Below are 121,896 nucleotides of genomic sequence, written 5' to 3'. Positions count from 1 at the left end.
AGGTGCAGCTGCACAGCCCTAACATCAAACCAGCTACAGCTGTCTTCAAAGTGACCCTCTGCGTGCCCTTGGATAAGATATTGCACATTAATGCCTGCAAATCTGATTATTCCAAGGCTCTTACTGTCCCCCTTCAACCAAACAAGCTCATCCAAACTGGGATAAAGTATTTGTGCTCCTTTCCCAGGAAAGTTTCCAAGACAGTAAAAAAAGCCTGTGAATTACTGAAGAATTTAGTGTCTCTGTTATTTCTAGAGCCTTTTGTTTAAGGAAAAGCCAGGAGTCCACGTGCTGCCCCAAAAGTTGTGTAAGGAGCACCACACCCAACCTCCTGGGGACAAAGAGAGGCAGCAAAGGGGACAAGGCGTGCTGAGGGCTGGGGTTTATTGGCTATCCTTAGCAGCAAAACAGTGTTCTTAAATACAGGGATAAATCAATACTCCTCTTTTAGTGACAATTTGCCAGGGGAGGGGCAGGGCTGCCTGCCCCGTGCTCACTGCAGCGCAGGCTGCCTCAGGTGATGACGGTGGGCCCGGAGCGGCCGGTCCTTTCGTGGAGCTGGGAAAGCTTCAGTGCAATGGAAATGAGAGGTGCCAGCATCACCTGCAGGGAGGAAAGAGAGGCTCAGAACTGCAGAGCTGCACGTGCAGCCTTCCCACAACACTTCCCTCAGCATCCAGGTCAGGCTGGGACAGCCAAAGCTCAGCTCTCCTGACCAAAGGCTGCTTTGGGCTCACAACCCCAGCTCTGGGGCCAGGGACAGGGATGCAGTGCTCAGAGAAAATCCCAAGCTCCAGTGGTGCTGCTGCCACCCTCCTCCCTGTGCTGTATCCCAAATTCCATGTCAGCACAGGACAGGTAAATCCTAAGTTCCCCCCCACCCTCAGAATTGGGGATTTTCAGTCTTTTTGTTAATTATGGCACAGTAAGTTAGGCACAAAGAGCCCACAGAGTGTTCACTGGGGAATACTCAATCAGAGGCTATCCTGAGTTGGAAGGATCCCCAAGGATCATGGAGTCCAGCTGCTGGCCCCACACTGACACCACAGCAATCCCACCCTGTCCTGGGAGCGTTGTCCAAACACTCCTGGAGCTCTGGCAGCCTTGGGGCTGTGCCCATTCCCTGGGGAGCCTCTTCAGTGTCCAACCATCTTCTAGGTGAAAAACCCTCTCCTGATATCCAGGCTCAACCTAAATACCAGAGGAGGATTGTTTTCCTCCAGTGCCCACAAGAGCTCAGCAGCATTTGTAAATGATGTTGCAGAACATTTACTGAACTCAGCGCAGAACAGGGCAGTCTCACCTTAGGTACAGCTGATCCTGTGATCCACTTTTTTTTTTTTTAAAGCAAGCACAGGGGCAACACAGACAGGAAGACTGTGCTGTGGCAGAGGCAGCTGTGATGGATTCCCAGAATACTTACTCCACACTGAGCTTTTCTTTAATAATCTTATTTATCCTGGCGCGAAAGATACAAACCTCTGGCTCCCAAAATTCCTGTCACCTCCACACATCTCCAAGCAAAGCAGGGCTGAGCTCAGGCTGCCAGCCGTGGCAGGAGCGAGGTGCAGCACCCACCTGTGGGTCTTGGTTGATCTTCTGAGCATCCTTCTCGTAGCTGTCGATGTAGAGGCGCACGGTGGCCCCGGCGCTGCCGGTGCCGCTCAGCCGGAAGATGATGCGGGAGCCGTCGGAGAAGATGAGCCGCAGGCCCTGCTCGGGACACGGCAGGGAGGGAAGCTCTCAGCTCTGGGCTCACGGGTAGCCAAGGGGTTTTACATGGTCCCCATGGTGCCTCAGGTTTGGGTTTTCTATTTTCAGACTCTGAGCTGCTTTAGTGAGTGGGGCTGGGCTTCACATGAGGGGATGGGGAGCTCTGCACAGAGCAGGGACACAAAACAATTCCTGCTCCAGCTGGGCACCAAGGACAAATGATCCCAATCCCAGCCCAGGAGCACAAAGCCCGTGGGCTGCAGAGAGAAAAACAAGCAGGGTGGGACTGCAGGGGCTGCAGTGGGGTTGGCCACTGAACTGCAATGTGCACATGGAGCAGAGCTGAGCCCAGGGAGAGACCCCGGCAGCGCTCGTGCATTTTGGGGCCATTTGGGTTCATCCTGGGGACAGCCCTGGCTGGGCTCTTGTGCTGCCCAAGGTGGATCCATTTATCCTTTTAATAAATCCCTGCTTTATTCTTTAATTATGTCTAATCTCTGTTCTAGGTCAACCTTCAAAAGCATCACCCAGCATGGCTGGGCCTGACCATCCCTCCTCTTCAGGGAGCCACAGAAGGCCCCTGTGTTCCCCTCTCCCCACTCCCAGAGGGATTGATGCCCATCCTCACCCACACTGCAGAACCTGAAACAAGAACCAAGCACTGCCTGCCAGGCACAGCATTCCCAACCCAGTGCTCCAGAGGGAAGCAGGACATGGATTAAACAGTCCCAGTGCAGCCCGGGCCAGGCTGTGCCCACCTGGTTCCTGGACACGCTGCCATCCACGGGGTCGTTGTACTCGAAGTTGTCGGCTTTCTCCACCGTGTAGACTTTGTCCCCGCTCGACAGCTGCTTCCCCACGAAGGAGCGGTCGAACATCAGCGTCTCCAAATCCTTCATCATTTTGTTGGCAGCATCTGCATCCACCTCCTCGTAGTCGTACCTGCAGCCAGCACCACACACAGGGGTTAGGGAGGGAGGGTGCAATGAGTTGGGATGGTTTGGGGAGCCCTTCTGTGGGTGTTCTCTGCTCCCATCCTGGAGGGGAGGACAGGCAGAAAAGGTACATCAAAGCACCAGAGAAGCTGTCCCTGGATGTCTGACAGTGTCCAAGGCCAGGTTGGACTGGGCTTGGAGCAACCTGGGACAGTGGAAGGTGTTCCTGGCCATGGCAGGGGGTGGGACTGGATGGGCTTTAAGGTCCCTCCCAGTCCAGCCCAGTGTGGGAGTCTATGAAAAGAGAGGAGGATCCGTGTGCAGCACTACACCACACCCCCACAGATCCTTGGGATACAGCACAGCATATCACAGGCATTTGGTGCCAGGAGATGAAAGCACAAAGTGCTGTCTCACAGACAGAGGGCCAGGGCCAAGATCCAACTGACTGCCAAGAATTTCCTGCAGTTGTGCCCACAGCACCCCACCAGCTTCCTCATGGTTACTGTGAACACCCTCAGCGCCTCCCCCCAGCAAACTGCAGCTGTGACTGCAGCAGGAAAACATCCAATGCCAGCTTTGATGTCCCTGCCCAGGTAGGAGAGGCAGCAGAGAGAGGCTGGAGCCCACTCCAGGGTCCCAGAGTCAGTGTTCCTGCTGCCAGCAGGATTTGTGCCGCTCTGAGCTGCCAACCCCCGTGCTCAGCCTGCTCTGCACACATACCTCCAGTGCTAAAAGGCTGCCTTTTCATCCTAGACTTTGGCATTTTCCCCCAGGTTTCCATGCCTCAGATGTGTGCTGGCTTTTTGGGGAGGGAAAGAAAGTAAAAAACCAAAGGAAAGGCAGGTTCTTTCACTTGGCAGTTTGAGATGGAATTTTCATGTAGATCGTCCAAGCTGAAAGATTTCTGCCTAATGCTTTCACAGTGTTCCCACCTCTGCTTGTGTGCAGGCTGGTTCTCATTCCTTCCCTTGCCATCTTCCATGTCTACTGCAGCTTAAATTTGATTATTTGGGGACTGGACAGGAACTCAACCAGGTAAATAACAGCCGTGGGGCTGGGCATCCATTCTATGAGATGCTGCTGTCACTGAAGATATCACAAATTAATTTGTGATGTGGGGCCTCAAGAATATTGACCCCATGGCAAAAATTACTCTTGAAGGAAAAAAACTTAATTAAAAGAAAAAAAAAGGTGCTTTGCACTTATAAAAGGTCCAGGCTTTGGTACCAGGTTTACATCTGGAGTAACAGCCCAAAGCTGGATGCCATGAGGGGTTATGGTGAGTCCCCATTTCATGGCACGCGGGAATGCTGCCAAGTGTCTGGGGACTGGAATGACACAGGAACAGCTGATGGTGACACAGCAGTGCCATCAGGGCTCTGCTCCGCCGCAGGACGGGGAATGGGAGGTGTCAGGAGCACTTTCCCCACCTGGTGAAGAAGTTCCTGCCATACTTCTGCCAGTGGTCCTTCATGATGTCCTCCACGCTCTGCTTGCGGGCGGCCAGGATGGAGAGCCAGGCCAGCACTGCCCACAGCCCGTCCTTCTCTCGGATGTGGTCAGAGCCTGTGGGCAGCCACAGCACAGACACAATTCCCACTCCTCGTCTCCTCTCCCCGTCCCCCTGCACAGCTCACAAATGGGAAGCATTTCCAGAGCTCCATCCCTGCTGTGCCATTAAAATGGGTCAGGGTCTCATCTGCTCCAGCTCCGGCCCAAATAAAACATTCAGCATCTTTTAACACACACACACACACACACACACACACACACTCATTGTTCACACATCCTTAACTCTGTTCCCAAGGAGGTAACGGGGAATGCACAGTAAAAAAGGCATCAAATAAAAATCAAAAGGCAAATGCAAAGGAGCAGCTTGGGAAGAGGAGCATCAACAAGGAGAACATCAACTCCTCAGCAGCTGTTGTGTCCTGTCTGCCAAGGAGCACCTTGGGATCATCTCCTGGCCCAGCACCAGGGGGAATGTCAGCCCTCCTGAGGAACCAAACCCTAACAACCCCAAAATCACCCCAGAACAATGAGAGGAGCAGCAGGACAGGGAGCACCAGCCATGGGCTGGCAGCAGCAGGGCAAGGAGAGGCTCCATCCACCTGCAGAGACCAGGAGAGCCTCCAGCCTGCTCTCACTGGGGGCTGGAAAAGCTCCTCTCTTGGCTAAAGGAGGATTCACAGAGTGGATCAGGTTGGAAGGGACCTGTGGGGTATCTGGTCCAACCTCCCTGCTCAAGCAGGGCCATCCCTGACCCCAGGATTGCACCCAGATTTTTGATATCTCCAGTGAGGGAGACTCCACACCTCTCTAGGCAATTTGTCCCACACAGTAAGGAAGTTTTTCCTTGTGTTCGGGTGGAATTTCAGCTTGTGCCCATTGCCTCTTGTTGTGGATTCCCCCAAAGCTGGCACTGCAAGAAGAGCAGGACGCAGTCGGAGCCAGCCTTGCCCTGGAAGCAGAGTGGGATCACACAGCACTGATCCTGTGGGAAACCTGAGAGGTGCTGGACCTTACAGAACCCCCAAATTAAATGGGATCAGATGGCCCAGAGCACACCCAGCCACACTCAGTGCCTCTGGTGAGCCAGTTCCACCCTGTGCCCCGCAGATGCAAGGTTCCCCCTTCCCACTCTGGAAAACCTCCAAACAGGTATTAAAGAAATGCCAGGAGCACTCCAGAGCTGCCATGGCACCCTCTGAAGAAGTGCCAGTGGGAATCCTCTGGGAAAGGGCTGGGGGCAGGCCAGGGGTTACGTGGTGCTTTGCACAAATCCCACTGCTGTGGATGTGGCCATAAATTATCCCCACAGTCCCTCAGGGTGGAGAGAGCTGGGCAGGGGTGATGGAGAGGAATGCTAAATAAACACCAGTCCCATGTGAGGTATCAGCTTATTGCTGGAATAAAATACCCAGGGAAGCAAGCAGGAATTCTGTCATGTCACATTACTCTAATTGCTGCTGCACTCCAGTCCCACTGTCTCACAGTTTGTTTCAATTTTTACTGGGTCTTTGGGCTGCTCTTTCACCTCTCTCCCTTTCAACACTCCCATTCTGTCCAGCTCCAAACAACTCCTCATTAACTTCCTATCAACCCACCCTCCTCACCCCTTTTCATTCCTTTTTCCTTCCTAAGTGCATTTGCCACATGGGCAAACCCCTTTGCATTTTGGGGGACTCCAACTCTCCTGGGCCCTTTCCCAATCTGTTCCCCCAAACTGCTTCAGCTCCCAACACTTGGATGTGCTGCTGCCTGGCCAAAATCCCAAACCTCCCAGACTGGAATCACTGATTTGGGAGGCAGTCCCTTAGGGATGGAGAGAAACTGAGCTTGTTGCTCATACAAAGGTGGAAACAGTTTTGGGGAGCTGCTCATTTGAGATCATCTCCCATCAGCAGCTCCAGGAATTTGGTTTTGTTTATCTCCTGAACACCAGTGCCCCCTCATTAGCCAAGGTCCAGGATATAAACTCAGCACATGCTGAAATCACTCAGGGCAGAACTCCAGAATCTTTCCTTACTCATTATTTACTTCAAGATTTCCTTACAGAGATACCAGGTTCTCTAAAATTCACCTTTTCTTCTAACCCACAGCCAAATCCCAGCCCCACATATCAGAGTCATATCTGACTGCAAAAATATTGCTCCTGGAGGCTGCTCAACAGCACCCTGCTCCCCCAGAGCTGTGATCCCATTTCCTCAGCCCCACAGCACCCTGCTCCCCCAGAGCTGTGATCCCATTCCCACAGCACCCTGCTCCCCCAGAGCTGTGATCCCATTTCCTCAGCCCCACAGCACCCTGCTGCCCCAGAGCTGTGATCCCATTTCCTCAGCCCCACAGCACCCTGCTGCCCCATGGCTGTGATCCCATTTCCTCAGCCCCACAGCACCCTGCTCCCCCAGAGCTGTGATCCCATTTCCTTAGCCCCACAGCACCCTGCTGCCCCATGGCTGTGATCCCATTTCCTCAGCTCCAGGAAAGCTGGGGTAATCCTTTCCTGTCAAGCTGTGCATCCCAGCTCCACATTCATTCAAAGCACTTCACTCCAGGTATTTGGGGGTTTAAGGCACCCATACACAAGCTAAAAGGTTTTTCTGGGGTGATGGTAGAGAAATACACAAGGTTTGAGTGAGAAATTCCCTCAGGACCTTGTGCCCTGCATATCCCACCAGAGATCCTTAGAGAACAGGAAAAACAACATCTCAGGGAGAGTTCAGACCAGGTAAAACTCAGCCTTTGTGCAGCAATCAGGTGCTGATTCAGGGAAGGTCCCATTTCCCTGGCAGGACACAAAACCACAGGGCAGATGCCAGGGAGAGCTCAGGGAATGCAGAAACCTCCTGGGAATGCTGACTGTCCTGAGCAAATCCTGCTCCCATCCACTTCCCTGCACACCCCCAGTAAACTCCTTGTGATGTTCACTTTGTTTCTCAGTAACTCAATAACTCAATGAGACTGTTCAAAGGCAAGTGTTAATTTAAAGTTTATAAATCATACCTTGTTTTCAGAACAGGAAAATGAGGGCCCTATTAAGCTCAGAGATTTAATAGCGACCTGAAACCTTCCCTAATAAAACTCCGTGCTCCAAAGCGTATTTCTTTCCAGAAATTAAAACATTGAGAAGCTTTTCCTGGCCACCAAGAGTTGAAAAATACATTTAGCATTGCATTTAATCCCCACATACTCGGTGACCAGGCTACTAAAGAAGCCCCCAAACCTCCATCTCCACGTGCCTTCCTGGAGAGCTGGAGGAGAAGGAGCTCCTCCCTCACAAAACCTTTAGCTCTGTGTTCATCTCCACACTAATTCCTCCAAGTCTTTTTTATATTTTAATATTTTACAAATATTAACAACTGCAGGTGAAAGATAAATCCCAAGCTCTAAAGAATAAATAATTAAGAGGAGAAACAGCACCATCATGGGTGATATTGGGAACGCTGACTTACCAGTCCCAAAACTTTCCTCTCCACACAGAGACAGTTTGTTTGCATCCATCAAGTTTCCAAAGAACTTCCAGCCCGTTGGAGTCTCATACAAAGCAATCTTTGTGGCCTGGGCCACCCTGCCAAGGTAAGAAGGCCACGTCACATCCCTGGACTCTCAGTGTTCCCAGGGGAAATGGGATCAGCAGCTCTCCTGGGTGCCACTGAAGGCAGGGGGTGCCACTGCTTTAGAACAATCCCTCTATTTCATCTCAGTGTGACATCTGGGAGGTGGGTGGGATGAGCATTTACAGAACAGATACAAGCACACAGCTCTTCAAAGCAATTTTATGTCGCAGATCTCAAAGCATTTCATCAAGAAAGAGTCACTACCAAATTTAATGAAAAGAAAGCTTGGCAGAGTCATTTGTTTGGGCTTAACTGTATGGAAAAGAAAGGGCCAAGAGCTCAGCCCAGCTCTGCTATGTCCCCAGGCAGGGTTTAACCCATCAAACCTCACTGCTGCACTCCTCACCTCACAAACACACGGGACAGGTCGGGGTGAAACCCCAGGAAAGGGGCACACCGTGCCCTGGCATGGCTCCCTGCCCCGTGCCTGCCCACAGAGTGTTGTTACCTGTCCAGAGCCCCTCTGGCTGTGCCCTGCCAGGGCTCCCTGCCCACAGGGGGTTTGCTACCTGTCCAGGGCCCCTCTGGCTGTGCCCTGGCAGGGCTCCCTGCCCACAGGGGGTTTGTTACCTGTCCAGAGCCCCTCTGGCTGTGCCCAGCCAGGGCTCCCTGCCCACAGGGGGTTTGTTACCTGCCCAGAGCCCCTCTGGCTGTGCCCAGCCAGGGCTCCCTGCCCACAGGGGGTTTGTTACCTGCCCAGAGCCCCTCTGGCTGTGCCCAGCCAGGGCTCCCTGCCCACAGAGTGTTGTTACCTGCCCAGAGCCCCTCTGGCTATGCCCTGCCAGGGCTCCCTGCCCACAGAGTGTTGTTACCTGTCCAGAGCCCCTCTGGCTGTGCCCTGCCAGGGCTCCCTGCCCACAGAGTGTTGTTACCTGTCCAGAGCCCCTCTGGCTGTGCCCTGCCAGGGCTCCCTGCCCACAGAGGGGTTTGTTACCTGTCCAGGGCCCCTCTGGCTGTGCCCAGCCAGGGCTCCCTGCCCACAGGGGGTTTGTTACCTGTCCAGAGCCCCTCTGGCTGTGCCCTGCCAGGGCTCCCTGCCCCGTGCCTGCCCACAGGGGGTTTGTTACCTGTCCAGAGGCCCTCTGGCTGTGCCCTGGCAGGGCTCCCTGCCCACAGAGTGTTGTTACCTGTCCAGAGCCCCTCTGGCTGTGCCCTGCCAGGGCTCCCTGCCCACAGGGGGTTTGTTACCTGTCCAGGGCCCCTCTGGCTGTGCCCTGGCAGGGCTCCCTGCCCACAGGGGGGTTGTTACCTGTCCAGGGCCCCTCTGGCTGTGCCCTGCCAGGGCTCCCTGCCCACAGGGGGTTTGCTACCTGTCCAGAGGCCCTCTGGCTGTGCCCTGGCAGGGCTCCCTGCCCACAGGGGGTTTGTTACCTGTCCAGGGCCCCGCTGGTGGGCATGCTGCGGGCCAGGCCGCGCACCCCGGTCTGCTGGAAGTAGGGGATGCTGAAGATGTTGGCGGCGATGACGGCCACCGAGTCGGAGGGGTTGACGAAGAAGCCGTGCTTGCCCAAAATCATGTTCCTGTCCTGGGGGAGACAGCACAGGCACAGCTCAGCTCCCTGCCCAGCCCACAAACCCAGCATTCCCAGAGATTTTCTGAAATCAACACACAGCTTTGGAGAAGTTGCACGGCAGCACCTCCATAGTGTTTTGTCTTCCTGCTGCTTTTCACAGGTTTAAAGTTATATTTAAATAAAGTTTGGGATTATTTGCACAGTATCCAACTATTTCTGTTGTGGCAAACTGCAGTGAGTGGTTCACACAGAGGAGAGAGGGAGAGAAAAGGTGCACCTCAGTCCCCAGAGCTGGTTAGAGGGCAAAAAGGGGAATTCTGAGCAGCTCCTTTACCCCATCTCCATCAAAGGCAGCTCCAAAGTCGTACTCTCCTGTCTTCATGGTCTGCACCAGGTCAGCAGCGTAGGTCAGGTTGGGGTCAGGGTGGTGGCCCCCAAAGTCCTCCAGGGGGGTGCAGTTCACAGCTGAATTTGCTGGGGCTCCCAGCTCCTCACACAGGATCTTCTTCACGTAAGGGCCCACAACTGTCCCAGCAAAACAGAGAGGAAGGAGTTGGCTCAGCCCCCAGGCAGCTCTGCACCAGCCACCACCCACCTCAGGCTGCTCAGTTTGGGTCTCTTTGGGTGCTTTTTGGTTTAGGAGCTCCCATCAAAATCCATCTCATCCCTGGAAGTGTCCCAGGCCAGGCTGGACAGGGCTTGGGGCAACCTGAGCTAGTGGGAGGTGTCCCTGCCCATGGCAGGGGGTGGAACTGGATGAGCTTTAAGGTCCCTCCCAGCCCAAACCATTTCAGAATTGCATAAAACATTTCACAGAATCCTAGAATGCTTTGGGTTGGAAGGGATCTTAAAGACCAGCTCATCCCAACCCCTAAAACACAACACTTGACAAAAGAAAATAACACAAGACATAAAAAGTTTGCTCCGAAAAAGAAAAATCCAGTGTGCTACAAACCAATCCCCAAACTTGCAATATAAATTCCTGTCTGAAGTAGGTGGCAAACCCCCAGGGACCCCTGACCCCACAGTGCCCCAAGCCCAGCCCTTTTTACCCCCGTGCATGGCATCGATGCGGATCTTGAGCTGGTTCTTCCCTGAGAGCAGCTCCTTCAAGGCACTGAAGTCAAAGATATTCCTCAGCATGCTGGCATAGGCTTCCACAGAGTCCACAATTTCCACTGGAAAGGAGGAGGAGACAGGGATCAACCCTCACAGCCTGGAACTGTGATAACCAAGCCCTGTTGCTGTGCTGAGAGCCCCCAGAGTGAAGGGTCAGCACAAAGCCCTTGAACACCCCAGAGGATCAGAACAGGGATGGAATAATGGGGCTAAATTAGGGATTTAATTACAGGCTCTCACTGCTAATCAGGTCACAAGTGGTCTACAAAATCAAACTCTGCTCTATGGACTTCCTTCAAGAGGGCTCAATCCCAGTTCACTTAAATTTAAAAATTTGTATATAAAATCAGATCTTTGATTTCCACCAAAGTCAATGGGAAGTGTGAACTTCATAGTTCAAAAAGTTGCACCTTTGCAGCCAACATAAAAACAAAATACAGCATAAAAATCCCACTACAAAGAAATGGAGACTGAGAGAAATACCAACTTTTATCATCTTTTACCTTTGTTAATTACAAACACCAGGAGATGGTAAAAAAATACTTGTAGTGTTTTTAAAAAGTCTTTTTAAAATTTATTTTCCTAATTCACTGCTGACTGAGAAAAGTCACATGTGAAATGTAACAGTTTTCCCACTCACAGAGACAACTTTTCTATGTGAAACCATGGAAAAAAGTCAGTTGAAAGATTAAACTCTGCAATTTTTAATTAGGAAAATGCACTGCAGCTGCATTTTTCTGTTTTCAAGTTCATGTTTGCCTTGCAGAAAAAACAGCCTTTGATTTTAGGGAAGTTTGATGGATCAAGGTTTTGCTACTGAAGTAGACACTTCTGTAGGACAGAAAATTATATCCATCAAAATCAACAAATAAATAAATGCCAGGAGCAATGTCCTCATGGGGATTATGCAACAGATGAGAAGGAGAGGTCAGAATGGCCACAGAAACACCCCAATTCCTTACTCTTACCAAGAGGAAGGACATTTGTTTACCTGTAAATGGCTTAAATTTGTTCTCCAGGTCAAACTGCTGCTTCCCAATGGTGCCCAAGTCCACCTGAAGATCTGGGCAGATGGCATATTCCTCAATTTTCTTGCTGATTTGGAAAATTTTATCCGTGATGGCTTCGGGAGCAGGACCTGCAAAATGAAATGGGCAAGGGGAAGATGTTAAAGAATCCAACTGCAAGAGGAGTGAACTTGAGGAACAGAGCAAAGACCTGGGCTGGGAAGGGAAGAGGAACACCAGGGAATGAGGGGAGCAGAGCATCACTTGCTCCATTAGGGAAACCACTGCTCAGGGCACTGGGATGTGAACAGAAATTTGGATTCTTGGGTGGTGTGGGAGATGGATTTGTAGGGAATTCTCAAAGCCTGGCAGAAAGCTCACACAGTGTCCATCTGTATGCAAACTTTGAGATAAGAAATGCTGACTTAGCGATGCCATGGAATAGGACAGACATTGCAGAGAGATAAATTAAACTAGAAGCAAGCTTCAAAGGCTGGCCTTGCAAATAAGACTAGATACTTTAGAGAAACAAAACTATGAAAGATGCATTGTAGTGGGACCCACAATTTTAGATGATTGGCTTTAAGGCATTTACAGCACGGTGGGACTAAAGCTGATAGGCCACGAACCACTTATAATGCATTGTAATTAAGAAATAGTTGGGACAGGCCAAGAACCATTTATAATGCATTGTAATTAAGAATTAGTTAGGATAGGCCAAGAACCATTTATAATACATTGTAATTAAGAAATAGTTAGGATAGGCCAAGAACCACTTATAATGTATTGTAATTAAGAAATAGTTGGGATAGACCAAGAACCACTTATAATGCATTGTAGTTAAGAAATAGTTGGGATAGGTCAAGAACCACTTGTAATGTATTGTAATTAAGAAATAGCTGGCTTCTGATTGTGATAACATGAATTCTAACATCTGTGTTGTCTCACCCTTCATATGAAACTGAAAACAGTAAAAGTTTTTAAACACCTCTCAGTTACCCCACCTCTGGCTCAGGGCGGGCACAAGAAACAAGCAGTGCTGACAGCAGTAAGCAGAGGCAGAGGAGGAGCCTGACCTCCGTTGGCAATGTTGAACTTGATGCCGAAGTCGCCGGCGGGCCCGCCGGGGTTGTGGCTGGCCGTGAGGATGATGCCCCCGATGGCTTTGATCTTGCGGATGATGCAGGACACGGCCGGCGTGGACAGGATCCCGTTCTGCCCGATCACCAGGCGCCCGATCTGCGGGGAGGAGCACAGCAGAGCTCTCTGAGGGCAAACCCCAAACCCAGCCCTGCCGGGGTGGCAGCAGCTCTGGCCACAGAAACACACAGCATCCTTCTGGGAAAGGTGTGAGGAGATCAAAGAATGAGAAGCAATTCTTGTCTTAGCCTGCTGCACCTGGTGCTGTGAACATGTGGAGTGTGATGCGTCACATCATGTGTGTGATGGGGATTTGTCTACCAAAGGGTGGTTTCTTAATCAACCAATGGTGATGGTGTTTTAATTAAAGGACAATCAAGTCCATGTGTAGCGAAATAGGGTAGAAAAAAGCAACGGGTTTAATAATAAAGACAATTAATCAGCCTTCTGTAAATGCATGGAGTTTATGTAACTTATTGCCCAGTCCTGGCCCGTTGCACTGACAGCATTGGAGGTTTGCACAGGCAGGATGGGGCTGCTGGGACACCTTCCTTGAGCTTTATTGTGGCATCAGCCTCATTACATGGTTGAGACAATGGGAAGATGGCAACAGCTCATGTCCTGCCAGCAGCAGCCAAAGATTTCTTTGGCACAGAGCATTTAAAAAACTTTCTAGCCAACAGCATACTGCTAAAGCTTACAAACAATTGTTCTAGCCAATCACTAAAAGCACATGTACACCTGCTTCACACAATGCTTGCTTTTATGCTTTCTATTAACAATCCACATTACTCCATTACTAAGCCTAAAACCTTCTACTATCTTGCTAGGCATATTTTTCTGCAGTCTTAAGGTCTATCTTAACCAAGCCTAAAATTCAAACTATTGTTTCATGTCCTTGCTTGCTGTACTGTTGTAAGTTTTCTACTTTCAGCTACCTCTAAGTTCTCTGCTCTGTTTCTGAGGCCTGCTGTCACAGCTTTCTGAAAGTCTTCTTACCTTTCCTATTTCCCACCCAGGCCAAACCCCAAACTCTGCCAACAGGTAAAGCACAGCCCTGCTCCTACCAAAGCTCCCCACAGTGCATCCAACCCCACTCTGCTGGAGCATTTTCCTCCATCAATGCTGCACTGAAGGGCTGGCATTAAACATCACAAAAACCAGCATTCCCTCTGGCTGTGCTCTCAAAAATTGCCTTCAAAACACACAATGGGGCAGAGAGAAGCCAAAAGAACACAATTCTTTTGTGAACATCCTGGGAGCAGCTGCAGACTCTTCCTCGCAGCGGGCAGCACACCTCCTTCCCATAAATCCAGGGATATCTCTGAGATTGGCTCCAGAGCAATGTGCTGAGCAACACAGCAGCTTCAGAATCCAGGCAATAAAGCAGGAGGTGGAGAATTCCCTGGAAGATCACACTCCATCCCACAGCCCCCAGAGGAGGTGAGAGGATTTAAAAGCACACCAGACCCCTCTGCACCAGCCGAGGGGTCAGACCCAGAACAGGCTGGGGAAAGAGGAGGGATTTCATTCAATCACAGCCTGGAGCAGGAATCCAGAGGAGCATTCCTGAGCTGTGCTGGGTGCTGAGCCAAGGGCACGGGATGGCTGTGATTCCTGTCCCCTGGCACTGCCAGGTGCTAAGCCCCAGCCTCGCTGCCCATCAGTTATTGCATGGTCCAGCTGTCACAGCCCAGCTGCTGGCAGGGCTGCACCTCCAGCAAATAACAGCAGAAATGTGAAAAAGCACTTTACAGACCCAGAGTGAGGGCCCTGCCTCCAGCAGCTCACACTGGAGCCTGACTGTGCCCACACTGATCACATTTATTGCACCTTTCATTTGAAGCAGGGTTTGCTTTTCCCCCCTTCTCACACACCCCTTGTCCTGTGCTTTATTCCAGCCCCCAAACCTTGCTCTTTCAGTTTCCCTGAGAACTCACGGGATCTCCAGGAAGCTCCTCTCCAAAACTTCCCCTCCTGCTCCCCAGATTCCCTCTGAGGGTCACGTTCTGCAGCACCCCTGTGCATCAGTGCCCCAGGAATGCTGCAGAGGAAGGGAAAAGAAGGGATTTTCCCTGCCAAAGCAGGCAGCAGCTGCAGGAGAGCTGGATGAACACATCAAATCCCCTGTCCTCGCCCTCCCTGCACACCTGAATTGCAGCTTTTCCCCACAGTAAGGAAGGAAAGGAAAAAACACTTGTGAGCTGCTCTGTGATTTGGGTCCTCCTTGGCTTCCAGAGGTTTCCAGCTGCCATTCCCCACCCATCCAATGCTGAATCCTTTGTGGTGACCACTGGGGAAGTTTGCTCAGTGTAACAATGTGCTGAACCATTTACACATGATCCTTTTTGAGTCTGTGGGATTTCTTATGAGGAAAATCTCAGGCTGCAATGATGGACAAACACCTTTTCAAACACATTTTCAAACCAGACCCACTTTGTGCAGCAAGTTTGGGTTCCAGCACTTCAAAACCATCCAGGTGATCATTCCACCCTGGTTTTACTGAAAGCCCCATGAGGATGCAGACAGGGACCTCCTGCAGCCCCTCCTCCCCCCGGAACACTGGGAACAGCTTTTCCAGGCCATGGAAGTTGGTGGCTGCAGCTCCAGGGCGTCCCCAGCCCACCCTTGCAGCCCAAGCCACCAATCCCACACCCTGAGCACAGCACTGACAGGAACCAGCCAGGCTGAGGAGAAAAATCCATGGAAAATACCCAAACCACCCCCTAAATCCCATTTAGGCAGACCTGGGCCCAGAGCTGGAGAACAAAGAGTGAGCTGGTGAGGATGAGCCTGATCTCCCCTCACCAGCAGACCTGTCCTGGTGTCAGGCACTCCAAGCCTGGCTCTGAGCATTTTCCAGCTCTTCTGCTCAGCCCATACACTGACATTCATCTGCAATGCCTGAAGATTTTTCCCCCCACAAGATGGAAAATAGATCAATTTTAAAAACAAATGAATAAAATTCTCTCACCCTATTTTCCCATTCACTATTGATTACACTGTCCTAGTCAGGTTTTTTGTCAAACAAACTCCTAAAATCCAGGTCCCTTTGCACAAAGTTTGCTCTGCACTGAGAGATCCAGGACAGACAGCAGAGCCTTTTCTTCTTAAAAAGCAGAAGGAAACAAAGACAAAAGCCCATTGCATGAACCATGATCTACCACAAACACACAAGCCTCTTGCTCTGCTTCCAAAACACAGAATTCCAGCACAACTGAGCTCCCTATAAAGGCTGTCACTCACTTGCTGACTCTCATATCAATTTTCAAAGGCTCCCTAAGCATTTATCCCACAGCCACAACTTACACCTGGCAAGAAAGGCAAAACATGGTTGTTTCTTCTCCCTTGCCACTCTGGTGGCTCTCCCTGGTAGCTCATTTCTGAACAGTATCAGGGGTTTATATTCTCATGGAAAGACTGAAAAATCCACAGGTGCCAACAGCTTGGGGCAGGTCAAAGCACAAAACAGGAACACACAAACCCCAGGCAGAATTTATTTTCCTTTCCCCACGTGTTATTTTCTGCCCAACTGCAACAGTTAGAGTGAAAAAACAGTAATTTCTGTACCTCCAACTGATCTTCCATTAAAAACAACACTATTAGCAGTTGAATAAAGCTAGATTTAATAAAATTAAATCTCCCAGAGCCTAATTTCTGCTGGATTTCTGCACTTCTCAGCCACACCCCACAGGAATTCAGCCGTTTAACATTTACCAACCCCGTTGGCAGCAGCCATTTGGACAATCAGTTCCACTGCAGACTTATTGAGGTACCTCCCATCACCTCCAACCACCAGAGAGGCTCCTTGGCGATCCCTTAGGTCTATGGAAAAAAATATACTCTGGATAAAATTCTGCAAATAGTTCAGCTTGGATTCAAAGTAGAAGGTCTTCCTCCTCAGGCCGCTGGTTCCCGGTTTCTGGTCGCTGTAGGGAGCTGTTGGCACCGTCACCAGAGGGAGAGGAGCGTCTTCCATGGCCTTTTGTCACACAGATGCATTTAAAAAGCCAAATATGGCAAAATTAACCCCCAACCTTGACACAGCAATGGCCCACCTATGAGACAGGAGTTCGGGGGAGCTGCTGAGCACCCAAAAATAGCTCCCTGCACCTTCTGTAACCGAAGCCGCGTCCTCGCACTTGCGGTGGGGGATCAATGTCAGGGAGGAGGCACAATTCCACGCTGCTGCCCCTCACTGTAAAGGATTCCTGTCTTCTCTGTCACCTCCTGGTTGCCACAGGCACTGCTCCCAGCCATCCCATGGAGCCCAGCAGTGTCAATCCGTGTGGATCTCCCTGGGGCAGGGGGGTGGGAGCAGCCCAGCCCCGCTCAGATGCGTTTTCCCAGATCCACAGGGCAGGGCCAGGCCCGGCTGCACGCTGGGGCTCTGGAGGCAAACTTCCAGCAGGATCCTGCTGGAGCTATTTTGCAAAGTCTGGTGAGTTAAAGGTCACTCTTAAAATGGAAGGGAACAGATCTGTTACCTCCCGTTCGCTCATGCGACTCCTGCCCTGACAACCTGACTTCCCACGGCTCCCTGAAACACAGGGAGAACTTCCAGCAGGAACAGCTGGCCAGCCTTTGGCTGGAAAGCCTCATGAGCCTCAGCTGAGCACCCCCAGCACGTCTCACCCAGATGAAAACCACAAAAAACTATCAAATGCTTGGGAAAACTGCATCCCGTAACGCTGTTCACTGTGGGACAGCCTAAACACAAACAGGAGAGGCTCAGATCCCAGAAACTGCTGTGAACCTCATCTTCCCAAGCATGGGGAAGGTACATGAAGGAAGGGAAGGTGGTGGACTCCCCATCCCTGGAAGTGCCCAAGGGCAGGTTGGACAGGGCTTGGAGCAACCTGGGATAATGGAAGGTGTAGGGGGAATAGGATGGTCTTTAGGGTCCCCTCCCACCCAAACCATTCCGTGATTCTAAAATCAGCCTTTCCTCCAAGCCTCTTTAACAACACTCACAGTCCTCTGCCTGAGCTGCTGGAAACAATTTATAGATATCACTGGAGCAATTAAAGAACAGACACTTGGTAATGACTCTGTTTGTCCCACTGTGAAAGGCAGGAAAAGGGAGATGAGAACACACAGCTGAATTGTGACAGGTCTGAAGGTGCTCAGGGATTCTTTCCCGTGGTGCTGATTCTGTCATTGCTCCAATAACTGACATATTTTCTTCCAAAGAAGGTCACAGAACCAGAAAGTTTGGAAGAGCCCTCTGAGATAATCCAGATAACCCTGACCCTGCCAAGGCCACCACTGACCGTGTCCCCAATCCTGATTTTTCCATCAGCACATTGAAATGGATTTGGATAATTTGTGTGACCCAACACACCTTTACCCCAGCAGTGAGGCTGCCTGGGCTACAGAGCAAAACTGGTTTGTGTTTCATCCAGCCACACTATTCCAGCATCTTGCAGCTCTCTTTTTTCCCATGCAAAGGCCCAGGTTTCCCTCTAGTGGCACAGAACCCAAAATCCAGCTCCCAAAATTACACCTGGCAGGAAAAGGCCTAAGCAAGCTCTTTCCCTTCTTGCTGCCCTGGGAAATGCCGTGGCATTAAGTGACAGGAGGAGGGCACAGGACACCCAGCAGCTCCTGTCACTGCACACAGGTTGTGCTTGGATTTACTGACAGGGAAAAGCTGTGGAGGGTGGGAATTTGTGTGTAATTCAGTGCATGTGGAGTAGACAGAGGAATCAAATTAAATTAAGCAGGGGAGGAAGGTCATTGATGCAATGTTTATGTACATAAAGTGAAGCACATTCTATAAAATGAAATAGAAGAATAATATAATTATTATACAATAAGTATGTACTATATATTATTAATAAAATTATATAAATTTTATATTATTATATAAACGAATATAAAATAATAGTTAAATAATAATCTAAAATAATGATATAAAATAATGCATGAAAGGCACAGGGACAAGGACAGCCACACTCCTGGGGTACTCCCTGGCTCCCAGGGATTTCCTGTAACCTGTCTTTGGGGCACACTCAGTAACTGCTGAACCAGGACTGCTCAGGGGTTGGGGATCACACAGAGGATTCAGAGGTGCAAAATGTCACCAAAGGAGGGTGCTGAGCACCTTTGCACTGGGGCAAGGACTGGGGAAAGGTTCTTTGATCACATGGAGGCTTGGCTGGGGTGTGTTAATTACAATCACTCAGGTCATCTGCTCCCTCCCCACAGCTGGACCAAGGACACCCAGGTCTCCTCCTAGAGGCTGATCTAACTTGTTCTTGGAATCTTTTTCACCAGGTAAGCCCTGCCAGTGGTTAATTAGCCTTGCAGCTGGAAGTGCTTGGACAATCTGCTGGTATCTCCCTCACTGGCACAGCAAACAAAGAGATCATAATCCTCTTCCTGGCAGCTCCTCACTAAAAATCCTCTGGCATCAGGCTCCGAGTGCCCTCTGCTACGGCAAACAGCCCCAGTGTTTGCCCTAACAGCTTTTCCTTGTGGTCCTGTTTGCTGGAGCTCTTATTCCCCATGGCAGGTGGAGGCTGCTGAGGAACTCTCCCTCTCTCAACAGCCAGCCTGGCACAGACAGGGATATTTCCTAGCCCAGGTCTCCTTTTACTGTCCTGCACTTCACACACACAAGAAGAGTTAAAACTATTAATTAACTGTTGAATTTAATGATAGAAAGACAAACAAGACTGTTCTGAGAGGGCTTAAATTCATTAAACATTGCAGAGCCCCTTGCCTTGATTCCGTGGTCCCTACCCATCCCCTCTCCCTGAGAGAGCTGTGCCACCTTTTTTTGGGAGATGGAGCCTTCTTCACCTGGAGTCTGGGACCAGGGTAGGGTTAGAGCCAGACTCTCCCAGCTCCTCACTCTGACACAAACCCAGCTTTCCTCCAAGCCACAATTTTATATGTAGGCATTCAGGCAAGAAAAATAATTGTGGGGGGAACCCACCATGGAAAGGTCAAACTGAACAGTAATTCCCTGCTCCCAAAACCTGCTACACCCTTGGGTCAGGCTTCTCCAAGGTCCAGGGTGCCCTCTCCTGCTCTTCTCCTTTCCTCCCCATTCCTCTCCCAGGTTTTTGTCCCCATTCAGAGGGCAGATAAAGCCAATGTCCCCTCTGTGGGGCTGTGCTTAGCTGCAAGCTTCCTTTTCCAGCTTTGCAGGAATTTTTGACAGCAAGCAGCTGGTGACAGGCATCTCCTTCTGCTCCTTTTCTGTGCTCAGTCAAGAAGACACTCAGCCTGAAATCCCGGGCAAGAAATGGAGTAAAACCACTTTACGCTTCATCTGTGACTCCCATTTAAGGCAGAATCCCATTCCCTTAAATCCTTCCCTCAGGAAAGCTCCAGTGCCGGTGCAGTCCCTGCACATCGGCCATAAGAGGGTGCCAAGAGCCCTGCAAAACCCCCCTGAGCAGCGGCCAAAATCTGGCACTTTCTGCCGAGGATGACTCTGGCGCAGGCAGCCTCTGCTGGCAGTGGCATTTGGTAATGCCAGGACAAATGGAGCCCCAAAAATATAAATATACTGCAAGTGTGTCATTGGTCATACAAGGAGAGCAGCTCCCACTGCAAAACGCTTTGTTTCTATTAAGAATTAATTTAAAATCCGAGTTTGGAAGTTGCTGTAGAGATTCCAGAGGGCAAAAAAGGATAATTGGCACCATCTCAACAGCACAAGTGCACTCACATATGAATCACTCCAGAAAGAAGAGACTGTTCTGTTCCTACAACAGCTGAAAAGAAAAGTTGGGTGGCAGGGCTGGGAATGAATCCCCATCTCCACGTTTGTCCCACTGGCAGGGGTTGAACTTTCCTTTCCAGGGAAGCAGTCACCAGCCACCAGGATTGTGAAACTTTCTGTTCAATGGTCACACCTCAAAGCACGCATTTTATCTCTGCTGTCCTGCCCCTGCACCAGGGAAAAGGGGAGGGATTCCAGCAGGATTTCCTCAGTGCTCCAGGATTTGTGGGCCCAGCCTGCTGAGATAGAGCCCCTGGCCCTGGGTGTTCCTGGAAATCTGCACTTTCCACTATTTCAGGTGGCTCCAAGCCCTGTCCAGCCTGGCCTTGGACATTTCCAGGTATCCAGGAGCAGCCACAACTTCCATGGAAATCCTGTGCCAGGGCCTCAGCACCCTCACAGGGAGGAATTTCTTCCCTACACAATGACCTCAGGCAGTCCTGCTGGAATCTCCTACACCCAGATCCTCTCTGAGGGCTGGTGCTCCAGCCCAGGACTTGTGCTCCTGGTGAGGCTTTATCTTGATTTTCACTCAAAACAGACTTATTTTAAAATCAAGAAGTGATGTTTTTCTGGATACCTGCATGATCCTGGCAACCTGTGTTTGTCCTCTACCCATCACATCTGCTGTTTATTTTGTTACTCTGCAATTTATACTATGAATATGTACTGTAAGTGTACATGTTACACTTTTATTAATTCAGAAATCTTGGCACTTCTTACGGATATCTAAGCTATCTCTGTGTATTTCTAAAATACATTTCAGCTCCTCATCTGAAGCACTAATCAATATTTTGGCCAGCTCAGGGTCATGACAGGATGCATTTCTCAATCCTGGTGAGCTCAAATCTGGAATAACACGTGGACAGCAGCTCTCCAGCCCAGCTCCCTATCCCAAACTTTGCCCTGACAAGGGGAAGGCAATTCTGCCCTGCCAGCCAGCCCCAGCTGAGGTGTCTGCTCAGTCATTGTCCCAGGAGATTACAGCTAAATCCCTGCTAGGATGAATTTCAACTCTGCCTGCTGGATTTGCTGAGATTAACTGCAAAGCACCTTAGCTCTTTGCTCTGAGCTGGAGTTTCATGAGTGCAGAGTTTAAAATTCCAAAGGGGCACTGAAACTGGACAACCTGACCACTTAATCACTGTAAACTGACATAAGCCAATTAACTTTACAGGCACAAAGAGTCCAGGCTGGTGTAAAAAGACGCTGTGAGAGCTGCTGTCTTCTAAAATCCACCTCATCTGCAGCCAGGAAATATCTACAAGTGGTATTTATTTCCTCACTTTAGATATCACATCTCAATTTCCCCTTCTGCCTCTGAGAAAAACAGTAACATAAGAAAGTCAGAAACTGAAGTTTTTCTTAGTGGTCTGGAGGATCCAGCATCACCACATCTAACCCTGGTTGCTTTTTGGAAGAACTTTCTTTATGAACACTTTATTTTGATGATTTGAATCCCAGGAGCTTTTACTCAAAGGGAAGATCTCAGTGGGAACTGGTCTGGGAGCTGTGGCAGAAGGAAAGGGAGCTACCAAAGGAGAGCAGTGATAAATAAATGCAACAGGACTGAGCACTTGGTTTCTCTGGGTAACTGAGGGGAGAGAAAGGTTAAAGCAGCCAAGGCAGGAACCCAAACTTCCTGGGGGAGAGAGCAGCATTTCTAATAAAAGGCCTGTTTGTCCTGCAGCTATAAAACAAAAGCAGGCACTATTTAACATGCAAGGCACAGCCTGGCACTCCAAACACCTTTCCAGCAACGTGCCTGAGTGTGGCAATTTTGAGCACTTGGAAAAGTGTTCAGCTGGGAAGGAACCAAGGGCACAGTAAATCTGGGGAGCAGCAGGTGACAGTGTCACTGCATCAGCCTGGTGCTGGTTCCATCATCACACCTGGATTTACAGTTTCTTTCCTTTTTGATATAAAATTATTGCACAGCCACAATTCTGCTGATCAGTGATGCTCCAACAGGACCTGTGAAGATCTGATTTGTGGAATTAAAGAGCCAGACTCACCATGTGGGAATAATATCAAGGAAAGCTGGCACCCAGGCTAAAGCAAAGCTGGTAGGCTACACTGGATGCCAACTGGGAATGGCAAACAATTTCAGTTTACTTACAGAAATGCAAACTTTAAAATAAGATAAACACCCCTTAATCTTATAACTACAAACTGAGTAGTTGCTGCTTAAAAATAAACACTTAGTTCCATATTAACCATACCAGGTGGAGACAAAATTCAAGCTAATTTTAGCATCCTGTCCTTTTATGTTGTAAAGCTAAAGATCATTGGTTGTGGTCCTCAGGTCTGTCCTGTGCCTGGAGAGCAGCACTCAGCCAGATCTTAACACCACGTGATTTTAAAGCATTCAACCACCTCTTCATCCTCAGGACCAGAAATGCACTTTTCCAGCAGTTTTCTTAGTATTACTCAGCTTTTCTCAACATCTCCTGACTCAAACATCAGGAGATGTTTGAGCCCCAGCACCTGCACAAACCCACAGCTGCAGGAAGAAGTTTCCATGTGCTGGTCCCTGTTCTGCAGGGCACTTTCTTACCATGAATGAAGTTGTCCATCCTTCTCTTTGAAGGGCAGGGAACTTCCAGACACTTCATATTTACTATGAAGAAAGAGGATTTTAAGAGGCTTACTTAACTACACTGTGGTAACCACCAGGGAACTGATATCTGCAATTACAGAGAAACCCCACAAACCAAGCATCCCTCAAATGTTCCAAATTACATCAATATTTATTTAAAACCAGTGCTTTGCATTTGCTAAAGAAACCCTTTGGTTTTAGTCTCCTCATTTCTTGGGACCAGACAGTTTTGCTACTCTGGAGTTTGGCAGTTCCTGCACTGCCTTATTTAGACCAGAGCTGCTAAAATGTAGCACCTCTGGCCTAAATAAGTAATAATCTGCAATCAAGTGGCTGTGCCCTCTGTACCTCTGGTTGCTTAGCCAGGCTTTACCTGCTGCTCATTTATCAGCCCACATATTCTTCCACACGTTTCCTTCCTCCACCTCCCATTTTTCCTGCCTTTCCCGAACACTGTCAGGCTTTAGAGCCAATTCTGTGCCAGCACCTGGAACTCACATGGATAAAATGCTCCCAGGCAAATTCCTGCCGGCAAGGGCAGCCCTTGGGAGCCGCTGCTGCAGCTCTGGCAGCGAGCTCAGCCCTGCTCCTACGTGAGTGACTGCACGGTCCAGGGGAGGATCCGAGACATTCCCGGCCCTCCACGCTTCCCAAAACACCTCATCAGCCCCCAGCACGGCTCCAGCCCAGGCCTGTGCTTCTGGGATGGAGCTGAAGTGTAAATGATGGAGAGGTCAGTGCCTGGAATGCTGCCACAGCCCACCAGGCCCCGGGTGCACATCCAAAAAGCTGCACAAACTCACACTTCATCCCAGGGAACAAGTTCCCCACTCTGCTTATTCACAGTGATCCACAGGGATCCTGCTGTGTGTACAGGAATGCTGCTTATTCCAACTCCAACCCCCTCCCAGAACAAATAAATAAAGCAGTGCCTGCTGCTTTTCCATCGGGGAAGGCTGCTCTATCCATCACTTCCAGAGGTGCACATCCAGGGATGCTGGGCTATGGAATCAGAGTTGAGCAGCTGCCACACATCACAAAAGAGAAATTTCTACATGGCTTAAAAAGAATCCAAACCAGTTATTTGCTTCTTTATGCCCTAAGAAGGCGGCAATCACAAATTATTATTTTTTTTCCTAAGAAGTCAGGTATTTAGAGGCATTGGGGCACCTGGGAATTTGAAACAGGTAACTCTGAGATTCTACCCTAAGCAGCAGCACCTCAGCCTCTCTCTCCTTTAAGGTCCGTGAGGAAGAATGTTTGCTGCTGGTGTTGGTGCCCCAGGAGAAGGGGATAGAGTTTTCCTTTGGAAAAGAGGAAATGTAGGGGAAAGCCTCCCTTTGCAAACTTGACTTCAGCACATCTCTCCCCATCAATATCACACTCCCTGCTGGGATTCCCTTGGGCCGGACCAACCCACGGAGCAATCGTGAGACACATTCCAGTGCTGTGGAAGGGAACGCTGCCCGCTCCCAGCACCTCATCGCCTGCACACCGTGCCGCTGCTTTGTGTTTTACCTGGAAAACCCAACCACAGAAGAAGCAGGAATTAGAGCAAAGTCGCGTTTGCCTCCATCCCTCCGCCCTGCCAATGTCCACCCGCTGCAGGAGGCGGGCAGAGGCTGCCGGGGGGTTTTGCTGCCTAGCCAGGAGCTGTCCCCCGCCAGCCCATGTGTCACTGCCCGCGTTACTTCCAGCCGAGCGCCAGCGATTTCCGCCGGCGGCGGGCGGGGAGCGCTCCCCGGAGCCCCGGTGCTTACCCCGTTGGCGGCGGCGATGCGGACGATGAGCTGGATGGCGTCTCTCATGTAGAAGCGGCCGTCTCCCCCCACCACGAGCGTGGCGTCCTGGCGCTCCGCGGGCGGCACGGTGGCCAGAATGCTCTGGATGAAGTTCTCGGTGTAGTTGGCATTGCTCTGGAACACCGTCACCCGCTTGCGCAGCCCGCTGGTGCCCGGCTTCTGGTCGCCGTAGGGCTTGGTCTGCACGGTCACGATCCGCACCATGGCCGGCGCCGGGAGAGTTCCGGGAGCCGGGGGAGACCGCGGCCGGGCCGGCCCCGCGCCCGCCCCTTAAAGGCACCGCCCGGCGCGCTCCGGCACGCGGGGACAGCCACCCCGTGCTGGCCCGGCCCGGCCCGGCACAGCCCGGCACCTCCGCGCCCCGGGACACCCACCCTGTGCTGGCCCGGCCCGGCCCGGCACAGCCCGGCACCTCCGCGCCCCGGGACAGCCACCCTGTGCTGGCCCGGCCCGGCCCGGCACAGCCCGGCACCTCCGCGCCCCGAGACAGCCACCCTGCGCTGGCCCGGCCCGGCCCGGCACAGCCCGGCACCTCCGCGCCCCGGGACAGCCACCCTGCGCTGGCCCGGCCCGGCCCGGCACAGCCCCGGCACCTCCGCGCCCCGGGACAGCCACCCTGCGCTGGCCCGGCCCGGCCCGGCACAGCCCCGGCACCTCCGCGCCCCGGGACAGCCACCCTGCGCTGGCCCGGCCCGGCCCGGCCCGGCACAGCCCCGGCACCTCCGCGCCCCGGGACAGCCACCCTGCGCTGGCCCGGCCCGGCCCGGCACAGCCCCGGCACCTCCGCGCCCCGGGACAGCCACCCCGTGCTGGCCCGGCCCGGCCCGGCACAGCCCCGGCACCTCCGCGCCCCGCTGCCCCGCTCCATCCGAGCCCGCGTCATGGAATCATGGAATGGTTTAGGAAAGAGCTTTGAGATTTTTCAAGTCCAGCCGTTTCCCCAGCAGTGCCACCACTTAAGCCACAAGTACGATATCCACACGGGTTTTAAATCCATGCAGGGATGGGGACTCCACCGCTGCCCTGGGCAGCTGTGCCAGGATCAGACACTTTCCATCAGGAACTTTTCCCTGAGATCCAATCTAAACCTTCCCTGGCCCTTTTTCCTCCTCCTGTCCCTGTTCCCCAGGAGCAGAGCCTGACCCCTCAGCTGTCCCCTCCTGTCAGGAGTTGTGTACAACCCCCTGAGGCTCCTTTTCTCCAGGTGACCCCCCAGCTGTCCCAGGTGCTCCAGACGCTGCCTGTCCCTGTGGCCAGCAGCAGGATGTCCCCACTGGCCTTACATTCAGGCCCTGGCTCAAGTGAGCACCCCACAGAAGCAAGAGCCCCCCAGAGCTCCAGATGCAGAGGCAGGGAAGGTCAGCTTTAGCAAAGCCTTGAAGAAGCTGAATTTTGTTATAGCTCCAGTTGTCAAAAAAAGATAACATTCCAGAAGTTGAAATTACCCCATACAGAGATTTTTTTTCTCCCCTCAAAGAAAATAAGTTGGTACCTGTGTTCAATGTTAAAAAGAGAAGCTGGATTTTTTTCCGTCTTGGTGTTACCTGGGTTTGGAACAAACTGAAAAAGACTCTGCAGATACAACCAAGATCTCTAATCTCATCCCCTCCAGGGCAGGAAAGGTAGAAACTGCCACGGAGACTTTGCCTATGCCCTCTTAAAAAATTGGATAATGAAACCCTTCCTGGCAGCAGGAGGATCAGAAAATAAATGAGGTTCCCTGTGTAGAGCTGTGCCATGTTTTTTACCTGCAGCAAACCCAACTCTTTCCACTTGCAGTGACTTCTCAGCTAAGCCCTTCTTTCAGCTTTAACCATTCCTTTCCTAAAATGCAGAGAGAGTTGCATATGAATTCCTGCCACATCTAAAAAGACTGATTTTACAAACAAAAGAAATGTAAATAATGGACTGCTCACTTTGCAGTGTCTGTTCCACACAGTGTCTCATCATTTCCCAACTCCTTTTTAGACAAGGAGCTGGGAATTTCTGCCTTACCCACATTTTGCCTGAGGCAGAATTTGCAGGGCTCAGTCAGATCTAAAAATCACCAAGTATTTTTGGGGCCTCAACTTCTTTTCAGACAGTTCTGAAAATGGAAATGATACCTGTGGCACTTGCTAAGGGAAAACCATGGAAAACTCAAAGCTCACCAGGAATCCTGCCTGGGTGTGTAAATCAGAGCCCAGCTCTCATTTTGTCACTGACATTTACTTGCCCAGTGTAAGATTACAGCAGAGGAACAGCGGAGAGCAGGACTTGGGGCAGATAAAAATAACTTTGCAACACTACTTGCTGCCCTCACACATGAGGTCACACACTTTTAATGGCTATTTTAAACTCAAACGCATTTAAGCAGCCAGAGGCCAGGGTCATCTTTTTTTTCCACATTAATAGATATTTAGAAGAACCAGGAAAATATAATAAGCTGAATGTTTTTAGTGCCTCAAAGATGGCTTTCTTTGCTGTTGCAACCTAAACTTGGTGCACTTCAGTCTTCTTATTTCAGCTGCCCTGGGAATAATTAATTGCTGTTAACAGCCAAGAGCCCAAGACAAACCTTCGTTTTTCTCAAATGATGTTATTTCCTTATTGCATATGGAAAGGCAGACTTTATTTTATATAAAAGAGTATAAAACCAGGCAGAAATTACAGAACAAGGGTAGCATAAGGATTATCAGCAAACGACCAAAAAAAGAGGGAAAGAAACAAATCCTTTATCCAGTGACAAAATACAAAGAGCCTCATCCCTTTATACTTCTCACATCAAAACCAAAGGAATGTTTAATTAGGAACCCATTCAACAAAGTTTTTTTCCCCTCAGTGAAGCAGTTCCAGCCTGTGATGGAATTACAATCCATGGCATGGAAAATAAGGGCATATTTAGGGAAACAATCCTTTAAAAAGCACAGTTCTATTACAACTGGCAGCTGGATTACTGAACAGCACTAATTTTTATTGTGCCTCAGTGTTTTCATGCCAAAATCATCAAAAAATATAAATGTATGCCAGCTTTTTGAGAAGGACAAGACTATAAATTGTGTAAAAGCTGCTCAAAGCTAATCCTGGTTGAGTGTGGCTGCTCCCAGGCCTGGCACTGGGAGGTTTAACACACAAGGGAGTGCACACAGCTGTAAATCCACTCTTCCTGCTCATTCAGGGCCATCACGTGCTGACAGACCTGGCACAAGAGAAAGCAGAGGTGAAGGAGAATTCTCTTTACTGGAAAACTGTTACCCAGTGTGCTGTGGAAGCAAAATGTTCAGTACTTGTGTCACTAAGTGATGGATATTTATCATCTGCACCCACAGATATTAAAAAATTACTCTTGAATTTAACAGAAAAATATCCATAAGGATTGAGCCTACAGTTTATCCTGAATGAAGCCTGAATTAAAATTTAAAACCACCTTACAGGATGAGGCAGTGGATATTCAAAATGTCAGCAGCAATTTAAATAGGCCCCAGCCCTGCCTGTGTCATGGGACTGCCCTGCTCACAACAGGAATGAATCCACCCTGGAAAGCTGGGAAATATAAAAGAGCTTGGATGCCTTTGCTTTCAAACAAAGAAAGTGTACCTTCAGAAAAAGAAAACCAGGGGGTTATTCATAAATAAATGAAGAAAAACATCATTTGCATTTGTAAAGCATCACATTCCATCCCTCAGGACCCTCATTTGGAATTGTCACTAAAGCCTGCCCAGCTCTGCAGCAGGACATGATCTCATGGTCAACATGATCCCTAAATCAAGTTTAACAACAGTTAACCACCAGCAAATCACAGTGTGCACAAGGACTGCAATACATTTATTTCTCTTTCTCATTAGTGCATGCTTGCTCTGTTCTCACAGGCATCAATATGTGGGATTAAAAATTGCTAAGTGAAAAAAAAATACAGCCTTAGAAAAAGAGTATTAAAAATATCAGTGAATGGTGCATGTATAGAATGGACAAGTGAAACAGGCCCATGTATGAAAAAATGGATTATGGATTTTTATAGGAAATTGCACAGGAAAACAGGGATACATTCAATACATGATCAGCTTTGAAATATCAAAAAGTGCATCTGATCTGTTCTGGTCAGAAGAGGCCACTGTCCACATGCTCATTATCATGATAAAAACCCTACATAAAGAAAATATAAAGATACCACCTAAAGTTTCTCTTTAGAGTTTTACTTTCTCTAAAGTTGGCTAAGCAATAAAAAAACCTTACCATCATGGATTTTGGAGCCACTTCCACAGCAAAAACTGTCAGTCCCCTATTGTTCAGGCAGTTCTTACTCTGCTCATTGTTGACATGAATTATCACTTTATTTTCAGACTGCAGGTGAAAAAACATGAAGGAACCATCAGACTTTCCTGGTTAAGTGTCTGTTCTTTGTGTAACAAGTGCACAGTCCTTGGACTTCCTGTGACCTTGCTGTTTTAGGGACAGAAATGCTTCATGGATACTCTGAAGAGTAACACTCTTTGAAAGTAACAGTTTCAAATGCACCTTAGTGCCACACTCATGGTCAAAAGTAATTAAAGATTCATTGAAACAACACAAGGATTTGTGAAGTTACAACCTGGCCTTGTTGTGTCCTCCCAGCCTGTCCAGATCCCCCCGTGGAGCTTCCCCAGCATTCCCACCCAGCTTGGTGAGACCTGAAAACCAAACCCAAGTGGTATAAACAGAGTGGGCAGAGATCTGGGGCAGAGAACATCCAGTTGTCTCAGTGCAGCCCTGATCTCCTTCTCTGACATATCCCCAAACACAAAAATAACTCTGGAATATCCACCCTAAAGGGCGAAGTGCAAAGCCAAATCCAGAGTTCCAGGAGCCTCAGCATCCAGACCTAATATTAGCCCCACCAAGCCACCCCCTTTTGAATGTCTGGACATTTAAAAATATACTTCTTGCTGTGATCTTTGAAGGTTTAAAGCATCTGAAGTTTAACATCTTACTATGCTGTGTTTATTACTCACAGTATAAAGAAAACTGAGAACAATCACTGTGATCTATGGAAAAAGGTTTAAAATCTCACCAACCACTTCTACTTGGATTTACAACTTTCAGCTTGAATTCATAATAAAGCACACATGGCAGAATAATCAGGTAAAAACTCATCCATAACACTCCTAAAAATTACTGCTCTTTGACTTTATGGACACTGAAAATATTCAGCAGTGTAAATGCTGTGATCTTTGCTCTTGCTCTGATTGCATTTCCTGCTGTTAGTGTTTGTTTCCTCATATGATGATGCTAATATGTCAAAATATTGAAAAATTGGGGTGTGAACACAAAAAGTATTCAGTTTTTATATGGTAATTAGAAGTGCTTGCCTCATTATAACAACTTGCCCCTTCCCAGAGCACTGACCCAGGCTCTTCTGAAGCCACAATGAACACATCAGGCAGAGTTTTTTTTAACAAAACAGACACCAAAACCTGATTTCAGGAACAGCAATTCTCATATATAACCCGAGGAAGGAGGAGGAACAATAAGACTTGAACACAAAGTGCAGTATGGAAGCTGCAGGCCATACCTTATTTTCAATCACAGAGGTGATCCTGCTGCCTGACCTGTGGGTGTGGATGCAGATGTCCCCAGAGCCATCCAACACTTTGGCCTCTCCCTTGCTGACCACAGACCTGCAGAGAGCCCTGCTGAGCTGGGAGCCCCCTGCCTCCAGGGAAATGGCTCTGAGTCTGGGTTTGCACCTCTCTGCACAGATGTCAATGACAAAGGGGCAGGCCTGCAGTGAAGAAGATGACTTTTACACTCCAGCTGTAGTTTTTCCCCTCAGATTTTCACCCACAGCTCCTAAGTAGTTTCATATTTGAACTAGAATGACCCAGGTATAAATATTTTCCTGAATATAAATATTATAAACTGTGAGCTGTGGCAATCTTTTACGCTAAATGAAATCCCAAGACAAGTGGTCTTTTTCATGCCCTTCCCAGTACACCTGACATAGTTCAACACAGCAAACCCCTCCTTGGACAGCAAATGTCCAGGAGTTGAGATTTAACCTGAATGTATTTCAGTGTCTGAAATAAACCTGCCCCACTGTTGCTGTTTGTGCCACCCCACAGAGATTTAACACCTCTGCAATGCTGCACTGAGAACTGTGGCAGTATCTTGACTACATTTTACTCCTGGTGGAACAACCAGGGGTTTGTGTTTTCTTAGACTCAGGCCCAGCACCTCAATTCCCTTCCAAAGGCTGCAGGAATCCACCAGGATTTCTCAAGTTCTCTTAGTGCTCCTAAAACATCAATCTGAAATTATTTGAAATGAAGGAATTAAAGACTCAAGTGAGAGACACGAGTTAACAGCTGGAGATTTTTAGATGAATTACTGAAGCATTTGAGAGCTGTGCTGTCCTCTGGAAAGCAAAGGCTGCAGCCAGAAACCACAGCTGGGACACGGCACAAAACACCTTCCCGAAATTCCTGACTGGAGAAGAACCTCCCCAAAATGCTCTTTTTTGGAGGAGGGCTCTCTCTTGTGGCTGAAATGCAGAAAAACAGCCTTGCACGGGCTCTGCCAACCACAAGTCAGAGGAAAAGGAGCTCATCTTTAAATCCCTCAGCACCATCCCAAAATTTTCACTGAGAGACAACTGATATCTCTCATACTGACTATTTTTAGATCTTGATATATTTTATATACTGAATATATCGACCTGTTTAACAAAATTAAATAATATTATCAGACTGATCCCAAAAATCTGCCTTTCCTGGGAATTAAATTATTTAATTATCTGTATATTTAATTCCTTAATTTTTCATAACTTTTTCTCTTCTTAAAAGAGATCCTCTTTCTTTAGAAAGAATTATTGACATCAGAAATATGCAATATGTATTTCAGAATATAAAAACAAATAAATAATTTTTAAAATCTGTAAGTGCACAGAAACATCAGAGAAATAATCCCTGGTCCTGCAAAGTAAACAATGTGTGACCCAAACCCTAAAATTTTAGTGAAGCATTAAAATTTTATGTTGAACCTCTTCAGACACTGTTGTGAAAGGCAACAATAACAGAAATAGTTATGTCTGGAAACTAGGAATTTTGAATCATGTGGAAAAAATTATCTTTATCCACTTCTATTGTGGTTTGGGCTACAAATTTGACTTTTTAAAGGAAAAAAAGTCCTGTTTTTTCTAAATTGGCTGACAGGTCACAGTTTACCACCCTTACCTTCCTATCATCCCCACCAACAGAGTGCATGGGTTATTTTAACAGATGCAATCCAAAACCCCTTCCTCTACAACCCCATAACATCCTGGCTTTCTCCAAAGCAAAGGAAATTTTCTCTTTTCAAAGATCCAAATGCCATTCCCAGAATCAGGACAGTGGCAGCCCTGGATGGTGGCAGTGGGTGCTGCCCTCCTGCAATCACTTTGTGGCAGGCACAAAGATTGCAGCAGTCAAATGTGCAGAGGTTTTTGCTCTTTTGTGCCTCTCCTACCTCTGTCATTTCTAAGGCTTTGTTGTAGCCCAGGGACAACAAAGTGACCCAAAGGTCCCAGGGATCCCCATCCCGGTCGTTGGCTTCCATGAGATTCAAATCCAGGAATCCTTGTCTTGTTAGTTCATTCTTCTTCATCTCAAAATTTTCTGTTTCAAAGGAATAAAAACAGCACTTAAAAATCTGTTCTGCCTGCAAACACCTTCATCCTTCCAAAGGCAGAATCCCCCTCTAGTTAACAAGGTTGAAAAGATGGAGCCAACTTAGAGCCTCAGGATCTCCAAGATTATTTGGGAAAGAATGTCCTTGAGCAGGCATGTGCTGTCTGCAGAGCTGCCCTGTGGATTTGGGACAATGCCTACAAACACCTTGCTCCTTGGATAACCCCAAAAAGGGAGATTTCAAAACAAAAAGAGCTCATATGGATCTTTTTTTCCTAAAATTTGTGGTTGAGCTTTGCAGAATGGGGTATTTTAGGAATGGGAAATGAAAGCCAGCTGGAGCCAGCACCTTGAAATGCTTCAGGTCCTTGATACAGAAATGATTTACTCAGTTCCTAAAAAGCAATAAAATTCCAGTAATCCTAACACCCCTCTCTAGAGAGAATATCATAGATCCACCACTCTAATGTCAGCAAACACATAATTGAAATGTCCTCATGTCAGGGACTTTTAAAAATGGTTTTCTCATCTTCATAACAATGCTAAATCTTTACTATATATTATTAAAAAGGGATTACCAATTTAATAAATCTATCCAAGGGTACAGATGCTGTAATAAATGGCTTGAACTTTGGTGTCAAGATTGATGATATTCGTGTGAACCCTTCCTCTGATTGATGACCTGGTGCAACATTCCCCAGCTTCTCCTCCTTCCTCTCTTATTTATTCACACATTTCCACCCCTCCTCCTTGGATCACCCTGGCAAAGGCATCAAGGGTGGAAAAGCACATCCAGGCATCAAACAGAGGAGAAATTCAGTCCTAGAAATGTATTCTTGTAGGAGTTTTCCATGAGTTAGGAAAATATCTGATACCTCAGAGTGTTTTGGGAAGAGAATTGCCAGATTTAAAGTATTTTGGCCAATGTGCCACAGCCTCCAAAGGAATTATGTCAAACATGACATGGAATTATAAAAGGAGACACTGGCAACCCACAAAAACTCTGGAAGCTAATTTGTAGCATCAGATCCACACTAATTAAACGTCCCTCTCCACACTTTGTGAGATAAAAAAAGCAGCACCAGCCCAATCTGCACAAAGGAGATGGATGAAACAAATACCTGTGACAGTTTCCTTCCCCATATGATCCAGGATTACAAACCCTGTAGGTTTTGGCAGCTACAAAACAATTAGGAAGGGGAAGAATTTTCTCAGCAGAAGGTCAGTGGCACACACAGCAGAATGAAGCAAAGCAAAGGACAGGAGACTGGAAAAAAGAAAAGAAAAAGAAAGGAGGAAGAGAAAAATATCTACATGTGTTCTTGGAATAGGTACAGAATATCCAGGTCTATTGGAAGTTAATTGATAACCTTAATTAGCTGTACCACAGAAATGAACTTACCCTTGCACACAGCCCAGGCTTCCTGGTCACACTTCTCCCCACTAGTCCTCAGCTCAAAGAAGTTGTACTCCTCCAGACTCAGGAGGCCATTCCCATCCAGATCAATGGTTTCAAAAATATCCAGCAAAGCAGCTCTGAGGGATGAAAAAGGCCAAACTATCTCCACTTCCTTTTACTGTCCCATAATATTGCCAAGAACTGGCCAGTCTGTTGGAGATTATTCTGTACAAAGAGTACCTCTGGAAAATCCAGATTTCAAAAGCCACATTTTCGCTGGAAAAGAGATTTTTATTCCCATGTTTGGGAACAAAACTCACCGGAATTCATTGGTGAGAGCCAGCTCTCCATCTTCATCCCTCCACACCAGTTTGGCTTCCCCAGTGATTTGGGTTTTTCCCTTCCTCAGCCTGCAGCCAGTTGTGAAAGGGAGCAGCCAGTAAAGCCCAGATCCAAGCTCCCCTCTCCAGCCAAACATCTGCTCTTAAAGGAAAACAGAAAAGTTTGGAAGAACTTCCCAAATGATGCCTTTCCCTGTTGCCAGTAATATTCACATAAAATTCATTACTTGAAAACACTGGGAATGCTGAGTTGTCTCCTCAAAAAAAAATTTGCTGTGTGATGCCACTTTAAAGATTAAAAAATAGTGAATCTCTTAGAATAAAAGTTAGAAAAACAGAAGGAGAGACATGAGGGAAGAGGGGGAAAATAAGTTGATGCTCTCTTATCTCTGCCACAGGAAAAGAATATTCTGTGCACTATGAAGTTCAAAGGGCAAGGAGAAAGAAAATTAAAGGAAATTTAAACAAATTTTGCCTTGGAAATGTTGTGCTTGAAGGTGCAGAAATGCAGCTGAGTTTTTACAGAGTAGCTATAAATATAAATAAAGTATAAAGTATAAAAGTATAAGTAAATATACCCAGCAACTGAGCAATTCTGGTACAGCTGGAATTCCTTCCAAAGCCATGGAATTCACACCTCCAGCATTAACACACACACTAAAAATTAACAATTAAAATAGGAATACACCAGAAATCTCTAACCTCTTTGTTCTGGAGTTCAGTAAAGCTCACAAGCTGTAAATTCTCTTGGGTTTCATTTTCCTTCAGAATAAACAAAGCTGTATCCACTGAAAACCAGTGACAAGATTTTCCTGGAAAGAAAAATATCCCCCAAAATGCATAATAATAATAATAATAATAATAATAATAATAATAATAATAATAATAATAATAATAATAATAATAATAATAATGATGATGACCCAAATTTGTTTTTATTTGCATCTCAAAATAGATATTCCCATGGTATTTATTGATCCCTGGTGATGAAAAATGGGAAAAAACTCTATTCTATGCAATTGGCATTTTCTTCCTGTTTAGGCCAAGCAGATAAATTGTTCCAAACCTTGTCTTACAGATAATTATTAATTTTATCATTGATAAAATAGTTCCATCATTAAGGGTCAAGAATATCAAGGAATGGTTACACACCACACAAATTTGTTTAAAAAAATCCAGCCCAGGTGACTTTAAAACAATTTTGGGGTTGAAAGGCTCCTGTTTTATGGAATTAAAAAGGGAATATTCTACTTGGGGGAAAAAATAATTCCAATGTAGCAACTGGATGAAGCCCCATGGTAAATCTTAAAAAGAGGTTGTGGCTTGGAGAAGAAAATGAGATATTAATGCACTCACCTTGTGCCTGGGGAATTCTGAAAGGTTTGATGGTGACACAAACTGCAGATCTCTGGGCTAAGTGCAGCCTGTACTTGTGACTGATGATTTCCCCATTTTCCTCCAGGTAGAAGCAGCCCTTGGATTGTGCACATTGCCATTCCTGGAAACCAAGCAAATATGAGGGGTTTGCTCTGTTTTGGAAGAAGATAAAAGTGCTTTCTCTGAAATGTTAATTAATTTGATTATTGAATTAAGCCTGCATAAAACACACCATGAGATACAGCATCAATATACTTTTATTTTTTAAAAAAATCCCAAATAGTCCTTTTTATAAACAATTTTTGCAAAGTAACATGGCTTCACTTGTGAAAATGCCTGAAAAGCACAGAGATTACCCCAATGCTCCTGCAGCTGAAAATTAAATTGGAATTGCCATGAAGATTCTGCTAATTATGTTTGCAAACAGCTGACAGTATAAAATAATTTAAATACAAATATTATACACTTTGCAACTCCCTTTCTGCTGTTCTTTGGAGATTTGGAATTTTTTTTTTAAATTAAGATTTTGCTCAAGAAGTTCCAGAAGACTTTCAAAGTAAATTTGCTGTGGAGAAGACAAAGATTAATTAAAAATAAAGTGAGATGGCCAATCCCTGGCAGGCACTGCTGTCCAAGTCCCTGCCCTCCTATAATTTCCCATATTATTTTCATTGTGGGCACAACCTGCTGGAGAAGTTTCCAGGGATAATCCTTAAGTGCAGCTATTTCTGGACATGGCTAACTTTTATAGAGCAGAATAAACCTAATTAACAAATCCACCCAATAATTTTATACTCATCTTTATCCATAAAACCAGATTTGTAGTGACAGGACAAGGAAAAAGGGGACCAATCATAAAAAATAATTAGGAAAAAAGTGATCAGAGACAAAATATTCCTGGGATTTAATGGTGAGGGTTGAATATGGAGCAACAGCTGGGGTTGTGTCAGTCAAAAAGTGGATAATGAGAGCTGGGATTAACATAAATCAGGGACAGAATTCCAACATGGAGTTCAGCCCCTTGGATCATTTCCACTGCTGTTCCTGAAGTGATTATTCCAACACTTCATGACTCCTGACCTCACCTAAAAGGAAATTTTAAAATTGATTTGTTTGCTTCAAACTTGACACATCTGAAATAACTGGTTGTTTGCTCCAAGCTTGATACCTGCCAAAACTGCTGGACAAAACCCTTATCCTTAAACTTTCCTTTTGGGAAATCAAACCCTGTTACTCTGGCAGAGAGCATAAGGTGGTGCTAGAAGCCCTAAATTACCAAATTCCAAACATGTATGTAAAACTGGGAAACTAAAAGAGGATCTTCTGAGTGGATTTTCCTCTGTCCCTTCAAAGCAGAAAAGGAGCTGTTGAACAGTAGCTGAAGTGGGAAATGTTTGTGTTAGAAATGTTAATTGGAAAGAAATGTCAGGCACTACCTGCTGCTGGTCACTGCCACTGACATTTAAGTCAATATTGAAAATAAACACATATTCATGCACAATTCCTAATAAAAAGCAATGATTGAGAGGAATTTTCTGAGGGTTTTTAGTTTTAGACATTTCACCATGTTCTGACTTTCACTGTTTTCCTCTGTCACAAATGTACAGTTGGTGTTGCTCCTGAGGGCAATATTTCCTTACTTGTACAACAAGACAGGTGAACAGCAAAAATATAAAATAAAATTCTTGGATATAAGACAAATAAAAAGAATTTTTGAGTGGTGGATTCTGATTCACACCACAAATAAAAGCCTGGGTACTTATTGATTGATTCTGTCAAAGTTTGCATTGTGCAAAATGAAGTTTTAAAAAAATAATAGTTTATTAATAGGAAATATTGAATTAATAATATATTGACTACGTATAATACTATATATTAATATTAATATAATATATAACTAATTTTATTAATTTAAAATATTTAATTAACAGGAAATAAACCTTTCCATGTTTCTTAATTGATTTCAGTTTGTGGATGATGCCAAGCAATACTAATCAATATCTTTTTTTTAGTCAGTTTTTACTGGCTTGTAGAAAGAAAAAAAGAATCCAACCTTGGGGAAGTGTGTGCTGTTTTATACACCTCACATCATGTTTGAACAAGGTGAGATTGCAGGTTAAATTGCATGGGGGTCCAGCTACCTAAACAGACTGCACAGAACCCCTGGGAGGTGATGTTTGGAAATTTTAATATAGAACAAATGTCACTGTACAGCAGTGGGGAAGATCTAAAGGACTTCAGAGCTCAATAACAAACCCAGAGTTGTTATTTGAAACAAAAATGCAGCTCCTGAGGACAATCAGTTCAGTTTTCCAGCAGCACTTCCACTGTGTGGTCAGAACCATTTTTCCCTTTTATACAGGAGTCTCCAGGTGCACATCTTTAATGTATCCCAGCAGTTCCCAGTTAATGTTTTATATTTCTACAGCTATTATTTTCTGTTGAAAGAAAACTAGTAAAGGTTCAGTCAAGAAAGGGAAAACAAAGGGAAAAAGATCAATATTAACACTCTACAAATATTGACTTAGCAAAGTGACTTTGTTGTCTCTCTCCCCCAGGAATTTGTATTGAATGAGTGATTTATTTAAAAGAAAATACTGATAGAACATATTAGTCTAACTAAAAATCAATATTTTCAGGTTATAGCACCTATTTACCAAGCAATGCCCAAGAAACTGAATATGCTCACAGATCTGTTATTTATTTCCAATTACCTTTCATGCAAAGGTTTATGATACACAATCTTTCAGACTACTTAAGCATTTAAAGTTCTCACCAACCTAATAAATTATTCAATTTTAAATTTCTCAAGAAGTCATTAACTGTTTTCTCCAACAGTGGTTTCATTTATAAAAACCACATTTTGTTCTATTAAACCTTCACACCTGAAAAATTATTTCCAATAACTTGTTGTCAGCAAAACCAACAGTATATAAAAATGTTAATAATAATACGTATCAAGAAAGCTCTCAGTAGTTTATAGCTGCCCTTGACAAACTGTAAATAAAACATAAGACACCATTTTTCTCTGATTTTTAGCTTCTTTAAAATGCACCAACACAGGTGCCTGGAGGAAAACACCATCATTTCAGTGTGATACCTTCATTGTGTCAGGCTCAATAATTAGCTTTGTGTTCCTGCTGCTGCTGGCACCCACAGTGACCGTGGTGGAGGTGGAAGCTTTGCTGCTTTGAGCTGATGAAGGTCTTGAAGGAGCTCTGCTGTCACCTAAAAACAGAGATATTTAATTACAGCTGCATTATTTCAACCCTCTCCTAGTGCTGTTTATCATAAACCTTGCATTTAGAAGCACAAAGAAAACTGGATGAGAAGAACTCCATCAGAGAACTTCCCTTCACCACTGTTGTGACATTTCTGCACCTCTTTGATTTGAAGCAACTTGGAACAGCACAAACTACATCCCAACATTTCTTACTTGGTGCCTCTGCAGTCCATTCCCTGTGGAGTTTTTGCAGTTTGGGAAGGTTTTGAAGTATCCTTGTAACTTCAGGAAGAACATTAAACTGTCCACAACTTATTAATTGTGCTTGAAAAGCAGCCTCAATTATTGAAACAAGCACACAGCTTACTGAGAAATGCTTAGGGGTTCATCTCTGATCTAGGAAGGAAATAAATAATTTGCCTATATTGCAACACTGAGCATTAATTTTCTCTCTTCCCTCTGGACTGTGCCACATGAAAATCAACAGAATCCACCCTTAGGAGTTTGTGGGTTTCACAGATGCAGCCATTTGAATGTATTTCACTGACACACTGATGTGACTGCCACAGGAGGAATTATATTCATCATTAAAATCTTCACTAATCTGAGAAAAATTAAACAAAAACTCAACTGCTCACTGAGCCAGAGCCTCATCTCCAACAGAAAGAAAACATAAAATGTAAGAAATAGAAATACCTTTAGGCAGTTTGTGCTCAGTTTTCCTGCAGACCCTCGGGGATGGCTTTGACCCTGGCAGGGTGATCCCTTCAGGGACGTTTTCACTTTGGTTCCCAAAGTGCTGCTGCCTCAGTCGAGGGTCAGTTTCCAGCCTGTCCCTGGCAGCTTTGCAGCACTGCTCACTGGTGCTCAGGTACAGCTCACAGAACTGAGAGAATAAAAGAACAGTTCACTTACCAAGCCACATTTCTCAAAAGGTTTAAGGAGTACAATGTAGCATTAGCAAGGAAAGCACAGCTCAGCACATGGAATGCATTTCCTCCGCAATCCAAACATAATTTTAATTTTCATTAATCAGGACAGCCACTCAAGTAGCACAGTAAATGCAGCCATGATTCAACAAGGAGGGCCAAATATTGAACAAAAATTAAGTGTGACTTTCAACTTTTCCTTTCTACATATTGGAAGACTGATCTTTAGCATACCAGCTTTCCTCCTATGAAACCACATTTATGTACCAATCTTTGTGGGATGTTTATTCAGTCCAAAATTTAGAATCCTGGGGTAAAGGCATCACTAATGCTCATATTGTCAATTACAAAAGAACAAATATCACTCTTGGCCATACCTTGTTGTAGTCAAGTTTGCCATTGCAGTTAAAATCAGCTTGTTTAGTAATGCTGGTCACTTCCTCCCAGGTCATTTTATCACCTCTCTGCAAGGAAAAAGCAGCTCAGTTTGGGTTCCTAATCAAGAATCCTGTTCACCTACAGCACAAATTCCATAACAAAGGAAAAGACTTTTTATACTTTTTCAGAGAATCTTATCTTGCAATAGATTTCAACAGATTTTTATTTGAATCATGAAAACAGAGGTCAAAATCATTAAAAAACTTTGTCTTTACAATGCTGCTAGATATCAAAGAGATCAACTGCATCAGTTTATGTAATTTTGTGGTGTCTTCTGGAAACCCACCATGAAAATCTTCCATAAAATGGGGAATCCCAGCTCCCAGTACCATCTAATTTCCAAAATCTCTACCAATTAAGGATGGATAATTAGATACTTACTGTTGTAAGAATTTTACAAAGTTCATCATGTGAAATATATCCAGCCTTAGCTGTGTCTATTTTACCAAATGCTTCGAGCAGTTCATTTTTTGTAGCTGGCTTTTCTTTTTTTAAAATAGCACAAAAGTCATCAAAATTCAGTGAGGATGTTTGTGAAGTCCAGTATTTGTTAATGGTCTTCTGAGAAGGATTTCTTCCAGCCTGCTGAAGCACTGAGTAATAAAACACAATATTACATACATATTCCAGTGTTAGAAAAGGAGTTTTCTCCAAACATCCTTGAGCCACTTTTCACATTCAGGTTTTTTTAAAGCCAAATCACTTCAAGAGAAAAGTGGGTCTGAAGAACAGGTTTGGTTATGATCTTAATCAAAATATCCATTAACTCAAAGACAGTCTCAAGTGTAAAATTCAGCCTATATCCAGTGTCTTAACATCAAGAATATATTATTTTTAAGTCTGCACATTATTAGATCCTATTTCTACTAACACAAATATCAACCTTGCACTGCCTTTGCCAAGACCTGAAATCTGGAGTAGAATTTATCTGAGACAGTATTTTATGTCACACCTGTACATTTGAATGTATCAATTCTAATTATGCATGAATTTTAAGGGAAAAATGATACCACCAGGCAGCCAATGCCACACAGGCAACCAGTGCCATGGGTGTTACACCTGGCATTCCCCAAAATGAATTTGCTGGATCCATTTGCCTCTTCAAGGTCTTTACTGAAAACATCCTTTCAGTTTTCAGTGCATTACATTAAATGGAAATTAAATTCAAATGCACAGTCTATCTGAAATGAGAGGGATGCTTTTGTATCTTCCCAAATCATCTTTAAGGGAAGCACAGGAGATCCTGCATCTCCACCTGGGCTGGCACTTGGTTCTGAGCCAGCTGAGCAGTGCCCAAGCCTGTGCTGGGAACTGCTGAAGAGCATCTGTGAAATGAGGCAGTGGCATGGTGACAATGCTCAGTGGGACCCCTGTCACCAACAAACCAAGCAAACAAACAAACAAACAAATAAACCAGGCACCTCTGCTGTTAACCCCTGCTTCATGCCAAGCACTAAATAAAGATTTGTGGCCTGCCACCTCTGCTGGAAGAGCCAGAACAGAGCAGGGCTCACACCTTTGTCCCAGCCACGCCTGGGCATGGAGCAATGCCTTGGGGATTTCAGTGGCCAGGGCAGCCAGGCAAGGAAGGGCAGGGACTCTGGGGGTGTGCTCCCATGGATGGGAGAGCTCCCTGGAATGTCAGGGCAGCTCATGATTATATTTGACAAATATAATATACAATCAAATATACAATCTTTAATTTTATATCTCCAGGGACATCAGCACTCACCATTCCATACATGCCTCTCAATTTGTATTTGTGAAAGCTCAGTCAGACTGCACCTTTTATTCATATTTCTTTATGGTCTGGTTCTGCTAAATCACTCCAGACAGGAAATGAAGCTACTCTTTGGGGATAAGCAAAACTCCTACAAATAAAATTTCCCAGGGCCAATCTCTCACTTTAGTTTGGAATATCAGCCAAAATTCATGAAGCAAGAGGGGCTTAAACATTGGCACCACTCGTTTGAGAAATGCCAAAATTGACTTAAGATGAAATATAAGTCTTTAACTCTCAATGCTTACAAATTCTAAAATAAATTATTAAATGTCTCTGGAAGGATTGAGAGTCTAAACAATTAACTGCCCTCTCCAAGTTGACCTTGAAAGCAAAAAGCCCAAACACTTGCTGTGTAGCCAAGTGGCATATGGACAGAGCTGAAAGCCAAAGCATTTATTAGAGAGATGACATTTGCTCACACCACCCCTCTGTTAAAATCCAGATTATCCCCAGCTATCATTAGGATGCCATAAAGGCCCTTTGATTGCAGCTGGGAAAGCCTGGAGAGCACCAAGTCACAAGCTGTAGGAATATGCTTGGTAATGGGTGGAATTTCATGTTCTGCTGTAGGGAAAGAAGCTACAGTCAGTGCACTCAGCTTTTACAGTGGTGGTTTCCAGGAAAAACCTTTTAAAAAAGAACAAAAATGCTCTAAGGAAAAAAAGTCATCACCCAAAGAGAGCACACGATCCCACAACTCCAGGAAACTGCAAAGTTGGAATTGTATTTGCTTGAGGAATTTTATCTGCAGTAGTGAAACCTCCTTCAAAACTGAGGTTGTTTATTACTCAGTCTTACCTTACTCTTTCCTTATCTTACCTGGTCACTAAGTTACATTGTTAAGAAATCAACTTCCATTTTTCAGGAAAATTTTTCTCACTTCCCTTTGAAATTCCTGAAGTTTTCAAACCAAAGCCCCACAGCTTTCAGTTTCTACCAACAGCCTTATTTAGTGCAGCTGAAGCAGATTTGTGTTTTGTGTTGTACTGCTGACATCACCACCACTTATACACAGATACAGTCAGGACAAAAAAATGAGAATTTTAGATTCCAGCACATAAAAGGAATTCAGTAATTCAGGAGGAGTTGAGATAAGGAGTAAGAATTCTCATGGAACACCAGTTATGGTGGTTTTCTGTGCCAGGACAGAGGCCCACTCTAAACTGAATCACCTTTCTAAATCTAAGTCACCTTTCCTACTGGTGATTTAGAAATAAAATCTGTAATAAAACAATCTACAATAAAATGTCTCTGTCTGGCATTCCCACTTCCAGCAGGCATCCAAAACTGCTCTCAATCCCTTAAACCAGTTACTGAGTTTATGCCCAGGGATAGCCCCACTGCAATCATCCCATGGAAGAGTTAGAGGGAAAAAGATCCAATCGTTACCTAAAATGAGTTGTTCTTTTGATTTAATATTTTCTAAGCTGCTTTTTAAGACAGTCAGATAAGCTGCTCTGCAGTTCATGTAAAAAATGGCTTCTTCTGCATGCTGGGACTTCTTCCCTTGGGAACTTTCTGAGTGTGTGGCTTTCTGATTCCCAGGAGTGCTGGCCATCCTGTGAGGGATGAGATTCCAGTTAGAATTTGTAATTGTCCTAACAATGCCTCTGTTTGTCCTCTGAAACACTGACTAGCCCCAGTCACCCACACATCCAGGTCATAGCCTTTCTTTTCTCTAAATCTGGGATGGGAATTATGATCCACACTTGTAGGTAAGCACCATGAGAGCCACAAGCAGAAAGAGTTTCAGCTCTACTTATTACTCACAGTTTATCCTTCATTGGCAGTAAAAAGTTTTATTTCACTTTATTTTATATAGTTGCAGGCATTTGATATTGCAAGTATTATATAAATATTATGCAGACTTGATTTTTGAAAGCACAAAAACACATTTTCATGTTATCTGTGAAACAAGGCTTTGCCATCCATGTCTTCTCTTTTTACTCCTGTAACTCAACAAAACATATTAATAATAATAATAAAATTGGTCAAAATGGGAATCCAGAATTATATTTCTTAGAATATAAATATAAATAATATAAATATATATAAATAATAGGAAATAATATATATAATATAAATATATATAATTTAAATATAAATAATAGAAATAAATGTGCATAAACCTTTGAGCAACACAGGCCTTTTAAATCCAAGGCCCATACAGTTATAATGGGATGGAAAAAAACCAAACCCATATTTTTTTCTCAATTATTAAAACAACTCATTGCTGTTTGCTCAGCAATGGTCAGCAAACTCTGACAGCAGCTTTCTGCTTCCACCAGGGGTGATTAAGGTTTTTAGAAGGCCATCACACAGGGACACTAAATCCTGTTGTGCTGTTGCTTTAACAGTTCCTTGTATTATTTTACCCACTGTTGACTTCAGGAAATATATTCCAGCACAATAAATGGAATATCTCAAGTTCAGCAACAAGACAACACCATCCCAGGGTCCCCTTCAGGACTCATTGGGTTTTTACTCGAGAGGCCTCAATCACTGGCACCTTGTTGAGTTATACAGATCTTTTACACTTGGGAAAGGCAGATAATAATTGCTTATCAAGGATGAAGTACCCAATTTGTAACACCCTGACACTTTAATATTACACAGGCACCAGAAGGAGCCCACAGGGACCCCCTGGCACAGCCTGGCCCCTGCAAACAGGTGTCACTATAATGAAGCACCAGTGTTACACACGTGGAATGAAACTGGGGGCAAAGGCAAGGAGGAGAGGAAGAAGAAATGTTAATTTTCCAGCAACCAGTTTAGAAGATGTGAACTCCTGTTTGTAGTGCTCGGACTTCCCATTACTGAGGCATTCCTTATGTGGGTCGGGAAGTGCTGCCAATCCATCGCTGGGAAATCCAGCGAGCAATGCTTAGTGACAGCACTGCCAGCAGCCCCACGGCCCAGGCTGGGGCATTTCTACTGGATAAATGACACTTCAGAAAAATAGACAGAGGGGAGCAAGCCAGCCCAGGCTTCCAAACAGGCAGAGAGTAGGCTTTAGACTAGACATTGGGAAGAAATTCCTCCCTGTGAGGGTGGGGAGGCCCTGGAAGCTGCCCCTGGATCCCTGGAAGTCTCCAAGGCCAAGTTGGATGGGTGTTTCAGCAACCTGGGATGGTTGTGGAATTATTCACAATGGAATGCGAGTCGTAGTGAATAGTGGAATTGCCCATGGGTGGAACTGGAGTTTCAGGGCCCCTTCCAAGCCGAACCAGTGCAGTATTCTCAGCCCAGAGCACAGCGTGCCATGCCTCGGACACCGCCATGGATGGGGACTCCAGCCCTCCCTGGGCAGCCCCTTCCAATCGCCCTTTCTGTAAGAAATTCCTCCTGATGCCCAAGGTCAGACCCTCCGTGGCAGCACTGACCGTCACTGACAGGCTCACCCACACAAACCCGCACTGGCACAGGGCAGCTCTGCCCGGCTCCCGCCTCATCCCCCTGAAACGAGGAAACTTCCTGCATGGATCTCACCACCTCCCTCCCTAGAGGGGACAGGGGGCTCAAGGGCTAAATCTGCCACCCAAAAAATAAAATTAAAATGACAATCCCTTTCCCCCAGCCCTGAGGGGAATCCGCCCTCCCTCACTCCCTCAGCCCCGCTCGGCGATCCCTGAGGCGCGCTCGGCCGCCCCGAACCCCTCGCCCGAACATCGCCGGCCCCGGCCCGGCTCCTACCGCGCACAGCGGGGCCCGGCGAGCCCACACGGACACCGGGCTCGGTCTCGGCTTCGGTCTCGGCCCCGCAGCCCTGCCGGGCTCCGCGGCCCCGCCCCGGCCCGGCCCGGCCCGCCCTCGGCGCCGTTTCCAGCCGGCGGCGTTTGGCGGGCACACGGCGGGAGCTGCGAAGCGGAGGCGGCGGGAACGGCTCCGGGATGTCGTAGGTGTCTGGGGAGCGGGGCCGCGCTGCTCTCCCGCTCCGTCCGCTCTCTCGCCCCTTCCTCTTCTCCCTCCCTCCTCCTCTTCTTCCTCCTCCCCTGTTCTCTTCCCTCTGTCTGTGCTCTCTCCTCTCCCACCGTCCCCTCACGGCAGCGGCTCGGTTCCGGCGGGCTCCGTGAGGGGAGCGCTTCTCCCGGCGGGCTGCGGCTCCCGAGCGCGTTCCGTGAGGGGAGAAGTGCCCTCAGAGCGGGCCCGGGAGGGAGGAGCGGCTGGCGAGGGGCGGGATTTGTTTCCCGATGGAAACAGACCGGGAAATGCCGGCGGCGGTGGCTCCTGGGGCAGCGGGGCGGGCGGGGCTGGCTGGGCCGGGCTGCCGCTGTGGGAGATCCTCTCCGGATCCTCCTGTCCGGATCATTCTCTCTGGATCCTGCATTTCTGAGGGGTCGGGGGCCGCTCTGCTCACAGGAGCCCAGCGACAAGACGAGGAGCGATGGCCGTAAACTAAAACACAGCGAGTTCCACCTCAGCATCGAGAACAGCTGCTGCGCGCTGAGGGTGGCAGAGCTCTGGAGCGGCTGCCCAGGAGTCTCCCGTTCAAAGCCTGTGTCACCTGCTCCGGGTGGCCCTGCCCTGGCAAGGGCTTTGGACTGGATGAGCTCCAGAGATCCCTTCCAGTCCCAGATATTCTAATTCTGTATCTCTACATAGCGTGGATAACCCCCGCGGGGCTGTGTGGGAGAGGGGCAAGGAGAAGGATCACAGGCTGGTTCCGTTTGGAAAGGACCACAGTGGGTGATCCCCTGCCATGGCACAGCCTGGCATCCAGGCAGGTCTGGGATATCTCCAGTGAGGGAGACTCCACATCTTCTCTGAACAGTCTGCTCCAGTGCTCAGTCACTGCACTGGAAAGGAGTTCTTTGTCTCATCCAGGTGGAACCTCATTTTCTGCCCATTGCATCTTGTTGCATTTCTGGGCAAAGCCTGGTCCATCCTCTGACCACCACTAAAGGGATTGGCAAAAAAAAAAAAAAAAAAAAAAAAAAAAGCAGGTTTTTGGTATGAATTTGTGAAAGTGTGGCTTCAACAGAGTTTGATGTCAAGGTTCACTCTGTTGATCACTACACAGGTGGAGCATACACAGGAAAATGGGATTAGGATCAATTTAGAATGATTTACACAGAGACCAGGGATGCAAAAGGGTCACGGGGACAAGGATACAAAAGATACAGGTGCAAAAGAGTTTAGCAGCACTTAATCACTGACTGATTTAATATTTATAAAGTGATTCAACAGGATTTACTACAATTACAGCAGTGACTAAATTATAGATTCACACACACTCAGGTGCAGAGAGGAGAGAAGGAATTGCAGGCCTGTGGAGATCAGGGCATGACACCCCCACGCCCATTTTCCATCAGGCTGTATCTCTTCATTTTGTCTCCAAAGGGAATAAATCCTGCTCATTTTTCTCCTATATTTTGCAGTTTATCAAGCAGTAAGTAATTAATCAAGTCATGTAAGTCTGGTGCTGCTCTTGTGTATCTCTGCTCATCATGGGCTTCTGGAGATCAATAAAGAAAGTTCTTTAACCTGATGAATATTGGGCACCAAATAATCACTGCAGGTTGTACAGCTGCCTGTAAACATGTGCCATCATACTCTGCATGGTTAAGAAAATAAATTCAGCCTTGTCTGGCCAATTCAGGGGTAGGAACCTCAGGTTGAATACTCTCACCACAAGTTCCTCATCTCTTTGTCTCCCTTTCTTGTTCCACTCTGACATTTGGTTCTACACCGCAGTCAAAGTGAGCTATAAAAAAAAAATAAACAAACCTAAGAGTGGTTCTCTTCATGTTGTTTCCTAAAATACTTGAGGAATTTTGTTTGCATGTATTGTTTTTTCCCCCACATTCTTGTTCTGGAAGATCAGAGAGAGGGCAGTTCAGCCAACAGGGTTTTCATGTGAGGAGTTGGGATGAATTTGGTTTCAGGGGTCTCTGTGTAGAGTTGGAGCACAAATTTTAAATTATTTTGATTTAACTGCTCCCGTTATGGCATTGAAAAGACAATCAGTAAAAACTAGCCCCAAGCAAGCCAGGCTGTTGGGTGGCACAAGGCAAGGTTGACCTCCTAAAGCTAAAATTCTGTTTTCCACCACAACATTCCAGGTTTTTCCAGCGCTGAAGGGCTTGGAATGAGGCTCCACCTCTGCCCCCAGTCCAGGGTGCTTGCAGAGGGAAATCTGGGCTGTGTGCTGCTGTTCCTGTACACAATATCTGACAGGCTTCAGAGAGCGTGGCTCTCATCAGGGCACAGCTTTCCCCCTAAGAAATGTCCCCAGTGTTTATAACTTAGTGGGGTTTTCATGCAGTTTCTCATTTATTTCATCCTACAGCTGTGATCCTGCTCCTGATTTCCTTTGGCTCTCAGCTCCTTCTGACACCTGCCATAAAAACTCCCATCAGAACATGCCTTAGTGTAACATGCAAATGCATTGGCCCCCAGAGCATCCTTGCAGTGTGGATGCATTAATAAATGGAATATTTCTCTGCTGCCATGAGCTGGGAGCTGTAATGGAGTCGGGATTCCTTCAGCTATATGGGGTTCTCTTTAAAAAAGAAATACACTGTAAAGAATTCCATCAAACTGTGGCAGCTTTGGCTGCCCTTTGGCCAGGATTTCAGAGGCCTTTTTAATTTAAATGTTACCTGTTTACTTGGCTTTTTTCAGACAGGATATTTCTTTTCCCCTTTATAAAATAGAAATAGCTGTAAAACAGTTTTCATAAAAGATCTTTGCCTGAGTTACATATCAAAGATGTGTTTCCATATTATTTTCCCAATTCTTTAATTTACAGTCTTAGAACAGCAGCATAAATTTGAAAAGGATATGTTTGGAATGAGGTCATCTAAATTCCTTACAAGGCAAAACATTCTTTTTCCAAGATGAAAACTGAACTAAGTTCTTGAAATATGATGGATATTCCAAACCCTGTTTAATTCAGTATAATAGATATGTTTCTTGGGGACTGTTCTTACAAAGATTTTTTTTTTCTCATCGTTTTACATCATGCTTTAAACTATTGTTAAGATTTAGGAACGTGCTTAAAAAGTTTCAGTTGTCTCTGGGAAAAATAGTCTTAATTTATGTTGACCTTTCTTTCCTTGGAGCATTTCGCCTGCATTCAATAAAATTTTGATGACTGCTCTTTAGCAGACAGCTGTACCATATAAAGTATTATAAATATTCAGCTTTCCTCTTCCAGTGTTGCCATTAACAGCTGGGCATCCAGTTCAGAGGAGCAGATTTTGCAGAGAGAGCTTGGCATGTTCCTGAATCAGGAGAGGGAAGAAGGGAAGCAAACAGTTTCTTATGGTTTGGGGACCTGTAAAGACATAGAGCATCTGTTCCCCAGCTAAGGCATGGGCTGGTAGCACTGAATCATGTTAAGAGCTAAAATGATGGGAAAAACTACTTTTTTCACCTTGCCTGTACCTGTGTCTTAAATGTCTTCAACATTATTTCGACTAATGGCAAAATAATCCCAAGCCTTGCTCAGAAGGTATGGAAATGGAAATGCTTGGGGGGGGTTGTTGTTTATAGCCTTGGAGAAAAGAGAAATACTCAGCATGATTTCACTTCAGTGCCTGGATTTTATCTCTGGTATAAAATGGAGAATCAGATTTTCTTAGGCAAACACTTTATCCTTCTAAACAAGCAACGTTCAGGGAATGGATTTGCTTTGGATGCCATCAGTAAATGTGAAACCAAGAAAGGAAACTGTCTTTAGCATTATCAATTACAGACCTTACTAACAGAAATCTTTGTGTCTACATGACCATAAAACCTGTCCGTGTTTTTCTCTTGCAGGGTTAAGAGAGCATTAAATTTGGACACTGTTAAAAAAGATAATGTAAGTATTTTTTGGTGTCTGGAGCCATCTGGGCTGTATAAATATACATATCTGTGTGCAAAACTAAATGTGGATATAAACAATCTATTTCATTTTAGCTGCCTTTATGTTGTTACAGATTGGATGTTGTCTGGGCAAATCTTAAAGCACAAAATTACTGCTGCAAATATTAGTATAAAATTGATTGTATTTCATTTGTCACAGAACTGCCTGGCGTTAAGTAATGTACATCTGCATGAATCACTTGAAAAATGTGCATATTGTTATTGCCACCACTATTTACCCAAGAGCTGAATGAGTTAAGATCCTTGGTGAAATCATTTATTAGAAATTAGCTCCATTATCCTGGGAAGCAAACGTTCTGCCATGTAATTGTACGTGTGACAATATGGAATTATGATAATGCTGTAATCTGCATATTAGAAACTGCAAAATTGAAATGAAAACATTAAAGGCACTTTCATGTCAGGCCTGTAATTACTTCCCTCAGCTAATCTGGCATAATGAAACAATAAACTCCTAACGCTGCCATCAATTTCACCGCAGTTATCACAACCAAAATAAAACTGTACTGGTGCTGTTATTTGTTGGAAACGCAGCTCCAGCGTCCTCCCAGGCACCAGCATGTCGTGACATATGCCAGTTTATTGCCTCCCACAGTGGCTCTTGCTGCAGCCAGCAGGGCACAGGAGCTGGGAGGATGGCAGGCTGCAAAGGAAGGACAGTTCTGGAGAAGTACAGAGAGAAAGAGCTGGTCAGCAAACCAGCTCCCCATAAATCTCCAAGCCTGGGTCGTTTTGAAGACGTTGTTGTATATGCAGCATGTACTTGGAGGCCTCAGTGGTATTGAGCAAGGCAGAAATTGGGCATTTCAAAAAATTCCAGATAGTTATTTCTTGAAAATTTCAACAGAGGTCGCAAAATACCCCAGTGGCACCAAAAAAAAAATCATTAACAGTTTAATTAGCAGCTTAGTGTACCATTACCCAACTTGTTCTGCTCAGAATGCAGCTGTGGCTGTAATTTTGCAGCTGTTTCTTGGGCTGCAGTAACATTTTTGTAGAAAGTGGTCCAGCTGAAATTCCATGGAATGCTTTTCCTGCCCCAAATCCATCCCTTCCCATGAGATAAGAAGAGTTACTCTGTGCTTGCCTGCAGCCAGGCTCTTGTGCAGCAAAGAGCTGAGGAGGAGCCCACCTGAATGATGGAAACTTTTAGTGGAGGCCTTTACACTGATTTTTGGTTCACACAATGTCTCCTATAGATGCATGTCAAAGATTTCAATTAAATAGCTTTATAGAGGGAAAGAAGGAACAGAAAGTAGTGAACTCATGGTTTGGGTGAAATATATGCTTAATCTTTGCTGTTTCTGTCATTCCTTCCCTGTTTTTGTCAAGAGTTCCTCATTCCATGGATCAAAATATTCATGAACTAACCAGATCAGGAATGAGTATTTTTAGAGTTTTGGAATCTTAGCATGGTATTGTTAAAACATTGCATAACTGGAGTAAAAACTTCTCTGCACAAATCCTTTAACATCATTAAATAATTCTCTTGCATCATTAGACATACTGAAACTCTGAAACACAGACAAAATTTTAGATTTAAGGGACTCATTTTGGATTTTTTCAATTAAAAAAATTAAATTTAAAAAAATTATTAGAAATAACTTCTGATACAATTAAAATCTACAAATATTTCTGTCTTAAATACTCATTACAGGAAGAAAAATAATAGCTTGGTTTGGCTGCTATAAAAAAACCCCAAACATTGAGGTGATCATGCCAGAATTCCTAAATCCCTTTAAAACACATCTTTTTCTTTATGGAACCTAGAAGAGAAAGTGTTTGCAAGGATTTTTTATCTTTTAGAGTCAAACTAATCTTATGGAGAAGAGGGAGTGATAGCAAAGCTTGATGAGCACAAAGTCACCCCACCACAGCATTTATCATGGGCTTTCCATAATGGGAATGCATAAAGCCAGGAATTACTTAGGGGAAAGAAAAAAAAATAAAATGTTCAGAGTGGTTTTGTCACTACTCATCTGGATTTTTTTTTTTTTGTATTTTTCTCCATTTCAGGTACCTGATGCAACCCCCCAGAAGGCCAAAAGGAGCAACCTGAACTTCTACTCCCCGACCACAGGCACGTGCCAGCTGAGTCCCTGCTCCTCTGCCACCAGTGATGAGGCTCAAAACCCCAGCAGTGCCCCAGCAGAGGGTGAGCTGAACATTCCCTCTTCCTCACTGCAGCTTTGTCCTGCCTTTTCCTGCATTTGGGGACTGCTCTCCCATCTGCTGTATTTTATTTCTCTTTCCTCTCAAGGAATCTCTTCTGGAAAAGTTGGGACTTGAAGCTTGAATTTTTTCAGTGTGAATTTTGAGGGTGTTTGTAAAACAACTGAGTGAGACAATTTTTTATTAAAATAGCACTGAAATGAAAACATTGAAATGAAAACGTTGTCATCAGCTCTCAGAAAATACCCCTCTGTAAGATTATAATGATATTATTTCCAGTTCACTGTAGGATGAATGTTCACTTAGTTCCACAGTCACAGCTTTTGACTCTGACTGCTCAAGAAGCAGATTTTCAGTAGACTGAGCTGCTTTTATGGCTGTATAAAAATATTGTGGTTTTGGCCTCTTTAAGTGTTGAGGAACCTTCAGGTCACCTGGTGTAACTCTTTTATTTTAAAAAGAAGAATACAGAGGGACCTTTTGTCATCTTTCCCTATAGAACTTTTATTCCCTTGCAGTACAAGGAAATAAAAACCTTAACATCTAGAAAAGATTGTTAAGTCTTTATGATAACAACAACACAACAACAACAACAATAATAATAAATGCATAATTTCCATTTTTAGCAAATTCAATTATTTCAGTTATTAAGAAAAAAAATCTGATTTTGACTTTGTCTGGCTTTAATTTTCAGCCATTGATTCTTCTTCTTCTTAATTCTTCTTAAAAAACAGATTTTTTTATGTCCCAGAGGTTTTGGAATTTATGTACAGTAATTGAGGCCTCACCAACATTTATGAATTATGTTGAGTAAAAACATTCTGAGCAAGGTGGAGCAGCCACTGTTGGAAATTCATCTGGGTGTCTGCAGATTTCAGCTGCTGCACCATATCCTCTCCTGATGGATCTGCAAAAGTGGAACCTCCCTATTCCTTCTATATTTTATCCTAATTCTTTCTCCTGCTGCCAGTCTTTTTTTTCCCCCTCTGTTCATATAGCTACAAGATGGTGGTGTATAATTATTAAATCCCAGTTCCAGGCTGTCCATTGAAACCCACAATTTCTGCTCTCCTTCTAAAATCCACAGTTCTAGTCCACAAGTATGACCTGTTTGATAATTGATGACTGATTTAAATCCAAGTTCTATTGACTACTTAGATTTAAAATGAAATCTTTGAGGGTCTTACCTTTTAGCTACTGTATTAAAGCTTAAACTTTTGTAGCACTTTGTCATCCTGAAGTGTTTCTAAATGTTTTACAAAATATTAAAATTAAAAGTTAATTTATCCTTGAGTGCTGAGACTTGGATGTAATAATTTAGATCTAACAAGAAGAAATCAAAGTGTTTAATGCTGAGTGTGGTCTCTTTTTTTAGTCTGATGGCAGGAAGGAGATTTATTGCAGTGAAATGTGGAAAGCTCCTCATTCCACAGGGTCTGTCTGGGATCTGTACATTTGTTAAGCCCATGGCAAATTCCAAATCTTTCACTCAAAGGTGAATTTACCAAATCCCCACATTTTGTGATATCTTCAACTTAAGCCACAATTAAATAATTTCTGATAGTCAGATGTGACTTTTTTATTGCTGGAACAAGTATTGGTAGACAAGCTAAAATTTTAATCTGGTTTTGTTCTGATCTGGTTCCTGTGGGAATGGATAAGTCATGTAAATTCAGAGTGTCTTTTGTGGTCAGAGGTCACCTTTGTCCTGCCCCATCCATCACACACCAGACTGGAATATTATCTTGTCAGTAGAGCACGTTTGGAGCCTTTGGAAGCAATTCCCAGTGTCTTTGTGGTTGTTTGGGAAATGGACTTGGGGCCAGGCAGTTTTTATAAAGGGAAATGGGAATTCCATAGCTCAGCCATTCCAGCATTTTCAGGATAATGCTCGAAGTTAATCTGCAGTTAATAGGATAAAAAGCTCCTGGAAGAGCACAGTAAATATCTGCCAGGATTATTCAACTTCCAGATATTAATGCTGTAGTCCCAAGGTTTCCAGAAACTGAGGAGAGGTCAAATTCCAAAAGTGTTAATTATAAATAATTGAGTGTGGTTCATTCCAAGTCCTGCTTTCCAAGTGAGCTTTGAGGTTTTTCCTCTTCTCAGAAGATCACTCAGCACTCGGGGTTCACACCAACTCCTTTTTGAGGTGCTTCAAATACCCCACGTCTGATTTTGATCCTTGTTGTGCCTCTTTTTCCGAGGAGATGAGAACGAGCAGAGCGATTCCGAGAGCGGATTGTCCAGGAGAGGGCAGCCTCCAACAGAGCACGATGTGTAAGTGCGCTCACTTTGAAGTTTGTTATGGTGCAGGGCTCTGATTGCTTCTCTTTTCCACCACCAGACAATAACTGTGACGTTTATTTGCCTAAATAGATGTTTGAATTGCAGCTCTTCCTTTCATTCCTGCAGTTGAACTCGCAGTTTGTTTCCTGGGGTTTTTGCCTCTGCTGGATGTTTTCCTACACCATTATGCTGAAATTCCTTCAGTGTAGGATGGTGTCTTCCAAGTGATGGAGCAGGACAGGTTGTTTGGATGACATTTTAACAGTGGGAAATAAAATATTAACATTGTACCGGTGTGAAACTGTAAATTGATTAATTGGGTTGGTTTTTTTTTGTGATTCAGTGAATCCTTTGGTCAACACATCCAGCCTCATCTCTTAGTGACAGGAACCCGGAATTACAGAACAATTGGAGTAATTAGAGGCCTCATTGATATGGAAATGTTAGCATTCAATAATTCAGAATGTTTTTAAAAGGTTTGCAGGAGACCTGCAGTGACATTCAAATAAAAACATGTCTAAACCAACACCTACACTTAATATTCATGGGAACTTCCATACACTTAATTTTACAGATGGAAAATACAGTGTCCAGTACACTGATATAAATCCTCACAGCTGAACTGGATCCATCCCCATTCCAAAATAAAAACTCTGGGAACATTGCAAACATGGATTTTCAGTGAGTGGGGATGTGGATAATTGGAATTGTTTTACCTTTTTTACACAGGTTCCTGCAACTGCACTCCCAAGTGAGAAATTCCTTGCCCAGAATTCTGAAACTGAGAGCAAATCTGACAAGCCTGAAGGTCTGCTTTACATTGATTTGTCTTTTACACTACTTCTAATATAGAATTTGAAAGGAAAATTAGGATTTTGTATTCAACATTTGACTTTGAAGGGGTGAGGAAACAAATAAAAGACTTGAAACCAGGCGAGTTGGACTTGGAAATCCAGAAAATGCAAAAAAACTCCAAAATTTATTGGATTTTTAAAATAGAAGAGTTGCTTTTCCATGTCCTCAGTTTTTAGTTTGTACACAAATAGAGTAGTTCTCCATTATTATTTATAACTTGAAATATGAATTAACTGCATAGATTTTATGTCTTTGAAGATTAAAGATCCTTTTGTGTTGCAGTGATTGTACCATTTAATTTACCACTAAAGTATCATTATTTAATAGTCCAATACATGTTAAAATGCAAATCACTGCTCTCTTTTTTTCCCATTTTGTTTCCTGACTAAATTGAGCACAGGGTTCATTGCTGTACATCAATAGCTGAAAAATAATTCAGTGTACTCAGAGGACTGTGTTGATTTATTTCATGTGGACAAGGTTTTATTTAAAAAACAAAAAAATAATGATACTAATTGAAAATATTTTAATTACAATGTTTATTTAGAAAAGGAAGAATTTAGAGCTTATGAACAATTTCCAAACTGGTTTTGGTATGTTGTAGATACGGAGTAGATATTGGGAATGGGATTTAGCAATGATTTGAATTGTTGTTTTCCAGGCTTTGGAGGGCAGCAGAGAGCTGGAAAATATCCTCGGAGTCTCCCACTCGTCCTGTGTGCTGAGTGCTGAACTGCAGAAAACGCAGGCGCTGGGTGAGGAGGGGCTTCACTACATTCACTTATCCCACGGAACATTTACCAGGGATCACCCCAGATGTTCCCTGGGTACTCCCCAGGACTCAGGAAAATGCACTTCAAGTGTCCCCGTGCATCCAGCAGGGACTTAAAAGCCGGGCACACTGGGGAGGGAAAACCTGGAAAAGCAACACCTTTTCTCATGGAAATGGTCAGTAAATAGTTAGATACTTAGTGGGTACTTAGGGGGGGATTAGGCTGAACGTTTGCACTTGGATTGCTTGGCCTTTCTTCTCCCTTCCGAGGAAGTTGGCTTGTTTGTTTGTTTGCCTGTCAGCAGGATTAGGCTGAATATAAATTTCCAGGCTTTAAAAATGGCTATTCATGTGTCTTGAAACGATGGACATTCCAGATGCTTGTTGTGGTGGGATAAGGGCACTTCACAGCTGCACATCTGAAATACTTTTCCAAAGCAGCCCAGAAAGCAAACCTGGAGTGCCTGAGCTGCTGCTTTTTGCAGCTGGGAGCAGGTGGACAGTAAAGCCTCAGGTACCAGGGAAAATGTCTTCCCAAACAGTGGAATTGCTGCATTGCTGGTGTTTCAATGACCATTTCTTCCCTGACTTGTATTCCAAAGCTCATTCCATGTCCCCTCTGCCTGGGCATGCATTGCCCTGCTCCCACTGTAGTGCCAGATCCTTTCTGACCTGGGAACAGTCTGGGTTTCCATCGGGGTGGGACAGACAGACAGACAGCCCAAAGGACAGCTCAGACCTCTTGCTGCCACTCCTGTGTCCACTCTTCCCCTCAGCTCCTTGGGAAAGAAGCATCCTTCCCCATCTCTGAATTAGGAACTACGGCAGCATTAGGAAAAAAAAACAGAACAAAATATGGGATGAGGCTTGGAAGGAAAACTTGTCAGAATTCTCTGAATTTTGAAAATTCTTGTTCATTTTTTTGAGCACAGTTACGTAGGCAAGAGGGGTTTTTTTTCTTGAAATGCTTTGAAAGTGAAGGAGGCAGCAGAGGTATTATTTTCTTTGAAAGCTCTGGGGCAACATTTGTTGATTTTGGATTTATTTCTTCACTAGTGAGTCAAGCAGAAAAACTGCAGCTGTTGAAAGCAAACCATGGAAAAGTCCCTGCCCGAGGTAAGAAACTCTTCATAACTCCTGTGTAACAGATGTTTTGATTCCTTTTGCTTGATTTCTTTTCAGTCCTTTTCACTTGTAGTAAGTTGGGTAACCTTTAGGATATGAAAACGATGATAATCAAATGTGTTTCTTCTGAATGGTCTGCAAATGTAAATTGAATGTTTGCTGCTATTTTCGTTGTATTGGGTATTTCCTCATGAGCCTGTGCAAGGAGGAGCAATCATTCACCTTGCACTTGTGCCATGGTCCAGAAGATTTTCCATGCTCCTTGTATATCCCAGCTATCCTTGTTCTTCCTCATCCTCCTCCCTCCCTCTGTGTTTTCAGTGTCACAATCTTGCAGCAAAACCTTTCTCACTTGGTGTATTTTGTGGGGATTTCACCACTGCAGGGGGCTGTGAAATCCCAGCTCTGGGGTTTCTTCATAACCAGTGCTGTGAAAATATTTGAAGCTGCTTGTGTTGCATCCCCAGCTGCTTTAGTGCCTTGGCAGGAGGGAAGGGGACACACTCAGGACAGTTTAATTCCCTCACACTCAGTAAAATCAACAACCATGCCCCAGGGATATTCTGATATTTCTGTTTTCTTCCCTCTTTCTGTCTGAAAGCAGAGCAAACCCAAAACCAGGAGCAGTGGTGGCATCTCTGCTGTGGGGAATTCTCTTAAAGGACAGAAAATTGATCAAGCTTAGATTTGCTGGGCTGCAGCAGATTAGCTGCAAGTGAAAAGGAGTGACAGCACTTGGGAGGGAGTTGGGCTGATGTGTGCAGTGTGCAGGTGGTGATTTACAGCCCCTGTCCTGCTGCAGCTCCTGGCGAAGGGCTGGAGTGCTGGGAGCAGTCCCTGCCTGCTTTGTGCTCTGCTCCAGAGCCAGCCCCCAGCCCCAAACACAGCCAGGCTGCTTACATCAGAGATATTTTGTTAAGGTAGGGTGGAAAATAAAATTCCAAGTTTAAGCTGAGCGATTTTGATGAAGTTCCAGTGTCAGATTTGCTTTCACAAAGAATAAATTCCATTTTGAAAATGCAGTAGCAGGAGAGGCAGAGAAGTTTGTGATCAAAGAGAAGCATCTGTAGATGTTTTTCTTTGCCTTTTAGTTTCAGATGTGGGTTTTTCATAATTATTTTTAATTAGTTATGGCAAGGCTTAAAACTTATGACTGTTCTGTGGCTTGGTCCAGATGGAATGTCACATTATCATCACATGGTGAGGCATGAAATTTATTTACTTTACATAAACGACCTCCTCTTAAAACAACTTCATACAAAACATTCCTGCCTCAATGGGCAGCCTTGTGCACAGCTCAGTTTATCATTTTGGGTGACCAGCATGGAAAAAGGGCATCATTGTTTGCCCATGACTTGGATTTACAGTAAACAAAATGTTTTTGAATAAAAAGTAAGCAAATTGTAAAACAACTGCCAAGGGATGAATCGAGTCAGTGTCTGGGAGTGAGAATGTGCTGGGAATGGATGTGCAGGTTGGGATGTGCACATTTTGAAGGAAGGTTTCTTAGGTTTGGAGACTGCAGGAGTGGAGGCTCTGAAGGGGAAGCTGCTCCAGCTGGCTGTTACAAAGGACAGGGACACTTTGCTTCCCCAAAACCCTGACACAAACCATGGCTGCTGCCCACGAGAGTGTTCCAGAGATCAAATACTGGCTGTGGTGGGGAAAACTCTGTCCAGGCTGTGATGGAATAGAAAACACTTCCTTTGCTGTGGGCTCTCCATCCTGCTGAGCCCAGGGCAAATCTGATCCTCTCTGAGTTCTGAGCATTCCCAGCTTTCATGGTGGGCTGAACACAAGGGGCTGAGGTTTGTGCTCTTGGGACAGCTTTCCAGGAGACTGGATCAGGGTTAACTGCATGGAATTTATTCCATGCCGCTTGAAATCCCTGATGAAAGCAAAGCTGAGAAATCAGGGACCAAAACTCCTGAGTTTCCACCTGCCAGTCCAGTTTTGAAAACTGCATTTATTTTAAAACACAAATCCCCTCTCGCAACCACTGCAAAATATGAACACATCCTTAATGATCAGAGCTCCTCCTTGAACCAGGTAAAAAGGTAAGAATACAGAATTCCACCATTTATTTCATTTTGTGTCAGTTTGGGTGCAGAATTTGGGTGTCCTAAAACTAAACCACTTGAAAATAATCTGGGGGATTATTTTCACATCATTCTCAAATCAAGTGTAACAGATTTGTTGACCTTTAGATGTACTTGGGTACATGTTGTACCTTTCCTTCCTCCTTCTTGGAGATCTTCTGAGGAAAAGGGGAATACAGCAGTGGATTTTTCCCACTGTAAAGCCCTAGCCTAACAACCACATCTATTTTCCTCAGCCCAACTGTGTATTTACTTACAGAGATGAAATGCCATTTCCCTTTGCTGGGAAAAGTGAGTCTGGGAGCTGGCTGAACAAAAACTGTAACACTGGAGGGACCTGGCCTTGTCCCTGTGCCCTTCCCTGTGGGAGAACATCCCTGTTTGTGCTCCTGGGGCTTTCCTGCCATCTCCCCTGGGCAGGGCTGATCTCAGCTCCTCCCTCAGCGGGGATTGCCCCGGGGAGTGTGGTTTGCCCGGTTTGTGTCTTGGGCATGAAAAGCTCTTGTTGCTGAAGCTAAATTTGAATTCAATCTCCTCGTTCTGTGGGTTTGAGTTTGTGCCCGTGGGGTCCCTCCCAGAGGAGGAGAGGGAACAGATCCCAGTGAGCCCAGTCCCCCCAGGCTGCACTTCCCAGCACGGGTGAGGAATCCTGTCCACTGGCAGCCCCAGGAGCTGGGGGAGCTCCTTCCCAGCAGGATTTGGGGCTCTGGGGCTGCACCCACCCCTGAATTTCCCAAAGAGCCTGAGGCTGGAGGAGTCTGGGGTGTGGGCCCAGCAGCAGGAGGAGTTTGGGATGGAAGGAGGAGAGGGAGCAGCTCCAGGGCTCTGCAGTGATGGAGCACCCTGGGCTATGCAGATGAAATATTAAGCCATTAACTGCAGTGGCAGATCCAGAAATGCACATGAGACATATGACTGGAGGCCCCAGACAAGTACACAGAGAACTGTCAACCTGCATTTTAGATTTAGGTGTCAGCCCCATTTATTCACAGATTTCACCCTTGTTTTTACACTCTATTTTCCTACGTGCCTTTTTAGAGATGCAACAGCTATGAATTTTTAATTCTGGTGGATCTAGTTTAGAGTATTAAGCTTAATGAAAAATTCAAAAGAATTGTAGTTCTTCCAACATGTAGCAAGTCCTACATGAGAATAAATACTGCTTTCTCCCATGAATATAATTATTTTAAATAAAAAAGAAAAGAAACATTCATTTGGACTCACTTAGTAGCAATTATATGTTTAAGAGGTGTAAATAACTTGCTATCCAGACATTACAAATATCCAGGTGCTCTGTATGTGCTGATGACAACAAAATTGAAAAGAAAGACTGTAATAATTCTGACTGGTTTTCTCTGCAGAAGATATTGATTATTTGTGTGTGGTGAGAGATTTGGAAAATTCAATTAAAGGAGTTGTGCAAAGGTTTCATAAATTTCCCCAGTACAGCGTGTACACAGACATTGCTGCGTATTAAATCAATGCAGCACTTCACAATATATTTTCTTTGAAACATAAAAATAAATAACATTTAAACAGTTCTGCTTACTACAGAAACAAATTTTATTTTCTGTGAAGCATTTAGTCATGTGCTATCACTGACTCATACACATTTGCCAGCTGTAACAAATTTTATAGACGTTTTCTCCAGAGACATAGCTCATATACTATGAATTTTTAAATGAGCAAATGGTGAAGAAGGGATGTCAGCAATATAAAAATTGATCAGTTAAAAGATAAAAGCATAAGTAAAGAGATTTGTATGGTAGTCTTAATAGGTTTTATTAAATAAAAATACTATAAAAAGACAGTAATGAATAGACTGAAGGTTTTAACTGTGGTTGAGGTGGAGAAAAATTATTCTGGCACATTTAGTAGAAGATTGGTTTTATATCACCCGACAGGTGAACATTTTTTTCTCTCTGCTTTTTAGATCTGTAAATGTTTTAGAGCAGTCAAAGTTGGGAGAGGATGGTGGGGGAGCTTGGAGGGGAAAGGGAGCTTGGGAAGATTGAGCCCTCTCAGTGCCGGTGTGGTCCAGGGGCAGGGATGGCTCTGCCAGCCCTCTGGAGCAGGTCTGGGAGACTCCAGCCCTGCTGACCCTGGGAGCCCTAAAACTGGGGCTGAGGGGAGGAGCAGCAGCCAGCCCTGCTGCCCCAGCCCAGGCACCTTCTGCTCCCTGCCCTGAGCCCTTCCAGGGCTCTGTTCACTGCACCTCAGCCAGGCCTTCCTTGGTTTGATGGAGCTGAACTCAGGAGCTCCGCATGGAAAAATCCTGAAAGGCTGTTGGGGTTGTTGAGAACAGCTCACTCAGAGGTGAGGCAGGCTGGATGGGAGATTGGGAATTAGGAATTGTTCCTGGCAGGGTGGGCAGGCCCTGGCACAGGTGCCCAGAGCAGCCGTGGCTGCCCCTGGATCCCTGGCAGTGCCCAAGGCCAGGCTGGGGCACCTGGGACAGTGGAAGATGTCCCTGCCAGGGCTGGCACTGGGTGGGCTTTGCAGTCCCTTCCAACCCAAACCATTCCAGGATTCTTTGTTTGGAAAACAAAGCTGAGTCCGTGGTGTTTCTTTTTTGTGAATCTGGGCAGCCTCTGTTTTCAGGAGAGCTCAGAGTGCTGGGCAGAGCTCAGCAGGGTGGTCATGGCACCTTTGGGTTCTTTACTCACCACACAGTGCAATGCTGCAATCTGTGGTTAAAGGGAAAGCAGTCCTTTCCTCTATGGAATTGCATTCAGCACAAGTAAAGCAGCTTGCAACTGAACCTTCTTCCTGTTACTTGCCAGACAAGATTGGGCAGCTTCCTGTTGTGAGCAGTTGTGGGGTTTTTGGTTGATAATTTGTGTAAACAAATGAAGTTTGTTAGGAATGAAGCTAGAAAGTGGTACCTGAGGCCAGGCTGGACTGGATTCCTTTCTCTGGAGTAACCTTGTGCGTGTGGCTCAGGGCAGACCTGGGGTTGGTGTGGCTCAGCTCCAGGTGAGGCTGCCCAGGGCCAGGTGCTGGTGTGCAGTGTGAGGTCCCAGGAATCAGTGTGCCAGCTGGGAGAGCTGAGGAGGCCCTGCCCCAGCAGCCCCGTGCCTCTGGGGGTTGGTGCCCTCCCCAGCTGGGTTTGTGTGCAGCTGGAAATCCCCTTGGTGTGTCCAGTGTCATCCTGAATCCTCCCTTAGCCTGCAAGGTGGAGAATCCAACACCCCAGAGCCAGCAGCCTGGGGGTGCTCCAGCAGAGCTGCTCATCTGCTGCAGGGACATTTGGCAGCCCTGGCACTCGCAGGCACCTGCTCCCAGAGCCTTCCCCACACGTTCTCATTCCCCGAGTTCCTTCCTTGCACACTTTTCCTGTGCTTGTCCCAGCCAGCTGCTCACCCTCACCCAGCCCGGCCCTGCCCGGCCGTGGCCCCAGGTGTGGGTGACTCTGAGTGATCCAGGGGTGGCTGTGGGTGACTCTGGGGTGGCTGTGGGTGATCCAGGGTGGCTGTGGGTGACTCTGGGTGGCTGTGGGTGATCCAGGGTGGCTGTGGGTGACTCTGGGTGGCTGTGGCTGATCCAGGGGTGGGAGTTCCTCTGCTGCAATCCCTGATTGGGCTCTGCTGGCACAGCCCTTGGGGATTCCTATTTGTTCCTGTATTATTGACAGCAAAAGGCAGCACCAGCTTCTCATCCTGGCAGCACATTCTGTTCTGCTTTGCCATCACTGCCGGTGATGGAACACGGGTGCAGCCACTTGTCACCAGGACAAGCTCTGAAATCCCTGCTGAGACACCGTGTGAAGGAAAAGGGGTGCTGGGTTCTTTAACCACCACAGCAACTTATTTAACTCGTGTGGGAGGCAGGATTTGCACAAATTCTGTCATCACACTGCTGTTGTCTATCACACAGCACGTTTCTGTGTTTTCCTTGTTCACAGAGCCCATCCAGGCTGCCGGGGGTGCTGCATTCCTCACCTCATTCCTGGACAGAAAGAAGGAGGCCCTGGGCCTGCTCCCGGCCTTGCCCAGCACCAAGGCATAGCCAGAGTGACCAGGACCAAGGTACTTGTTGTAAACCATGTGCAGGGAGCTCTGGGATGTCCTGCAGGCTGTCCTGAGGGGAACCAGGTGTTCTCTGCCCTTGGGATTTGTTCCTGCTTTGTTGAGCACTGTGACAAAGAATCTCTAGGAGCTCTGCTCCCCCACTGAAACATCCTGTGTTGTTTCTCCCCCACTTGTTGCTGCTTTGGCTACTCCTCACCAGTTTGTTCCTCCATTGGTGACTTGGCCTTGTTCCTTAAAACATCCCCAAATGTCCCTGCAGCTCCAGAGGGGCTGGTGCCCTGCCTTGCCTGAGGCTCTGTGTGTGTTTTACTGGACATCACATCCATAACTCCAAACAGATCCCATGCACGATGATGCTGCTGTCTAATTGCTATTTATTTTAGTCATTCCTCATCTCCCCACAGGCATTATGTGAAAAATGCATTCCACATCAACCCAAACTTCTCCATCTGCTGGACTGGACTTAAAAGGAGCGAAGAACTGAGTGTAAACCAATCTCCCCAGCAAATCCCAGCTGGGGAGCGCTCGCTGCGCCGGGCAGGTGCACGTCCAGATAACATTTCTGGCATCTATTTCAACTTGACAATGTGCACAAGCAGATAATCTCAATGTAAATAACCCACCCGGGTGCTGTGCAGCCCTGGGCCCGTGGGGCTGCTGCTGTGTGGGGCTCTGGGCTCTCGGGCTGGAGGAGCTCTGCAGTGCCAGCAGTTTGTTATTGCCACCCTGGATGTGTTTTAGTTGTTTGCAAACACTTCTCAGATCTGTCACCCACATGAGGGTTCCTCTAAAGTCAACCCCAGCCCCGGGGTAAAAAGGCCTCTGACCCAGCATTGACACAGGGCTCTGGTAACATTTGCTTTTAGGTCAACATTTGAGTTTAGTTTTGGCATTTAATGCTGTAGGAGCAGAGCTGTTTTATATAAACCAACCTTTTTTATAAACCAGCTGCTTTTCTCTTTCCTTCTCCTCAGCCTCACCCCTCCAGCCAAATGAATCCCCTGCCTCTCAAATCCTTGCAAGTAGGCTGAAAAAATACAGTTAAACAGTTTATGTTTATCAAAGTCCAGCATAAACACAAACACTTGAACGTCCTTTCTACCACCTCAAATAAACTGATTTTTACAAGTAAAATTCTGAGCACCAGCATGATAAAGGTGTTCAGGGTGTGGCTGAGCACACACACACTCAAGCTTTGGGAGTTTTCAATTAATAAAAATGATTTTGCACTTCACTGCCTGTGCAGTCTGACTGGGAAGAAGGTGAGGAGGTGTTTGAGGGAATGGTGGCAGCTGCTCTCATTTCCCCTGCTCTGCCAGGCTTTCAGCTGGGCTTGTGTGTGTGTGAGGTGCCCCAGCCCTGGCCCTGCAGGCTGAGGGTCCCTGAGCCAGCCAGAGTTTCTGTAACCTCTGGAGCTGGAAATTAAACAGTGACTGATCTCAGAGGAGTCTGGAACCAACTGAGCTGGTCTAATTGTGGGCAGTCCTGGAAGAACAGCACCAAACTGGTTCAGGAACCACGAGCAAAGTGCTGATGGCCAGCAGTGAGCACAGAACTCGCCCGTGGCAGATATGAAATCGGGCGTTTTCAGGGAGGTGGGATGAAATCGGGCGTTTTCAGGGAGGTGGGATGAAATCGGGCATTTTCAGGGAGGTGGGATGAAATCGGGCGTTTTCAGGGAGGTGGGATGAAATCGGGCGTTTTCAGGGAGGTGGGAGCTGCACAGCGAGCTCCTGCACACCCAGCCCCTGAGCAGCCGTGGCTGTGACCTCCTGCTGCAGCAGGCTTTTGCCTCTGAAGCAGCTGGGGCTGTTAAGAACCATTTCCAGTTCCACACAAGGTGGATCGGGTGACTCTCACTTTATCACCCCCCGAGGCCACCTCAAGGACAAAGGAAAGGGATACACCCAAAACTAATGTTTGGGTACGGGGAAGGATGGGCCGGGGCTCTGCCGGGGCTGATGAGACCCTGGGCTCCCTCTGCTTCCACCCACCTTCATTTCCCTGCCCCAGGTACAGCCCTTCCTCCGGCTGGGGGAAAACACGGTGGGGTTGGGATTTCACAGCCTCTGGAGCCAAAGATTCCTATTTTGTGTCCTTTTCTGTCCCCGGAGTGCCACTCAGCCCACACTTGCAGAAAGGCCGTGCTGTGGGCAGAGCTCTTGCATGCCACAGTTAAGAGTCAGACCCAGAAAATCCTAAATTCTTGTGAAAAGATGGAAGTTTTGTTGCTCTATAGGGAAATGTTACAGTGTAGGGAAACTGAACCAACATCCTTCTCGTTCCTGCTCCAGAGCCCCTTTTCCATTCTCTCTGAGCTAGGGGGGCAGTGTTGCCTGGGGGTATTTTTTCCACAACAAATAAGCCTGGAAAAAAGTGCACAAATACACTGAGCCTGTGGGAGTCCAGTGCCAGGGCTCAGAACTGGCCCAGCTGGAAGCTCCCAGAACAGCTGATTCACACACTGAGGCCGAGGGCAGTGACAGCCTGGAATGTGACAGGGGAAGCCTTTAAACAAGGGGGGCTTCTTTTATATTTATATATAGATACAGAAAAAAAGGGTAGACTGACTCCTAATTAAACTATACCACCCTAAATTGCTTTATGATTTATTTTCTTCCTCCATGCTTTGTTATGTTTATAATTACTCAATCAATTTGTATTTTCTGAATTATTGGCTTTGGAGGCTGAGCTGTGCCCGGGGAGAAATTGCAGAGTTGAGTTCAGTTTACATCTGCAAATTGCTGTGCAATTTAATAAGGGGTTTGGGTATTTTCAAACTGCACTGCAGCACCTCAGCTTTTATTGCAGTAGAACCAAAAGTTTTGGCTTTTCAGTCCTGTTAAAGAGCTTTGCAGCAGCTTCAGAGCCACACCAGAGCTGCTGAGCCCCAGCGAAGGGGGACAGTGACTGATGCCACAAACCAGGTTTGTGTCATGAAGCAATTCAGCACCACAACTTCAGTGCTGCCAGGCACGAGTTTACTCCTTACCCGCACCACTTCCTTGGGCTTTCTATCCTGGGAAAAGAGAAAACTTCATGCTGCTTTTGCTAATACAGTATTTTAGCATTAATTCAAAATTTGGTCCTTTATTAAGCATTTTAGGTTAACAAATGGTAACAAAAGTATGACACTTCCAAAGAAAACAAATCAAATCCCATTCCCAATGCTCTTCAAAATATTTCTCCTTTAAAACAGTCTTTGATTGTTTTGTGTTTAAATAAGCAAAAGGTTTTTCCTGGCTTTCCTCGAGTTGTGTCCATCACACACAGGCTCCTCTGCAGTGCTGGCACCTCTCACTGAGCACTCCCAGTCCTGCAGCTTCAGCTCCATTAACTGATTTTCTTCTGCCCTCTACTCCTGGAGTCCCAGAGTATCACAACATTAAAATACACCAGGAAGAGCAGGAAGTGCAGGCAGGAAACCACGGCCACGGCCAGGGGGAACAGATCCGGCAGGCGCTGGGGAGGAGGCACTGCAGCACTGAGCACTGACAGGAGACCCATCAGGGACAGGGACAGCAGGAACTGCAACACAAGGAGTGATGGCATACTGCTCTGCACGCTTCCACGTGGCACCACAAAGGGACAGCCCCTCCACTGGTACTTCAGTGCTGGGAGAAGCTGCAAGGAAGGGGAAAAGGAACAAAATTTGCTTACCAGGCTCCTGACAATCCTGGGAAAGGACTTGAACCAGGACACGTAGCCCTTGAGGGAAAGGGAGAAGGCCTTGAGCTGCAGGTCCTCTGCTGAGGTCTTCTCCAGGATGGAGAAGGAGGCCAGGCACACGGCCAGGAAGGCGGGCGTGGTGACGGCGTAGGGCAGCAGCAGCTCGTCCTTGAGCAGCAGGGGCAGCAGGCTGGGCAGGACAGCCAGCAGCATCCAGGGGAGCCACAGCATGCAGGGAGAAGGGGAAAACCAGTAAAGAACTGATCCTCGTCCCTTTATCCCTAACTGGGGCAGAACAGGGTTCTCATGGAATCCCTGAAACCCAGCACAGATGGGTTTGCAGTGGAGGAGATCTTAAGCTCATGCTGTTTCAACCCTGACACCTCCCACTGTCCCAGGCTGCTCCAGCCTGGCCTTGGGCACTGCCAGGGATCCAGGGGACAGCCACAGCTGCTCTGGGCACCCTGCCAGGGAACAATTCCCAATCTGCCATCCATCCCTGCCCTCTGGCAGTGGAAGCCATTCCCCCTGTCCTGTCCCTCCATCCCTTGTCCCCAGTGTCTCTACAGCTCTGTTAACAGTTTTTCCAGCTCACCTGAAAGTTGACACAAGTAGAAACCATGTGGCCATGAAGGGGATTTCATTTATGAGTAAGCAGACTGGGCTAGAATGAGAGGAAGAAAAAGAGATCTCAACTGTTCCCTAATCAAACAGCACTCCCAGTCCCTGTGGGACATCCCCAGGGAACAGCAGTGCTGGGGACTGTCCCACAGCCAGCACTGGAAGGACACACCAGCCTGGCAGTACTTGCACACCTTCACTTACAAGTGATTTACAAAAGCAAATGGGAAGAGCTGTTAAAATCTGATCTATTTAAGTAAGTGAAAGCAGCATGCAAGAAGATGAGGAAAAGATGAAAAAAATTATTTACTTACACTGACACGAGAAGAATAGATTTTTCATGGACTTGAAAGGAGAACAGGAAAAACGACAAGGCACAGCTGACCTTAGGGGAGAGAGCAGAGATGGGTCAGCTGTGACTGCAGAGCAAAGCTCTGCTGGGTGCCTGCAGGTGCAGGCTCTGCGTGGGGCAGCAGCTAAACGAGCTTTTCTAATTAACTGCTGCATTTCCTGCAGTGCCAGCCCCAGGCACCCAGAGCAGCTCCAGGACCAGCCTCATGTACCAAAACCACCTTGTCTGGAGCTTGATCCAGAATTAGTCACAAAGTCCTTCAGGGAGAGCCTCACTCTTGCTCAGCTTCCCTGACAAGAGCAAGGAATCACAACATTCCCACACACAGGCACTGGCAAATCCCACTCCTGGTAAGAATCACCCCCATTTTTGACAGGAAATTTTGCTCCTCATCATAACCAGCCAACAGAAAAAGTAAACAAATTGTCTTTTTATTCCCCCACCAAATAAAAACGTGTAAAACCAATGAGTTCTTGGGATAAATGTTAGTTTTAGGTAATACAGTAAAGCTAAAAACAGAAATCATCTTGTAACTCTGGAACTTGGACCCAGCTCCATCTAATTTTGATTTTAAGAACTCAGTTTTTGCATGGGAGTCATGGCAATGTGCTTCAATTCAATGATGTGACTAAGAGAAGGCAAACATTTTGGAAAATGGGATCATTTTATTTTCAAACCACTCATGAGCTCACTATGTCCATTTGGGGAATTTTTAATGGAATTTTGCAGCCAGTGAAGGAATTAAAACTGGCACTTTGGAAGCCAAACAAAAAGAGGAGAAATCCCAATTTTATATGAGGTTTAAATGTGTGTGGAATCTTCCAAAGGCTCTTCAGAGGAAGATAATAAAAATACAGAGTTAAATAAAGAAAACTGAGCTTAAGGAACAAGTCTGGGTTTAAAGGCCAGGTCAGAGCCCTGGATTTGAGGAAGTAAAACACTTTTTAACCAATTCCCTCAGCATTTGATGGCTCCACCCTCTGTGCCCTGCACAAGTGCTGTTGGCAGTGCTTGTGGTGGATACAAAACAAGGAGCAGTGAACAGCAAACACTCACCAAGGCAAATTTAAACCCTCGCAGGGAAGGCTGGACAGTGAGCTTGATACAGGCAGGGAGCAGGCTCAGGAATGTTATAGCAAAACTAAAGGATTGGGGAAGAAAAACAGTTTTAATACATGAGGGACTTAAGCCATTAACACTTCACTCTGCAGAGGCAGACCTGAATTCTTCACTGAGTCAAGGAGAACTGGGAGCTCTGACTTTTAAGAGCATTGAAAGATACTGGGATTCTCTGAATTTGCAAATTTTAACTCAGTTTTTAACCAAGCAGCTTAAATCACTATATAAACAAGCAGGGAATTTTTCAGTCATAAATATTTCCAGTATTTCTCCCTCATGACTTGGCAGAAAAATATAGTATAGGAAAGAATACAATTAGAGAAAATTTACTCCTGAAAAAAATATTGCAGACAAAAACTACCTAAGGCACTCCAGCTGTGTCTTACCTGAGTTTCAGCTGAGTTCGAGGGGATATTACATTCTTTATCTTTATAAGGACACTTAGACTGCACCAAATATTGGCTACTTTATCCTGGAAGGAAATGAAAGAGCAATCAGTGATAGTTATATATAATTACACTCGTGTTTGTGGGAACAATGGGGCTTGGGAGGTGGGGATTGTTGGGTTTCTGCCATGAGAGTGCAAGTAACACTTGCAGCAGCACATCACATTCTCAGATGCACTGGGGATGATTCTGCTCTTCAAAAATGGAAATTTTCAAGAGAACCAATTAAAACAGGCTCTAAGACAAGTGAGAAACAGTTCTTCAGCACAAGGATGACAACTTAACCCATGAGAGCAGACGTCTTGTGGAGTAAGGCTGTGAAACTGTGCCTGAGTAAACCCTGGTCCGTGTGAATCCCTTCTCCCTCCGTGCTGCACATTCCCTCCCGTACCTGCCCTGCTCGCTGCCCGCTAGCACTGACAGAGTTAACCCCCAATAAATCAAGAAGTCTAAAGACATTAGCACTTGTGCTAGGATCACTTTCAAAATTAAATTTGTAACTGCAGCTCTCCTGCTGGTGAAACTCATCCCCAGACAGCTGCTGGAGGCACAGCTGTGTAGACACAACTCCCAGCAGCAACTGAGCCCCGTCCGTCCCCGCTGGCAGCGCGCGGAATCCGCGGGGATTCCGGGGAACACGGCCCTGGCAGCACCAGCAACCTCCTCCTCCTCACAGCCAGCCTGAATTTCCAGCCACCAGCAAGTGTTCCCAGGCTGCAAATGGGAACTGGCACACCCTGGCTGCAAATGGGAGCTGCACAGAACCTGTCACACCCCAGGCCAAGTTACTGAGCGCTGCTTACGTGGACAAATTCTCATTTTATCTCCATCAGCATCCAGCAAGTCACTGCCCTGAGCAGCTCAGAAAATATTTGGGCTAATATTAGACTAAAATCCTCCAGCTCTTTCAGATTCGTTGGTTATTGTCATTTAAAGATTTTATTTTTAAATTTGGTACTCAATAAAAGGTGTGCTGAGCAAAACGATTCCTGTATAAATTCCAAATAATTCTCAAGGAAAAGGGTCATTGGTTTTTTGGGGGTGTTTTGGAGAGGTTGTTTGGTGTTTGTTGGGGTTTTTTAAATAAACCAGCAGAGAATACACTAAGAACACCTCCACTGCCTTTGGTACATCAGCACTAACTTTTGGGGGGAAAAGAGTGTCAGCTGTGATATTATTTACATCTGAAAAAGTTTAAAAGAATAATTAAAATTAATCAAAATATGTGAGAATTTGCTTTAATCCTTGTGACAACCTGAAAATTCAAAACTTCGTTTTCTGGGTTAAGCCTGAAATTACAGAGGATCTGCTGTAAAAAGTGGAATATTGACTCATGCCCCAATTAAAACAGCAGCAACTCCCTGTGACCTGGGACATGAGAACCCTTTCTTTTATCCCAAATTCCTGTGGCTTTGCCATTTGGTAAATGAGGAACTGAGTGACTGGATTGAGACTCAGCACCTCCAGCATGGGCGTGTCCACAGCCTGAGCAAAACCAAAAGCAGAAGTGGCCGAAAACTTTTGGAAAATATTGTGGAAGCTGCACAAGGTGAGTCAAAAGGAAGTTCTAGGCTGTATCAAAACCATTTAAGCATTATTTTAGAAAAATAATTAATCCCATTGAAAAGAGGGGAGCAGAAGCCAAGAGGCCGAAGCCATTGACTTTCAAGGTGACATCTTCTGACACTGTCAATTTCTATGGAATCTATTTCAATGGAAAAATGTATGGATCGAAGTATGGGTTTGATGATGGGATAAGTGTTGTCTCCTGGTATAATATCCTGGAAGATGCCAGCTGAGCTGGGGTTAAACACTGGATTAAATAACTGGCAAGAAAGGACTGCTGAAGAAGCCGTCTCGAGTTACTCGCCCCGCGCTGTGTCTCCCCCATGAAATCCTAAAGGTCAGCCTGAAGGTTTCTCCAGGGATCTAAGAATACAGGACAGGGCAGTGGGTGGGAGAAGAAAACATGCATGCCTCAAACAAGCCTCTGTCAATGGGAAAGAGTCTTCTGAGTACTTGCATGATTTGTTCCACGTCGGTGCCGAACGGGAGCCAGCAGGCAGCGAAGGACACCAGCACTGTCCCTGCCAGTTTGGCCAACAGCACCAACCTGCAACGGGACACACATCAGCACAGAGCCACAATCCTGCAGCACAGCAACACCTCTCACAGCTGCCTCCCACTGCAATGAATCCAGGAATGCCCACCTGCAGACAAGGACAACCCCATGCCAGGCTGATTCCTAAGATAAAACACTTGAAACTCACTTACCCCTTTCCCTTCAGTCCCTTCTTGAAGCACTTTCCAAGTAAATAGCAAAAAAAGGGCAGGGAATGGTAGAGCTCCATTTGCTTATAATTTAAGGCCAAGCAAAATGCCATGGAGCCCAGGAGGTCCCAGTCATGGGACAAACAAAGGACAGCCCACAGGGCCAAGCCAAGGCTCACTGAGTTGTATATGGTTTTTTATGTCAAGGACAAGATACACATCTCACTTCTGGAAGGCAGCAATTAATGCCCTGAGGGAAAGCAGAAATAGCTTGTAAAATGAGTTTTGCAAGTTAGCTTTAAGAACACATTGCCAGTAGTGACTATGTTGCCCCCAAAGATAAAAAAATTACTTCCATTGGAAGTGTAATTTTTATATTTCCAAAGTTTGATTCAGAGTTTGCCCAGGTAAATCTGAGGGCAAGTTCTGTGTGTGTTAATTACACATGTAATTACACACGCATTCAGCCAACCCAGCTTTTGGTAGCAGTGACAGTTCTCTGCAACAAGCAACATTTTCTTCTTGGTATTTCCATGAGTAATGATAAAGCTCTCACAAGCTTTCCCTTCCAGCTCCCACAAGATACGTGCAGAATATTCAAATATGTCAGTGCTTAAATTATGTATAATTTCCTTCAAGGACTTCTGAAGGGTTTGTGATTCTGTTACACACACAAGGCACCCTCATCCATGACCAGTTCCCTGACTGCTAATCCTGCTCAAACAATGAGTAATAGTTGCTAAAAACAATGTTACTGCCTTGTGACTTTGAAAGAGCTTCCCAGGCTCAGAAGATTTTGAAGTCTAAGCTACACTTACTATTAAACTGCAACAAAGTTTTGTAATTTTTGTAAACTGTAATGAAAGCTTTGGGGTTTACTTATTTTAACTTAGAAAAACCAGTAAACACAGAATCCCAGACTGCAGGGACACCTTCCACTGTCCCAGGGTGCTCCAAGCTGGCCTTGGACACTTCCAGGGATCCAGGGGCAGCCACAGCTTCTCTGGGCACCCTGTGCCAGGGCTCCCCATGCTCCCAGGGAGGAATTTCTCCCTAACATCCAACCCAAATCCACCCTCTGGCAGTGGGAAGCCATTCCCTCCTGTCCTGTCACTCCATCCCTTGTAAACTGTCCCTTGTATTTCTTGTATTGTCAGAAATGTCACAATATTTTGTTTTCCCTCTGTCAACCTAAGCAGCTGTGACAACACGTCCAGCTTGCCCACGAGCTCTCAGCCCACTCACATTTCCCACTCCACATCAGCAGGTGAATTTGACAGCTCATTGATTTCACATCAGCAAACTCACACCGAGAGGCCCTGATCGTGCAGAGGTGCAGCAGCTCAGGGAAAGCAATCTCTGCCTTGCTGCAGCTGCTCAGAGGGTGGCACTGGTCACATCAGAGTGGCAGGGCTGGCACAGAAATCTGCAGGAAATCCCTGCACCTCCAGCACAGGGTGAGCTGACAGCATTGGGCTGCTCCTGTACAAAACCAGTATAAAACCAGGACTCATTAACAGAGCCCCTGTGAAGGTGCCACCAGCCAGCCCTGAACTCACCTCCCTGAGCTGTGCAGCCAAGGCAGAAGGGAGGTTTCACAGAGCTGAACATTGCACACAGCTCCACCTGCCACTGCTCTGCCATCCTAGGAAGATCTAGGGGGATTCCCTGTGCACACACAAATCACAGGAGCACAGCCCATCACTCTCCTCCCTGTCACAGCCCCACTGGTGCTGCCTGCAGTGAAGTGACTGGCAGGGAGATGAGCTGGAGGCATGGGAAGAATGATATTCATGTTGGGATTGATTTGTGCCAATATCAATAATTTTTATCTCCAATATGTTTCAGACTTGCAGCCTCCTTTGATATCTCTGTTTGGGGTGGGCAGAACCCCCCAGATGACTCTGTACACCAAAGCCAGCCTGTGCTCAGCTAACAAGTGCTAAGGAGCAGTAATTCCAGACAGAATTCATTTCCATGCAGAACAAGGATACTGGAAGTGCCCATGGTCAATAAGGATGAGGCCTGGGTAAAGCAGGATGCACAGAGCACTGGAAACCTGGCAAGAAGGATCAAGAAAGAGAGGGGAAAAATAATTAGTCCAAAATTAGACATTAGGCAGAGGACCTACTCCTCCTCCAGTATAAAAATGTGCCCCTCCATGGTGCATCCTACAGGTAGGAATTTTATCCTCTACAAGTAATCATCTGTCAGGAATATTTTGAGGAATAAAGATTTGCCATAAATTAGAAAATATTGAATATTGCCTGCCCTTTGCAACAGCTCAAATATCACCTACACCTATGTTAAACCACTCCAAAAATCAGCAGACTTGTTATTCCAAAATCTACTGTGAGTATTCAAGACAAGCAGTTCCCAAATCCCCCCCTGCCACACCATAATTTTTTTTTTGTTTTTTACTACTCAAGTAATAAGTTAATGGAAAATTTTGTTATTAAAAGCATTAAAATAATTGCTGTAAGATAAAATAAAAGCTTTTTTAATGTTTTAAAGTGAAAACCCTATATTATAAGCTATAGTGGTTGCCATCAGTTTTACATGGAAGACATCAGGGTGTTCTAGGTGTTAATTAACTCGGTGTTACACTTCTACTCTGCTCTAACAGTGTTTTCTTTGTTTAATTTACACACACCAGGTACTTGCCTTTTTTTTAGCAGATGTTTCTTTCAAGGAAAAACAATATAAAATAACTGCAGGGATATAAACCAGCAGATCAGCAACAAACACTGAAAAATAAAGATTAACCCTCCATTAGAATCCTCCCACAAGGAGGAGGCAAGAAAAACCACAGGCAAATAAACATCAAAATATCAGAAATAAACTGGGCAGTTCCACTTCAAAGGACAAAAAGAACCAGGTCTACAGAATTTGATCTTGTTAATGTTTCTCAGGCTCATTTCTGATGTCCCAAAGCTGCTGCCTCCACGTGTTCAGCTGTCCTGGCTCCTGGCACAGCCTCAGTCACTCTCTAGTTCCTGACATGCCACAAGCAGGGCAGGCATTCGGGAATGCCCCAGAGAAATCAGCCCTGCCTGCACCCAGGTTTGGGACAGCACAGAGGGGCTGGGGCACAGGGAAGAACTCCAGATTACCCCTGTGTGAATTACCAGTGATGGGACACAGAGACTGAGAGCAGGGATTTGGCTTTGATCACCTGCCTGCAGCAAGGATTTGGGAGAGGGGACAACAAAACAGAGCCAGCAGGTTCCCCTGCCAGGGCATGGCCAGCAGGTGAATTCTTCTTGAGTTGTCCTAAAACTCAAAAAAACCCCTCAGATTATTTCTACAAACCACTTTCAGCAAATGTGCAGTGGCTCCAAGAGGGAAAGGAGATGTTTAAACATTTCAGTTATCTAGGGATGAATGGTTTTGCCAGCTTAAGCCACAACTAAACAAATATAACCAAGGTGTTAGCAAAACAAATACACTGAAGCTTAAAATAAAGCTGCCATTGACCACCCTGAATTATTTTAATGCACTCCTCTAATGGCCCCTGTTAAAAAGTGTTTATCAGCTCTCCAGACCCATCAGTGTTGTGTCAAGTGAGTTGATTTCAAAATTAATAAAGACCATTTCAAGGGTAATTAAATACTAGTGATTTTTTTTTCAATTCAATCAATTACCAGAGAGCAGACTGAGAGCTTTGTGAGGTACAGAAAAGCTATTGATGAACAGCAAATTCTGCTGCTGCAATCAGAAAGCATTTTGTGTTAGAAAAAGCAAAAGACATTTCAAATGAAGGAAAGAAAATAGTAACAAGAAACAAGAGTTCACTGGCCACACTCTTTGCTGTCCTACTGCTGCAGCCACTAAATTACAGTACAAATCTCTTCAGAATTTGTTTGCAGTTCAAAATAACCAAATGGTGGAAGAGAAATTTAGAATACAAGTAAGTAAAATAAATGTTTACTTTTTTTTTTTCTCACAGTAATAATATCAAACATCCCTGCCTTTGAGATCAGCTCCTAATGAAGATCTCTGATACCTCCAGAGGTTAAGTTCTAAATGCCAGGCTACGTGTAAAATAATTTTACAATAAAAACCAGGGTAAGCTAAAAATAAAAGGACTGCTCATCAGAATAGAAGGGAAAACAAGAATATTTTAAAAATTAAAAAGTGGGTCTATGCTACAAAGAGTAATTGTGTTTTAATTAATTGGGTTGAAAACTTGTTTCTATATTTTATATTCATCAACTTCACAAATGATGGCAGAAGAGGAAATAATGCAGGAATTTGGCTCAGAATTGGACCTGCAAAGTCACCCAATTAAAAACCTGAGAATAAACCAGTAAAGAGAGAGAAGCTGCCTATTAAACACGCTGAATTAGTAAGCAAGACAAATGTGCAGGATGATCCCAAGGAAATATAATCTTCCTACCTGTTGTACGCATAAATAACTTATGGGGCTGGCTCTCATAGCCCCGAGATGTGTGCAGAGCAACCCAATCAGGATTTATTAACTTTGCACTGTAAAACAAAGTACAGACACATCAAAATGCAGACAGGTCTCATTTCCCTTTACACTCCTTGCAGCAATAAAGATGACACAGACAGGAGCAGATTCCAAGAATTAAGATGAATGAGAAGAAATATTTCAGAGAGCAATAGTGATCAATGAAAGCTTTTCCTCACCACTAGATCAGTTTACACTATAGACTGTTTCACAATTAAAAAAAATAACCTTTGGAAACAGTAAAAATGGAATACAATATTTATTAGGACAAGATAACCACCTCCAGTCTGGTTCCAGGGACTTTAAAAAAAAACAATTGTAAATACCTTTCATGCTTAAGTATTAAATATAAACCATTTACAGTTCACATAGATGCCCCACATAGCTGTGCCTGTGCACTTTAACCTACATTCTTATTCCATAAGTCTCATTCCAACAGCAGCAAAGCCCTTGTGGAAAAAGTATTCCAATAACAGAATTCTATTTACATGATATCCACTCATCAAATGTCACTTGGGCTCTGCACACACGAGAGCTTTCCCAGGCAATGCCCCCTGTTCCTGCAGCACTTTCCCCTGGGCATCCCAGCCCCAGCAGTGGCTTGTAGGGAAAGCTGAATATCCAGAAAGAAAAATGTAACACAGGATTTCAAACACTGAACTTACATGTAAGCACACACAAAACTGTGGTAGGCAGTGAGGGGTGGGTAATCGAGGCCCCAGTACAGCAGGTTGTTGTCACTTGTATTGAAGTACCTAAAAAACAATTAAATTTTAATTTAAAGACTACATTTCCAGCTTGGTTTTGACCCAAGGAAAAGACTGAATACTATGAAAATGCATTCGAAACCCAAAATAGAAGGTGGCAGCATCTATACCTGCCTAATTTTACCACACATTAAATAAGTCTATTAAACAAGATAACAGCAAAAGTGATGCAGAGTTCACATATTTGTGGTTGAAAAAAAAGCTGCTAAATCTCACTTCAGTGGAGAGAAAAACTCCTGGTTCTACCTCCAAACCGAGGTGGACCATATGAAAGGAAGGAAAAGGATTTTCCCATTTGGGATTCTGTTGTGTCAGGATTTCTATGGCAGCAGCCAAAACAAAGTCACCTTTCCAAATGGGATCAGAGGGGTTTGGCCAAGGAGAAGGTGCAGCCATGAGGAGCAGCCCCTTCCCCCCTGCCAGTGAAACACTGCCTGGCTGCTCCCACTGCCACGGGGCAGCCTCTTGGCTCTTCCACTTCCTCTCTTCAAATGCAGCCAATTTTTGACATTTATAATAGTAAATGATATTTCTTGAATTCTTTATGAGCTGCCTGAAGTGTCTTCTGAACAGATGATAAATCACATTTCTTTGAGTTGCATCTCTGCCTCTTATCCTACAATTCAAGATTGCTCCTGCCAAGGCAGTGCAGATTCTTCATGCAGAATGTCACAGTTTGCAACTTTCAGGGCACTTGCCAGTTTTAGGGGTTTATTTCTTCATTTTACCTTCCATAAGGTTTTCAATTAAAAAAAAAGAAACCCTACATTTATATATCCAGTAATATTTAGTAAGGAAGCTTTCAGAGTTTTAATTAGCAGCAGAATAAAAAAGATGTTCCTAAAGGACTTTACAGAATAATATAGACCAGAAATATTTAAACTCTAGAATGCAATCCTTGCACATCAGCCAAGATGTGCTGCTCCAAACACCCACTTTGCTGTATTAGAGATTCAATTCCCACAGCAGACCCACCCCAAAACCCCCTTCAATTATAAATATACAACTACATCAAGTCTAGAGCCAGAGAGCAAACACAAGGCCAAGGTGCCCACCTGGCAGCCCCTCAGCCCAAGCCAGCTGCAGCAGTGTCTGATCTGGCCCCTGGGAGTGCCTGGGAATATTGGCTGCTGTAACTCCTCGTTTTAAGGAGACACAGCTCAGTGTAGCAGAGTGGATCAAAGCTGCCAACTCCATTATTATGTAACACCTCTTATCCCAGCTCTGGCACAGTCAGGGTTTGGATATCCCAGGGAAAAAAAAGGACCAAAATGAGAATATAGGAACAACAAGATGATCTGAGGTCACTATGCAGAGCCATACAGAGTTCACATGTATTTACAGAACACAAATGAATTAATTTTCTGGTTTGTGAGATTAGTCTGTTCCCCAACAGGCAGCCAAGGAAAAATTACACCACACACCCAGAACACTCCTGTCCTTGCTGGAAGATGAGCTGGAATTCCAGCATATTCAATTTGAGTTGTAGCACATACATGGACTACATTACTCTAAAGAATATTAGGAATAATGCGAAAATAAATAAAATATTTAGAATAATTCCTCTCCTGATTTACATGATCTGTACAAATGAAGCTTGCTACACTTAAATCTAGAATCCAGAATTCCCACATTTAAAAATCTAATGGATCATGAAGCAAACAATGAACTCAGAGGTGTAAAACACAAGCAGGATTTCCCTCTGAAGGCACCACCTACCACTGCCTGATGGGTAAGTTGTAGGTGATTTCTTGCCAGTGCCTCTGAGCCTCGTAGTCTCCATACATGGGTGGTTTTCCTGCCCCTAAAAAGAGAGGACACAGCATTCAGGACATTATTTGGTTAGGTATTGCATATTAATTACTAATTTTATTCTCCATCCCTCTATATTGAGAGCAAATAGAGACCTCATCATGCAGTCTAACAGAGAGAAAAAAAAAAAAGTAATGTGTTCTTTTGGCTTTCTGGAGATTTCTGCAATGAGCATTTATCAAGATACTCTGCTGTGAAGAACTGCTTCCTCATCTGACAAAAAAAATCATTTCCAAGTGCAGATGAAAAATGTGGTACTTTCCCTGAACTAGGAAAATGCACATAATGGACACGTTCCAGTGATTCTGTGGGAGCTGCTGCACTCCCCTGGTGTGTGATAATTGTCAATATTCTCACTTGTTTCAGCCATGCCATGGTATCTTACTATTAATATCACTATAATACTAATATTTGCCATTTTCATGGAAAAGAAAGCTTTCTCAATGCAAATACTTCAGATGTCAAATACTGCCCTTGATGGAAGCCTAACTGTGAGAATGGCAGCATGCAAAACACCTTCCCAGAGTTTATTTACTTTATTAACCTGCTCTTTGAGAACAGAAACTGGACTGATTGTGCTCCCAGTGAAATATTGACACGAGCCAGACAGAGATTTAAGAGGTTCTTTAAAATATAGGAAAGCCATCTGTGGTTTTAGCCATGATCTATGTTTGTGGGAATCCCCCGAGCTCAGCAATGTGCAATTTATTCTCAGAAAGTGCAAAGGACCTCTTATCTCTGCTAATTTCCTCCTGGGGGGTGCAGAGAGCAGATTATCTCCACTCTCACACATTCAGATTAAAGTTTACCAAATAAGTGAGGCCATTGGAGTTTCATCAGTCAATTCTGTAGCTGTAAGTCCAGTGGAACAAAGAATCTGCCACTGGATTACTGAAATATAAAATGGATATTTGAATTACTGAAATACAAAACAGATATCAACACAAAATGGATATTTGAATTACTGAAATACAAAATGGATATTATCCAAATTTTAGAGTGTTTGTGTGTGTAACAATTTCTCAATCTTGAAGGGAAAAAAGGGATGAAAAAATTAATTGGCTTCAGAATGATCAAAATATCTTAATCCAAAGGTTTGATTATTAAAAGCCAATTACTGATCAGTTAGTTTGACAAAGCACATTTAGCTCCCATCTAGAGAAAGCACCAAGTACACCACCAACAAATTAAGTTAAAAACTAATAAAACTGGAATATTTGCTTTTAAAAGGCTCACAAACATCTTCAAAGTAGTGATCTAATTCAGTTTTATTGTTAAAGTGGAAACAGATTTTTTAAGGGTTTGAAGCTGCCTCTCTATACCAGCATTTAGCAGGAGTTTGGACATGCATTAAGAAATTCTGCATTAAGCTATGAAACCAAATTTCTCCTCAGTAATTCTCCAAGACCAGGCCATGACTAATGGTAACTCTTCAAACCAGGTATTAGTTTCAGCTTCTGCACTGAATTCCAGAGGCAGATCCAAAAGCCAGCTGATGGCAAGGAACAGGGTGGGAATGAGACAGAGATCTGAGGGTGCACAGTAAATGAGGGTGGAATTAAAGGTTTATCACATCTGCAGGAAGACAAAGGAAAGAATAAAATCCTGGTGGATTTTGACAGCTCCAACACTGGGGTTTGTCTTTTTACAGCCAGCCAATGCCCAGAGTTAAGCTTTAGTAATTTGCTGGACTGGATCAGATTCAGCTTTTCCTCTTCCAAAAGAAGTTATATCAGCACTGGGGAGGAAATAAGATTTTAAAATTATTATTTTAGCTCAGGCTTTATTTTAGAGTCTCTTCCACAATCTTGATTGGTTTGAAATTAAATCAACTTACAAAAATCTAGTTAGCAACGGAATTCTAAATAAATCCTCTTGCAGTGCAAGAGAAATTGAGTGTGTGCCTGAAGCCAGGGTGCTTCCTGCCTAGAAATGGGCAAAAACCTCAATTACCCACAGACCTCTCAGAAATGGCATTTTGAGAAAGCAAACTCAAACCAAAACAATTGGAAATGCAGCTCAGCTTCAAGCAGAATCTTCAAGTAAATGAAGCCCAGAATTACCAGTTAAAAATCACCAGAATGCTCCTGAGCAGCTCAGGGGATGAGGCTCCCCCACTGCCTCAAAAAAAAACAAACAAAAAAACAGAGTAGAATTTGACTTGTGAATCTTTGGGCTGATGACAATTGAAAGTATTGGTTCATTTCTTATCTTTTGTTAAATTTACAGAGAGCAAGCCTTGTGCAAGCTTATTCCAAGTGTGGGAATGGCACTGGGAGGCTTGGAAAGGAACTTGCTAATTCTTTGCAAGCCTTCTGACATGAGGAGGAGAAAAACTCATCCATTACCAGAATGTAGCTCTGGCTGCTGCTGTAAACAAGCTTAAGGAGGTACAGCTACAAGGCAGAGTCATTGTTCACTCCATGTCACCTCTGCACTGTCTTCATTAGCACCAGGATTAGCTACATATAAGCTAAATAAAAATACAAATAATAAGGTCATGTCTGCTACAGAATTCGAAAGACAATATGAGGCAAATGTGCAAGTGGACTGCAATATTCTGTAAATAAAGGCACAGGGGAAAACAGCCAGATATTGATCCTAAAACGTGAATGAATGATCATCAGCACCACCCAAAAAAAAAAAAAAAAAAAGTTGTGGTGGTTTTTTCCAGTGTTCTGCTCCAAACTGTAATGTTAATCATGGCATGCTTCAAAAAATAAGAAAACGGAATTCTCAGGGAAATCAAGAGGAACTTAAATACAACAACAGTTGAAATAACACATGGCTCTCTATGTATGATTTTACATAAACACCAATAAAATAAATCAGCAGTAATACCATCCATTTCCATTTCTGCCAAGCCCCTCGAGCCCTCCCGAGGCTGCAGCAGGCTGTGCAGGTGCCTCACCTGAGCAGGAGCCCAGGGACACAGCCCAGGCCCCTCCTGAGGCTGCAGCAGGCTGTGCAGGTGCTTTGCCTCACCTGAGCAGGAGCCCAGGGGCACAGCCCAGGCCCCTCCTGAGGCTGCAGCAGGCTGTGCAGGTGCTTTGCCTCACCTGAGCAGGAGCCCAGGGACACAGCCCAGGCCCCTCCTGAGGCTGCAGCAGGCTGTGCAGGTGCCTCACCTGAGCAGGAGCCCAGGGACACAGCCCAGGCCCCTCCTGAGGCTGCAGCAGGCTGTGCAGGTGCTTTGCCTCACCTGAGCAGGAGCCCAGGGGCACAGCCCAGGCCCCTCCTGAGGCTGCAGCAGGCTGTGCAGGTGCTTTGCCTCACCTGAGCAGGAGCCCAGGGACACAGCCCAGGCCCCTCCTGAGGCTGCAGCAGGCTGTGCAGGTGCCTCACCTGAGCAGGAGCCCAGGGGCACAGCCCAGGCCCCTCCTGAGGCTGCAGCAGGCTGTGCAGGTGCTTTGCCTCACCTGAGTAGGAGCCCAGGGACACGGCCCAGCGCACGGTGAGCGCCAGCAGCACCGCCATGGTCATCAGGCTCCACTTCTCCATGGCTGCCAGGCTCCTGGGGACACAGCAGGGACACTGCTACAGCACCAGCCAGCCTCCTGTGCCCAGCCACCCCTGCATTAACAGCTCGCTGCATTATTAACAAAACCAGGGGTTAAAACTGAGCCAGTGTTACATTAATGCCACTTCTCTCCTCAGTTACAGCACCGCAGCCAGATGATGCAAAGTGCACACCTGGTCTAGGCACCACTGCTGGGTTAAACAAAATAAAAGTTAGTTAAAAGTTAATTGGTCTCAGGAGACATTAGTCTCCATCCTCTCACCCCCGAAAAGCAATTGTCCCACCAAGCTCATTTCAGCACACTACGGAGCCAGTAAAAGAAATATTGCCAGGCCTGTCATATTGAAGGCTGTGTGCATGAAACTGAGAAACCAAGAAACAGGAAAATTATTATGCTGTCCTATGCAAAAAAAAAAAAAAAATCTAAAACAACCAACTACAGAATATGCAAACTTCAACCCAAAGAATCAGAAAAACTTTAGTCTGAACTAAGAAAAAAGTGAGGAACAAACTACTCCAGCCTTGAAGGGTACAACTGCCACAGACTTTCCTTGCAGATAAGAAAAGTAGATTTAAGTGAGTTTAATACATTTGCCACTGACCAAAACCAAAAATCCCATACAGCAGAAGCACTGAGCTGCTGTTTTAGTTACAAACATGCAACATCTAAGGCATGTTTAGCTTATTCTTCTCCAACTCCACCCACATTCATTTACTCCTCACAGAAAGGTGTGACCCAACACCACCACCAAGGGGAAAAAAGAAGTTAATTAATAATATAAATCTGTGGCAGCAGATCTCCATCTATAGGTAGGAAGGTGAATACTGATATTTGCATATTTTCACCTGTGCCTAAGCCACAGGGGAGGCAGTTTTATCTAAATAAAAGATACAGCTGTCCTTTTCTATCTTGCCACAACATTAATTAATTATACCTTCTTAATTATTACATAGCACCAGCCTGACCTACAGACTCCCCCATCTCTGTTTCACTCATTTACTTTTGCCATTCCCTACATTTGGAATAACAATTGTTTTCTGGCATACTGAGTTCCTTTCTCTGCTCTCAAAAGTGGCTCTTAAAATATTCTTTCCTATTTATTTTTCACCTTTAATAACTACACCATACTACCTATAACAAAAAGCCACGCTTTTATTATATTCTAAAGCACAGAATTCTTATTTCTTGGTTTCCTGTGGGTAACAATGTTAGGACTAATTTTTAGGGGATGATAAAGCCAGTTTGGTCAATCCCAAACTTTTCACCTTCCCCTGGATGTGCAACACCTGATCAGGTGATCTCAAGATCCCACCTGTAAGCATGAGGTGAAAATCAGATTAAAAAAACCCAAAGAAACGCTATCCTTACACACTGCAATAAAGACTCAGATAAATAACACCAGTACAAACCACCCAGCCCCGGCCCAAGGAAGCTGACACAACTCAGCCATAGACGCACAGCCCTGAACCAAACTTCTTTTAAAAGACCAAATTTCAGCAGCTGAAAAACGCACACGCTGAGTGAAGAATTTAACCTGTTACAGCAAAACTCTGCTGTTTCCCTAATTCCTGTCAGGAGACGCTTTTATTCTTCTCTCAGGCCCCACTCTCACCCCTGGCTCTGCCCGGCCTCCCTGAGCCCCCAGGGCGGGCTGGCGCTGCGGGGCTCGCACCGGGGCCGAGCTGCGAGCCCCCGAGCTGGCCCCGGCCACCAGCGGACCCTGCTGCCCCTCAGAACCCTCGACTCGCCCTCCCTCAGCCCCCTCGACCCGCCCTCCCTCAGCCCCTCAGCCCCATCAGAACCCTCGACCCGCTCTCCCTCACCCCCTCAGAACCCGCGACCCCCTCACCCCCTCAGCCCCCTCAGAACCCTCAACCCGCTCTCCCTCACCCCCTCAGAACCCTCGACCCGCTCTCCCTCACCCCCCTCAGCCTTTCAGCCCACTCAGCCCCCTCAGCAGTCCTCAGTGCCCGTGGCCGGCTCACACCAGAGCTCCCTCAGCCCCCTGGCCGCCCTCAGCCTCGTCACCCCACAGCCCCCTTATCCCCACAGCCCCCTCAACCGCCGTCACCCTCGTCATCCCTCAGCCCCCTGACCGCCCTCAGCCTCGTCGCCGCACAGCCCCCTCACCTCCCCTCACCGCTCAGCCCCCGCTGCCGCTCTCAGCCCCGCTCTGTCCCGGTTCTGTCCCGGCTCCCCTCAGCCCGTTCCCCCGCGGGCTCTCACCGGGCTCGGGCCAGCGCGCGCGCTTCCGCCTGCGCGGCGCCTTCCGGGCGGGCAGTGCGCGTGCGCGGGGCGGGAGCCGGGGGCGCCTCAGGAGCGCTCCGCCATGGCGGGGGCCGGGCCGGCGGGGCCGCGGGCTGCTCCTGGGGAGGGGACGCTCCAGGGGCGGCCTCAGGGCTCCGTCCGGTGCCTAACGGGGCTCCGGGAGAGCTGGAGAGGGACTCTGGACAAGTGACGGGGGAAGGGGGAATGGTTCCCACTGCCAGAGGGCGGGGATGGATGGGATACGGAGAGGAATTCCTGCCTGTGAGGGTGGCAGGCCCTGGCACAGGTGCCCAGAGAAGCCGTGGCTGTTCCTGGAGCCCTGGCAGTGCCCAAAGCCAGGCTGGATGGGGCTTGGAGCAGCCTGGGATAGTGGGAGGTGTCCCTGCCATGGCAGGGTGGCACTGGATGGACTTCAATGTCCTTTAAACCTAAACCAGTCTGGGATTCGTGTTTTTCTACCATGCCGGCTAGCTGGGGAGCAGCCCCTCAGCCTTTGCAGCCTGGAGAGGATATCTGGGAAGAAAGCACAGGCTCCCAGGCCGGGTCCGGCTGGAAGGGACCGCAGCGGGGTCCTCTGGTGCCGCCTCCCTGCTCGGGCAGGGCCATCCCTCCAGGCTTCTGGACACGCCAGGAGGACTCTGGAATCTCTGTCATACACCACAGGCCTCACTTTAAACCTCTCAGTCTTGCCCCTTTTCATTCTCTTGACGAAGGACAGAGCATAACAAAAATCAGAGTCACAGGATGCTCTGGGTTGAAGGACTCCTCAAAGATCATCCCATCCCACCCCTGCCATGGCAGGGACACCTTCCACTGTTCCAGGGTGCTCCAAACCCACCCAGCCTGGGCTTTTCTTCTGAGGTCAGGACATGAAACTGAACAGAGAACTGATTATTCTATAAACAGCAGCACCTACTGAGGGTTTCATGGCCAGGTGAGCTGGCAGCTCCTTGGGCTGGAATCCCAGGGCTGAAAGTTGTGATGGGTTTAAACACAGCTGCTACAACAAAACAAATGTGGTCAAGGAATGTCTGACCACTTAGAACAGAGACGTTAAAGTAAACAGAGATTACTGTAAATCAAAGTGATTATTTTTTTTTTCAGATGTGCAGATTATTTTTTAAATATATAAGCACTATAAATATAATAATCCATTACATCAGAGACAGCTTTTATCCCTTGATGTTTTTCCAGTGCAGGATGCTGATTTCCACTATCCCAACCATTTCTGAGTGCAAATTCTTTGGACATTCTGGTCCCTCTTACACCTGCCATAATTTCAGCCTCTTGTGCTCTTTCCTCATGTGGGATGGTGTGAAGAGACTGAAATCTCTCTTAAACAGACAAAGGTAAAAATCACACCTGTCTGCTGGCCATAATCCTGTGGGAAATGGCAATTATGCCCACCAAATTTTACACAGTTTGCCTAATCTGGTACACTCAATAATTTGTATTCCTGCCGGGTAAAGTGCGTCCATTTCAGGATTTTGACGGCATGTCTGGAAATGACGAGTCTGTAAAACAAGGATAATCCTAGAAATTCATCAATTACGAGCTAACTGAGTGTCCTGAACGCACGCACAGCGGCTGGAGCTGCCTTGTGGCACTGAAACAAGAGAATTCCCAGCCTGAGCCCGGGCGAGAATCACCAGGGCAGATTCCTATTTCAGTACCTCTCTCCTCTCCCTTTACTCTCCCCTCCAGGATTTTCCATGCCCAGAATTCCCAAAAGAGCAAGGCCGGGGAGCACTGATAACACAGCCGCCCCGAGTCCGCGCTCGTTGCCTGTGGAATATTTAAAAAAAAAATTTTAAAAAAAAGGAGTTTTTGGATTTTTCCTTGGAGATTATTGCGAATCCTGTGCTGGAGCTGGGATGAGCGAGCAGGAGCCCACGGGCGCACATTCAAGTGCATTATTGCAATTAGCCGGGCGCTCTTTGTTGCAAGGTGAAATCATTCACTCCCCGGCAAAGCTTTTTTATTGAATGCTTTCTAAATACTCGCATCGGGCGCGTCGCCTGGAATTGAGTCTCTGTCACTTGTGTTTCTGCGGTGCCTTTGACCAGATCAATGACTGGAAAAGGCGTTCAGGACACATTGATGCGGCGGGGAAGGAGGCGAGCGGGGTTTGGTGCTCGGCAGTGGGGAGAAGCCGATAATGAGCAGATAAACGGCTTTTCTTAACCCTTGGCGCTCTCCGGAGCTCCGCTGCTCCTCTCCTCCACCCCGGCTCTATGGCTCGATGGCAGCCGAGCGGTGGCAAGGCAAAAATCCATAAATTTGGGGTGAAACGCGGCCAGAATAGCGAGAAAGTCTTTCCTAGGGCGGGCGGGGGTGCAGAGCCTGCGGCCATAAAAAGTTCCAGCTCATGCAGAATTTCGTTTGTGAGCGGAGCCGTGGTGCCGGAGCGAGCGGGGGAACAAACTCCGGAGGCGTTTGCAGCTGCAGATTCCCAACCTGCAGATTCCCAGGTTATCCCCAGCCCAGGCAGCGCCCGGGATTTAGCGGGCACCGAGCCGCGCTGCGAGCCCCGCTCTGAGCCCTCAGCAGCCTCGGCTCTTTCTCGTTCTCCTTTGCCGAGCAAAACCAGGAGAAAACGTGTCAGAAACCACTAGCTGAGCCCGCAGGGAGATGGGTTTATTTTTGTTTTTCCCCATTAAATATTGGCATTTAATACAGTAATTATAAATGACTGGGTGTTTGGGGGTTTCTCTTGAATCCCTGCCATTTTCTAGGGGATGGGCGACACGGAGTTTCCCTCGTCCGACCCGGGTGCTCCGAGTGCTCGGTAAAGCAGAGCAGGACCTTTCCTTCCATCCTTTCCCAGACAGGAGAGGTTGGGCGGGTTTCGTGTGTCTCGGTTTTTCCCTTTTCGCCGAAGCTCAAGGAAACCGGGATTTTATCGCACCTGGAGTTCAAGGATGCTCCCTCTCACATTTTGCCGCCTTAATAAAGTCGCGCTGTTCCCGCTTCCTCAGCTTGCTTACCAAATCCCGGATTAATAAAGTTTACTTAGTTATTTAAATAGATTAAATGTCACATTTTAAATGGAAGGGGAAGGTTCTACCTTCCTGACCTATTTTTCATTTCTGATTTAGAAAAAGGCAAGATTAGCATGGATATTGCATTTTCAAGGACCTCGCCACTATTAAATAGACTGTTAAGTGCATTTTATGGCTGAAGAGTCTGTTCCCAGTTCAGTCTGGAAGACGTGCTAAGTTCATCTCTACCTGCTACATTGAACATTCACTGACTAAAATACTTCCTGTGGATGTAATACCTATGCTCTGTATCTTATAAGTACATAACGCTTAACGTTTTAGCACTGGTAACACGTAATTCAGTAAAACCCGCTGGAATTGAGGAGTTGCCTCTCCAGAAAACTGCGTGGCGGGTGTTTGGCCGGTGGCGGCGGTCCCCGGCGCGGCGGTGGCGAGGGAGGCTGCGGGGATGGCTGGCACGGACTCTGCCAGCGGCGGGGATGGCTGGCACGGACTCTGCCGGCGGCGGGGATGGCTGGCACGGACTCTGCCAGCGGCGGGGATGGCTGGCACGGACTCTCCCGGCTGCGGGGATGGCTGGCACGGACTCTCCCGGCGGCGGGGATGGCTGGCACGGACTCTCCCGGCGGCGGGGATGGCTGGCACGGACTCTCCCGGCGGCGGGCGGAGGTTGAAGCGCTTCAGTGGCCGCCCCGGGGGATACCCGGCCCGTCCGCAGCCTCCGGGATGGGCAGCGTGACTTTTGATTCTTCTCTCTCTGCCTTTTAACGCCAATAAAATGCCTTCGGGAGTGGACAGGCTGGTTTCCCCGGAGCAGGCGGGGATAGGCCCCCAGCGCACCTCGGACGCGAGGGAGAAAACAGAAACTGCCCGAGGTTCCCCATGGAATTGCCCCATCCCGCGGGAGCTGCCCCCTGACCCGCACCCGCACGGGTCGGGGGAAACCCGCACTTCTCCTGAAGCAATCCTTGCTGTCCTTCTCCCGGAGCGGGACAGCCCCGAGGGCCCCGCGAAAGATGAGGGTGGCTCATCCCAAAGCCATCCCTTTGGACACGGGGACACGGACCCCGGGCAGTGCCGGAGGTGCGGGCGGGGCGGGTTAAATCCCCCGGTACCGCCGACCCGAGCCCGTAACCCCCGAGGAAGCCGGAGCCGTCCTCAGACGCTGCCCGTGTCCCAAAGGGGGCTGATGTCGCCGGTGGATGGTTTCCTCCGGCCACAGACCGAGAAGGAAAGGTCTGTGAGGGACCCCGCTCCCCGGCCGCCCGGAGCGCTCCCGGCGCTGTTCCCTGCGGGAAACCCGGCCTCAGCTGTGCCCTCCGCAGCTCCGGAGCGGGGTCTGGGATCGCTGCCCCCCTCCGGGTCTCGGCTGGCCGGGGGGATACCCCGAGCGCTGGGGCTGCTTACTGAGATAAAAACGCGCGCGATAAATGAACGTTTATAAATAACCCCAAAAGGTCTTTTCCTGCCTTTTCCAACGCTCGCCGCAGCCTTTCAACACCCATTAGCCCGAAACTTTCAGCCCCGCGCTGTGCCCGGGGAGAGCAGTGATGCTATAAATAGACGGCGCTGGGAGCGCGGAGAGCGGGGAAAGGGGGGCGCAACTCCCGCGGCCGCGCAGTGAAAACGAGAGGGTTCCCCGGGAGCCCCGCAGCAGCCGAGGAAATGGCCCTGATGAGCCCCATCTCGTCCCTTTTTCAACCAGCGTGATGGTTTAGAGGATTAGGGCCAGATCCTAAGGGCAGATCCTGTTATAAATCCCTTCCCGCGGCGGAGGGAGCGGCGGGGCCGTAGTTGGAATAAATAAGGAGCGGGGTCGGGGAGGGTGCAGGGGGTGGCTGTTCTGGGTAAACTCTCGGGGCTGCGGGAGGGTCATTTCCCCGGTGTTTGGGATCTAGTTACTTCCAACACACCCCGGGGACCGACGTGACACGACTTATACTAATGGGCATCTGTCACCGGCCGTGTCAAGTTTTGCCATATGCGGCGGGCAAGTTTGTGGAAGGGAAAACAAGGGAAAGAACAAGGGAAGGAGTTTCTGTTGTCCGGCTGCGGCCCGTGGCTGCGGGAACTTCGCAGGGATACGCTGCTCCCGGTGCTCCCCGGCCCGCCGCTCCCGGTCCGGCTGTGGGGCTGCGCCCGCTCCGCCGGGAGAGCCGCTCCCGTCCCGGCTGCAAACCCTCCCCTGTTCGGGGACGGATTTTTGACACCCCCTGGACTCCCGATCCCCGCCCTGGTCGGTGCCGTCCCGGGGTGCTCCCGATCCCCCGAATTCACCCGAATTCCCTGATGACTCCCGGCCCCGGGGTTACTCCCCGTCCCGAGGGTGCTCCCGTCCCCGGGAATGTCCCCGGCCCCGGAGGTGCTCCCGACCCCGCGGGCCGTGAGCGCGGTCCCGGTGCCCGCGGATGCTCCGCGGGTGCTCCCGGATCCGGGTGCTGCGGGGATGCTGCCGCTCCCGGGGGTGCTCCCGGCCCCGGGGGGGCGCGCCCGTTCCCCGTGGAGCAGCGGGAGCCGCCGCGCCCCCCGCAGGCCCCGGTGCGCCACTGCAGCCCCGCCGCCCCCGGGAGCCCCCGGCGGCGGGCACGGCCCCGTGCCGCTCACGGCCCCGCGGCTGCGGGCAGCCACGGCTCCCGATGGGGGGCTCATCCCGGGGTTCTTCCCCTGCCCCGAGCCTTCCCGGTGCCGCCCGGCCCCGGGAGCCGCCGCTTCCCCGGGAAAGGCTTCTCCTGCGGGCCGCTGTCCTCGGCGGTGGAGGGGAAAGCGGGCCCGGGGGTTACGGAGGGAGAAGCGGTTCCCGGAGGGAGGCAGCGGGCAGGAAAGTTGCCGGTGCCGCTGCCTCCGGCGCGCAGATGCCGAGCCGAGGCATCGCTGCTATGTGGGGAAATATGAGCGAGTAATTTTATAAGTAACAAAGGCTGGGGAATGGAATGAGCCCCTGTTATCCGGTGTCCTCTGGAAGCCCTGGATCAGCAGCTTCTTGAGCCTCGCAGCGACTCCGGGCAGAGGCTCCTTTCTTTTTTCCCAGGGGATCGGCTAAATATAGAACCCCCCTCGATCGCACGAATCACCCACCATTTGCTGTTTGTGTAAAACCGATTAGCCAGACACAACTGTGAAACAACTCGTTCCTCCGACACCGCCACGCACCGCCACATTCCGCTCCGCGGGGTTCCGCGGGGCCGTGGGTGCCCGCGGAGGGCCCCGCGTGTCCCCGCTCCCTCCAGGTCCTCCCTGTCCCCGGCAGATGATTAGCGAGTCCTTATTTATAAAGTTCAAACGATCTCATCACCGGGGCTGCTCGGTTTATTTTAGTCTATGTATGCGGAGGTATAAATATTTACTTAGGAAGAAATAATATTTACTGCTTACCAGGAAAGCAAGGACACTTTTATTTATATATTTATTTTAAATCCGCGGCTGCCAGAAGGTTGTTGGAGGGGAAATAAGCGCCTGGTTCAGCTCCTCCCGCAGCCGAGCCTGCCGCATCCCGCATCCCGCCTGCATTTTACGCCGCCGATTTTCCTAACAAAGACAACGAATTATTTGAGCGGAAAAGCAAAATCCACGACGCTTTTCCAAGGTGACAAAAATTCGACTTTGTAAGAGGGAGATAATAAAGCACCAAACACTGTCAGTGCACAGGAGACACCGAGATCTCAGCAGGCTCAACCCCCCGACGCGCCGCTTTAAATATTATAACGCTACATATTAATTCCTTTTTTAAAAAAATTTGACTGTCTATTTTAGCCCCGAAAACACACACACATATATATATATATGTATGTATGTATATTATTTTAAATTTTAACAGCTGCCATTAAGGCTGAGTTATTGGGAATTAACTGGGAAAGGCCGATCCTTTCCCGGGGGAAGAACCGCTGCTTTAACCCTGATTATTTCCCTGATCTAAACGAAAGATCCTCGCTCGGACACCGCACGGCCACGGCCTGAATACATACGTATTTTTCCCCCTCTAAAATAAATAGTAAACATTGATTAAATCGACCGGACGTGTTTTATTTTAAAATATTTCCCTTATCATTAGCCCCGGCCGCAGACCCAAAGCGTACCTATTCCGGCCGGGAATGCCGCAGCGCCGGGATGTAGTGCTGAAGTCAGGCCGAGAAAAATGAATACATTTAGGGAAACATCACGGGAGCCTCGGATCTGCCGGGGAAGGCTGGATTTGGAAGGAACCGGGGTGATGGCGGCCCCGCCGCCGCGAGCGAGGAGGGCCGGGCGCTGTCGCTGTCGCACGGCGCATCCCGAAGCGGGTGGAGGGACCGTGGGGAACCCGCCCGCGCCGCGACCGGCGGAGCCCGAAGCCCCGCGGCCCCGGCGCTCCGCGGCCGCGCCCCGAGCGCGTCTCCAGCCTCCGCGGCCGCGCAGCCCGTCCTGCGGGCGGGGGTCACAAAGACACCGCTCACACAGAGACGGGCAGAGCATTTTAAAAATTTATTTACAAAGTTGTGTACAACACCAAGGGATAACATTTAGAATACATATATTCATTCATATATAAACAGACTTCTATAATAGAATGACAGCGTTTTTCCTCATTTTTTTTCTCTCCAAAATTCTCTCTCTTTTTTTTTTTCCCTGTTCGTTCGTTTAATATTTAAAATTTCCCCCGCTTATTTCTTTTTTATACATTTTTTTTTCTCCTCGTTTGTTCGTTTATTTCGGATAAAACCGCTCGGAGCGCCGGAACCTTCAAAAAAAGTGAAAGTTCGCAGCTCCTAATCGCGACCGTCATTTTCGCCTCTTTAGAAAAATAAAAACCCCGAAAGCAACGTCAGTGATTTTTGATACAAATATGTACAAGCGGCGGCGGCGGCCGGTGCCCGCTGCTGCTCCGGGTCCGGGCGGCCGCGGAGCCCCGAGGGGGCGGCCGGGGCTCCCCGGGGCGCTGCCCGGGGCTACTGCGCCGGCCACTTGGCCTGCACGGCGGCGGCGGGGGCCGCGGGCTGCAGGAACTGCCCCGCGATGATGTTGGTAGGCACGCTGAGGATGGGGGCGATGGCCGCGGTGGTCCTGGCCAGCGCCAGCGGCTGGTGGGCCATGAGCGCCGACTGCACGGTGACCGGCGGCCGCAGGAAAGTCTGCGCGCTGGCGGCCGAGCTGGCGGCGGGCACGCCGATGATGTTCTCGATGCTGAAGGACGGGCGGCTGCTGGGCTCCGACTTGACGATGGAGCCGGCGGCGCCCAGGCTGTTGAGCTGCAGCTGCAGGCTGGGGCTGAGCTGCGAGTTGAAGGCTTTGCGGCTGAGCTCGCTGGACGGCAGCAGCGGCACGGCGGGCGGCAGCATGGGCCCCACCGGGGGGATGTAGGGGTACTGCAGCGCGGCCGCGGCCGCCGCGGGGTGCGTGTAGGCGCCGGGGTGCAGCCCGTAGGGGCGGCCGTAGGGTCCGGCCAGGCCGTAGGCGCCGAAGCCCTGCATCATCAGCGCCGTCTGGTCCCGCAGGTGCTCCTGCTGGTGCCGCTTGAAGCGCTTCCTGCGGCGGAGGAAGCTGCCGTTGTCGAACATGTCCTCGGACTGCGGGTCCAGCGTCCAGTAGTTGCCCTTGCCCGGGTTGCCGGGCTCCCGGGGGATCTTGACGAAGCAGTCGTTGAGGGAGAGGTTGTGGCGGATGCTGTTCTGCCAGGCGGGGAACTTCTCCCGGTAGTAGGGGAAGCGGTTGCTGATGAACTCGCAGATGCCGCTGAGCGTCAGCTTCTTCTGCGGGCTCTGCAGGATGGCCATGGTGATGAGGGCGATGTACGAGTAGGGCGGCTTCACCAGGCTGCTCTTGGGCTTGCTCTGCCCCGCTGCCCCGCCGCCGCCGCCGCTCGCCCCCTCCTCGCCGCCCCCCTTGCCGCCCTCGGCCGCGCCGCCGGGGGCCGTCCCGGCCGGGCTCCCGCTGCCGCTGCTGCCGCTCTCCGCGCCCGCCTCCGCGGGCAGCGCCAGCTCCGCCGCCTCGTCCAGCGGCAGGCGCGGCAGGGCGGCGGGGCTGCCGGCCTCGCCCTCGCTGTCCTTGCCCGGCCCGTCGTCGCCCTCGCCCACCACGTCGATATCCACATCCTCGGCCGCCGGGACGGCGGGGCCGGACATGTCGCTGGCGCTGCCGCCGCCCGACAGGGTCATCCCCGCTCGGCGGACGGGGCGCGGCGGCGGCGGCGGCGGGGCCTCCCGCCCGCACCGGGCTCCCTCCGCGCTCCGCTCCCGCCGCTGCTCCGACCGGCCCCGGGGGCTACACCCGAGCGGCCCGGCTGCGCCCCGCGGCGCCGTCCCCGCGGGGCATGGGGCGGCCGCGCCCGCTGCTCTCCCGTCCGCGGGGCTGCGCTGGCCGCCCGGTCACCTCCCGCCGCCGGGCATCGGGGCTCAGGCGGCGCCGCCGGATCCCGCCCGCCGCGATGCGCGCCCGAGGGCGCCGCGCATGGGGCCGCTCCGCGGGCCGCCGCCGCTCCACCGCTCCGCTCCGCGGCCGCGCCGCGCACCGCTCCGCCGCCCTCCGCGCCGGCTTGGCTGCTTTGGTTTTTTGTTTTGGTTTTTTTTGGTGTGTTTCCTCTTCTCTCTTTCCTCCTCTCGTCCGGCTTTTTTTTGGCGGCGGTTTTTTCCCCCCCTCGGCGGAGGGAGGGGACGGAGCTGCCGGCGGCCGGGCGGGGCGGGGGCAGGAGGCCGGGGGTCGCGGGGCCTCGCTCGCCACTTTGGCAGCGCGGCGGTCCCGACTGCCTGATAGATTACTTTCCCGTTAAAGATATACTCGGAGGCGGCTCCACGTGACCGCCTGACGTCAGGCGCCCCGCTGTGAAGTCATGCAAAACTCGAGTTGTTTCATGGACTGTCAACAAAGAGCGGCGGCGGCTCCGCTCTGCCCGCCCCGACGGGGCCCGACGGCCCCGGCACCGGCCGGGCCCCGCGGAATTGCTGCCGCGCCGGGGCTCGCCGCACCGCCCGGGCCCGCAGCCGCCGCTCTCGGGGCGCTCGGCAGCGCAGGCTCAGCGGATGCGCCGCCGCAGGAGCGCCTAAAAGCACCAAGTTTGGGCTTTGAAACCACTTTTCCGTGGGTTTCTATTTTTTTTTTTAATTTTTTTTTTTTTTTACCAGCGGCAGCAGCACCAGCTGGGAACGGAAGACCGGAGAATAGCTATTGATTAATCTATTAGGTTAGTTGCAGGGAGAAATAAAAAAGACGTAAAATAACAAAGGGAAACTATAAATAAAGAACCTTTTAGCCGGTTACTTTTTTTTTTCTCTCTTTTTTTCCCCCTTTTTTTTTTTTTTTTTTCCTTTCCAGAGGTGTTAACGACTTAATCATTGCGGGCTTTAGCATATGAAAAAGTAGGAAATGAGGGAGTGTGTGTGAATGTGAGGACCGTATTGCCGCGGCCCCAGGTAAGCCCCGGCCCGGGGAAAGGCGCCCGGCGGGGCGGGAGGGGGCCCGGCCGCCCACCCCTGCCCCGCTGCGGAGCCCCCGCCCGGGCCCTCGGCCGCGGGTGGCTCCCGGGGTTTGGCTTTTTAATCCGTCCCGCCGAGCCCTTCGCTCTGGTGCTTCCCGCACGTGCTGTCCCATTTCGGTAAATACAATTAAATGAGGGAAATGCCCCAGGAGTTCAACGATTTCCTATGAGCGGCGCTGCTTTAGGGACAGCAATTCCCCTCCTTGGCCCAAAACCCGCCGGGGCTCGGAGGGCCGCTGTCCCGGCCTCTCGCAGAGCCTCTGCCGGGCCCGGCTCGGGGGGAGGATGGGGAACCTTCCCCGCGCTCCGTTCCGCGCGTCTCCCACGGGATCTCCGCGGCCCGTGACCTCCGCACCCGCGCACCGCCCGCCGCCACACGCGGAGTCACCGAGCCGCGTTCACACGCACGCACTCGCCGTGGGTGTCACCCGGCGCGCCGCGAAGCCTCTGCCAGGGGAAAAAAAAAAAAAAAAAAAGGAGGAAAAACCCCAACTCCGCAGCCCCCTGCTCCATTTGTTGCGCTTTTCTTCGGCACAATAAAAGTCAAATTAATTGATTCGTATTATTAATTACGGTGCTTAGCGTGAAAAGAAACGTTTCCCCTCGATTAGGGCTCCATTGTGCTAATCCCGTGTTCAATCACGGCTGCCGGCTGAGCGGGGCCGCCCCGCTCCGCGCCTCTCCGCGCCCCTCCGCGGGCGCTGCCGCGGCCCCCAGGCCTTCCCCTGCTGAAGCTTAGGGCTGCATTTCGAAGCCCATCCCGTTGGAAACTATTCGGGAGCCCACCCGGGCGGAGAAAAGCTTTGCTAAAACCCGGGAAAGTTTCCCCCAAATAAGCCGGGAGCCCCCGAAGCCGTGGAAGTTCAAGGGCTGGAGGTGAGCGGGAGCAGGACGGGCGTCCAGCAAAGCGATAAAACAATTAAAGCAGCTCCTGTGGAGGTGGAAACCCACGATAATGACACGGCCAGAAATAGAAAGTGGGCGCCCATATAGACAGATAGATTTAGCAACAGGAGAAAAACAAACTGTATGGTCCGGATCGATACGGAGTCAAATAGAGACACGGCAGCGCAACGGGAAAAGGGAGGATGGAATAAGTTATGATAGAGAGGGAGAAATTAATTACAACTCAATTTGATTCTAATATGGGAAAGCAAGATCCTGGCCGCGAAGCGAGTTAAAAATAAATCCGGAGGCTGAGCCTCGGGGGTGGGGGGGAGATTGTGGAGGAAAGACAGGGCTGGGGCAATTTCTGCTTCTGTAATCGTTTTAAAGGAAGGAGAAACCAAAGGTGTCCCCTTTCAGCTCCTTAAGCCTATTACTTTCACTAATGAGTTATATAAATCGTTGACCTGACCTGGATTAAACCAGCATTGTCGTTCGGTACAAACGTGCGGGGGGAAAAGGGCTCGCAGGAAAGGGGCTGCGGGTGAGAAATCCCTGTAAAATAAACACATCCAAGGGAGGGGACACGGCAGGGACACGCAGACATCCCCCGACCGCTAGGACCGGGACTGAAATGGGGCGAGGGGCAGAGCCTGGACCCCCCGTCAGCAGGGCCTTTCGCTGAAGATGTAGATTATTAAACACATGTAATTTCCCCTCTCTATTCTTAGGCCTCTATTTGCACGTGTTTGGTTTCTTTTTTTATTTTTCTTTTTTCCTCCCCTTTTTTTAAAAATCGTAATAAATCTCTCGTAAACCAGGCAGACCTCAGTGCAAAACGAAATTGGTCATGTTTCCAAAACGGTTTCGGATTTATTTGTATTGGAAATGTATAAACATCCATTCTGTAAAAGGCAACACGTTTAATTAACGATGAGAGAGCAGTTAGGGGCAGAAAGCTAGTAAAATTGTGTGATAAATTTATGGCATTGTTAGCGTGCTTTTAATTATGGCTATTATGTTAATTATTTCACATTAGCATGGAGTTATCAGCAGCATGTCAGATTTAATCAAAACGAGCCTTTCTCTCGAAAACTGCGCTTTTCATTCGCCGCGAGGAGAACGGGGGGTCCCGAGCAGAAGCCGCTTCCCCCCTTCTTTATTTATTTAAAAATAAATAAATGAAGGCTTTTAAAAAGAGACTTCCCAATGAAAAGAGTGGCTGGACGTGATCCGGGCTGGTGCAGGCGGCAGATCCCTTTAGGCTACAGCGAGCAGCGCAGGGAGGCTGAGGAGAGAAGCGACGCTCTTGTTTTTTAGGAATTCACCATTTTCACCCCCTCCGGAGAAGGCATTTTATCATTTTGGATCATTCTGTCAAACAATATGATGTTGCTCATTTTTATCTGTCCCGTTTTACAAAGCCCCCGCTCACACTGCTGGCCAGAACAACGCGCCTCAGTACAAAAGAATAAAAGAGACGAGCCGGGAGGATATGGGATCGCTGCGTGGATCCAAAAGGAGGGAAGAGGAGGAGGTGTGTGCGAGTGTGAGTGCGTGTGTGTGTGTGTGTGTGTGTGTGCGCGGTGGGGCTCCAGCGGCCCCGGCCCGCTGCCCCGCAGCTCCGCGCCCGCGGCTCCCGCACACGCTCCGCAGCCCCCGGGGCCGCCGCTTCCCAAAGGCTTTCGGAGCTTCCGCGCCGAAATGAGAAGAATCGAACGCAGAGAAATACAAAGGAAAATCACAACCCGCAGGTGTGCCGGCAGCGAGGCGGGCGGCGCAGTTTTGGGGGGCTCCGTCCGCGCCGAGGCGCGGAGCGGCCCCGCGCCCGCGGAGAGCCGCGGCCGCCGCTCCGCGCAGCCCCGCGCAGCGCGCCCGGCTCTGCCCGCGCCCCCTCCTCCGGCCGGCCCCGCTCCCCCTTCCCCACGGGAGCGGGGGGCTGCGACCACGGCAGCTGCTGGCTTATTTTTAGAGCATTTCCATTCCTCCGGTTAATTTTAGATCGATCCATTATTTAGCCCCAGTTCGCCTTTAGGGAAACCCAAGCTGGGGGCGGCCGGCGCTCCGCGGCCGCGGGACTTTCCCCCGCGCGAGGTGCGCGGCCGCGCAGGGAAGGGAACTTCGGGGATCCCCCCTCCCATCCATGCCGGAGGGGCGGGGGCCGCGCCCCGCGGATCCTGCGCCTCCCCCGGCCGCGCCGCGTGTCCCCGCGCTGTTTGCGCGCTGCCTTCCCCGCTGGGCTTGGGTTGCACCAGGCGCGGGTTCTCCACGTCCTGCAGCCTTTTCCCCTTTGGGAGACACCCCCAAATCCACACACGCCCCTCCGAGCCGGGCCGAGGTGCCGGCGCTGCCCCGCGGGACCGGCCCCGCTCCCCGCCCGGCCCCGGGGGACCGCGGGGGAGCACGGAGCCCCGGCCCGGCCCTCGGGGGATGCGGGTGTAGGTGCGGTTCATGTTCGTGTGGCCGCACACGCTGCCCCCGGGGCCGTCGGGGCCGGGAGAGGCTCAGCCCCGCACCGCGTCCATCCCCGGCTGCGCCCGGAGCCGCTCCCCGCTCCGCATCTGAACACCGGCCAGGCGCCGCGCTGGTGCCGAGCCGCGCAGCGCCTTCAGTTTGGGGCTGGTTTTCCTCGAGGCTCGTCCTGGAGCTGGTCACTGCCTGCTCTGTCTGTCCCTCCCCTGGGAGCTGGCAGGGTGCGGGTGGAAGGGCACCCGGCGGTGCTGGCTCGGCTCGGCTCGGCTCGCAGGGAGAGTCTCCGGCTTGGATACAGGCAGGAAAACATCCCGGGGAGCTGGCAAAAACAGGGTATCCTCTTGGGATCCACAAAATAAAATCAAAAGGGTCAGAAGAGTGGAGCCTGGTACGGGTTAGAGATTTGGGTGCTTTACAAAGCAAGGGGAGAGCAAAATTAATCAAATAAGTTAAAATACAGAATTATTATTAGGGAAATGAGGCTGTCTGAGCAGAGGAGCTCTGCCGCCTTTTGGGCAAGAAGGCTGAAAAGTTAGATGAGACCTGATTTGGAAAACAAAAAACAAAAAAACACCCAAACATTTGGCAGTCGTTCAATCAAAATTCGTTTGTTCTTCAGATTCTCATTTTGCAAATCCCCACTCTAAACAAATGGATATTTATCCCCAGTTTTGGCTGCAAGCACCTGCACCCACTCTGCAGTCCCACGCAGCCCTGGCATCCAGCAGTGCTGACTTCTGGAAGGGCCGTGCTCACGTCCCCAACCATCTCCAAAAAATGGCTAAAACCCATCCCCTGAGCACCCTGTCACATCCCTGCCCCTGGAGGAGGCTCCTGCACTGTGAGCCGTAATAAATACACGGGAGCAAAAATCAGAGGCAAAAAATTTCCTTTAAATTTGATTATTTTGAACTCGTGGAGGGAAGGGGTGGGTGGGAAGGGGTGACCCTGGCCAGGGCTGTGGGGGGAGGCACAGGGCAGCCCCCAGCCCTGCTCCACGCACGGCAGCAATATCGGGGTGACACACGGGCACCCCCAGCTCATCCCCCAGGGAATGGCTGCTCTGTGTTTAGGCTCCTTCAAAACCTGGGATTCCTCCATTTAGGGATGGAAAGGACACTCTGGATAGGCTCAGGAGAGAAGGTTTTATGTAAAAATGAGGGGATTTTATGTGAAAATGCCCCAATTTGAATAAACCAACACGACAGAGTATTTTTGCTTCACGCAAGTGGTGCCGGTGTGGAGCAAATATGGGGACATGCCTTCAGAAGCGGGGGGGATGCTACACAAAAAGAAGGGACACGACTCAAAATGAGGAGCAGCAGCAGGGGCAGCTCCTGTCACACCGCTGTCCCGGCGGGTTGTGCCTTCGCAGGTAGGCAGGAGGTGTGAGAGAACACAGCAGGGCTGCTTTCTCAGTTATTCCCCTGGCCAGCGAGATGCAAATGAAGACGCTAAGAGGATTTCCAGGGCGGTGAGGAAATCCCTTTGCTGAAAGCTGGGAGCTCTCCACGGGCTGCCCCAGTGCTCCTGGCAGCACTTAACCCACAGACAGATTCCCCACACCGTGACATCCACGAGCTGGTTCCATTTAATTGCTCGGCACAGCCAGGACATTGGTGGCAGCCAGCTCCCCCTCCACACGCTCTCCTGCTTCCCAGGGCTTTGTTTGTTTGTTTTCAGCAGGATAGTTTTGTGAGCCTCTCCTCTGGCTGGTGTACAGCACCCTGGATTCCCTTTATTAAGCGCGCCAAGACAAGCGGTGAGTTACGGCCGCTGTTAATAAAATCACTCTGCTAATATTTTCCCCCAACACGTGGAATGTTATTGATGGATCAGGGATGGGCCCATCCCGAGGCACAGGGCCCATGCATCAGCCCAGCTCCACGTGCACCATCCAAATGGGGCCTTGGTGGAGCGTAAGTGGTGCACAGGCCTTTTATGGGCCTTCTGCAGAACGGTGAATTTTACCCAAAATGCAGGTTAAAACCCATGTTAGGTATTAATGTAATCAGGTCCATAATGTCTCTATCAAAAACTCCCCAAGCACCTCTTCACCTGCTAAACCAGGTAGCTCCTTATCTGGAGAGTGCTGTAACACATTCTAGGGGACTTCTTGGTTGTTTTTGGGAAAGAAAATATGAATTGATCAGTCCTGGCAAGTCCTGGCTTAGGGCAGAGCATGGGGAGTCACCAAAGGGCCATTCTGACCTGCCAGTCCAACATCTCCCTCCTCCACCTTCAAACACAGAATTAAATGATCACAATTTTTCTACGAAAACTTGGTGACCTCCACAAACATCTTGGAAACAGAAGTGCCAGCTACAGGAAGAAAAAATCCTGCTTTTTTCCACCAACACCCTCCCCCCACCAATCACTTTTTTAAGACCAAAAAATATCTATTTTTAAATTTTTTTTTGTTGGAAAACACATTTCCAGGAGAGCTGCAGACTCCTTCCCCCACGAAGCTTTATCAGCTTCATTCATCAGGGCATTTCTGCAAATTCCATTTAGATCCTTCACCTTATTAGAGGTATTTTATGAAACATTTTATTAAAGTCTTTTAATGCCTTCCAGGGCATGTTGTAAAACCCTACTGATTTCAGAAGCTTCTGGATGAGCTTTTCCAGCACTTCCATGTTGAGAGCACATGTTGGCAACTTAGCTCCTGTCTAGGACAGGACAGACACAACCAGGGAGGGTTTTGACTTTGACCAAAATCATTAAAGGGTGGCATTTCCAATTAAAAGTGGAGGATGTGAAGAATAAATATTTATTCCCTAAGACACATCAATATTATTATTTTTTTGTTGGATTTCCTGCTTTTGCTCAGTTAAAAAAAAATTCCAAGAGGAATTCTAGCTGGGGAAGTGATGAAACATGTTGAGCTGGGTCAGGCAGCATTCGCAGTCTGTAAATAAAGATTATTTAGGGACTCTTGTTAAAGTATTCTGTGATAGAAGAGTTCAACAGGCATTTTTAAATGGATTCTGAGCAACAGGGCAGAGAGAAAATATGTCTGTGGGACCATGAAACATTTATCTGTCCAGAAGGAGACAGGGGAAAAAAAAGCCAGGAATGATCTATCATAAGGGAGGAAATCTGCACCTCAGCATTTGCCAAAATGTCTTAATTGCTTTGTAAACTCATCTAAATAAATAAAATGTGGAGGGCTGTCTGTGCTCTCTGCTAAGGAGCAGAGAGTATTGCCTGGGGATAAAAGTCTTAATCCTGCCCAGGGCTGGGCTTGTGCCCAGTGTGGGACTGGCTGCAGGAGTCAGGATGTGCTCAGGGCTTGGAGCAGGTTCTGGACCTGGGGAGTGATCCCTGCCCCAGCCCTTGGCCACAGACAGGAAACACACACACACCGTGGCTCCTCTTGACTTGTTTTGTTACTGCTCCTTGTGTTTTTCCTGGTGGAAACGGCTCTGTGACACTCACAGAGCATTCACTTCCAGGGCTTGCACACCGTGGTTATAAGAGGGCTCCTTGGCTTTATTTAAAACTCTCCAGTTTGTGGCTTTCCTCCTCAAAACCCACTTGAGATCATTGCTCAGGGCACATTCTCATGGGTCTTGTGACAAAAGTGATTGTCCCCCTCTACTCCCCTGTGGTCAGACCCCACCTCCAGCTCTGGGTCCCATCAGGATGTGGAGCTGCAGGATAAAACCCAGAGGAGGCCCTGGAGCTGCTGCAGGGCTGGAGCCCCTCTGGAGCCAGGCTGGGAGAGCTGGGGGTGCTCCCCTGGAGAAGGGAAAGCTCCAGGGAGACTTCAGAGCCCCTTCCAGTGCCTAAAGGTGCATAGCATTTAAACCATGTAAATGAATGAGACTTAAATATGTGCTTCAGGTTAACAATATTCTGAGGCTGAACTAAAGCTTCATTTTCCACATAGGTCTTGTTCAAATTTGTAAGGTAAATTTTCGTCTTCATATATATGAAATATCTTCCTGCCTGCCTTTCTGCTGATAGATTTTACCGTTTTATTTTCATTTCTTAGTGAACCTCGACCTGGAGCAATGGTCATTCCTGTTCTGAGGCTGCAGCAAAGGCAGCTCCTGAGTGGCTTCAGGCTGGAAACAGGGCTGGGTGTTTAACAAACGCTGCTCATGGACAGAGCATGACCAGAGGAGGCTCATGGCTGAGACTTTGTCACACTATCCTGCTGCTTTGGCTGTTATTAATTAATTAATTAGGCTTCTAATAACTAACAGCCCAGTCTTGCACTCCTTCTGCACGTAAAAAAGGGCATTTTCTCATAAAGCCGTGCTGGATCCTGAACAACTTCTCTCATGGCATTGCTTCCATTGCAGTAATTATCTGCAGGAGTTTTTCCCTGAGTTGGTAAGGATTTTTCAGGCTGTCATTCTGGGAAGGACATATGTCCAGCATAGCTATAGCTAGCATGTCCTGCATGATTTACATGTTTCTTACGTGTGTGAAATGTAATATACTTATATGTTTTGGAGCCATGTATTTAGATATGATCTCACATAAGTCTGGCAGATAAATATGTTCATCTCATATAGCACTGCCATACTTATTTTCACTTAGGACTGCTTTTATTCAAGGACTTCTTTCTGTCCTTGGTGTTGGCTCAGCTGGATCATTACTAGGTCCAAATTTTCCCTTCAAATTTCAGCAATCTGAAGTAAAACCACGTAAGCAACGTAACCGTTGTGTTTAAATTAAATATTAATGTTAGATGCAGATCCAGTGGTGGAAAGATTGATGCCTGTCTGTATGGGATTTGATAATTGCTAGGAACAGGAATGATGTTTTATTTTCTATCTGCCCATGACATTGCAGTGACCAATCTCCAGGGTTTTATTCCTTCAAAGAATGACGTGGAACAGGCTGAGCTGCAGCTCCTGACCAGCACCTCCCTTCAAAAACAACTTTGTGCAACTTGCTGCCAGAATTACCTGGACAGAAATTTCCTTAAATTCGTGTTTCTTTCACATTTCTCATCTGATTTCCTGAAGCTGAGGAAGAAGGGGGAGGAAGAGGAGTGCCCCGATTCTGAGGAAGGTACGAATCTGAAAATGGAGAACTTAAAAAAAAAAAAATTCAAGAGGAGAAATTAATTAAATAAATGCTAATATAGAAGTAAAAAACCCCACTGCCTGACAGGAGAGCAGCATTTTAATGGCATAACTCCTGAATAATCTTGCTGAAAGGTCTTTGTGCTCGCTGCCCTTTGGTACCTGACTCTGTTTCTCTGCTGCAATGTTTGTTCCTGGTTTCTTCTGCTAAAGTTTATAAAGCCAACTTTAAAAAAAAAAAGGGGGAGTGTTTCCATAATTATCCCCTCACCAATCTACTGCAGTAAATTACCCCCCAGCCCCATGTCTTGGTGATAACATGAACCAGATGAGAGAGCCTCATATTTAGTTTAATAAACTGTAATTTCTGACAAAGGTAACTGTCACCTTCTGTTTCATTCTGCGCGTTTATTTTTCAAGCACCAGAGCTGACCTCCGAACTCAATCTGCACTTGCCTATTGATGCATAAATATCTGTAATATCACAGTAAATTAAATTCAGTTTTAAAGGGTTTCTATTTAACAATCTGTCAGAACTTTCACAGCGTTTGATTTCTAGTTTCCTCTGTCCACTGACAGGTTTATCTCGATATGGCTTGATTAATGAAACCTTTTATTTGCAGTAAGCACACCTATTATTACCATAATCTCTTAATGCTTGCTTAGGCAACACTGTACTCTGACAGCAGGGCTCCAAAAACTTCCAGCCCCTTCACTCCTGGGCACAACAGGCAGCAGGATTTGGGGTTGGAGAAGGGATGACATGGCATGGAGAAGTGGATGTCATGCTCTCCACTTTTGGGAGTGTTTGCAAAATCAAGCAGTTTCCCAGTTTAGCAGCTTTGGAAATATTATTTTCATGGGATAAACGTGCCTAATTAGAAAGTATTTTCACCTAAGATTAACAAATGCACTTTTAGTTTTGATTAGTGTTTTCTAGGGAGGAAAGAGATTTCCTCAAGATGAATTCTTACAGATGATTTGTTGAATTTAGGGAAATACACAATAGGATAGCCTGGAGAAGTTTGTATAGGTTTGGATATCATAGTTGTTGACTCCAGTTCTTGTTTTTTTAGGAAAACCCTGGGAAAATCCCTGAGGATTTTCTCTTTGCAGGTGAGGATGGACTTGCAGCCCCACAGAGAGCAAAGGGAGCTGTGACACCAAATTCATCACGGCCATGGTTCAAACTGGGAGCTTGATTCCATTCCTATTCTTGTTTACAGCTGGGATTTGGGCTTTTTCCAAGCTGTCCCTCACTGGGAATTCTTTGTTATAAGCTGATTGTCAGACTCTGTTAGATCCTGAAAATGAAGACCCCACCTCCCAGCCTGAGCACCTGAAATGAGACTCAATAATTTAGGTGGGCTCTGATATTTGGGTTGTGTCCAACTTTCCAGGGACACCCTTTGCTTCCAGTTCTCCAGGATCTCTCTTCTGTTGAAATCCACATCCCTCTGGAATGAGGCACAAAGTGGCCAGTAAAGATTTGACTGCTTGCATGCCAACATAAGGATCCCATGTGGAAAATGTCACTCCAAACAGTCACAAATCCCTCTTGTGCAGAAATATCAAGAATTTCCATATCAGCACTGGTAAAAAGGAGAATAATTCTGAAAGTGATTTGTGCACTTGTTTCTTCAGGATAAAAACATTTCAAGACAGTGATTGCATTAATATGTTAATCAGCATCAGAAACCACATTCTCATTTCTGCAGTAAGACCCAGAGAGGCACCGACACTCCTCAATAAACAACTCACAAATGAGGATTACATTTGTCTGTACAAAAACACACACAAAATTTGTCTGTACAAGCACTCTGCATGTACAAACCTGACCTCAGAATATTTTCATGGCATAAAAACTTGGAGGGACCCATTAGAAGCAAATTGTATATTTTCAATCAATAAATGCAATATGGTTCGATGGCCCTGCACCCAATTTCTGCAGCTCCAGGAGAGACACTTCCAATGCACAACTGCCTGTCATAAAAGTGTTTTTTTGCTCTGGAGTCCACACTCTGCTCCTGCAGCCCTCCTGCTGGAATTATTATAATTCTCCAACACGTTTCAGACTTTTTTGGGTTGTTTCACACTCTGCTTTTTAACCTTCAACAACAAATATTGTTGTATCATGAAGACAGCAAATCCAAACAATTACATATGTAGTCCAAAGGCATACACAAGAAAATCAATATTTGACATCTTTGCAACTCCCTCCTTGGAGCAGCGCTCAATAGCTCTTATTCATTATACACTTATATCTCTTTCAGATTCGCCTTTGTCACCAGAAACCCATTTTTTTTTCTCCTTTGACTTCCACATAACTTCTTTGCCCTGTACTTTTACAGATGCCTTCTGGCTATAAATACTAATGAAATCTCTTTGCTTAATTCAATTTTGCTGGTACACTTACAGTTATGACCTAACTTTCCCACGAGAGAGACTGATTGAACATTCCAATACCTTATGGATGGGAGCAAACACTCCACAGAACTGGACTGACAATTTCCATAATTATAGAATTCACAGCCTAATGACCTTAAAAAACAATAAAAAGATCTCTTGTTAATTCCATTTCTGTTACTGACATTCAAGATATTTCATTTTTCACAGGACAACAAATTTACTTTTTATTTTCAAAAGAGCAGTCTATCCTTTTACCCTAGATTAAATTTTCTGAATATTGAAGGATTTCATTGAATATTTAGCATTTCTTTGTCTTTTAAAAGTTAGAATATTTATGATCCTTAGAATGCTCCTGACTGATTTATAGCAATCAATTATAAGAGTGCGTTTTGAAATAGCCCTTTTAAAAATGAAGAATAGAATAATTAAAAAGATCAGAAGTCCTCCCTTGCATATAATTATTTCATTATTTCATTACAGTGCAGAAATTGTTTTTGCTGACTGCGAGCAATTTTAATTGAGCAAAAGCTGTATTAATATACGATAGCAAGCAGTTCTTCCTAAGAAATAAGAGCACTAATTGCCTAAATTTTTATTCAGCACAGTGAGCCTTAAAAGCCACATTGTAATATAAACCTAATCACTGGCTGCAGCGGGTCCTCTTGCCGTGGTGGAGACATTCCCAAAGCACAACCTCGCTGTGCAGCTCATTTATGCCTTCAACAGGTTTATTGCTGCACGAAGCATTTGTTTGGGTGCTGATTTGTGGCAGGCTGGGAGCAGAAAGCTCTGTGCCTGTGCCACCCATGGCCACCTTGTCCCCACTTTTGGTGGGGACACCACCACGGTGGTGTCCCATTGCTTTGGCTCCTCACTTCCCAGCTGCTCCAGGGTTTCCCCTGAGCAATGGGGAAGAAGTGACACACCACCAGACAGAAATTAAAACAGGAGCCTGGCTTTGGTGTCTTGAATCACCATGGGAGCGAGGTTTCCCCTCACTGCAAGGATTTGGGGAGCCTGAGCTGCTGCTGCAAGCTCTGAACTGTACACAGCCCACCCTGGGTAGGTATCCCTGCTTTTCCCCTCACTGCAAGGATTTGGGGAGCCTGAGCTGTTGCTGAAATCTCTGAACTGTACATTCCCCATCCTGCGTAGGTATCCCTGCTTTTCCCCTCACTGCAGGGATCTGGGGAGCCTGAGCTGCTGCTGAAAGCTCTGAACTGTACATACCCACCCTGGGTAGGTATCCCTGCTTTTCCAAGGAGAAGGTGGTGGTGGTTGCAGCAGACTGGGATTTGGGTGGGTTTGCTTTGGCCAGGAGAACTCTTCTCATTCTGCTGCTGATCTCCATGTTGGAAATATTTTACCATCACTGGTGCCACCTCATTTCAGGGGTCTGGACTCTCTCTCCACCTGCTGAAAACCACTCCTGTGTTGGAGTTTCTCTGTCCCCAAGTGATGTGACAAATTACTGTCAGCTTTGCACAGTGGTCCCTCCTGGTGCTTCCCACAAGGGACTTGCAGAAGGGTGGGATTGGGCTGTCCCCAGTAATGGGGGCACTGAAGGGACTCTGTAGGGCCATGGCTATAGGGGCAAGGGCACCACCAGCTGTTCTTTGCTCCCAAAGCCTCCCCACCCTCTGGATGTGATATGCCAGTGTGCCAGGCACAGGCAGCAGTTGTTATGTTCAGCTCCCAGGCAGAGCTCAACATCCCCACTGACACAGACCAAGAAACACTGATGAAACATTGGCTCAGAGTCCTTTAACTCCATCAAAGACAGTTTTTTGGAAGGAAGCAAAGTCTTTTTAATAAATAATAACACCTTAGCCGGTGCTGTGCTGGCAGATGGCTCATGATAGCTTCTGCCTAAGGTCTCTGAGCTCGACAAGAGGAGTCTGCAAGTCCATGTCAGAGCAGTGCAGTGCTGGAAGTGCAGACATGGAGTTATCAGGAAATAATGGCTGCAGGGGAGATCTGGAGTTTGTCTGATGTCCAAGTCTCTCCTGTCACGGCGTAGTTGCTTCCGGGGTGCTGGGAGAAGTCGCCACTGGGGCTGCTGGTGGTTTGTGAATAAGGCTCTTTGTCAGTGCTCAGCTCTGACCCCCCTCCTCTCAAAGCCTGGCTGAAGCCCATCCAAAGAAGCAAAGTGGAAATGCAAGATAAAATTCTGGTCCAATGCAGCAGCATTAATATAGTGTCTGAACGGGAGAGAAAAGATTTATAATTACCTCAGAGTGAGGCTGGAATTTTCCTCCTGAGCTCGCTGCTTTCCAGTCCCACTGTGAAGCCTTAGATGCAGTTTTGGTGCCAAATTAACACTGTAGTGTTCAAGTAAGAGCAGTGAAGTACCAGTCCCAATAACAGCCAGCAGCACTCAAACACAGCCACATTAAGGATTGCCTGGCAGCAGATGTGATGTATCCCTCTGCTATTCCATAGTGGCAGCCCTCAGGTACATAGTCATAATTCCTGCGAGAGGCAGGCTCTGGAGATGACAGACTGAATAGTTACAATTTATCATGAAAAATTTTCAAGGATGAGTTAATGATTTTGTGCAATTTCCAGACCAGTTAGCTGAAGCCTGCAAGCTGGAGTTTCCCTGGGCTGCAGCTCACCAGGAACAAGTAACTGTTTTCTCCTTGTGCCTCAGTTTCCACTTCTATACAATCAGTGAATATCCTGCCTTTTCTGTGAAATGACTCAAATCTGTTTCAGGAAAATGATGCATAGGAAATACTCCAGAGGAGGAAAAGGGGTTATAATCAACCCAACTTTTCTTGGAATAAAATCAGGGCTAAAGTTAGTCCTGGATTAACACTTTTGTTTTCCCTGAACTGTTACATCCCATGTTTTCCTGAAGGAGGTGCACAGGGTAAGACACAGAGTGTGTCTTTCTTTGCCAGGGACTTTAGTGTCTGATATCTGTGCAGATGGAGGTGGGAACTACTGGAAACTCCTTTTGTATGTGCTTGTTCCCAGCTGGAGCCTGCTGTTGTGTGCATGGATTTTGTGCATGTGAAAAAGTCTTGCACCTGTCCAGGTGAGCTCTGCCCTGCTGTGGTGAAAGTCATTGACAAACATCAACTCCACAAATCCCTGCACTGCTTTAATTTCCTTCCCTGTCTCCACTGAGTTGGTTTCTAAGAATTCCAGAATCTCAGAATGGTTTGGGTTGGAAAGGACCTTAAATTCCATCTTGTTCCACCCTCTGCCATGGTCAGGGACACCTTCCACTGGCCCAGGGTGCTCCAATCCCTGTCCAAGCTGGCCTTGGACACTTCCAGGGATGGGGCACCCTCCTCTGCAGAGGTCTGAAGCTTAGTTTTCCAGCCTGGAAGAACTTGATAACAGCCTGGCCTTCCAGATGTTGGCTGGAAAACTAAAAAAATTGGGAAAGATCCTCAGTGACTCCACAGTGCACCCCTCCTTTCTGGAGGCTCCAGGCAAGGCTGGTCCTCGCTGTGCTCTGGGACTCTGGCAAGGAGAGGAGGTTCCAGCTGTGCCCAGACACATTTTTGCAGCACTGGCCCTCGGCTCACAGCTCTGTCCTTTGTAAAGGTTGGCACTTTTACTCCAGTGAGCCCTCTTGGTGCTTCCTCAGTGCCCAGGGTGATCAGTAAGGGGTCGGTTCTCTCCTTGTCCCAGGACAGCTGTGCTGGCAGTGTGGGATACAAAGGATTTACGCTGCCATCTGTGTCCTTTGTGCCTGCTCACGGCACTTCCCCCTGTGCCCGGCGAGATGGAGAAGGTTATTTGTCTTAAGAACATTTTCTCCTTCTCTCTCTTTTGTTTTGCACCAGAGTCAACAAGCAATTTGCACCATAATTCATTCTTGTTTGGGCCCAATTATCCCTCCCCGTCCGGAGCTGGCTGCTTGCCTCGCTATTCCCAGGCTCTCCCCTGGACTTTCCCAGAGCTCCACCGAGGCAGGGTCAGCCCTGGGCTGCTGCTCCGAGGGCATCCCGCGGAATTCCATGCGAGTGGGAGCAGGGAGAGCTCCATGCAAACACTTTGGGGCAGTTTAAAGTGTTGTTCCCTCCAGGACTGCCGCTACTGCAGAATTCCCAGCCCTCCCGTGGAGCCTGGCTGAGAAAAGAGCAGCTCTGAAAAGATTCAAGTGGGATTGGAAGTGGAGAGCATCCTCTGTGCTGCTCCAGCCAGGCAGCCATCAGCACCCAAAAAAAGCTCAGTTAAGGCTAAACTAATTCGGTTATACACAGACTGTACAATCATTAATAAAACACCCAACAAAACCCCCCCCCTCTTTCTCCAGGGTGACACGAGGCTTAATTAATTAGCACTTTCAGGTGCTTGGATAGCCCATTGGTGGGAAATCATAACTTATTCATTTTCCCCTCCAGGTGGTCAGAAAAGAGTTGGCATTTCATTCTCATGGATGCAACAGAGACATCTCCATTGCATACAAAATTCTGCAAAGGAGAGAAGACCTAGCAGAGGGCTCTCATTTCCTGGAAGTGATTCTGATGGCAGGAATTACTGAAAGGGAGAGAAAAACATGCTCTGGGGTAAAGTACTCTATTGAGAAAAACCCAGAGCAGGTTAGGATGGCTTGATGACAATCCAAAAGTTTCTACAAGGACAGGAGAACTTTTGTTATGGCCTTTTCAGCCTGTGTCAATCAGGGAAGATGACAGGGAGGTGCAAGAAGATGCTTGGCAAATTCAGAGTGAAAAATGGAGCACGCTTTTTAAATGTGGGGAGTAATTCAATTCACCTTCCTCTCTTTGATGCCCAAGAAACTGTAGGAGGGTTTAAACCTCAGGAATTCCCAGGGGGATTTGGTGACTCCTCCTGAGCTCCCTGTGCAGTTGGTGTGTGCTGCAAAGTCATTTCTGCACCCACTGCCTTGCCAGCACCACACAGACACATGCTGCACCTCTGATGGCAAAAGCCAGAATGTATGGCTTAAAAAGGCTCCAAAAAATCCACTTTTCTTCTATAATAATATTTCCACAGGCCAAGCAATTGATGGCTGGACTAGGGGAAAACATACATCTTTGCTTCCAAGTAATAGGCTGCAGATTTGCAAGACTAAATCCTTTTTAAAGCCCAGAATCACATCCACTCAGTCCGTAAAAGAAAAGGAAGTCTAATTTGATAACATTATACATAAAGCATTTTCTTGACTTAGATATATTTTAGACATGCCAGTTATATAATACAGAACAAGCAGGGGGAAAGGACTTGATCACATTCAGATGATACTAAATTATCTTATGACACAGGCTGTATCTTTTTTACAACAGAAAATGGAAACAACTGTGTCCTTGACCTTCAAAAAGGAATTGACTTCCCTAGCTTAACTATTCAAACAAACAACTGTGTACTCTCTTCAATTCCTGTGATAATTTTGATTTACTGTAAATGACTGGATTTAATGAACTAAATTATGCTATTTAAATGCATTTTGTGAATGGTATTGTAGTTTGTTACTAAGCATTATGTCTATGCTAAAGTGTGCTGTAAATGATATGATATGGAACATATGTGCTGTATTCATAATTTAACTGTTGCTATGGAGTGCCTTCTTCAATAGGCTCCTTTGAAAAACGAGTTCTTTATTTACCTGGCGAAATGAAGGTGATTTCTCAGCAAACCTCTAGGTCTCACTGACCTTGACAGAATTACAGTGCTAATATTTTCACATGGATGAACTGTTCTTCAATAATTTTTCCCAAATAGATGGCACAAATAGGTTTTCCGTTAATGCCGCGGCAGACTGCGTGTTTTCTAATCTCACTTTGCTTTTTGTTTGAACAAATGTTTATTACAGCTCTTGCAAAATGACTCCCATCCTCATTAGCGATAACAGGTTTGGGTTCAGAGCTGGATCTGGGGCTCTTGGATGTGATTCCCAGAAATGCCTTGAGCCCGGTGCTGCAGAGGCAGCCAGTGCCCAGCTCCATTTCCAGCCCTGCTGTGCAACCTGTGTTATGTTCCTGTGGCTGAAACCCTTTGTATATTTGGATTTCTCTGTTCTTAAGGCCATAAATTTGACTTAGTCTTGCTGATATCAGGATTTTTTTTGTTTTTCACTTAAAGCCAGGTTTGTCAGAGCTAAATCCTGAAACTCTTCAAATTCCCTTTAGCCAGACACCTTTTTTCTTTCTGTTTCTGTGCCAGTCAGGCACACATAGATACTGGTCACAAATTCAGGGAGTAATATGTAAAAGTATATGTAAAAATAATTCCCGTGTTTTCAGAAAATGATGGGAAGTTGAGTAAAACCTCTAGAATTTCAATGGCTACTTTCAAATTTGGAGCCTCATTTCAGATTTTTCTTACTTTCTTCTTCTTTTTAAAGAGAAAATGTCAGTAATTTCTGAGAGCAAATAACAATGCAAGAAAATTCTGGCAACAACAGGGAAGGATTTTTACAATATCTCAGAACATATCAGTCTTCATTCAATGGGTCAAATAAGGACACTCTTGATGAAACATTGAGCCATATATAACAGCACCTTTTAACTAATTTGAACATCCACAATAAATTATGGCTGCATTTCATAACTGTTCATCAACCATCAGCTCCCAAGGAGAACAGCTGAGTTTTCTGAATATGGAGTCTCTTGGAAAACCTGGCTGGTTCTAACTATGTGAAATGTGTTATCATTGCAAACAAATGCAGCAAACATTGAAAGGGGTTCTTTTTAATAGCCATATTTTCAGATGTGCAAAGGCTCCTCCTGGAGGTCACTTGTGTTGTCAGATGCCCTGCTCCACACTCAGGTGAGTTTTTGCAGACCAGCCCTGGTTCCTGCCTGCGCCAGAAAACATAAAACAAACTGCTAAAAATACAAACACCTGTAGCATGGTTAAAAAATCCTTGCTGAAAAGCTCATTCCAGAAGGTTTCCAGACCTAACAGAAGTGTGCTGCTGGTTTGGATGTGTCTGTAGAGCGAGAAAAACTTGAGGGTGAGTTTACATTTTCACATTCTCTTGAGAAAATAAAGATCTGCTGAAGGAAAATGCTTCCCAAGACCTCACTAATGCAGGTACTCCTGGCACCTCCTGCTCCTGGGAGTTTGAGCACATAGCCAATGTTTCCAGGAGGATGAAAAAGGTTTGGGCTTCAGCGAGTGCAGTGCCAGGAGCAGGATGGGACCCCTGCCCACCTTCCCAGCCGGCACAGCTCCATGAGAGGAGCTCCTCCTCTAGCACTGTGGATTTTGGGTTAATCAGCTGCCATCCCAAATGATGTACAGGGAGCGGATAGCGCCTCCCGAGCCAGGAATTGGCGTGGCAGAGCAGCCTGCCGCGGGTACCTGCTCTGCATTGTGCACCATAACTGTGGGAGAGAAGGAGCTATTTTTCAGCAAGTGGCTATCGGATACTTCCCGTGCTGCATATCAACAACCAGATCTTGACCCAGAAATGTCAGTCCCCGCTCAGAGCAGACAAGGAAGCATAATTAGAGATGCTCTGGCAACGTATTTTAGCACTGACGGTGACAATGTTTAAATTTTTAATCAGGCATGTAACATAAAAAGCACATAACATGAAATGTGAAAAGAAAATTGGCAAATACCAACGTGCTGTTTGACACTTTATTTCACTGAAGGAAGTGAACATCAATAAACATTATTTATCATAAATGACAGAGAGGAAGGCGTGTTTCTAATAAAAACCTTCCCATTGCAAGGGGTGAATCTCATAAAAGCACCCTGATAGTACTGTAAAAGCTGTGCTGGGCCAGACCACGAAAGGAAACATGGAAATATTTATTGGGAAGCTGTGATGTGCACCCAGATGTGTTCCCTCATGACAGCTGGTTTTGGGGGGCAAAGTGCTCCCCCCAGGGTGCAAGGACTTTCATTTAGATGTGGCACAGCTCTGAGCCCTACAGCAGGGGACACAAATGTGCCTGCACATGTAATACAACAAATGGTCCCAGGTTTGAGGGTTGACCCTTCAGGAAGAGCATCCCATGGCAAGCTTTGCTCTTGGCTGGCAAACACTGAGCCAGATATTTCTAGCTGAAAATTTCTAGCTGGAAATTAGAGACAAACTGGGTCCAATGTACTGACCCAAGGTGCAAAGGGAGGTGTTGTTTGACCCCCTCACCCCAAAGCTCTTTCTGTTTTAGCCATGCCTTTTAACTTCAGAGTCTTTGTTACCACGGTTGGCATTTTCTCCTGCCTAACCCCCATCCCTCCCTGCATCCCTGCAGGATGTGGGCTCTGCTGAGTGAGCCTGTGGAGATCTGAGCCTGGACATGCACTGAGCTCGCTTCACAGGGTAGATGAATGCACCCAAAAATTACTTGAGGGAAGTGCCAATCCAAGTATGCCAAAGTTAGAAAAAGCCTGATTTAGGGCTATTCTGGTCACTTTAATTTGTCTCTGTCGTATGCCTGAATAGAGAGTCAGTCTCCAACTGCATGATTCCAGCTGCTGCCACAAAAAAGTACAAACTTAAAGAAAACAACCCTTCTGTGCAGTGCACACTGCAGGCACTGAGGCAAAGAGTGTGTGGCTGCCTCTGAAGCCCATGACAAGATTCTTCCTTTCCTTCCACTCGGAAATCCCCCTCTTTTCCAGTCCTATTCCCCAAAATCTGCCTCCCTGATCCAAATTCCTGCCTCTGCCCCCTTGCTGCCAGGTCTGGCCCATCTCTGCAGCAGGGTTGTGGCTCCATCGTCTGTGCTGCTGGGATGTGAGGAAGAGCTGGGAGCCTGGGAAGCCCTGCTCCAGTGCCAAAGCTGTGGGCTGCTCTTCTCTTGCTTGCTCCACTGGGATCATGGTTGCCTGAGGAGCAATGTGCTAAAGAGTTTTCAGAGGATGTTGTGGACAAACTCTAAAACCCCTAATTTTTTATAAACTTCACCAAATCCAGACAGAGTCAAGAGTTCATTCCCAAAAGCAACAGAAGCCTCCCAGCCAAATTTTAAGCACAAACCACACTGAAGTGAGATCTCCTCAATGAGATTGTTGTGAGAACTTTTTAATGTGGGCAAAAGAAAATATTTTGCCTTTTCTTTGTACTAAGAAAGATGTGAATCCTTTTTTTCCCCCCCCTTCTTCTTTCTTTTTTTCTTCTGAAATGCAGCAAGAGAATCCAGCTTGAGGCAGACAGTCATCATGGGACATTTAATCTAAAATGGGTAAAGGCTGGTGATGGTTTGGGCAACTGAAGGCAGATTTATACAGTGGGGAGTGTCAGAAGCTGAACTGTAGACACTGCTCTGCCCCACTTCTCATGGAATTCACAAAAAAGGTTTTCATGGGAGCCTGCCTGGGTTAACTCCTGGATGATCACAAGCCTGTGTGTTCTTAATAATAACATCATTGGCTAAAATATCTCCACGTTTACTGAGGTTCATCCTGCAATTTTGTGCCTCTGTATTGTCCTGCTTGTTCTTTTTTGTTTTCCATTCCCGTCATGCTGTTACACTAATATTTTCCATCTTGGTTCCAAGGGCTGCCACCATTAGCTGCTGCACCACGTGAACATTTGTGTCTCTCCATCAGATTTGTGAGGAGGCTGCTATGGCATGGCCAGCTCTCATGGCAGTGTTTCCTGAGAGCAGATGGTGACAGCTCAGCGCTGTCACCCGAGGCAGCTGGGGTGAGTTCCCTCTCTTGGAAGCATGGACTGTGACCATGGCATGGCTGGAACTGATCAAAAAGTCTGGGGAATTTGGGCAAAGAACGAGGAAATTGTGTTTTTTATTGAAAGATTTGTAGTTTTGATTTATTTCAAATTGAGGCAGCTGATAAAATGCTGCTGTCAGCCCTCACCACCCAGCAGGAGAAGCTGTTTCTATTATCTAAAGGCATCACTGCACCACCCCAAATTAAGTTCCATCACACTGTGCTTGGTAGTTACGACAAAGAATAAATTCGAGTCATGGAAGGAAACGAGAGTTTGCTACTGGATTGTTAGTCCTGCTTTAGACTTCATGGACTTGGTCAAGCCCAAAACAGTTTTTGCTGGACTGAAATAATAGCTAAACCCCAGGAATTAATGTTTATCCCAGCTCTCTACTGATTTTGGGGGTACTGGGCTTCAGATCCTTACATTTGGACTTCACAGATCCTTACACTTGGCTTCATGGGGACTTAGATACTGAAGGATTTGGGTCTTAACCTCTGCTCTAGTTTCCCAGCTGAAAGACAGTAGTAATATTTCTCTGCCATACAGCAGGCTCACAGTGAGTAATTATTTCATATTTGTAGAGTACTTTGGGAAGAATGTGCTCCATATTGCTGATATTATTAACTTCTGGAGCCCAAGATGGAACAGTGAACTGCCTCTGTGCTGTGCAGACCTGATAATCTTGAAATGTAAGGAATATTTAGAAGTTTTGATAGGAGGAACTTTCAGCAGCAAAAAGAAATCCTTTCACACAGCAAGGATTTGGGGAAATACTGAAGAAGCATCAGTACACAGCCCAACCTCTTGTTGCAAAGTGAGTGTGTTTCCAGCCCACATCAAAGCTCTGTTTACTCCTCCTGTCAGATGATTTTGTGAGTGTTGCAGGGGGCTGGAGCACGTTGGGGTGACAGAGTCAGCTCACAGAAAGGCCTTACTGAGGCAGCAGACGTGCAAGTAGAGGTCAGGGTTAGCATGGACAGGGCACAGGGTCTGGTGAGGGGATGAGAGATGCAGAACAACAAATAAACGTTCTGTAGGACAGACATCCAGCCACGTCCTGGGCTGCATCAAAGGAAGTGTGATCAGCAGGTCAAGGGAGGTGATTCTTCCCCTCTCTCTGCTCTGGTGAGAGCCCAACTGCTGCACTGAGTCCAGCTCTGGGGTCCCCACCATTAGAGGGACGGGGACTTCCCACCATTAGAGGGACGGGGACTTCTCGGATGAGCCCAGGGGAGACCATGGAGATGCTCCAGGGCTGGAGCCTCTCTGCTTTGGAGCCAGACTGGGAGAGCTGGGGGTGTTCACCTGGAGAAGAGAAGGATCCAGGGAGAGCTGAGAGCCCTCTCAGCTAAAGGGACTTAGGAGAGCTAAAGAGGGACTGGGGACAAGGGATAGAGGGACAGGACACAGGGAATGGCTTGCCACTGCCAGAGGGCAGGGATGGATGGGATATTGGGAAGGAATTCTGGTCTGTGAGGTTGATGAGGCCCTGGCACAGGGTGGCCAGAGAAGCTGTGGCTTTCTCTGGATCCCTGGAAGTGTCCAAAGCCAGGTTGAAGGGAGCCTGGAGCAACCTGGGACAGTGGAAATTGTGCCCTGGGGGGACAATGGGGGCTTCATTCTGCTCCCCATTCCTATCTTCCAGTGCAAGGGGCCGGGTGTCTGCAGAACAACTGGCCATGAACAGCTGAGGGAAGATGCCATTGAGTACCTCGGCCTTCTCCTCAGCCTTTGTAACTGTGTCTTTTTCCCATTTCTGCTGGGAAGCTGTTAGATATCGAAGTACTTTATACAAAATGTTGAATTTTATTGTTTGCATTGGAAATCATGACCTGGCTCACTTTGAGGCATTCAAAATGAAGATTGGAGTTTTTTCCTTTTCTTGTTTTTACATAATTTTTGATAATTTCCTCTTGCCTTGTGCTATTTTAAGATGTTTAACTTAGTAGCTCCAAAAGAACCATTCACAAATAGTGTTGATCTGTGTTTTGAAAGTTTAACATACACTATCCAATGAACATTTACATACACCACTGAAATCCGGCATTTGGGAAATTAAAACAACAAAACTTGATTGCATATCATGATTTCATATTTTGCAGATGTTAATATTTAATCATATGCAGAGCCATTTAGCTTAAGTGCATTAATGTAACTCATTTAAAAGAGGCCAGTAATTGTCCTATTAACTCCCAGCCTGGATGTTATCCATGCTGCCCTGCTGGTAAGGCCAGAGGGAGAGTCTCCTATTGGCACCCACAGAGATTGCTCTGATCTGTTGAAAATCCTGTTAAAATCTAATTACTTAGGAGAATAGGCCAGGGAATATCTAATGAGCTTCAGGAAACCCACTGAAAGAAATTCTCTTTTAATACAGAGTGAAACATCTTCTGTGTTTCAATTACAGTGGTACCACATGAACATAATTACACTTGTATAGAACAGGACTTGTCTTTGTTGTTTTAATTACATATCACTAGATTTTTCTTAGTCATGGAGAAAAATAATTTGATGCCCCATAAAGGTTAAATGCTGATGAAAAGCTGAGTGTTAAAATAAATGTAATCTTTGTTTATGATAATTTCTTCTTTGTTTTGTGAGGAAATGTTAGTCAAAGCAGGTCACTGAGGGAAGCTGACTGACCAAACACACACTGGGGAAGCCCTGGGAAGATGGAGATGTTGTACCGATGAGAAAGATTTCAGAGAAGGTCACTCACTTTGCCAGCATGAAATTTGGCCTTACTTTTGTTATGGTAATTGAAGCTGTTGACATTAAGCTCACAATAAAATCTCATAGCAGCAGCAGCAGCACAACAGACTCCTTGTACCAACAGGGGGGACTATTTGCAATTTCTTCCGCTTGCAGCCTCTTAATTTTTTTAATTTGAAAATTCCGGTGCTAACGTGACCGAAATTATCACTGATGACTTTTTGCAGTGACACAAAGGGTTCTGTTTCTGCCCAAGATGCTGGAACAGGCTCCCTAGAGAATGGACACAGCCCCAAGGCTTCCAGAGCTCCAGGAGTGTCTGGACAAAACCCTCAAGAGTACACAGAGTGGGATTGTCGGGGTGTCTGTGCAGGGGTGGGATTTGGGCACAATGATCATTGTGGATATCTTCCAATTTAGGATATTCTGTGGTTCTAGGGTTCTAATCCATGGACTTGCATGGCCTCACTCTGCTGGAGAATGAAGAGCACAGGACTGCTCGTGGGTTTGGCTCCTTTGCTGTGGCTGCCAACAACCCTGGAAGCAGACCAGCTGATCCAGATAGCCTGGAGTATTCTGCTGCTGCTGCTGTAACCGAGCTTTCTGTGGAGAATCCACTGAATTTCATGGGTTAAACCCTCAGGAGATGGTGTGGACACAGAGGACGCCATGTCTGCCTGCCTGCAGGAGCAAACTGGGCAGCAAGGAATATTTCCCATGTTATTCCTGCCTCAGCACATGGTCACACCGGTCCCGGAGCAGGGATGGCAAAGAAGCCAGTGCAGGAGTAGGTGTGGGATAAACCCTTCACCATCTCCGGCCCCAGGTCCCTCACGCGCTGTGAGGCAGCGGGGAGGCGGGAAAACGGAGAGGCGGGAAAGCGGAGAGGCGGGAAAGTGGAGAGGTGAGAAAATACTTCCCTCACACACAATCTTCATCTGCCATCAGTCTGTTGTGAGCAATCCTGTGTGAGAACATGACCCCCACACAGTCTCGCTGTCCTGAGGGGAGGAGAAAGGCTGAGAGAAGCTGAGGAGAGGCAGGCGCCATGTTGGGCGCCTGAGGGTGCGTGAGGAGACAGCCGGCCATGGCTGCTCCAGGTAGGTTTGCCCATTTCCTGGTGGAATCAAAGAGTCTGGGTGGGAAGGGACCCTCAAGGATCATCTAGTCCAACTTCTGAACCTGCACAGACACCTAACAATCCCATCTTGTGCCTAAGAGCATTGTCCAAACGCTCCAGGAATTGTAACCGGGATGAGTCTCCCCTCAGCCTCCTGAACAGACCAAGAGCCCTCAGCCTCTCCTCACACGGCTTCCCCTCATGGCCCCTCGCCATTTTGTTGCCCTCCTTGGACACTTTCAAATGGTTTAATGTCTTTCTGGTGGAGCCTGGCTGGCTGTGCAGGTTGGTGCAGTGACTGGCAGAGGTGCCCTCAGAGAGCTGACTGCCCTGAGCTGGGAGATGCTTTGACATTCCAATATGGGGCCTGACTGTGTGGCCCCACAGAGTGCCGGGTGTGAGGGGGATTCTCCTCCTCCGAAGTGAGATGAAGCTACAAACAGAATTAATCCAGACTAAAACCCACTGTCCACCACTTCAAACTTCCACACAGGGTTTTTTACTGTCACAGTCAGCTTGGTGGAGAGTCAGGGCTGTGGAATAAATTAAAAAACCATAGAAGAGGCTGCTATCAGCAGGAGCAGCCTTTGGGGCTATTCCGACTTCACATAAAGCTGGACTAAATCTTGCAAAATGAAGTATCCATGTAAAAACCTTAATTCTGCTTTCCTTGTTTCAGGTTGTGCACAACCTCAGAACTGTACTGCTGTTTTTTGCTTCAGAGGTCACCTCAATGTCTTCCTCTCTTAATGGCAGCCCAAGGAAAGCTGACACAGGTAGTGTACACAATTCCTATCAGATTCATATCTGATATGGAGCTCTATGTTTTAATTTCCTTAATTTTTTAATGACTGAATGCATTTTACAAGTGTGACTCTCTTGCTTATGAAAATAATTTAATGCTGGTACACTGACAAAGAAATGGAAAACACTATCAAACTCCATTCTGGATGATTCCAATAGTATTTCTAATGAACACAAAGTAGTCTTATTTTCTTAAGATGTTGGGCATCGAACATGAAGGGTCAAGAGAATAAGTTGCAGAGCCACAGGTTTATAAATTTGAAGTCTTTAAAAAGCTTTCCTTTGAAATTTAAGTGATAAATCTTTGTCCAACACATTGTAAACATATTTACTATGTTCCTTCCAGTATCAAACACAGTTGAGTGGGAATGCATCCATTATATTTGGTGTTAATGGAAGTGAGGTATTCAGTGCTTCATTTGACTGAATCCAGGAGAAAAATGTGCTTCCTCAAGCTAAACTCCCACTCATCTGCCTGGAAATTGAAGGCCAAGTGCCTTTTAAGTCCCATGTAAAATCTATCTGTAATATTTCTCACTGCACCCATTTAAATACTTTTTATACTATTAAGATGCACATTTGGCAGGGAGAAGGAAATGAACTCAGGGAAAAATATTAAGATTTGGCTGAGCTGTAAACTCTATATCAGGAATTGGTCCAAACTTTGATTTTGCCCTTTTTAAACCACAAAACTGGACTTAGATTTTCAGATTCTGAGGCTCAGCTTGGCGTGATATTTCAGAGTTCTCAAAAATCCTACCCAGCTCCTCAGGTTGGAAAAACCCTTGGAGGAGATGCTGGCACAGCTTGAGTTAGAGTGAGAGCTAAAGAACCAGAGGAACTTCCCAGACACTGCAGTCACATTCACCGAGTGATTGTAGTTTAAACTCCTGCAGTCTCTTTCCTGAGTCTCATCCTTAAAAGGTGTCAGCTAAAAAAGGTTATTCTACCTACAGAATGAGCAAAGGACTTTGGAGACTGCAGAGACTTGGGGAAAGATGAAACTCATAGACAAGAGAGGAAAAAGAAAGGTCAAAAGGGGAAAGGAGGGAGGAAAATGGCTACTGAAAAAAGACAAAAAAATCCCTGGAAATGTTCCCACCCCCACCCAGCATCCTGGCTCCAGCTCTGTGTCAAGCAATTTCTTTGGAAAAAGAGTCAGTCCGAGTACATTGCTGCTCAAGCCCGAGTGAGTGCGTTATAAAAATGGAGAGTAGCATGTAAATCATTCATGGGGACGGGGAAATAAATAACCCTTTATGCCCATATAAATACTTATCAGATGTTCATAAGGGGAATTTACATGGAGTTTTATTCAGTACTGTCAGCCATTCCTCTGTCTTCCATCATTCCTGCCGTGAAGACAATTCAAAATATGGTGGTGGAGAGAGCAACCTCTCCACCAGCGGATCCGCAGCACATCATGAGGAAAGCTCTGAACTTGCCCTCAGTGCTGCTGTTATTTTTATTATGGCTCTCAGCCGAGTGAGATCATTCTTCCTGGTTTGCCTCCCAAGAAATAATGGGAAGCAGTATGTTTAGCCAGTGGATTGATTCAGTGATCTATTAGTATAATCCTGACTTTGCCAATCATCTACTGGGTGACTGCAGGCGAATCACGTCACTTCTTTTGTCCCTCTGTTTCCTCTCTGACCTTCTGCCTGTCCTGTTTATTTGGACTGTAAGTTATTGAGGGCAAGGGCTGCCTCTTGCTGTTTGTGTGGACCGACCATGTCTGCTGCTCTGGGACCTCTGCGAGGCTCCATCTCCAAGTGGTGCTGCATGTAAATAACAACATTCAGCTCCTCCTCTGGAGGTCACAGAAAGAGAAGGAGTTGGCAGTTGTACAAACTGGTGGCAAAATAGAAGGACATCAGGAAAAAGAGCCCCTGCCATGAGCTTTTTTTTTTTGCTGGTGCTAAACAGGCACAGAGCAGAAAGGTATTCCCTGTCCCACAGTTAATGGTGTGAGGCCACTTTGGCCATCATGAGCTGCCCAGGGGGCTCAGCACCAGGATTCATGACTTAGGAACTTTCTGAACATCAG

At 47.1% G+C, this 121,896-nt stretch overlaps 5 protein-coding genes and 1 long non-coding RNA gene across 16 annotated transcripts in view; 2 read left to right on the top strand and 4 right to left on the bottom strand.

Moving 5' to 3' along the window:
• Window positions 1-367: 367 nt before the first annotated feature.
• PGM1 (phosphoglucomutase 1) lies at window positions 368-24,936 on the bottom strand. 2 transcript variants are annotated; one of them, XM_064429121.1, is made up of 11 exons: window positions 24,649-24,936; window positions 12,488-12,650; window positions 11,396-11,542; window positions 10,338-10,463; window positions 9,620-9,810; window positions 9,143-9,297; window positions 7,607-7,722; window positions 4,082-4,217; window positions 2,472-2,655; window positions 1,579-1,713; window positions 368-603 (listed from the first exon to the last, which is right to left on the bottom strand). In XM_064429121.1, the coding sequence occupies exons 1-11, from the start codon at window positions 24,892-24,894 to the stop codon at window positions 514-516; spliced, it is 1,689 nt and encodes a 562-aa protein (XP_064285191.1). In that variant the 5' UTR covers window positions 24,895-24,936; the 3' UTR covers window positions 368-513. The 2 variants fall into 2 exon arrangements, with proteins under 2 accessions (XP_064285191.1, XP_064285192.1); XM_064429122.1 differs by lacking the exon at window positions 24,649-24,936 and adding an exon at window positions 16,273-16,545.
• Window positions 24,937-26,187: 1,251 nt separating this feature from the next.
• EFCAB7 (EF-hand calcium binding domain 7) lies at window positions 26,188-46,244 on the bottom strand. 5 transcript variants are annotated; one of them, XR_010366617.1, is made up of 15 exons: window positions 45,493-46,244; window positions 43,189-43,358; window positions 40,398-40,609; window positions 39,956-40,042; window positions 39,346-39,535; window positions 38,527-38,654; window positions 35,406-35,547; window positions 34,752-34,861; window positions 34,029-34,186; window positions 33,712-33,845; window positions 32,149-32,297; window positions 30,218-30,427; window positions 28,903-29,010; window positions 27,133-27,201; window positions 26,188-26,514 (listed from the first exon to the last, which is right to left on the bottom strand). XR_010366617.1 is itself a non-coding variant. In XM_064429119.1 (14 exons), exons 1-14 carry the CDS (start codon window positions 46,221-46,223, stop codon window positions 26,500-26,502), a joined length of 2,544 nt encoding a protein of 847 aa, XP_064285189.1. In that variant the 5' UTR covers window positions 46,224-46,244; the 3' UTR covers window positions 26,188-26,499. The 5 variants fall into 5 exon arrangements, 3 of the variants coding, with proteins under 3 accessions (XP_064285189.1, XP_064285188.1, XP_064285190.1); XM_064429119.1 differs by lacking the exon at window positions 27,133-27,201; XM_064429118.1 differs by lacking the exons at window positions 26,188-26,514; window positions 27,133-27,201 and adding an exon at window positions 27,439-27,868.
• On the top strand, window positions 45,615-64,248 carry ITGB3BP (integrin subunit beta 3 binding protein). Its single transcript, XM_064429130.1, has 9 exons — window positions 45,615-45,694; window positions 49,564-49,606; window positions 51,688-51,826; window positions 54,051-54,123; window positions 54,862-54,940; window positions 55,649-55,742; window positions 56,816-56,875; window positions 62,888-63,011; window positions 63,419-64,248. The coding sequence occupies exons 1-8, from the start codon at window positions 45,690-45,692 to the stop codon at window positions 62,989-62,991; spliced, it is 597 nt and encodes a 198-aa protein (XP_064285200.1). The 5' UTR covers window positions 45,615-45,689; the 3' UTR covers window positions 62,992-63,011; window positions 63,419-64,248.
• Window positions 64,249-66,076: 1,828 nt separating this feature from the next.
• Window positions 66,077-84,322, bottom strand: ALG6 (ALG6 alpha-1,3-glucosyltransferase). 6 transcript variants are annotated; one of them, XM_064429125.1, is made up of 14 exons: window positions 84,197-84,322; window positions 81,965-82,059; window positions 78,453-78,537; window positions 76,632-76,721; window positions 75,892-75,980; window positions 74,157-74,239; window positions 73,487-73,551; window positions 71,496-71,681; window positions 71,199-71,334; window positions 69,162-69,247; window positions 68,713-68,797; window positions 67,619-67,689; window positions 67,279-67,347; window positions 66,077-66,873 (listed from the first exon to the last, which is right to left on the bottom strand). In XM_064429125.1, the coding sequence occupies exons 2-14, from the start codon at window positions 82,044-82,046 to the stop codon at window positions 66,348-66,350; spliced, it is 1,653 nt and encodes a 550-aa protein (XP_064285195.1). In that variant the 5' UTR covers window positions 82,047-82,059; window positions 84,197-84,322; the 3' UTR covers window positions 66,077-66,347. The 6 variants fall into 6 exon arrangements, with proteins under 6 accessions (XP_064285195.1, XP_064285196.1, XP_064285199.1 ...); XM_064429126.1 differs by having other exon boundaries at window positions 84,293-84,311; XM_064429129.1 differs by lacking the exon at window positions 84,197-84,322 and having other exon boundaries at window positions 66,077-66,542; window positions 66,675-66,873; window positions 81,965-83,717.
• A 7,882-nt stretch (window positions 84,323-92,204) lies between these two features.
• On the bottom strand, window positions 92,205-93,464 carry FOXD3 (forkhead box D3). The gene has a single exon (XM_064426375.1). It carries the CDS (start codon window positions 93,462-93,464, stop codon window positions 92,259-92,261), a length of 1,206 nt encoding a protein of 401 aa, XP_064282445.1. The 3' UTR covers window positions 92,205-92,258.
• A 25,341-nt stretch (window positions 93,465-118,805) lies between these two features.
• Window positions 118,806-121,896, top strand: part of LOC135305443 (uncharacterized) — a 162,823-nt gene continuing 159,732 nt past the window's right edge. The window contains exons 1-2 of the long non-coding RNA XR_010366616.1: window positions 118,806-119,025; window positions 119,725-119,821. This is a non-coding gene — a long non-coding RNA (uncharacterized LOC135305443). The remainder of the gene's footprint in view (window positions 119,026-119,724; window positions 119,822-121,896) is intronic.

This window comes from Passer domesticus, chromosome 7, assembly GCF_036417665.1.
Source record: "Passer domesticus isolate bPasDom1 chromosome 7, bPasDom1.hap1, whole genome shotgun sequence".
NCBI lineage: Eukaryota > Metazoa > Chordata > Aves > Passeriformes > Passeridae > Passer > Passer domesticus.
Note: the sequence above shows the minus strand (reverse complement) of the source record. Positions and strands in the feature narration are given on the sequence as shown.

Coding starts and splice junctions, on each gene's coding strand:
- PGM1 (XM_064429122.1), bottom strand. CDS start 16,530: ATGGAAGACGCTCCTCTCCCTCTGGTGACGGTGCCAACAGCTCCCTAC. Junction 7,723..9,142: donor ACCAGCGGGGCCCTGGACAG/GTAACAAACCCC, acceptor TTACCTTGGCAG/GGTGGCCCAGGCCACAAAGA. Junction 2,656..4,081: donor GGCAGGAACTTCTTCACCAG/GTGGGGAAAGTG, acceptor TGCTGGCTGCAG/GTACGACTACGAGGAGGTGG.
- ITGB3BP (XM_064429130.1), top strand. Junction 51,827..54,050: donor CAGCAGTGCCCCAGCAGAGG/GTGAGCTGAACA, acceptor TCTTTTTCCGAG/GAGATGAGAACGAGCAGAGC. Junction 54,124..54,861: donor CCTCCAACAGAGCACGATGT/GTAAGTGCGCTC, acceptor TTTTTTACACAG/GTTCCTGCAACTGCACTCCC.
- EFCAB7 (XM_064429118.1), bottom strand. CDS start 46,223: ATGCTGAGGTGGAACTCGCTGTGTTTTAGTTTACGGCCATCGCTCCTC. Junction 43,359..45,492: donor GCCGGGCCCCGCTGTGCGCG/GTAGGAGCCGGG, acceptor CATCCCTCACAG/GATGGCCAGCACTCCTGGGA. Junction 27,869..28,902: donor TGGCTCCAAAATCCATGATG/GTAAGGTTTTTT, acceptor CTCTTGTGCCAG/GTCTGTCAGCACGTGATGGC.
- ALG6 (XM_064429125.1), bottom strand. CDS start 82,046: ATGGAGAAGTGGAGCCTGATGACCATGGCGGTGCTGCTGGCGCTCACC. Junction 75,981..76,631: donor AGTTTTGTGTGTGCTTACAT/GTAAGTTCAGTG, acceptor TTTGTTTTACAG/TGCAAAGTTAATAAATCCTG. Junction 71,682..73,486: donor ATTGACCATGGGCACTTCCA/GTATCCTTGTTC, acceptor ATAAAAAACCAT/ATACAACTCAGTGAGCCTTG.
- FOXD3 (XM_064426375.1), bottom strand. CDS start 93,464: ATGACCCTGTCGGGCGGCGGCAGCGCCAGCGACATGTCCGGCCCCGCC.